The sequence below is a fragment of the Rutilus rutilus genome (assembly GCF_951802725.1).
Source record: "Rutilus rutilus genome assembly, chromosome: 13".
Taxonomy (NCBI): Eukaryota; Metazoa; Chordata; class Actinopteri; order Cypriniformes; family Leuciscidae; genus Rutilus; species Rutilus rutilus.
The window spans coordinates 23,503,292-23,625,445 of NC_140218.1; the positions used below are offsets into that span (position 1 = coordinate 23,503,292).

The 122,154-nt window shown below is 38.5% G+C and overlaps 4 protein-coding genes across 6 annotated transcripts; 3 read left to right on the forward strand and 1 right to left on the reverse strand.

Annotated features, from left to right (window-relative positions):
* Positions 1-3,649: 3,649 nt before the first annotated feature.
* On the forward strand, positions 3,650-41,362 carry arfgef2 (ADP-ribosylation factor guanine nucleotide-exchange factor 2 (brefeldin A-inhibited)). The gene is made up of 39 exons (XM_084429098.1): positions 3,650-4,000; positions 7,988-8,018; positions 8,363-8,486; positions 8,676-8,822; positions 10,804-10,983; positions 11,155-11,470; positions 18,106-18,252; positions 18,333-18,451; positions 20,730-20,863; positions 21,173-21,407; positions 21,572-21,671; positions 21,773-21,912; positions 22,515-22,623; positions 22,704-22,893; positions 22,980-23,091; positions 23,182-23,387; positions 23,481-23,565; positions 23,778-23,949; positions 24,055-24,206; positions 24,451-24,579; positions 24,682-24,840; positions 25,913-26,060; positions 26,202-26,298; positions 26,393-26,433; positions 28,013-28,182; positions 28,583-28,734; positions 29,624-29,796; positions 29,895-30,055; positions 30,138-30,268; positions 30,670-30,799; positions 32,602-32,737; positions 32,969-33,107; positions 34,139-34,196; positions 34,422-34,536; positions 35,684-35,823; positions 36,091-36,262; positions 36,365-36,503; positions 36,844-36,961; positions 39,781-41,362. The coding sequence occupies exons 1-39, from the start codon at positions 3,835-3,837 to the stop codon at positions 39,943-39,945; spliced, it is 5,538 nt and encodes a 1,845-aa protein (XP_084285224.1). The 5' UTR covers positions 3,650-3,834; the 3' UTR covers positions 39,946-41,362.
* Positions 41,363-41,571: 209 nt separating this feature from the next.
* Positions 41,572-75,205, forward strand: bcl2l1 (BCL2 like 1). 2 transcript variants are annotated; one of them, XM_084429099.1, is made up of 3 exons: positions 41,572-42,128; positions 44,481-45,161; positions 71,944-75,205. In XM_084429099.1, exons 2-3 carry the CDS (start codon positions 44,610-44,612, stop codon positions 72,085-72,087), a joined length of 696 nt encoding a protein of 231 aa, XP_084285225.1. In that variant the 5' UTR covers positions 41,572-42,128; positions 44,481-44,609; the 3' UTR covers positions 72,088-75,205. The 2 variants fall into 2 exon arrangements, with proteins under 2 accessions (XP_084285225.1, XP_084285226.1); XM_084429100.1 differs by lacking the exon at positions 41,572-42,128 and adding an exon at positions 42,712-43,025.
* cox4i2 (cytochrome c oxidase subunit 4I2) lies at positions 75,095-79,155 on the reverse strand. The gene is made up of 5 exons (XM_084429101.1): positions 78,953-79,155; positions 76,562-76,680; positions 76,173-76,340; positions 75,719-75,850; positions 75,095-75,611 (listed from the first exon to the last, which is right to left on the reverse strand). The coding sequence occupies exons 2-5, from the start codon at positions 76,659-76,661 to the stop codon at positions 75,478-75,480; spliced, it is 534 nt and encodes a 177-aa protein (XP_084285227.1). The 5' UTR covers positions 76,662-76,680; positions 78,953-79,155; the 3' UTR covers positions 75,095-75,477.
* A 20,415-nt stretch (positions 79,156-99,570) lies between these two features.
* Positions 99,571-121,415, forward strand: LOC311302305 (protein FAM110A). 2 transcript variants are annotated; one of them, XM_084428085.1, is made up of 2 exons: positions 99,571-99,704; positions 117,967-121,415. In XM_084428085.1, the coding sequence occupies exon 2, from the start codon at positions 118,474-118,476 to the stop codon at positions 119,818-119,820; it is 1,347 nt and encodes a 448-aa protein (XP_084284211.1). In that variant the 5' UTR covers positions 99,571-99,704; positions 117,967-118,473; the 3' UTR covers positions 119,821-121,415. The 2 variants fall into 2 exon arrangements, with proteins under 2 accessions (XP_084284211.1, XP_084284210.1); XM_084428084.1 differs by lacking the exon at positions 99,571-99,704 and adding an exon at positions 106,077-106,196.
* The last annotated feature ends 739 nt before the right edge of the window (positions 121,416-122,154 follow it).

Consider the following 122,154-nt stretch of genomic DNA (forward strand, 5'->3'; position numbering starts at 1 on the left):
AGTCCTGGCAAAAATGCACAATATCATCATATTGTCATCTCCAAAATAGTGAGTGGGGCCTTCCTACTTAAGTGATAATTCTAATTACTAAAAAATTACCTCTTTTATGAATGACTGGACAAATGAACAAATATTAAGCTCTTACTTTCAAAATCAAATCGTTCATTTAAGTTCATATGACTGTTGGTACATGTCTCCCCTTCTTGTCCTTGTGCATACATATCATAATGATATGCATGATGTCACAGCTGTAAGCTTCAATACGAACTTTAAAGATCTCAGAGTTTGTGTCAGCAGATGCACTGGAAGAGACTGACAAGAGACGGATGTGCCTATTCTCTTACAGTACGACCTGCTGATGGAGATTTTGCCAAAGTAGCCTTTCGTTATCTCCCCTTTCTCTCTTTATAATTGCTGATGAGAATCCTAAACGCTGGGCATCCGTGAGCAAAGCACACGTCTTGCTCGGTTCCTCTACCCATCATCACACAGAGCTTTTCATGGCACTTACATTACCAAAACCTGCTTGGAGTAGCACACGCACTGTAGCTGTGATCATACACGCTTCATCCAGATCGTTCATATACAAACGACATATTGAATGGAGTCTTTAGCTGTGGTAATTAATTTCACATTAACCACTACATACGATTTGGGATTGTAACCACAGAAGTTGTATTTATTTTAAAATAGACTCTATGTATTTTTTTACTTGCTTTTGTTTTAGCTGACATAAAAACCTCATGATTTTCATTTTTATTTTATTTTAGATCATCTCTACAAAAATGGTGTTTTAATTTTTCTCCTTGTATCTTTGGTGGAACTTAATGCTCAGACCTTTAGGGGAAATATAAATATGAAGAATAACTTGCTATTTTCCAAACTGTGAATATCTTTGCATTTCTAAAGGAGATCATAATTATGTCTATGAGCACATGCTTTGAGAGACCTAGAGATAGGCTTTTAAGCATTATCATTCATTTGTCAATTCCTCTTTTTGATAATGAGCTTGTCAGATAAATCTTAAGGTATAGATTTGTACTGAAATTATCAGTATTTTCTTATTAGTACTACTTGATGTAAATTTGTTTCACATAATGAAACTTTTTAAAGGATAAATACTATATTACGACATAGCTGCACATGTATTATAGTCAAATCTTGGATGAAATAAACTAATATGAAGAAAACTACAGATGCTGTTCCTTTCTTAATAGTTTGGTGTACCGGTCACGACGAAAATTGTGACATTTTGAAAGGTATACTGGAGGACCAGCATTAACATAAGTGACGTTTATTTATATAGCGCTTTTTACAATGCATATTTTTTTCAAAGCAGCTTTACAGAAATGTATTTTCTCAATGTTTCAATGTATTTGTCCAGTAAATGCTTTAACATAACAATGTTATGAGGAATGAAGGAGCCAATAAATAATAAAAAAACAATAAATTGTTAAATTATTGGATGACTTGGCCATAGACTGTTAAAACAAAATAATTGTTTTTCCAGTATTTCATGAAATCCTTTTAACTATTTAGCTTCATGTTAAAACGTGATTATTGCAGCCAGTGATTGTTCTATAATACATAACTTGACATAAAAGCCGGGTTAGTGCTGCTTTACAAAATTCAAACTACTTTTTTCAACTTTTACAAGTTACTTTTCTGCTACACCATAGTGCTGAGAGAGCAAACTCAACCTCTGAACGCTGCTGTCAGGAGGACACCCTGTGGTTGAAGCATGTAACTGCATCCAGACTTCTTCAAAAGTGTAGCTTTAAATCACTTTAGAAGGGATTCATTTTCTGAAATTCTGAAAATATATTTTTTTTGTAATAAGTGCAATACATGTCAGTATAATTCCCTCATAACATCTTGTTTAAATGCAGTTCTTTGACAAGTGGTAAAATGTCTACAACATCTGAATTCAGTTGAATAAAATTATATTCCTCTCTGGTCACCGTGATTTTGCCAAGTAAGACACGTTCCTGGAACAACATTCCCGTCTGAAAATTGAGTCCTAGCCTTATCCCTACCCCTAAACCTAACCTTACCCATAACTTCTCCCTAAAATCAGAGGGAAATGATGGTGAATAACACTGATGTAGAAGCACTTAACCCTTTGTAAGCCTGAACCTGACATAAACTGTAAACTTGTCCCTCAAATCTGATTGGTTGATTGGAATGTTGCTGTACTTCACCATTCTTCTATAAACAATTATTTTGAGGTTATTATTTATTGTGATTTGTCTGACATGGCAAGTGTCTATATAAAGCTGGTTAAAGATTATTAAAATTGTTTTGCACTGGAATTGGCAAGCTAGTCAAATGACAATGAAAATTGGCCAATTGGGGGAAAATGGGCCAAGCCAAAAATAGCTAAATGTTTATTGGTCTTTTAATGGTCTTAACCCTTTCAATCACAAATCCCTGGACATGAAGTTAGCAAAAACTGCACAAATACTGTAGATAAAGTAACCGCACAGAATAGCTTTCCCCGACTTGCAGACAGTTTTTTTTACCCAGTCCGTTTGAGTTTAATGTGAGACCAAATATTCACTATAGGGTTCAGATCTGGACTCTGACCAGGCCAAACATGAGCCTGATGGACTTGTTCTCAAGCCACTACTTGTCTTTGCAACTTGGGCAGGAGTATTGTCTTGTTGAAAAATAACACCTGATCATTCCTCTAACAACTTTTCATTTGTGGGAAGCAAGCCATTCTGCAATATTCTCCTGTACTTCAAAGCATTAAATGACTTTTCCCAGTGAAGTAGTTCACCAATACAGCAGCTAAAAAGACTCCTCACACAATAACACAGTCTCTTCCTCCATGCGTCACTGTGGTAGAGATGTATTTATTATTATATTTCTCAGCAGATTGTCAAAGACACCGAACATTATCATGCAACTCGTGTTTCATTGTGGTGATTCATCACTCCACACACAACTTCCCATATTCTGAAAAAACTGAAAAAAAGACACCAATGGCTTTTTAAGTAATGTTTTTGATTACATTTTGATAATTTCCTGACCAATAATTACGTATGTACACATAATAACACAGAGGGTACAAGGAAGGCCATATGATGACAAAGTTATTCCAAATGATTCTGTCCAGCATTAATGGTCATATACAACTTGAGTGTGTGTGTTTAGTTCATGCTTACATAATTTTGTTCTGTAAATGTAAGGTAATTCATACTTTTTAAATATTTTTTTACTGTTATATCATTGTATAAATGTATAGGCTACTATATTAGCAATCATTTGATATGTATATGATTCCAAATTACAAACTATTTATAGACACCTACAACTTTGAACAAAGCTAATTTCACTTTTTTTTTAAAAATAATAATAAATTACTGAAATTAATACGTATTATGAAAAAAAATATTTATTGGCATTTCATCTGAAAGACTATTTAAGGGATTACTTCAATAAATTATTGGTAATCACACTGTGAAACACTAAAGTCCTAAAATGTCCACTGCATGGCTGCATTTTTTTTGAGGACCCCCCCCCCCCCCCCATACTAACTACCTGAAACCAAACTGCCGACCAAACACATGCTCCATTCATTTCCACCTCAGCCGGTTCGTGTTTGTGCTCTGAATGTACACATCAGTGTAAGCGCCTGCGGGTCACGTGACGTGACGTGCAGCCAACATGGCGACGCAGTGCTGAGATAGTAGCAGCAGCGTCCAACTGGCCCCGACTGAACCAGCGACAACATCGGCCCACTCCCGGCACCCTCACGCCCCTGCCAAACCGCAGGGAACGGGCCAGCGATGACGGCCTGACGGACTACTTAAACAAGTCGACCGAGAGATGAAAGAACAGGAAGCGCTGGAAACCCATCGACGGCATACGCAGACAGAAACCCTGAGCACCAAGAGCATGTTTCTGTCTCGAGCGCTGGAGAAAATCCTCGCGGATAAGGAGGTGAAGCGGAGCCAGCACAACCAGCTGCGCAAGGCTTGTCAAGTGGCATTAGGTGAGCTACTCTTTATGTATCTCCTCTCAGGCCTCAAACATATCTTTGAGATCCTCCACTGCCCCCTGATATCCTAAATTAACCTTAAAGTCTGCTTAGCGAGCTAACGTCATCTCAGCACGAGTCAGTGTCAGGAATCTGTGGTTTCATTTTTCCTCAGGCTCACACTGTCATCCGTCCCATAGGCTATATAATGTTACATTATGATGAATGAGATTTTGGCGACAGAGTAAATGACATGTCTTGGTGTTCAGCACCTCTTGCTTTGTTTATCCGGAGCTGTTAGCATGTGTTAGCTGGAATCGTTGCTGTATTGTTGCTCAGCTGTTATGGCGAATTGACAGGTTGGCGATTTACTGCTCTCTTATTTATTAAAGATCATTCATTGATTTACCGAATTGACCGAATGCTCTATTGTGAGTGACACTTTAAAGAAACAGTTCACCCTAAAATAAAATAAAAAAAGCTGTCATTTTCTCACCATCAAAGAGTTGTTTTATAGCCTACATGTGTGACTTATCTTTTTTCAGGCACAATTATAAAAAAATTTGCCATACAGTGACATTGAATAGTTACTGAGGCTGTCCCTGGTATTGGGCACATTTTATGTTTCTACTGTTAGTTAATATAGGAATATTTAATCCAAAAATTTAAATTCTGTCATTTACTCACCCCAATTGTTGGTTCTTTTGTGGAACATTAAAGAAGATGTTTTTAAGAATGTTGGTGACCAAACAGTTTTGGTCACCATTGAATGGAGAAAAAGAAAGAAAGAAAATTACCTAAACATTTCTCACAATGTCTTCTTTTATGATTTATGACATGAGGGTAAGTTAATATTAGCAGAATGTAAATTTTTAAGGGAACTGTCTCTTTAATTTGTGGTATAACATTCCCCTTGTTTTCCGGAAAATCCATCCCTTTTTTAATAAGTGAGCTGGATAGGCAGGTTGGACTCATTTGACTCGTCCCGTCTGCGCTGTATTACTTATTTACTAAGTTAATGAGCACATGTTGAGACGGGAGGATCTGGTTTCTTCGTGAGCTTTTCCAAACTCTAACCTTTGGTCTGGAGTGTCAATCTAAAACAGAAGTTGCTTAATTTGCACGCAATCCACATTGTGTTTTATTGTAAACTTGTGGTGTTTCGTCTTTTGGTATATTTGAGGTTTTGATCCAGTAAAGAGCTGTAGTGTTTCAGGCATTTGGCTGTTAATGTAATGCTACTTCACCGTGGGTTTGTTTGAATGCTCTCAGTGGCACTTCATTCAAACAGACACTCCCTCATAACCCTGTCGTGTGAGTGAATGAGGTTGATTACCATACAGACCTATTTACACAGTCCACTGGCCACCCGGATTCACTGCTAGGCTATGGCTTATTTAGACTATGACTATTCAGTTTTTTCGTTGTGATGCCTGAATACACGTGGCACGTTTAAGTACTACAGGTAGCCGGATACAGGTTTTTAAAAACATAGTTCTTAAAATGTGCATCTTATGAAATGTGTTGTTGCTTAAGCTCAGTTTCCTGTGCCTTCTTGTGAGCAGATGGCTGTCTGATAATGAATAATGATCCATGTGTAATAACTTTTTATTTTTTATTTTAAAGGAATAGGCTAGTTCTCCCAGATATGAAAATGGTTATGATTGATTCACCTCCAATGTTTTTGTTCCATATGAATTTTTTTTTAAAGAATTGTTTGTGGGTTTCCAGATCTTCGAAAGTGATACAATAGCTTTGTGTGAGAGACTTAAAGGTTTAGTTCACCCAAAAATGAAAATTCTGTCAGTAATTACTCACCCTCATGTTGTTCCAACCCCGTGAGACTTTCGTTCATCTTCGGAACACAAATTAAGATATTTTTGATGAAATCTGAGAGCTGGATCACTCCTTCATAGGCTGCAAGGTAATTTATATCTGCGAGGCCAGAAAAATTTGTAAAGACATCGTTAAAATAGTCTAAGTGACTACAGTGGCTCAACCTTAAGTTTATCAAGCGACGAGAATCATTTTTGTGTGCAAAAACAAACAAAAATAACGACTTTATTCAACCATCTCTTCTCTTCCATGTCATTCTCCTAAGCTGTTGACGTAGTGTAACAGCGCAGCGCTTCTGGGTTGTACTTCAGAACGTAGGCTCACTATTGGGCGACGCTGGTCATGTGTGTGATGCTGGCCAAAAGTGAGCCTACGTTCTGAAGTACAACCCAGAAGCGCTGCGCTGTTACACTACGTGAACTCACTCAGAAGAAAATGAATAGTTGAATAAAGTCGTTATTTTTGTGTTTTTTGCGCACAAAAATGATTCTCGGCGCTTGATAAACTTAAGGTTGAGCCACTGTAGTCACTTAGACTATTTTAACGATGTCTTTACTTACTTTTCTGGGATGGCAGATATAAATTACCTTGCAGCCTGTGAAGGAGTGAGACAGCTCTCAGATTTCAGCAAAAAATATCTTAATTTGTGTTCCCGGGGTTGGAACAAGTTGGTGAGTAATTACTGACAGAATTTTCATTTTTGGGTGAACTAACCCTATAATTCCTCAACCTCATTTTATTCCAAACCCATTATACTTTAGTTTATCTTAATTTTTGGGTGAACTAACCCTTTAAGATGATTTTCCCCTCCAGTGATCTGTTAACCACTGTGACTGGATCATTGAATCAGTGAGTTGAACTCGAGAACTAGATCTGTCTGATTTGTGACTGAATCATTTAGACCTGTTTTGTGGACCAGATCAAATGATTCATTGAAAAAAGACACAATACAAAGAACCATTTATTCAGAAATTGAAATAGTGATGTGCCGGGATAGTTGACTAGTCATTTGACTAGCCATTTAATATCTAACTAGCTGATTAGTGATGTTGAAAGGTAGTGCATTTCAAGGGATTTTCTAAGAGAGGTTTTGGCTCTTCATTCCATTTAAGCACCGATGCTACATCAGCTACAAATTCAAAACACTCAAGTCAGAGTTAAATATTCCTGCTGTGAACAGATGAGATGGTATGTTTCCATTGTTGTTCACATCCCACGGGTGTATTTGAGCAGTGATTAAAGAATAGTTTTTATCTGGAGTCCTGGGTGTCTGTCAGAAACTCAGAATGGCTTTCACATACACTGGCACACATAAAATATGTCTAATTTTACTTTTATGTGGTAATTCATATGGACATTTTTATGATATTTGTGGTCCTTTTGTGTCCTTTTTGAAGCTTGAAAGTTCCAGTCCCCATTCATTGTTATTGTGTAAAAAAGAGCAACCAGCTCATTTTTCTAAATTTCCACATAAGAGATTTTTTTATATTTTTTTTATACAGGTTTAGATCACATGAGGACGAGGTTGAGTAAATTATAACCAGAGTCGTCCTTAGGGCTAACCCTATCCCTAACCCTAACCGCATCAGAGGCCCTGCTTAATTTCTGGGTGAAATATTGGTTTTATCACCTTTTTTTTTTTTTTTTTTTTTGAGCAACTGATAAAATAGGAAATTTGTCTTTACCTTTTACTGCACCTTAACTGCAAATAGGTTTCTCATCTACCTTCAATGAAAATTATAGATGTTAAGCACAAGACTGTCCTGGTTCTGTATCTTGCTGAGTAGGTGTTAGTGTTTTATATTAGGAATAGCTTGTATATTTTTTTGCCTTGGCAGTATGAGGGCACATATTCCTGCTACTGTGCTGTAGATGTTATTTCTACCCCATCATCCACTTCACTTTGATGTCCTTCTGAATGCATAATCTGAATACCTAAAAAAAAACCTAGGGTCCAGACTGAGTAATACTCATGTAAAAGTAAATATTCTGAATTTTGCCTTCTCTTCTTTTTTAAAGTTTGTTTGCTTTGAAGGAGGAGTCACAAATGGTCTTGAGTTGATGTGTTAAATTCTCTCTCTCTCTCTCTCTCTCTCTCTCTCTCTCTCTCTCTCTCTCTCTCTCTCTCTCTCTCTCTCTCTCTCTCTCTCTTTATTTATTTTTTAGATGAAATTAAACATGAACTGGAAAAGCAGAAGTAAGTTTACATCTCATTTACCTACATGCGCCATCCATCTAAAAGTCTCCTGTCATGTAAATTTTTTGTAACGTTAAGAGTTATTTTGTAAGAACACTTATTGTGTTTTTTCTGAAAAGGCTCTCTGAAGCGTAATGCATCATCTTTATTGTGAACCATCATGGTTATGTAATAATTTTAGATACTGGTCACTCTCAAGAAAAAAAGCCCCCTGTAACGCTAAAGGACTACGGACAGGAAGATGTTCTAAATGTTTGCTGTCGTTTAACTAGTGACTAAAGTGTTTCAGTGCTGCATTGTTATTTCCGTTGACTGATTTGTGCTGTGAATCCTGTATGTTCCAGGGACGGCACTGTTGTTCCTCCAAGAGCCAACTACATTGAGGCTGACAAGTACGTCCTGCCTTTTGAGCTGGCATGTCAGTCCAAGTCTCCACGTATTGTCAGTACGTCTCTCGACTGCCTACAGGTATGCAGAGTTCTCGTACACTTCACTCTACTGCAGTGTTTCATCATACTCAACTCATTAATACATTTAAAAACACATTTTTCAGTTTATAGTTCCATGTGTGACACATCTATTTAAGTATGGTTTTAAACGCACTGTATAAATGGATGTGTATATAATACAGTAATACCTCCATTTCATTCGTCACAGAAACTCATTGCGTATGGGCACATCACGGGAAACGCCCCTGACAGCGGAGCTCCAGGAAAACGGCTGATTGACCGGCTGCTGGAGACCATCTGTAACTGCTTTCAGGGACCCCAGACTGACGAGGGGGTACAACTACAGATCATTAAGGTTAGACATCTCTCCATGTTTTTCCAGACAGGCACTTCTTATTGAAATCCATATTTGATGGCTGATGTGTAGGGCAAACATGCATACACAACGGTTTAGAAGTTATAAATGCTGTTCTTTTGGACTTTCTGTTCATCAAAGAATCCTAAAAAAAGATTACATGAGGATTTCAGCAAAAATAACCATTGATAATAAGAAATATTTCTTGAGCGCCAAATCAGCATTACAATGATTTCTGAAGGATCGTGTGACACTAAAGATTGGAGTACTAAAATTCAGCTTAAAATTCATAATAAATTATGTTTTAAAATGTATTCAAATAGAAAATTCTTTAAATTCTAATAATATTTCACAATATTACTGTTTTTACTGTATTTTTGGTCAAATAATTGCAGCCTTGGTGAGCATAGGAGATCCCAAAACGGTGTATGTATATTACAAAATATTACATATAGGTATTAATTGAATATTTTTTTCAAGAAATTGCATTGTTTTGAACTGTTTTAATCTAATCTATTTTGGAAGAAAAGTTGCAACATTGGTCAGTTTATAGTTTCATCATTCGTAATACATCTCTGTTTGACCTTGCAGTAAGTTCACCTGGTCACTGCAGTGGAGATCATGCCAAAATAAACAAAGCTGCTTCTGTCAAGCCACTCGAATCACACAAGACACTTAGATAACAGGCAGCTAAATGATGATTTACGTTGAGAACATTGTCATTACTTTACTACAGCATTTGCAACATAAGCTGAGCAGTAAAGTACAAAGTCTTTTCTTTTATCCAGGCCTAACTCTTATCATCATAGATAAACATGCTGCGTGACAAATCTACAAGTACAGCATGTTTCAAATAGATGGACTTGATTTGAAATCGCTATATATCAACCGCAAACCGTCCATGAATAAAACTCTCACCACTTGAAAGGGCAGGGTATAGGGTTTCACTGAGCACCACTGGATATCTCTCCCATCGCGCCAACAGCCTCTAGCCTTAATTGTTCGCTAGATGGCGATGAAATTGGGTCCATCTTTTTGAAGCATCCTATATTCTATTCTCTATAAATGTTGAGAAAAGGCAGCGTACAATACATAGAGAGTGATGGTTTGCATAAGGGGGTTGGGCAGCCTCTTAAACAACGTTAGCTTGCAATAAGATTTAGTTTTACCACTGTGATGTGTACATATAATCACATGAGAGGGCCTCCTGTTTAAGATCTCATTTTCATCAGTGTCATTATTTACATGCTTATAAGTGGGGTTCAAAATGTTTTTAATACATTTAGAATTGAATACATTTTTTGTTAACACTTTACTTAAAGCCTTCCATGTATAATGCATTATGAAGCTATTCACAATGTAAATATATAATGCATTATATATTTTTCATAAATAATTGTAACCAAAGTTCAAATTAATTATAATATTTGCAGATTCCTTGTTAGATCTGAAATTGGTTGTTGCCATGTGTTTTAATGCATTATAATTGAGACCATACAAAACAATATAAGGTGCATTGCAGCAAGGCAAAATACTTTTATTATATATATATATATATATATAATATAAAGGCTTATATAAAGTGTTTCCCAATTTTTTATTGCAATTTTGGTTTGAACAACAATTAGAAGCAAAAAGTATAACATGAATTTGAGAATGTATTAGTATTTTGTTTGTTCCTCTTTTGCTTTAATGACAGCAGCCCTTGAGCTGCATGAACTCCACAAGTTTTGAGATACAAATGATGATCCAAAGAGCATCTGACCTTTCTAGACAAAGAATTCACATGATCAGTGTCACAGTGTGCAGAATCTATAATGTATCTTTTATATTTTTCAAAATCTTAAAACTTTCTATTTAGTTATAGCTTTAAATGGATTTTCAATGTCATCTCAGATTTTTGAGCCCCACTGTACATGAAAAAATGGGTTTAATTTCAGATCTGTAATTTCATGATGCAGATCATTGTGTTGCTCTATAGGCTCTGCTGACTGCCGTGACATCACCACACATAGAGATCCATGAGGGAACGATTCTTCTTACTGTGCGCACCTGCTACAACATCTACCTTGCCAGCCGCAACCTAATCAACCAGACTACAGCCAAGGCCACTCTAACACAGATGCTTAATGTCATCTTCACCCGGATGGAGAACCAGGCGGTTAGTATGAAGCATCTCAGGCTGCTGCACTTTGCAGACTCAAAACAACTCTTCTTTTTCAATGTGTGGTATGTTATCACACCCTAGTGGAACGATGGGTGCCATTATGGGTTGGGAAAAATACACTAAATCTAGGAAACTAGTTTTGACTTTCTGATGACTGTCTTGCAGGCTCTGGAAGCTCAGGAAGCAGAGAAGGACAGACAACGTCTGCAGCTGTGCAATCCTTCCCCAGGTTCCAGTAACCCTTCACCTGTGACCCAAAACCCTTCTCCAACTCCTGGACGGGGGTCCGGATCTCCATGGTTCGGACGAACCCGTTTAGAACAGAACGGACCACCATCCCCGTCTCTCAGCCCGTCTGGGATCCCATCCACTCCTTCCACCCCCCAAGACTCATCCTCCATCAATGGCCAGCCAGAGGAGTCAAAGTCAGAGGAGGAGTTTGCCACAAATCAACAGAGCACAAATGAAATTGAACACCCAGGTATGGTGAATCACTGGGGTCAGGATATGAGATATGACTCCAAAAAGGGCTAGGTGGAATGACGGTAGAGATTTTGCTATATCGTTTATATCGTGATTAGTGCTGTCAACGTTAACACGTTAATGCATGCAATTAATTTTTTCCAGTTTAATGGTTTAAAAATATATTTAATGCCATTAAAGCAGCACCTGTTTTTTCTGTTTATATGATCACGCTTTTATTCATGCAAATGCTTTTAAACCATTCAAGCATGACAAGACGAAAGAGAACTAGCTGCCTGTGAATGTCCTGTTTATATGACACACAGAAAGACGCGCGCCAGTATCGTGCACACAGACAGCGTGCCAGAATCGAGTTCTCTTTCGCGCTTGAACGAGCAGTAACACATTTATGGAAAATGTCCATTTTGTCGAGTATCCTCATTAGAGCAGTCTTAAATTAGTTAAATAAAGTCTTAAATGAACGTAAGTGTTTTTAATCGCGATTAATCTGAAAAAATGTGTGATTAATCTAGTTGTAGTTAATATTTTTAATCGATTGACTGCACTAATCTGGATATGTAAATGTATACACATAGCACAGTACTACTTAGTTACTGAAACTTTAGAGTGATAAAAAATAAGAGTGGGTTTTTAAGCTCAATAAGCCATAAAAACATCTGTGTGGCACTCGCATTGAATGACACGCACATGATGCAAACCCGAATTCAGTTCTCTTTCTTGGCTTAATGTGCTTAAAGTCCCCCTGTAGTCAATAATTGTATCCCTTAAAACTCATCTTTGATCACCAAAATTACATATTTAAATGTTTTTCCTGTGAAAATAGCTTAAAATAGCTTGAATGTAACTCTACACCCTTGCTTCATTTAGTATACACGAATCCATGAAAATGCTAATTAGCCCCGCCTCTACTCACTCCAGCCAGCTCAGAGATCCACTCGGTCAGCTTACTGAGGTAAACGCTGCACAATGGAATCGCTCTTTACAATGTCGGACACATAACGGTACTTAGGCAAGGCAAGTTTATTTATATAGCACATTTCATACACAATGGCAATTCAAAGTGCTTTACATAGAAGAAATTGAAATAATAAAAAGAAATAAGAATAATTAAAACAGTTTAGAAAAATAAAATACAGTACAGTACAAACAGTCGGACGAACAGCGGCACAGTGCTCATTCAGTAAATGCATAGCTAAACAGAAGTGTTTTGAGTCTGGATTTGAATGTGACTACTGTAGGAGCACATCTGATCTCCTCTGGAAGCTGGTTCCAGCTGTGGCTGGCATAATAGCTCAAAGCAGATTCGCCATGCTTAGAGTGAACCCTTGGTATTTCTAGCTGATATGATCCTAATGATCTGAGTGATCTGTTGGGTTTATATTCAGTGAGCATATCTGCAATGTATTGAGGTCCTAGGCCATTGAATGATTTATATACCAGTAATAATACTTTAAAATCAATCCTAAATCTAACTGGGAGCCAGTGTAAAGACCTGAGGACTGGTGTGATATGTTCATATTTCCTGGTTCTGCTCAGAATCCTGGCGGCAGCGTTCTGTATGAGCTGCAACTGTCTTATGGTCTTTTTGGGAAGGCCAGTGACAATAATTCATTACAATAATCCACCCTGCTGGTGATGAAAGCATGCACAAGTTTCTCTAAGTCTTGTCTGGAAACAAAGCATCTAATTCTTGCAATATTTTTCAGATGATAGTATGCTGATTTAGTTATTGCTTTGACATGACTACTGAAACTAAGGTCTGACTCTAGTCTAGTGTCACACCAAGATTCCTGACTTGATGTTTAGTTGTTTGACCCCTAGAGTGAAGGTATGCGTTCACCTTGAGAACTTCAAGGGGGGGTGAAACACTCAGTTTCAGTCAATCTCATGTTAATCTTGAGTACCTATAGAGTAGTATTGCATCCTTCATATCTCCAAAAAGTCTTTAGTTTTATTATATTTATAAAAGAAAGATAGGCTGTACCGAGTCTTTCCGGAAAAAAACGAGCGGCTGGAGGCGTGCCGTGTGGGCGGAGCTAAAGCTGTGCTGACGCGCTGATAGCTAACAACACACAGACATTTGAAGCAGTTTTACTCACCGCCTGCGGTTCCAACGCACGACCGTGAACCTTAATCGTTGGGACTGCTCCATCCTTAAGCATTAGACGATCTGCAAATCCGGCCTCAAACTGGGCCTTGTTTATAAAACAATCATCGTCGAAATGCAGGGAACAGGGAACTCCGTTGATGCTCTGGAAAAACAAACTCCATCCACTGGTCCCTTAACGCTGGGTTCTTTGGGAATCTGTGCAGGGTTGTCTTGCCCTGGCAACCAAAAACACACTTCTTTCTTTGACATTGTGCTAAAGCCGAGCACAGCGCTTTGATGGGCGTACTGCTTTCGCTCTCTCGCTCTGGTCTACGGGTGCGCGCGCGCGCGCCCTTCTGGGAGAAGTGCCCTTAGGACCCATATAAGGAAATTCCGCTCCATTTTGAGTCACACATACTCAAAAAAAACTTTCCGAAACTTATTTTTGGCACAGAAATACTCCATCAAACGTACAACTAAATTTTTGAAACTTTGTCCATGTTTAGCATGGGAATCCAACTCTTTAACAGTGTAAAAAACTCAGTATGCATGAAATAGCATTTCACCCCCCCTTTCATCTTTGTTTCCAAACGCAATGACTTCAGTTTTGTCTTTGTTTAACTGAAGAAAGTTTCGGCACATCCAACTGTTGACTTCATCAATGCATTGGCACAGGGAGTCAATGGGGCTGTAGTCGTTAGGCGATAGGGCTAAGTACAGCTGTGTGTCGTCTGCATAGCTGTGGTAAGCAATTTGGTTCTTTCTCATTATTTGGCTCATTGGGAGCATATACAGGTTGAACAGGAGTGGCGCAAGAATTGAGCCTTGAGGGACTCCGCATGTCATGGATGTCCACTCAGACTTATGGTCTCCTATACTCACATAATAACCTCTCCCATCTAAGTATGACCTGAACTAGGGCTGCACGATATTGGGAAAAAAATTACATTGCGATATTTTTTTCCCAACGATATATATCGCGATATTGCGAGCCATCAATCCCGGCTAAAGTCAATAATTACCATTCCATGTTATTAATAATTTCACTAATAAGCAAGCTTCATTACAAGTGACAAAAAGGCCACTTAATATTTTATTCCAGAAACATATTTCTCTCAGAATTCTGTGAACGTTCTACACAGGACCTAACGTTCTTCAGGTTCTAGGACCCGAAAAATTATGTTTTCTGTGCTGATTCAGTGACGCGTTCATGTAAACGGCACCTAGAACCAGCAAAAGTAATGATTAATAGTATGTAAAATATTATAATGAAACATTTTAATTGTTTATTAATAAACAAGTGTTTTCTGTAAAGATGAAGTTGACAATAGCCTACTGACTCGTGATCTTCGCAGCAGTGATCGGGAGAAATGCACTTTTCATACAGATTAATTTTTAATTTTTTTTAATGGTTCTTCTGTAGATAATAGTTATATTTCTATTTTTTTATTATTATTATTGTTATTTTTCGGTATGTGAGGCGAGTAGGCTACCTTTTATGCTGAGTTTCGGTTCATGGATGATAGCTTAATCTCCAGTTCAGGCGCTGGCTGCTATATTTAATTTTTAGGCTATTTATTAAATCCAAGAAAATGGATAATGAAATACTGATTAAAATTAAGATACAATTAATACAAAACGAAATTCGTTTTAAAGAAAGGCTTTGTGCTTTCTGTTTGAGGTCTCTGTGAAAGTTTTAAAGCAGTCTTTTAGTGCCGCTTTCATAACGGTCGCGTGACGAGTCCTCACGTAACATTGTTTTTTTCCCTCATAAATGCGAACACGAAACGACTTTTTTTTTAAAAGACAACCATCCACAACTTTATAACACTCCAGCAAAGTAGCCTACCTCTTTTTGGTCAACAACATCCTCCTTTTTGTAGACGAAATAGGCTAGTCCCAAATAGCTGATTTTTACTTTTTTGCGGCGGATCCTCTTCGTCGCGCATTTTTAGCTATAGGATTGCAAGTGAATGTTGGCTGTGAGCGGTGAGCGCGTTCCTGTCAGATCCTCACTGTGCAGGCACGCGGAACGCGTATGTCACCCCAGCAAAAAGCCATACAACAAACTTGTGTTTACTATGTGCTACCCTGGTGCTACCGTTCTCTTACACTATGGGTGCTACTAACGTAACGTTACCCTTCACATCGCATGTTCCGGCGATGTGACTATCGCTCATTCGCACATCGCGATGTCGATGTTAAAACCGAATATCGTTCAGCCCTAACCTGAACCATTTTAGGACTATCCCAGAAAGCCCCCCTCAGTTTTCCAGCCTGTCAAGAAGTATGTTGTGATCGACAGTGTCAAATGCAGCACTGAGGTCGAGTAGTACCAGCACTGATAATTTGCCTGAATCAGTATTTAAGCGAATATCGTTTATTATCTTTATGCTGTGGTGCGGTCTGAAACCAGATTGAAAATTGTCAAAGTATCCATTCGAGCTTAAGAATTTGTTCAGCTGGTTGAAGACAACTTTTTCAATGATCTTGCCTATGAAAGGAAGATTTGAGATCGGCCTATAGTTGCTTAATATGGTCTTATCCAGGTTGCTCTTTTTCAGGAGGGGCTTGACAACTGCAGTTTTCAGGGAGTTTGGAAAACTCCCAGAGAGAAGTGAGGCATTTACCACTTCTAGAAGATCTGCTTCTAAACTGTTTAACACACTTTTGAAAAAAGATGTGGGAAGTGTGTCAAGAGCGCATGTTGATGTTTTAAGGTGCTGTACGGTTTCTTCCAAAATTTTGCCATCAGTTTCTTTGAAATCAGACAAAGTTACTACTTTCTCAGGTGGTCTGATCTGTCTGACCCCAGCGCAACTCAAGGATGTGCTGATCACCTTTCTGATATTATTGATTTTCTCAGAGAAAAAAGAAGCAAACTCACTGCACTTGTTGTCTGAGAGCATTTCACTGGGAATCTGGCTTGGGGGGGGTTTGTCAGTCTCTCTACAGTAGCAAAAAGACTGTGTGTGTTGTTTAAATTGCAGTTTATAATATTTGAGAAGAAAGTCTGTATAGCTTTGCCTAGTTCCATATTGAAAGCATGAAGGCTGTCTTTGTAGATGTTATAATGGACTACAAGTTTTGTCTTCCGCCACATGCGCTCTGCTTTTCTGCATTGTCTTTTCATATTTTGCACAGCTGTTCAGTTTCTCCAAGGTGCTTTTTGTCTGCCACTCTTCTTCCTGACTTTCACAGGAGCAATATCATCAATTGCACTTTTGACTTTTGAGTTAAAAGAATCAAGGAGAAAATCAACAGAGTCAGCAGATATGCTTGGTGTTAAAGATATAGCCTTCATAAATAGTACACTAGTGTTCTCATTTAAGCATCTCTTCTTGACAGACACAGATCTAGCTTCAATGGCAGGAGAGATCAATATATCAAAGAAAATACAGAAATGACAACTGCAGTTCTAATATGTCTGTCTGTGGTGAGCTCTGTGGGCAGGGCTCAGCTGAGATTGTGTCCGTGAGCAGAGGTTGTTGTGGCTCAGTGGTGTTATCATTGTCCTTGTGTGATATGTCAACATCATGTCCATTTTGCTGCTGAAGTGAAGTCCTGTGGTCATTCATACTGTGTCCAGGTGTGTGTGTGTGTGTGCCGTTCAGATTGAGAGGATTGGCACACGCTGCAGAAGGATGACTGAGGGAGAAGTAGATATTGTCCTTTAGCACTCTTGAGCCACGTTTGTTTGGATGTCGGCCATCCTGATGAAACAGTTGTCCCATATTAATATGACTAGCCTTTTGCTTGACTATGTTATCAAATGTGTTGGTCAATCAACAATCAACATTCTTAGAAACACTTTGAACAACTCAGGACCTCAGTGGAGAAAGGCAGATAGTTCATCATAACATCGTAATATACATCATTTTTCATATCAACAGTAAATATACCAAGATAACCTGGCTTCTCTTGAGACTCGCAGCATAGTAATGATATGCTAAAGCTCGCCAGCATTTTGACGTGATTGGTTACAAGGTAGTTGGTGAAGTAAGGAACACCAGTGATTTCAAACTGCATTTTCAGTGCAGTTTTAAGGAGAAAATACTGAAAAGCAATGGTGTTGACTTAAGAATTTGCACAGGGGTTGTTTTAAAGCATATTAAAAACACCACATAGACATATAAAAAAACATTAAAAATTGATTTTCACCACAGGGGGACTTTAAGTAGTCAAATACACGCCATCTTGTCAAACTGCCCATCATGTGTAGTATTCACATAATCACAGTCAGTTATGTCTTAAATTAACATAAACAGTTGGGTAATAACGGTTGTAACAGTGTCAGTATATTAGATCCGAGCATTCAGTGACAGCAGCCTGATTTCCTGAACCATTAATGACAAATAGAAGAAAAAAAAAATTGCTTATAAAAATCAAACAAAAATATCTATATTGTGATGTATAACGTTAACGTGAAATAAAATCGATCATGTTGTGAAATATGTTTGATCATAGCTAAGTCTAGTCTGTTTTTAATAGTTTTAATGCGTTTCATTTGGGTAGTAGAAACTATTTCATTTGACTTCTTAAAGACAAAGAGATTCAGGAGTCAGACCAAATAACTGCTGATCCATCTGAGGGAGAGGAAGCCCATCCGCAGCCTGGAACAGAAGCAGGCACTGGGGTTCTGGAAGAGACTGAGCCGGACAGTGGATTGGGAGATAGCTCTGTGGAAGGAGGTGCGTCACATTGGAAATAGGTTACTGTACCTTTATGTGGACCTACAACATAGTCACTCCTGCTTCTGTTTCTACTACAGGATTAGATCAACATTCTGACTCTGAGACCAAAGTGCCGCCCCCTGTTGTCCGGTTAGACACGCAGCAGATGAATGGAATGGTGGACGACCGTGGCTCAGAGTCCTCGACAGACATTCTGGTGTGTTTCTTGGATTACTGTTTTTTGATGTTGGACAGGGGTTCCCAATTCCAGCCCTTGCGCCTCCCCACTCTGCACATTTTATATGTCTCTCTAATCTGACACGCTCAGTTGAGGGGTGGGTTGCATTTGACCGTAAGTGCTCTGCAAAGTGGACTTAAAAGGGTATTCCGCCATCTTAAGATTGCAGTTCATAGTTTTATTCAGCAATTAAATTACACATTAAACACATTAAATTGATCAAAAGTGACAGTAAATGCATGACTAATGTCACAACATTTTCATTTAAAAAAAATACTTTGAAATATTAAGCATAACAAATGATAATGTTAACATAATAAATGTTAATAGTATGTTGCTTGAGCAGCAGATCAGCATATTAGAATGATTTCTAAAGGATCGTGTGACACTGAAGACTGCAGTAATGATGAAAATTCAGCTTTGAAATCACAGGAATAAATCACAATTTACAAATATTTTAAAATAGAAACGGTTATTTTAAATTGAAATTATATTTCACAATATTACTGTATTACTAAGTGCAGCCTTGGTGAGAATAAGTGACATTTAAAAACATTTAAAAAAAAATTACGATCCCAAACCTTTAAATAAAAGTGTATAAAGACAATGGGCCTCATTCATGAAACGCATTTCAGTTCAGACATATATCTTTGGATTCATGAAAATGTTCGTATTTTTAAAACGTTGGTTGGTATGAAAGAATTTTACACCTGCTCCCTACCATGTCTAAGTGCTGCGTAAAACATTTAAACGTTCTATGTTCTTTTAGGCAAACTGATGACACTGGATTTTGATGTCCCATAGTAATATTTCACAAGTTTGGCCTGTCTTTTTTTTCTTCTTTTTTTCTTCTTTTTTTTTGCTGAGAGTTGAAAACTGTTCAACTTTGGGTAAAATGCAGCATCCGTCACTGTCACATTACCCAGCCGTCCAATCACAGTGGACAAATACAAATCTGATGTTTAAGAAGCGTTTGTGAATCTGGAGGAGAGTTTTCTGGAAGGACGGTTTTACTCACAAATTACATTTACGAAAGTTTCATGAATGAGGCCCATTATCCACAAAAGACACATAACTGGACTATAGGTTTTTTAACCCATAAACGGGCAACGTGCGCCACAGAATACATACTTTTTAGTCTCTTGTTGGAGGCATGAGAAAGAATTTGTCATCCAAATATGTTATTATCATAGTTAAGTCTGTTTGGATTATGTGGGTCACATGACCTGGTTCAAATTTTCTGTGCTCATTTTGTCAGTTTGACCTAAAGCCAACACGTCCATCCATGGAGCTGGACATTCTGACTTTGTAGAAAGTAGGCATATATTAATCTTACTTTTTTTTTACAAAAAAAATGCAGTACAACTGCTAATATTAATTGTGAAGATTGAGATGTTGAAAAAGAAAATTAAGTCACATGATGTTCATGCTGTAATTTACCACATTTTGAAATGTCTGTATCCCATTAGATACGTTGCCAGATTAGGGTAAGAAAAAAGGTTATGCCACAATATTGACAAAGAGGTATCGCAAGGTAAACTGATTAAAAATAAAACAATTTGAGGGGAGGGGGTCCCCCTCAGTAGATTGCATTCCAGGGCTGGGACCCTTAGGGAAGATCCTTATAGGCCCTCCTGGCCTTTCTCAATCTATGTATTTTGAGGTTTTTTTTTAAATGTGCACGTTCATTTTCACATGTAAAACTGATGTTATTATGTTTAGTTGACTATATCTTTGCAGTTTTAACTAGATATGTTCTTCCTGGAGGGTTACCGTTTAAACACACCTGAAAAATCTAACCAAAGTCTTCGGGATTACTTAGAAAATTATTCTTTTTGTATCATAAACTACATTATTTGATTGATTAGGGATGGAGCTAAACCCTGCAGGACAGTGAAGCTCAAGGGCTAGAGTTTCCCACCCCTGAGGTTGAAGATGAGACACTTCAGCAGTGTAAAAATGCAAGAAATGTATATGCCTCAATTTTAGGACAGTTAGTCCTGCACGTTATACTTGCAGCATATTTTGCATATTACTTTTTTTTTTTGCATCAAATAAATCATAGAAACATTTATGACTTTATACCCTAATAGGGCAACGTATCCTGGAAAATACAACTCATAAAATCCAAAATATATAAAAAATTCCAGATGATAAAAAAAGTGACTTGAAATTATTTTTTGCTTATCATTTTCCACTCTTGCCTGTTTTAGGGTTAATTGTGGTCTGACTGGCCTTTTGTTTCTTGTCTGAGCAGGATGTAGAAAGCATTCAGGGCAGTCAAACAGCTGCCCGCTTCTCGCACATCCTACAGAAAGATGCCTTCCTCGTGTTCCGCTCCCTCTGCAAGCTGTCAATGAAGCCCCTGGCTGATGGACCGCCAGACCCAAAGTAAGAACCTGGAGAGAAAATGAATGTAAGATTAGAAACAGAAGTTAAATCAGTCAAGGAAAGTATTTTTTAGCTTGTAGGCTTTTTCAAGCCAACTTAAAGTTTGTCTACAAACATTTTTTTATCTAGTTAAGCTTGTTATTTTATGTAAAAGACTTGACAAACTGACAATCAAGCCTGTAAATGATGAATATGATGTAGTGTGATGATTTTGAATTCATTCACCTTTATTTTGGAAGGTATTCAGTTTATACAAACAAATCATTAACATTCGGATGACTGCTGTCATTTTTCTATCCTCTCTTTCAGGTCCCATGAGTTGCGCTCTAAGGTGGTTTCCCTGCAGCTGTTGCTTTCAGTGCTGCAGGGTGCTGGACCTTTGTTTCGAACCCATGAGATGTTTGTGAACGCCATCAAACAGTACCTGTGTGTGGCGCTCTCCAAAAACGGGGTCTCCTCTGTGCCTGAAGTATTTGAACTGTCTCTTGCCATCTTCCTTACCCTGCTCTCCCATTTCAAGGTTCACCTAAAGATGCAGATTGAGGTAAAAAATGATCAGATGTTCAGATATGCTTCCAGGCTGTTTGGATACACTTGACTAAAAAAAAAATTCTCATGATATTCAAAAACGTATTAGTTTTGGAGACAAATATACATTTTGCTTATGTGATTAAAAAACAAAACAAATGGAAACCACTTTTTGCTCAGGTGTTCTTCAGGGAAATCTTTCTAACAATCCTGGAGACGTCATCCAGCTCCTTTGAGCACAAGTGGATGGTCATTCAGACTCTTACTCGAATATGTGCAGGTTGGCGCACCTCAGTGTACACTTGCAGACACATACATAGAAGCATCTCTCAGATAATTAGCTCAAATGTCAAACTCAATGGTCTGCTGTTCTTCTCACAGATGCACAATGTGTGGTGGACATTTATGTGAACTATGACTGTGATCTCAACGCTGCCAATATTTTTGAGCGGCTGGTAAATGACCTGTCTAAAATCGCCCAGGGAAGGAGTGGACAGGAGCTCGGCATGACTCCATTACAGGTAGCTATCGTCATGTTCGAACTACAACATTAGTACTTACAAGGCATGCTATTCTTTTTAAATGTACACGATACAGCATGTCATACGATTTAGATTTTGTTAGCAGATGCTTTAGTCTGAAACAACTTAAATGAGGTAAAAATATCAACACAGAAACTATATTACAAACTGAAACCAGAATAATATAAACATCTCTAGTAAAAAAGGGGGCATGCTATTGTATGATTGCAGTATATGTCATACAATTTAAATTTCATTTAGCGGATGCTTTAATTCAAAATGAAACAAAATATATATGAATGATTAATCATATGGAACCAACAATATTAGAAGTGGGGGAACATTTTTTTTTTTTTAAAGAAAACCAGAATAGTGTATATGTTATAAAATTTTGATTTCATTTAACAAACGTATTTAATCTGAAATGACTTGGTAAAATATATATTTATATATTAATCATAAGAAGCTAAGAATATTAGTAGTGCCAGACAACTACATTTCAAATATAATTCCAGAATTTTGCAACCATATCCAGTAAAAACAGGTGCATGATTCACTGTGTGTAATAATTCAGAGTTGATCGGTTAATGATTTATTTGCAGGAGCTGAGTTTGAGAAAGAAAGGGCTGGAGTGTCTGGTGTCCATTTTGAAGTGCATGGTGGAGTGGAGCAGAGACATGTACGTCAACCCCAACCTGCAGGCCAACCTTGGTAAGACAATAATCTGTTTTAATCTGTATTATCTTTTACAACATAATTTTGCATGTCTAATAGACTGTGTTGTGCTGTAGGTCAGGAACGTCCAGCAGAGGGAGACAGTGCTGATGTTAAGCTCCTTGAGCATCTTTCCTCTCGCAGAGATAGTGTGAGCTCTCTGGACTCCACTGTGTCCTCTGGAGTTCAGCAGTCTCAGCCAGATCACCCTGAGCAGTATGAGGTCATCAAGCAGCAGAAAGAGATCATCGAGCATGGCATTGAGCTGTGAGTTGTCTTTTTACCTCTGTCGTCTCCTTTCTTACTTTTTTTTTTTGTTTGTTTTTTTGTGATCATTTCTATGTTTCTTAAAGGTTTAACAAGAAACCAAAAAGGGGATTACAATACCTGCAGGAGCAAGGCATGCTGGGAACCTCACCAGAAGACATCGCACAGTTCCTGCAACAAGAGGAGCGATTGGACACAGTAAGTTCATGCTTGTTTTACATGGTTAAATTAGTAAACCAAGATATTTTGTGATCCAGCTACTTAGGCTCTGATGTGTCATGTGATCAGACTCAGGTTGGTGAGTTCCTGGGAGAGAATGTGAAGTTTAATAAGGAGGTGATGTACTGCTACGTGGACCGGTTGGACTTTTGTGGCAAAGACTTTGTGTCAGCACTCCGTGCCTTCTTGGAAGGCTTCAGGCTTCCGGGTGAAGCCCAGAAAATTGATAGGCTAATGGAGAAGTTTGCCGCCCGCTACCTGGAGTGCAATCAGGGGTGAGTTTTGTAGTCTGAGGAGGAGTTTTATATTTCTGAGGCTTGCTTGGGGTTTTGTGTAGCCTATGTGCTGACCTGTCTGTTGCTCTGTAGGCAGACTCTGTTTGCCAGCGCAGACACCGCTTACGTTCTGGCCTACTCCATCATCATGTTAACCACCGACCTGCACAGTCCACAGGTAAGACTTCTTATTTTTGCTTTGCTTTCTACTTGCTAAGATACCTTGACAACTAACCAGCAACTGCATAGGTGGTTGTAAGGTTGTTGATGTCCAGATGCTAGGGTGTTCTGGATGTTTGCTAGGTGGTTGCAACTGTATACCAACGTGCAAAAAAAATGATTGTTTTATCTCTAGAAAATGTCAAAATCTTTTTTGTTTTCTCTCTTCAGGTAAAGAACAAGATGACGAAGGAGCAGTACATAAAAATGAACCGTGGCATTAATGACAGCAAGGATCTGCCCGAGGAGTATCTCTCCTCCATCTACGATGAAATCGCAGGCAAGAAGATCGCCATGAAGGAGAGCAAAGAATACTCCATCACTCCCAAATCCAGCAAACAGAGTAAGAGCTGTATAGATAATATTGATCTTTAACGTCTAATTCCCTTTATTGGGATTAAATGAAACCATGCTGGATGCTGATGTGAGCTGTTTGTCTTCCTGTTAGATGTAGCCAGTGAGAAGCAGAGAAGGTTGCTGTATAACATGGAGATGGAGCAGATGGCCAAAACGGCTAAAGCTCTGATGGAGGCTGTAAGTCACGCTCAGGCTCCCTTCTTCAGTGCCACTCACCTAGAGCACGTCCGGCCCATGTTCAAGGTAACAACATCCCTCTACAGTTTTTCACTATTGTGTGGTTTTTGCAAAACCACACATCTGAACAGTTTGGTGTCGTTGAGCACTGGATAACAAGAGCATTGATAGGTCAAAAAGATCATGAGCAGGTCATGGAAGAGACATAATCTGATAGTGTTTCAGGAGGTGGTTTCACACATCAGTCTAGAAATGAAAGTATGTTCTGCTTGGGTTCATTTCTCGATACTTGAATGCTTATCTAAAACAGCTGGCCTGGACTCCCCTTCTGGCAGCGTTCAGTGTAGGACTCCAGGATTGTGACGATCAGGATGTGGCTTCTCTTTGTCTGGAGGGAATTCGCTGTGCTATCAGGATCGCGTGCATCTTCAACATGCAGGTTTGTGTTTTTACTGTTTAAATGTGACGCATCTTATTCAAGTCTGCTTTATTTAGTTCCTTCTGCCAAGTCTTATTTTCTTTTGTTTCACTCTCTTTGCAGTTGGAGAGAGACGCCTACATCCAGGCCTTGGCCCGGTTTACGCTGCTCACAGCCAGTTCAAGTATCACAGAGATGAAGCAGAAGAACATTGACACCATTAAGACTCTCATCATGGTCGCCCACACCGATGGAAACTACTTGGGCAACTCTTGGCATGAGGTGGGCATCAGAGCATGCGAGCGTGGAGCCGAGTGTTAGCCATTTTTCTCCTATATATACACAGTCGTGGTCAGAATTATTGACACCCTTGATAGATATCGAAGAAGGCTGTACAAATAAATCTGAAATCTTAATGTGAATGTGGGGCAGAAAATCACATTATGAAATAAATGTTTTTCTCTAATACACGTTGGCCACAATTATTGGTACCCCAAGAAATTTGACTTATGAGTAAAATATCTCTGAAGTATATTTCCCTGACTAGGAACATGAAATTATCTAGCCATGACTTCCTATTTCACAAGAGTATGAATATGAGGTAACTCGAAGGCCAGATTCCCTTAATCATTCATCAGAATAGGTAAAACCAAAGAATATAGTTCTGATGTGCAACAAAAGATTATTGAGCTTCACAAAATAGAAAGTGGCTGTAAGAAAATGTTTGAAAAGCTTTGAAATTCCCCATTTCCACCATCAGGGCAATAATTAAGAAGTTCCTTCTTAAAAAAAAAAATCTAAACTTGTCTGCCTCTGCTTGAAATCTTATAATGGGCATGGACTGTACAGTATATATTATAAAAAAAATATATTTTTTTTTGTTTGTTTATATAACATGCTAATATAATATAAAATATGTATTGCCAACATTTTCAGTGGCCCACAAAAAATCGATTTTTATTTTTAGCAATTAATTTTTATATTTGCATTGATATACAAACAGATGTGTGTATATATACACACATCTGTTTGTATATCAATGCAAATATAAAAATTGAATTTTGCAACAGCAGTGTAGAATACATCACATAAAACCAAACGATTAGGTTTACAAGGTATGAAAAATGGATGTAGAAGATCGATGAATTAAACATTTTCAGTGGTTGCACAACTGGTCTGAAACACTCTCACACTCGCCCCCGGCCAGCAGGTCATCCTTATTGTTGAGCCCTGTAAAGTCATGCAACTCCACTCCACTGGTGGGCATTGACCCCTGCTTTCTTCCAAAACCATTGAATTGATAAAAGTTTCTTTGTAGACTCTATATATCTGCCTGCTCTGTTTCCCGGTGTAGATTCTGCGTTGTATCAGTCAGCTGGAGTTGGCTCAGTTGATTGGAACGGGGGTGAAGACGCGTTATATCTCTGGTGTGGTCCGGGACCAGGGAGGCAGCATAAAGGGCTTCCCAACAGGGGGAGAGGAATTCATGTCCCTCGGTTTAGGTAAGCCATTGTATGACTGCAGTTAATAGCTCATGGATGGGGTCCAAGTGTTCAGTCTGTTTTTTGTTTGTTTATTGATGTGTGTGGATCGTTTGGACAGCGTTGCTTATGGAGCAAAACCATATTATTGGTCTCCTGCAGGTACTTTGGTTGGAGGTCCAGACAAGCGTCAGATGGCTCATATCCAGGAGTCAGTGGGGGAGACCAGCTCTCAGAGTGTTGTGGTGGCTGTGGACAGGTGCATTGAAATCACAGGACAATACAAACACAGTGTTGTTCTTGGTGTTTATAATCCCATGTCTGACCTTCTGTCTCTCTGTTTTGTGTGCCAGAATCTTCACTGGATCCACCAGGCTTGATGGAAATGCAATTGGTAGGGTTTCTTTGTTTTGCTTTTTGTTTTAATGTAACATTTTTGTTTAATTTTTAAGGGGGCAATATAAATATACACATTACTGTTCTAAAATTTGGGGTGGGTAGAAAAAGTCCCCTAATGCTCACCAAGACTGCATTTATTTGATCAAAAATACTGTAAAAACAGTAATATTGTGAAATATTATTATCACTTAAAATAGCTATTTTCTATTTAAATATATTTTAACATTATATAACATTATAACATTAACATTATAACATTAACATATGAAGAGTTCAGATGCAAAAACCTCTAAATGCCATCTGAAATTTTCTTCTAGAATGATCATTTTTATCAAGCTCGTATATTTAAGTTCAATAATTTCACTTAAATGGCAATTAATAGGTAATTTTCATTGCCATTTAAGTGAAATTACTGAACTTAAATATACGAGCTTCATAAAAATGATCATTCTAGGAGGAAATTTCAGATGGCATTTAGAGGTTTTTGCATCTGAACTCTTCATATATAACATTAACATTATTTTAGTTGTAAAACATGGGGGGAAAAGTAGCATGGGTTATCATAGTTAGTATAATTCCTCAGAAATGATTAAGTAGTTTTATAGTAGGGGTTTTGGGTTTATGAGTTAAATAATGTCTGTGGTAAACATGAAAAGACTTTCACGTTTTGTTCTACAACATGATTTACATAGTCAAACCTGCTAAATAAGGACTTACAACAACCATGAGGATTGAAGTTTACATGCTTGGCAAATCAAACAACTTTTGTAATCCTTATACATGCGCAATACAATGGGACATAAACGGTTGTGTCACGCCACTGTTACTCGGAATAAACTAGCTTGCTACTGAAAAAGCAACACTATTTTGAAAACAATTAAGCTACTGTCACGCTACTTGAGGAGTTTAGCTAAGTTATTAGTAGTTTGAGAGCATGTCTGTGTGGGTTGATTATGATGAAACTGATACTGTTAATTCTACCCATGTAAAGTAGAGTCAATGGGTTCTGAGTTTTGTTTTGAAATTACAAAGAAATGAGCTAGAACGACTGCATTCCTTACATGTCTTTATCTCCATGAGCAGTGGAAAGTTGTTTTTTAGTCTAAGTGGGCGTCCATGCTGTGATCCTGTTCGCCATAGCTTGGATTTGTTCTTTGTCTGATATTCATTCATTTGGTCCATTACATCATAAGGAAGTGAACTATAAGGGATTGTGGTTGTTAAAAAGTAAATATAAACTTCCCTCATTCGTGTAATTCATAGAAGCATAGTTTCATGACGGAGGTTATCTTTAATAGAAGACAATAGGCCGTTTAAACTCAGAAATGACATAAGTACAGAATGATGTAAGAAGGTGTATAAATGGATGAAAATGATCTGTTTCAGACTGTTTGGGTGGACACAGTTTTAGTTACTTTTATTATGTAGCCTAACCATTAGGTGACTGCCACACAAGACTGACTCACTCTTCCAACCCACGTTAATGCACACAGACATGAACATGTAGATCATGTATTTGAGGGCAAAATGTCACTTGATATTTTTGTGAATTCTAAACTCTGCTCCATCTCCAGTTGACTTTGTACGTTGGCTATGTGCGGTGTCCATGGACGAGCTGGCCTCTGCGCACCAGCCGCGCATGTTCAGTCTGCAGAAGATAGTGGAGATCTCCTATTACAACATGAACCGCATCCGTTTGCAGTGGTCACGCATTTGGCAGGTCATCGGAGATCACTTCAACAAGGTCTGTGGCCTTTATCTAAAGGTGCGGTCACATTCACTGTTGTCCTGTGAATGTTCGTGGGCAAAATCCAGTCATTTCAATAGGAATCCATGCAATCATGATTTCCATTCCATGTAAAGGTGAACGATTTCCCCTCGCAGATTTCACAACGATTTCAATGTGGTGTCACGGATTCACCACATTGAGCAACAGAAAGCAGCTTGGTTTGAAATTGACTTCTGTATAAGCTGTGCTTCATACATTGCAACATTGTAACACTATAGACAATGTACATTTTTTTGCTAGCAAAATGTTGCCAAAATGTCGCTAATGTGACCGTACCTTAAAGCTGATAGTGAATTTTTTTTCTTGATTTGATAAATCCCTAAGACACTGTAAAACAATATTTCTGGTTTGACAGGTGGGTTGTAACCCTAATGAGGATGTGGCCATCTTTGCTGTGGACTCCCTGAGACAACTTTCAATGAAGTTTTTAGAGAAAGGAGAACTGGCCAATTTCCGCTTCCAAAAGGACTTTTTAAGGCCATTTGAACACATCATGAAGAAGAACAGGTGAGGAGGAGGGAGTTAGAAATGTGAGTGATTGAGGAGATGAAGAAAGAATGAGGAAACACTTGAGGTTAATTGTGTCAGAGTTAAAATACTTCCTGTAATCCCAGCTTATTATGCAGAGGCAACTATAAGTAGGCCATTTGTAGGTTGTTTTCCCCAAAAAGTGTTCAACATTTAGGTGGAAAACGTCACATTTTCTGATAAAAACTTTGATTTGTGATTTCAAATGCAATAATTCCATATTTGCTGTGCTTGTTTGTAACACTGCACAATTTGGCCAAACTTTTGTGTTTATATATAAATATGGCTGTTAAAATAATAATAATTATTACTAAATGAAAATTTAAGTCACTAAACTGAAAATTTGAAATATAAATATTGTAATATTTCACTGTGTAACTAAAAAAACTGAGTATTTATGAAAAATCATCATAATTACAACAAAAAATTACTATACTAATAGTTGTGTTTGTCTTAATTTCTTCATTTTCAAACGTTAAGCCTTCAAACTTGCAGAAAAATGCAGGGAACCCTTACACAGTGTGTATATTTATTTAAATAAATTGCAGTCTTTGCGATTTGACGAGCGCACTAAGCCATATCATGATTTCGGTTTTATTTCGATTAATCATGCAGCCCAAACTCTGGCTGCCATCACATGTGGTTCCATCAAAATTCTGTTTGTTAGAGAGACTCGACCTGTCTGACACAGCAACTTTAGCTCAATTAATGGCATGAGGTCGGGGCAGAACAAACTATTTGTCTGACCATTATAAAGATGGATAAAGTGTTCAGGAAACCTATTTGAAGTCATTATTTTAGTATATTTTTCCATTTTAAACCATGCATTTTGCTTTCTTCTACACTAACTCCCACATCCTTTCTAAAGGTCGCCCACCATCCGGGACATGGTGATACGTTGTGTGGCCCAGATGGTGAACTCCCAGGCTGCTAATATTCGCTCGGGCTGGAAGAACATCTTCTCTGTGTTCCATCAAGCAGCGTCAGATCATGATGAGAACATTGTGGACCTCGCATTTCAGACCACAGGGCACATTGTTAGTAAGTACCGGCAATTGCACATTATTTTAAAACTTGCATCTTGAATATAAAAAATAAAAAAACTCATTCTCATGTCTATCCTTTCTGTTTCCTCACAGTGAACACGTTTCAGCAGCATTTTGCGGCGGCCATTGACTCTTTCCAGGATGCAGTGAAGTGTTTGTCGGAGTTTGTGTGTAATGCTGCATTTCCTGACACCAGTATGGAAGCCATTCGGCTCATCCGCCACTGCGCTAAATACGTGTCTGACAGACCGCAGGTGAGTGCTGTCACCTCAGTCTTTGTTACCCATGACATCTGAGCTTCAAAGATTACATTTTAGTCACTCTTCCCCTTTCTAGGCTCTGAGGGAGTACACTAGTGACGATATGAACGTTGCACCTGGTGACCGCGTTTGGGTGAGAGGCTGGTTCCCCATCCTGTTTGAGCTTTCCTGCATCATCAACCGCTGCAAACTAGACGTCAGGACCAGGTGGGTCCCCATCATCAACCTTGCTACTCTCTTCATATCTTTTAAAGTCCCTGTAAACCAGAAGTTGCAACCGACTTTTCTCCGGTGTAGTGACGTATTTCCAAGTGAAAAGTAATATTGAATAGAGGGCGGGTTTTAGTTTAGTGCACCTCCTCTCCATCCCTCGCTCAAAGGAAACTGACGGTTGGAGGGGAGTGGTTAAGGATATTCGACCCAAGCCTTCAAACTGACGTCATCAGAGAAGGAACTCCATTCCAGAGCGGAAGCAAATGTTTTAACTTGCACAGCTTATTTGTTCCCCACAAGACTAGTAATGTGCAAAATGTGTAAATTTTGATTCCATGACGACTTTAAATAACACATTTAAAGCTTATTCAAGAGGGTGTGTTTTGGTGTTTCAGGGGTCTGACTGTCATGTTTGAGATCATGAAGAGTTACGGACACACATTTGAGAAGCACTGGTGGCATGACCTCTTTAGGATCATCTTTCGAATATTCGACAACATGAAGCTCCCTGAGCAGCAAACTGAAGTGAGTGTCAATCACAACTTTAATACTCCCAACATTACATTTTTGTTCATTATATTTAATCTACTTGAGCTTATCCAATAACAAGCTACTTTTTTCCCCATAGCAGTATAACAGCACAAGATGTTACATCACTGTTTTTGTCACATTATTTTGTGCTTGCAACCGAGCGAGCTGAAGTAATAATCAAACATTCTTCACTAGCAGTAGCATGTCTATTGTCTACTAGAGTACTATCATTGAAAAGTCTGATTCATTTAGTTGGTTCGGTGGGTTCTTTTTAATGAACTGATTAAAAAAATGGTCTCATTTGTGTTCATAGAAGTCCCTGCACTAAAATTTTGCTATTTAGTTATGTACATTTGAAAAAAAATTGCTATTCCCTAGTTGATTTACTGATATTTCTACCTGATTCATAAATCAGATTTTTAACTGATACATGTAATCTAATTTAAAAGATATTTCCCCCTTGTATAGCTTGAATGTAGCTAGCTGATTTGAACTTTTTGTTAGTTGTATCCACCATATTTTTAACATAAGAGCAGACACAGTCGTTTGTAACTTAAATGTTGAGGCTTCTGGTCTCGGTTGCTTCCAGTTATTTTAACGGTACTAAAACATCTTGATGTTGCTATCTGGTATAATATGATAATACATTATTGTAATACACTCACCTAAAGGATTATTAGGAACACCATACTAATACTGTGTTTGACCCCCTTTCGCCTTCAGAACTGCCTTAATTCTATGTGGCATTGATTCAACAAGGTGCTGAAAGCATTCTTTCGAAATGTTGGCCCATATTGATAGGATAGCATCTTGCAGTTGATGGAGATTTGTGGGATGCACATCCAGGGCACGAAGCTCCCGTTCCACCACATCCCAAAGATGCTCTATTGGGTTGAGATCTGGTGACTGTGGGGGCCATTTTAGTACAATGAACTCATTGTCATGTTCAAGAAACCAGTTTGAAATGATTCGAGCTTTGTGACATGGTGCATTATCCTGCTGGAAGTAGCCATCAGAGGATGGGTACATGGTGGTCATAAAGGGATGGACATGGTCAGAAACAAGTGTGTGGTACCCGGTGGGGTCTTCTGCTGTTGTAGCCCATCCGCCTCAAGGTTGTGCGTGTTGTGGCTTCACAAATGCTTTGCTGCATACCTCGGTTGTAACGAGTGGTTATTTCAGTCAAAGTTGCTCTTCTATCAGCTTGAATCAGTCGTCCCATTCTCCTCTGACCTCTAGCATCAACAAGGCATTTTCGCCCACAGGACTGCCGCATACTGGATGTTTTTCCCTTTTCACACCATGCTTTGTAAACCCTAGAAATGGTTGTGCGTGAAAATCCCAGTAACTGAGCAGATTGTGAAATACTCAGACCGGCCCGTCTGGCACCAACAACCATGCCACGCTCAAAATTGCTTAAATCACCTTTCTTTCCCATTCTGACATTCAGTTTGGAGTTCAGGAGATTGTCTTGACCAGGACCACACCCCTAAATGCATTGAAGCAACTGCCATGTGATTGGTTGATTAGATAATTGCATTAATGAGAAATTGAACAGGTGTTCCTAATAATCCTTTAGGTGAGTGTATATTATCGTAATCATACTGGTTTGTTGCGCAAATAGTTTTGCTGCACTTTGTTAGTTTTCTAGTTGTAGTGGCTAATGAATTCACAAGAAAAACACATTCACAAGAAAATAGCTTACTTCCGCATTGAAAAATAAGGTGGATACATTGCAGCCAATCAATGATGATAGTTTTTTTTTAATAATAATTTTATTTATTTTTCTTTCATAGAAAACGGAGTGGATGACGACAACATGTAACCACGCCCTCTACGCTATCTGTGATGTTTTCACACAATTTTACGAGCCTCTCAGCGAGGTGCTGCTGGCAGATATTTTTGCACAGCTGCAGTGGTGTGTGAAACAAGGTGGGGATTTTGCTAATCTGTTGCGCTAATCATGAGGAGGGAGAGTTTGTAAATTTTAAAACCTGTCCTGCTACTTGCTGTACTTTATTCCAGATGGACAATTCAAATGTGACGCCTACACATGTCACATTTGGGGAAACATATTGACCCAGTGGGTGGTAGTGTTTTAAATCATCAGGGTGTGGTGACACAGGGAAAGTGTTACACTTAAAACTTCGCCTCTGTTTTTAGATAATGAGCAGCTGGCGCGGTCAGGCACAAACTGTCTGGAGAACCTGGTGATCCTGAACGGGGAGAAGTTCAGTCCGGAGGTGTGGGACGTCACCTGCGCTTGCATGCTGGATATCTTCCAGACCACCAGCCCTCATGCGTATGACACTCTTGCACACCACCATCTGTTTCAGTGACACTTAATGGCCTTCCATCTGGATGCGTTTTCATTAGAGTTGTCAATCGATAAAAAAAATCGAATTATCAAATAAATTATAAGGTATGCTAATTAATACCATGTCTAAATAAACATTTTTTAGCATAATTTAAAAGGTTGTTTTTTCCCACGTTTTTTTGGTCTGTAAGACGTGCCAACATGTATCAAATTCTTGACAGGTGTTGATATGACCACTGATAGGGGTGGGCAATATGATCAAAATCTTATGATTACGAGATGAGTAATTTTATTTCACGATATAGACGATACAATAATATAGTTATTTTTGCTTTAAATAAGCTTTTTTATGATATCATTTTTTTTTAAACCACTGACATTTCATAATTAGCCTAAGTAAAAACTCTCAAGCTTACTGGAGACAAGTAAACAGTCAGTGATGTAATTATATGTACAAAAACACTGCATAGTCTTCACTGTATACATTAGATACAAAATGTATTCTTATTAAAGTTACGAAAGTGATTTAGCAGGAACAGTGAGTGATTTTTCTCTTGTCTTTTGTTGTTTGATTAACATTAGACAGCAGGAATATTAGGCTGCTGTAACTTTAAGACAGAATGCACAGATCCAATATATGGATACACATGCACTTTCTTTCTCAACTGTTTACAGACTCTTAAAACATGAATGACTATGCGCGTATACCGAAATTAGTTATCTTTCACTGCTTATTGCGCTTCAATGGTTCAAAATCACTTGTTTTTAAACAGCAATGCTTAAAAACGCATGCAGATGATAAGCTTTCGTGACTGCGCAGCACAGTGACTTTATGTGAGCGTAACCACAATAGAGACGATAGTCTAAAATCTCTACCGGTTGACAAATTTCTACCGGTATATCGCCCACTCCTAACCACTGATACTGAAATCGGAGCTCGTTTAAACAGACTCAAGCTCCAGTAGTTCTGCTTATGAAATGCTCTCTCAGTTTGGTTTTGACTTTGCTCTTAACAGCTTGCTGACATGGCGACCAGCTGGACAGGAGGAGGAGGTGGGAGAGGGGAAACACATGGTGAGATCACAAACACATAAATAAATAAATATTGCGAATATACACACACAAATAAACCATAATCAAGCACTGCTAAGCCCTTATTCTGTTATACATCATTGTGTCCTACCCTTCTGTTAACATTGACACACCCATCAGACTTTGCTTGCTATTTATACTAGACGTTTGCATATTAGGCTCTGGTTTTCATATGCGTCTGTGTGTGTTTGTCTCTGTGTTTTTTAGGATGTTGAGGTAGATTCTCAGTCGCAGAGCAGCTTTGAGAGGACTCTATCAGAGAGAGGCCATAGTCAGATGTCCACCGCCAGTGATGAAACCTGGAAAGGAAGGTCCCACACCAGTATGTACAGCTGCAATGCCTCTCTCTGACTTTTATGGTGATTCTCATGAAAATGTTTGAGTCACTCATTACCATTATTTTCATTCAGCAAGGATGCATTAAATGTGACAGAAAATACAAAAGATTTCTATTTCAAATAAATGCTGTTCTTTTGAACTTTCTATTCATCAAATAATCCTGTAAAAAAAAAAAAATCAGTTTCCAAAAAAGTTAAGCAGCACAACGGTTTTCAACATTGATGATGATAAGAAATGTTTCTTGAGCCCCAAATCATCATATTAGAATGATTTCTGAATGATCATGTGTCACTGAAGACTGTCAGAAAAAAAACCCAATTATTTAAAACTGTAATAATATTTGACAACATTACTATTTCTACTGTATTTCTGATCAAATAATTGCAGTCTTGGTGAGCATAAGAGACTTCTTTCAAAAACATTAAAAAACCTACCGACCCAAAACTTTTGAACTCAAAAATCAAAAGGTATATTTAAAAATGATATTTGCCTAAAGAAAATGAAGCCTTAATTTTCCCATTGGCGTAATGCAAAAAATTCGAATTAATTTTAACCTTTTTCTTTTTAAGCAATTTGTTTTTTTGTCTTAAAACAGAAAACCCCTTTGGAGTTTTCATGAGATTCGCCCTTGTACTGAGAAACCACCATATGACTACATCGGTTTTTCTTAGTTTTCCGCAGAACATCGTAACATGACCTCATGCCACGCAGCTTGCTTACTTTGTCTGAAGTAGAAAGACGTCTGATAAGCTGCCCACGCAACCTAATCGTCTAGGGTTTCCACCTGCAGCCACATTCTCTTTGAACTATATGACCTCTTCCTCTTTTAAAGTCATCATGAAACTGAAGTCACAACTTTTGTCCCCTATTGTGGCATTTATCTAAGTAAAACTATCCAAAAAGTTTAAATTTAGTCCCAGTATACAATTTTTTTCTATCAAGATTTGATTGGAACACTTAGTTGCAAACTAAATGAAGGCATATCTGAATGTGGATTAAAACTCAATGGAGTTTTATGGGACGACCTTGTTGCCCAGCTCTTGAGGCATTTTACACTTCACCTTTCTGTCCAGAGTTCTCTGTCCTTCTGTGACTTATAACATGTTACTCTCTTACATGTTCTGTCCTAGGGGTCTCGGACCACAAGCTGTTTGCAGGACTGCTAATAAAATGCGTCGTACAGCTGGAGTTGATTCAGACCATAGATAATATTGTATTCTACCCGGCTACCAGCAAGAGGGAGGATGCTGAGAACATGGCTGCTGCTCAGGTTTGTTCACTTAACCCAAGTACGTTCAAATATCTGCTTTATAAAGTTTAACTGATAATTGACATGATTACATTGAAATATAACCTATAAACGGCACAGACAAATTTGAGCAATGTGGCCTGTGTGAACAGTTCCTTATGGTGTTGACAAAACACACCGCGGTATTGAAACAGATATACAGTGATTTGGAGAAATCAGCCAAGGAACGGCTTTGTAGCGCGCTAACTTTAAGTGTCATTTGTTCCGTCTCTTTGTGTTTCCTAATAGCGAGATGCACTTGAGCAAGCAGAGGAGGGAGAGACGGAGCCCGATCAGGGTATGTACAGACACCTGTCGTCACAGCACCTCTTCAAACTGCTTGACTGCCTCCTTGAGTCTCACAGGTTTGCCAAGGACTTCAACTCCAACAATGAGCAGAGGACTGCGCTCTGGAGAGCAGGTCTGGGCTCTTTTATTTCATCGTCTGGGTTGTGGTAATGCTGTCGTTTATAGGAGACAGTCTTTTTTTATTATGCATTTCTTTTATTAATCTTGTGTGTAGGCTTTAAGGGGAAGTCAAAACCGAATCTTCTAAAGCAGGAGACCAGCAGTCTGGCCTGCAGTCTGAGAATCCTCTTTCGCATGTACTCCGACACGCAGCTGCAAGACTCCTGGCTAGATATCCAGACACGCCTTTTGCTGTGAGTGCAGCCGTCTGCCTGGTTCTATACAGTGCATTTGTGCTATGTGTTCAGATGCACCTATTATTTGAAGAAATTGCACTTGAGTTGATGGATTATTATTCTGTGATTATTTAAATTACACTAACATTATTAACAATTAGAAAGCATTAAATATAGATGCTACACTCATCACTATAATGCATACAAAATAGATGTATGACTCTTAAAGAAAAGTGGTAGGAACTGTTTTATGTAAAACACTGAGGGATGAGTCACATAATCAAGTTTTACATCATAGATTTACATGTGCTGTACCGTTTTTGGACAGTAATGATGTGCATGTGTGTGTTTTATTTAGAGTTTGTAGTGAAGCGCTGGCTTACTTCATCAGTCTTACCTCAGAGAGCCACCGGGAAGCCTGGACAAGTCTCCTTCTGCTGCTCCTCACCCGGACACTCAGACTGCCTGATGACAAAGTAATAACATGCATAAACAAACACACCCTCTCACTGAACCAGAACATTAGACACAGGGATCAAAATGAACTTTTTGTCTCACGTGCCAACAAATGCTTTTTACCAGCAACGAAATGGTTTTCCCCTATTTTTATTAAAATAATAATATTTAAAATATAGTTTTATTTAAATAAATGGTTCTGCTATTTTTCATTGAAAATTTGTGACAAACACAAGAATACGGAAGCATTACACGTCTTCATCTAAACTTGTTTCCGTGAATGTTCTGTAAAAAGCAATCCAAACACTATTATCACCGTGTATTCTTGCCCATCATCCACCATGTTTGTTTACTCTAAAGCAGGGGTCTCCAACTTTGGCTGAGTATCGTTAAAATATTTTCAATACCTATGCCTTGACTTCGACACCTGTTCCTGAACGATACTTTTTTCGATACCAATTTGATGAAATCCGTTTGAACAAGATTACATTACATATTACCTAAAAAAAAACTTTGGTTTGTTGACTTTTTACAGACTCAATGACTATATGCCTCACGCTTAATACACATAAAGCTTGCCGAAAACTGGCAAAAGTAATGATTATGAATGTGTCTGGGAAAAATAGCATTTTAATCGTTTATTACTAAACTAGTGTTTTCTGAGTCAGTGTTGGCTACAAAGATGTTGACGTTGCTGACTCGTCATCTCCGCAGTATAGGGAACGTGCCTATAGAAAGAAATGCACCTTTCATTTGGATTACATAATCAGAGTATTTGTTTTTTTTTATTCAAAGTGGTTCATTTAAAAGTAGACACTTCAAGCTTTCTATGTGCCTAGGCAAGTAGCCTATTCGCTAAATTTCGGTTCAGTTGTGACGCGCTCCAGTTCTTCTTGCAGTCGAAGACGGAGCAACTTTCTGGTCTTAAGCTTATTCTGTGCACTGTCAAGTGCTTCATCAGATTTGTTGTGTTGCTGGTCTTGGCAATTATCTTGTCTCAAATATTGCATTGCGCACTGTTGGCATTGAGCCTGGTAAAATGTAGCCACACTTTTCTTTTCCACATCTTTTCCATCTATTGGGTTGGGATGCTTACACATTACAGCCATGTCTCTGGGCGTAACCAGTGTAAACTAGTGTTTTTCCTTGATGCCTCGCCACAGCCAGTCATGCCGGATGCTTATTGGCTCACTGACGTTGACGAGATTAACCCCTTAGGTATCGAAATTTGGTACCGAACAACAAGACATTTTTTGATACTCGATGGAATCGAGGCAATTCGGTCGGTGCCTAAAAAGTATCGGACTTGATACCCAGCCCTGCTCCTGGAGAGCTACTGTCCTGCAGATTTCAGCTCCAACCGCAATCAAACACACCTAAACCAGCTAAACAAGGTGTTTAGGGTAACTTGATAATTACAGGCAGGTGTGTTGGAGCAGGGATGGAATTGAAGGGTTTGAGATCACTGCTCTAAAGTTATGTTTGACCGCAATAGATCAACCTAAGCAAACAATTTTGTGAATATTTAGAAAAAACTAAGTGGATCGGACTGATCTACGGAGCACCAAAACAGTCTTGTAGCCAATCAGCAAGCGGGACTGTAGAAAGAGAGAAAGCTGAGGTATTACCAAAGAGGAAAAGGTCAGAGGTAGGGCTGGGCGATTAAAACGATAATGATAATGATAATATAATTTTCCTCGATAAAATATCAAAATGTCGATATAATGTTTATGCACCAAAAGCAGAACGTAACTGCGCTACATATCCGCTCGGCTCAAATGGCAGCGCAGCGCGAGTTTACTAGAGCAGATGCATTTACTCGCTGATTGGTCTTGATCACGCGACCACTAAACAGTGCAGTGAGATCCAGTGGGATGCGCTTGAATTCAGCCTTATGCATTGTTTTTCATACAAATACCATAGGAAATGTAATGTTATAATAATAAGATCGCAACCTTCACTGCTAACTGTGCTGAAGATACGTGCCATAAAAATCAGGCAACACAAACCTGTTTCATGATTTGAAACAATATCATCCATTAGAACATGCAGAAACTGAGAAATTCATTTGTCTATTAAGATATTTATTTTTATTTTAAGGCAAATGTTTGAATGTTCTACCTCAGATTGGTAAAATGTTCACCTGTTGGGCAAGTGTTTGTCATGTTCTGACAGTAAAGAGTTCCAACATGAGGGTGAGTAAATGACCATTTTTATTTTTAGGTGAACTATCCCTTTAAATCTCTTATCTTAGTTCAACTCGTGGTCCCTAATTAGAAGGTTAAAAATAGTACACTTTTTATCTTTCATGTTCAGAAGACATCCGGTTGGGTTCGGCCTTGATCTTGATCTTGGTTTTATAATGTTAAATATTGACATGTCCTAATTAAGAATGAGAAGAAACAGACTGTAAAAATAGTGCCCTTATTAACCATACAGGTGGGCTGATAATTAACCCAATAGGTGTTATTTCCTGTAGGAAAAGACAATGTGATGGATATTTCTCTTATCCTTCAGGGGTCTGAGTTAAGGCTTTTATTACAGGAAGCACCCTGCTGAAATGTCAGCTTGTCAGTGTGATAACCTTTACATGTAAAAGAGACCTGTGCCATTACGCGGTCAGACCACTGGCAGCCCTGGGGATCTTCCCTGTTCATAACTAAAATATACTTTTCCATTCATCACTGTTGATAACATCAGGCATTCCCAGCGATGTTCCACTCCATACTGACACTCCAAAAAGGTCTTTAGGGAAACCTCTAAACAAAAATTACATTTTAATATAAAATGGCTCAAAGCATCTTTCCATGAACGTCTAACACTGTCATTTCTCCCTCAGTTCAAGCCTCATGCCTCCTGCTACTACCACCATCTGTGCGAGATGATGCAGTTCGACCTCATTCCGGAGCTCCGTGCTGCTTTGCGGCGGTTTTTCCTCCGCATCGGTTCCGTCTTCCACATCGCCGCTCCTGAATTGGGCCGAGCGCAGCCTTCGTCGTCATAAAGTAGATCAGAACTGGGAACACAGCTCTGAGATGAACTGGGGGGAAAGCGGGGCTGTAGAGTGAATGTATGGTCAGAGCGTATAAGGCTCTCCTGTGATTTGAAGGACTGTACAGGAACACAGAACTGACTGTCCAATACTTTCCTCTACCAGTCCTGACTCATCAGCCGTCGGTCGCTCCCCTATGAGTGAACAGCAGGGTGCCGCTTCTGCTGTGTCATCCGTCTGTGTTAGTGTCATGAGTCATATTTGTTTATTTTTATTTTGACTTTTTTTTCTGGATGGCTGCGACAATAATTTATTACCAGTACTGCTGTATATCTGGTTTCTGATCGTCTGTTGACTTCATTTTGTTGGCTTTTGTCCTATCTGTTAAATTTTAGTCTTTTAAAGGCTGAACAAATCTAGACATCTCAAAAACATAAAAAACTGAGATCTACCCCTGTTATTAAGAGCTTGTAAGTGACAAGTGTGCAATGGGCTTGTGCCAGTAAGCAGTGATATATTTGTTTACCGATGGGTCCAAAAATGGCCATTGTCGTTGTCCTTTATTGATTCATCATACAATTAAACAATAATTTCTGAATCAAATTCATTCAAGCAACCCCACAGAGGTTTTTGCATTTAAAATGCTTTTAGTTTGGGGTAAAAGACTTGAATTTTCCCAAATTCAAAAAGAACCCAAATTGTCCTAAGAATGTAATGGCTGCTTTCAAAGCATTTGGTGTTTATTTCACATGTGTCGGTACTTACGCTTGTTAATCCAGACCAGGCAGACACTACCATTCCTTACATGCCATACAGCTCGTTTAGTTTCCAGTTTATTTTTTGAGAGGTTTATTTTTTTTTTCATATTTATCATTTAAATCTTAAGACATCTAAAGAATATTATTTTAGTGCACTAAAGTTGATCAATTGATCTTTTTTTTTTTTTTAATCTTGAATTTTTGTGAGTGCTGTTCGCTCTTGATTCGGAGTCAGACTGAATCGGCAAGTTTACGCGATGGACGGCAGTCACTGATGATGTCATTATCAAAAAATGAGTGAAGTGGGAGAAATACAGGAATACAAGTGTACTGTATAATCCAGGTATATCTTCATTGAACCCAAGCAGCATATGGCTTAGTAGTGTATTGCCAGTGTAGATTCGAATCCCAATTCATTTTCATTAAGGATGTATTTCATTCTTGAAGTGCATTTAAATATTTTCTGAAAAGCATTCCTTCCCTTGCAACTATGGATGTCTACTTCGCCTCCCTTGAGACTGGGAAATATAAATACATAGTATATGAATAAATACAGTGTAAAGTTTTCATGTAAAATATACAGAATAATGTTCAACTCTATACATATTGTGATGTAATCTTTAAAGCATTTGGTGAAGTAATCAATAAAGTTTGAATTCTGAACCATTAAATATTCTATATTTTGATTCTTCTATATTAAGGTTTTCACTGAGGGGTCTGTGAAGATTTAAAACAGATTTTTTTTAACATTTATATCTTTACAGCTTTATATCTCGACAAAAAACAACATTTCCAATAAAGGAAGGATAAGTGTGATCTTAGTAAAGAGATTATTTGTACTCATTTGAATACGCCACATGATGTCGCTGTAACAGTTAGAGGCATAACGAGCGTTTTGGGGTAACAAAGGTTACCATAGTAATTCTGCCACTCTTTGTTTAGTGAGCGCGAGCCTTATAACATTTACATTCACAACGCAGTTAAGTATGTATATCAAAATACCTGTACTTAGATGAAGAAAATTATTAGGGTGGACTTTATATCAGTAATTTATGTGTAAAAGTTCGTTAAGATTTAGTCTTCAGTATTTAGTAGCAGTTACGCTGAATGGCGCGTCTCAACAATTTGAAACATGTCGAAAATAGTGTTGCTTTTTGAATGATTTTAAGCTTTAATTAACGGACTTTAGAGCGAGTGAGTAAAACAGTTAGTCCATAAACTAAGTCCACACCACATCAGATGTAACGTTAACTTAGCTGCTGTAAAAAAAAAATGAATAGGCCCTTGGTTTAAAGAGCAGAGCCGTGAAGGGGCGGAACTGAACTGAGCGCTGCTGCTGACAGCGGCTCTCTCTACACCGACTGCACTCTGATCGAGCAGAAACACGCCGACATCGATCATGCGGGAAATCACGAATTTGCCTTTCCAAATATCCGAGTAAGTACCAAAGGTCTGTGATGCGTTTTGAAATTTGAGCTTTATCTTTATAGCAGCTTCCCAAATGATTCCGTGTTTCCCTGTACAGCCTGTCCATGTTCCATGACGCTAGCTACACGGCTAACTAGCCGAAGGGAGGAAAGATTGACGTAGTTGGCTTTTATTTTACAGGAAATGCATTCTTGGCTAGAAAGAAACCTACATCAAATAGGGCTTGATATTAATTTGCTCTCTTGCTAGTGTTTTGTGATTTTAATGCGTGCAGAAATGCAGTAACATGTATTGCATTCATTCGTAAATAAAACATGAAGGGGTGTTTAATTTTATTTACATGCGTAAAGTCATTTATGCAAATTGTATGACCGATAAAATGTAGAAATTATTAAATAATCTACATCCAGCGTTTCCCCTCAGCAATAGACAGTGCGAGGTTTAGAAAGCTCTCGCGCTCTGCCTTTGATTGGCGGCAATGTTTGGCTAATCGTTCTGGATTTTGTCCTTTTTATGTGCGTGTTCTCGTGCGGGAGTGATTCTGTGCGATCACTTCTCTGAAACTGATACGTGTTGCGGTTGCTTGCCCAACAGAACTGACTGGTTGTTTCCGATCGGCCTATGTAATGGGCCCTAGTAGAATGGTTTATTATTACGTAATGGCTGGTAGGCTGCGCTAGCGTCATGAATAGGTGATCATGTCCTATCACAGAAAGGGGAGGTCTGTATTTAAAGAGAAATATCCAGCACTTGCTCATTTTTTCCTCACATACAGTATTACTTTTGATCTACCGCCGTTTGATATTGTCGCTTAATCCATATAGCTAACATTAACACAGACTCTCAAGAGTTGTTTGCTTGGTTGGCTTAATCTACGAGAACAGTAAGCAGATTGTGTTATGGATGGTAAGCTGAATGCTCTTTTACTCTGTGTTGTCACTATCGTAAACATTGTCAATAAGCACGATAACGTAAGATAAAGTAGAAAATGCTAACGTTAGACTTTGTTTCTGTTAATTTCTAACTAGTTGGTCGATACAAACTTTGGTTCAGAAAATGCAGATCTGTACTATATTGTCCACTACTGCATTAGACTATTCTGTTTTTTTAAGTGTTGTGTCTCGAGGTTACTCACATAAAACACTGAATAGCTTTGTGTTCGTCAAGGAGATATTCATACACGCTTGCTGTTGCGGGTACGTTAGGTGCTGTATGTAGGAATGTGTTTTTGACATTGTGTTTGTAAACACTGCGTGTAGCCTTATTAATAGAAATATAATCTTAATGAATTCACTTCTGGAAGTGTGCGCTGATCAGTCCAGAGACAATATGTGCTACAACATCACTGAATATACATAATATTACACATACATGTAATATAAACGTGAAACAAAGGTTGTGGTTCTTAAATAATGACAGTGTGCGTCACATTCGGACTGAGAATGAGTAATTTCTTGTTAAGTACCAAAATAGGCGAATTAATATAATGTGTGTGTGTGTGTGTATATATATATATATACATATATATCATCATTATTATTATTAGTCATTTTCCCGCGACAGACATAGCTTTTGAAACGGCCATGTGTTGTACTCGGAACCTCGTTGTTGTCAGCACGTGTTTGGCTGATCCAGTGTTTCCTGATAACTCTCGCGCTCTTCCCAACCAGGGATCAGATAATGCAGCGCGTGAACACCCCGCGCTCGTGATGTAGTCAAAAATATGAAATCAGCAGAAATTAGTCACTTAATCTGTTTTTTTTAATAATACAGTTAAAAAAAAAAAAAAAAAACTCTTTGATCAGAAATTATAATTGTAAAAGATTGCTGTATAGATTTGATCTATAATAATACATCTATGAGTATATTCTATCAAATACATAGGTTAGACATGAGTTGTCAAAACATTTTAAAAGGAGTTCCTAATGAAAAATGCCATGAATCACTTGGGTATCTTTTGTCTGTGACTCCTGGCTGGTTCTTCTAGCACCACAATTACGATCCATTATAGATTTGTTCAAATGAGGGAATCATAATTCTAGCCACGCTGGCTGTTCGTGCCCCCTGCTGTTTAAAATTCACTCATGTCAAGGTCAGTGTACATTTAGCCTTGTCTTGGACAAGGAGAGAGGGGAAATTGTCCATGTTTTTCATAGGAGGCAGGTGATGAGGCGCTACCATCTGTTTCTTTGATCAAGCTTCTCCATTTAGTAAGAGGGTTTTAGAGGGCGAAAAAAAGCTGTTTATCTTCAATGCCCCTTAACCTCTTCCAAAGTTTCACCCTTACCCCCCTCCTCTTGCTGTTTGTGAAAATGATTGCGTATTTACGGATCAATTCATTGCACTGTTGTCTTACAACAGGGTATGAGCCATTGCACCATCCCTGAGCGTCGGCAGAAGCCTGAGAAGGACGCAAGGGTGTGCACTTTGTTCTAAGAACAAGCAAGTGGATATCCAGACATCGGAGAGCGACAAGCAACGACGTGAATTATGTCTTACTATAACCGAGAACTGGTGGTATTTTTTATTAAATATAAACTCTCACAGAGGAACTACCCCTGCAATCACATTGGACTTACGGAAGACACAAATCGGACTGATGGGGCCGAAGAGAATGGTGAGGGGGCGGCAGGAACGACGACCCTTGTTAACGGCTCCATGAACAGAACCCCACCTCGTTCCCCCGCTTCATCCCCACAGCATCAGACAAACGGGACTGGGGGTCTGGACGCGGTGAAGGAGGCGCTCCGTGATTCTGCCAACGAGTTTGAGCTGCGTTACTCCCGAGCGTTCAACGACCTCTCCTCACAGCTCCACATCACACCCGCCACAGCATACCAGAGCTTCGAGAGCGTGATGGATGAGGTGTTCCGCGACGGCGTCAACTGGGGCCGCATCGTGGGACTGTTTGCCTTCGGAGGGGCTCTGTGCGTCGAGTGTGTGGAGAAGGAGATGAGCCCATTAGTGGGACGCATTGCAGAATGGATGACCGTCTACCTGGACAACCACATTCAGCCCTGGATCCAGAGCCAAGGAGGATGGGTGAGTGGAAAATGACTTTCATTTCTTGTTAGCTTTCTTCAGTTTAATCACAAACAGTCTTTGTTAACCTGTTTAGGTTTATGATTGGTCTCAAATGATTTATGCCTCAACTTATCCTGTTTGATCAGAAGATAGCCTATCTGTTAATTGGATTTAAACCTCCCTTAGCCAACCTTGATGTAAAAAAAAAAAAGTCTCTTTAACGGACTCAACTTTACACCCAAAAATGAAGATTCTGTCCAAACGCAAGACTTTGGGTAATCTTCGCAGGTCAAAGTCCAGGTAACTAAAACTTAGAAGCTCTTAGAAGGTCATAAATGCATCATAAAATGAATTTATATGAATAAAGCAGCATAAATAAAGTCTTGCGAAGAGATATGATTAATATTTGGGTATCACTTCAAGACTTCTGTAGCCATTTGTGATTCAAATACTTTGTGAAGCTTTTAAAAGACTGTTATAGTCCAGGAAATGTGGATGTTATTGATGAGTGCGTTTTGCATTGCTAAATCAGCTGCTTCCCTTGGGTCCAGACGGGGGCTGTTTTTAGCGCCTGCCTTCTCTTGGGCCTGGGTGGGGATGCTCTAACTCTGCGGAGGGGAAAGGAATGGGAGATAAGATAGCAGAGCCACCTCAACCACTGGTCAGCTGATTATTGATCTCCGTAGTCTTATTTCCCAAAATAAGAGTCAAGAGCGTGTGGGAGATGAGACATATGGTTGAGAATGGAGGGGGATGCTCTGATAGGTCATTGTTTTTGTTTTGTTTTCCTTTCATATTTTTTGTCTTTTTATTGTTTTCACTTTTTCTCTCTATGTTTTTTCCCCGTCGGTCAGCTGTCCAGTAGATGAAAGGCAGGAATGAGTAAAGTCATGTGAAAACCCTTTGTGCTGGTTCTCTTCTTTATTTATGCTGGATGAGTGGCAGGTAATGGAGAGGTCCTGGCCAAGTCAGCCTTTTCTCTTTGTGATCAGGGCTGTGATGTGATTGGCTGGTTGGGGGGTGAGATGTGGAAGTGGATTGTAAAGGTCATTTTTTAACACGGCTGGTTTATTGGATGGTGCAGAGAACAGACTCTCTGATTGGCAGGTTGGTTTTGTCAGTGTTGTTTATTCTACTTTAGACGCTTATTTTCATTTGCCAATGTGTCATTTTACAAAATCTTGTTTTGTCTGAGACGTGCATTATTTCTTTTCTTACCTTGACATTCATCTTTGCTATCTTGTGATGTCTTGATTGCACACAAAAATCTGGAACTGTGTAGAAAGCATAAGTCAACACGTCATTATCTAAATTTGGATCTTGAATCTCTCATCATGTGATCACAGGAATGAGAACATTATGAAACACAACAAACAGTCCTTAAAGATTGAGCAATTAAAAAGAGTTTTAAACATGTTTTCTGAGCTCTGCCATTGCATAAACGGTCTTCAGTCCATTTGATCTTTTTTATTGGTACGTTTTTTTAACTTCTAAAGTAACTTTGACAACTTCTGACGAATAAAATTCTGTTCATATTTCATTCAATTTTATGGACTAACAGGTCATCTAATTTTTGTCTACAAAAATAACATTTTAGTTGCCAGTGCATATATAAACCAAATATTCAGACATTTTATTTATTAATCTAAAAATTTTACAACAACATTTGAAAACTTTGTTGTTGTTAACCTAGATTTTTCTTCTTTAAAAACATGAATGCATTGTTACTATCTTGCATATTTTTGTCAGCACTCAGCAGTATTAATTAAAATAGTTCAATTATTGTCATGATGCACATTTTTGTTTTACCTGCGTTCTCAAAATAAATGACTTTTTTTTTGGTTATGTTACTGAGATTAATACTGCCCGGCTAGAAACTTTATTTTCTCCCATCTAGCGGTGAAATTGTTTATGACTACCAACTGAATATTACTTTCTAGCCCCTCCCATTCCGAGGTCTTTTTAACTCCTACGGTGGCCGTATTATTTCAAATCTGCCGGCAGTCGCGAGTAATCTCCCCCTCGCATTCGTCACGGCGCCACCGAGTGTCAAACCGCGAAAGGCGAAGCTTGAATTTCCAGGTATGTCCCTCTTTGGCTAATGTATTTTCAAGATGGAGGCGCAACATGGCTGCCGCCATTCGAGCGACTCGCTCGTATGTATTCTAAATGTCAGATTCTACGCTTGCGAGAATACTTGATTAGTTGGTAGAAGTAATCACACATTAATGAGCACATATCATTTTGAAAGAACAAAGTGTTTTTTGCTAAGAATCAACTTAAAAAATTACGCAGTGTAGCTTTAAGAAGATCTTTGCATCTATGCCATTTTAGACGCCACCCTGTGGACTGTTTAGGACGAGTGTCGGGCGATTTATTATGCTGAGTTCGAGAGTTGATTTTGAATGGCACTACAGTGGGCTAATGAATGAAGTTTTGAGGTTTCACATCCTGAGGTTTTGCACCCAGCTGCAGTTTTGGTTCATCTTGAGCAGAAATTTTAAAAGCGTTCTCTTTATGTCACTTCCTCAATGGAGAAGGAAAATGAGGTCTGCGTGTCATACAAAAGGCAGACGTGCACGTGTTACATGAATGTAGGCCGCCTTTCTGCAGACTCCCACTCAACCCTCTTCATCTCGGTTGCATTCGGCATCAATTTGAGTTCGGTCTCAGTCTCAATCAGGCCAGTGTAGTTCATCTGTATGCTGTGGCGGTGGGGGGCACGCATAAGCACACATACACGCTCGATTTCACGGTCGAACAGAATAGTCTCTCTCTCTAGTGAGCATTTACCACACATCGAAGCGTTGCGGTGGGCTCTCATGCTATTTATTCATCTCAGTTTCTGCTTTGTAGTGAGATTTAAAAGCAGCTCTCACGAAACCCAAAGGGTACCATCGGTGCCGTCCTATACGGTAGGACATCCCCTCGATGCGGGAAGAAGCTGGGAATGCCCATTTCAAGTTTAGTTCTCACTCAAACATTTCTCGCATATTCAAGATTTTTTTTGTGCGTGTGTTTCTCCCCTCCCACATGCAGGCACATTTTCAACCACCTTTTGATCTCATTCTCTGTGCCTACGCAGAGTTTCGCAGTGTCTGGCAGCTGTATGATGCAGGTGTATGGCAGTAACTACACGTCAGGCTGTGTTATTACTGGGTCTCTCTCCTGCTTTGGGGAGATCTGCTCTTATACTGTAATAACGCCCAGAGGTGTGGCCGCACCAGGTCTATTTCCTTCTGTATGTTCGCCATGATGGTTTGGTGAGTGGTGGTAAAGATGGTTGGACAGAAAATTGTGATTGGGAATAAACTGAGTAAAGTTGACATATACAGAAAGGACATGGAGGCATATAGATGAGAATTCTAAAGAGTTCAGTTACTATTCCAGTTCCTTATACTACTAACCAAAAACAAAATGTGTATCTAAATACATGTTGTGTATAACCAGTTGGTAACTACACTGAAGTCTCACAGTTAGTTAAAAGCCATATGTGTTTAATTTACTAAAAAGAACAGACTCGGAGCAGTAGTGTTATTAACTAAAACAATAAAAAAAATCCTTTTCATTAATTGAAATGAAAAAACTATTAAATGGAAAAACTTAGACTTAAATTAAATAAATAAAAAAATCACAAATGTTGCCTTGGCAACTGACTGACATTAAATAAGTTGAAGATCTAAAATTACTAAAACTGAAGTAAAAATGAATTAAATAAAAACAAAGTAATAAATGACAAAAGCACAAACAAAATAATTAAAAACTTAAACAAATTTTTTTTTATTAAAACTAAAATAAAAGCGAATTAAAAATATTTAATAAAACACTGCATTAGAGTCAACTCCATAAATCAAGGAATTGGTCATTTGTTCTGTAATCGCTCTAAATTTGTCACACTGTCTGTTTCGTGTCATACATTCAGAAGCGTTGTTGTGGTACCTCTGAGTAAATAGTGTAGGAAGAGTATTTTAGTACAGAGGTCTGTCTGCATCTGGAGAAGAATGCATTGGCAAGTCATTTGGTTCTGATATAAATAAAAAAAGTCCTATTCTACAGAGGGACGTGGAAAGAGGATTGACTGACGTAAATGAGTCTAGTCTAGTTGCCACTAGTGGAGTCCTGTGCCTGAGGGGGTGGGGATATTACCAATTAGGCTTGAATTATATGTGAATGTGCTCAGGGTAACTGCCTTTGTTCAGATAGGCTAGCTTAGTACAGGATAAATTATTTGTAGTCGATGAGAGTTGAGGGCAAAATTACGATACAGCGGGGGAGGGGGAGGGGGGTCCATACCTTTTCAATCTTATTACACCTGCTTTGTTCATTATTGCTGTTTTAGTGTGTGTGTGTGTGTGTTGCAGTAGTCCCTCAGAAACCCTCATTAGCGTCCAGCAAAGGTTCCTTCACTATCAATCTGCACCTAACTATAACAGTGACTTCCAAACACAACGAATCATTAATCACAAACTTCACACGCACACATACACACTTAGCAGTAAAGCACTCATCCATGTTGATAAACAATGGCCCGCCTTTATCACGTTTTAATCACTGTCCGCACAACAGAAGTCTTTGTGTGACGTAGGGCTATTACCGGGGGTTTCATCAAACGTATACGCGTGCAAATACAAACATGCTCACACCGTACACACACACCCTCGTCCCATTGTCTATCATGTTTGCACAAGGAACACCCACGGGACCACCCCTTACTCCCCATCCTCCATCACTTTTACTTTTTCTCCCGCCTCCAGCTCGTGTCCTTCCTTTCTTTCGATTCTCTGTTTCTTTCTTTCTTTCTTTCGGTCGCTCTCCCCCGCCTTTCCCTCGGTCTCACGTGGTCGGACGTGTTGCAGATCAGACATGCAACAACATGCCAGCGTCACCGCCGATAGTGTCCCCGTTCACCCCTTTATTCGGTCTCGTTCGTTATACGTCCATACGTCCATCCATCCATCCATCATCCCTCCACCTTACTGGTCATCTCTATTGATTTGGCAGGCGCAAAGACCATGCGTGTTTGTGGCACGCCTCCCGCAATCATTCGTCAAGCTTCGATACATCAGCACCACCCACTCTGCGCCTGTGTCTGTCGCATGACAGACTATACATCTGCTTTTGTGCTCCCTGGTCAATTGTGTCTGAGTTTGTGATCAAACACATCACATTTAAAATGCAATATGTGCATTATTATTCCATTTCATGCATGTTTACACGCATGTGCCTCTCATTTGTGCAATTATTTGAAGGTATAGCACACGCTGAGCATGTGATTACCTTAAACAATGGAGCTGCGGGTGAACACACACACACACACACATGCACGCCTGCAGAGGCCAGGTGAGGAGCTTGGCTGTAAACACACAGTGATAACAGCAGTGGAGACTGTGATCCAGATTTGATGTTGTCCTCTATAGACACTAAGAGACATCATTTATACCCTAGGCAGTTAGTGCTTTAAGATCATGTTTGTGGTATTTGCTGCTTTTGTCAGTGGCGCCTCATGTTGCTATCTTCAAGGTTGTAGTTCACCCCTGACCTTTTGGTTCAGATTTATGCATCACCAGCATGTTTTCTTTTTATATTTCACAGGGCAATTCCATTTTTGCAGTACATGCACATGTCTTTATGTGTGTGCTTGGTTTATGTGTGGCTGACTGAGTGAAAATGGCAGTAAACAGATGGTGGGATTCAGTCTGTTCCAGCAGCCTTGTCACCAGCAAAAGAGAAAAAGAGGGAGGAGAGATAATGAGAAAAGGACTTATGCTATGGTAGTGCACTCCTCTTATGTCACAGGCAAGGGGGAGAGGGGAGAGGGGAGGGGAGAGGAGAGGGAGGGGAGAGGAGAGGGGGGGGGTCTGGCCTCACCTTCAAGGAAGGTTGGGCTGTTCCATTCTGCCAGGGTCACGGGGGGAGATGGAGCATCCCATACGGAATGTTTGGAGAGGGAGAGGGAAGGATTGTTTTGGTCCATGTAGCTAATAGTAGTCAAAATTATGTAGAATTTTTAGAGATTTTAAAGAAGTTGTTCACCCAAAAGTGAAAATTCTGTGAATTAATTGTTTCCAAACATTTGACTTCTGTGAAACATAAAAGGAGATGTATGACAGTATGAACTCCAATCGTTTGTATGGAAAAAAGCAGCAGCAACATTTTTCAAAAATGTTCTTCTTTTGCTCCATGGAGTAAAGAAAGATAGTTTGAAACAATAAGAGAGTGAGTAAATGACAGGATTTAAGTTTTTTGGTGAACTGTCTGTTTAAATGCATGAAAAGTGCACGTGCACAACTAAAGCACATTTGAGTCAATTATTGGTCTTGTCACTAGTTTTTAAGTGTTTGTGAATACTAGTGTATTTTTAGCAAAGTTTCCCCCACATTCTTGTTCTTTTATGTTTTTGTGACGCTGCCAGTGTTCGTTTACATGTGTGATGTTCAATTCCAGTGGAATTAGCTTCTTAACTGCAGCTCCTCTTAGCTAATTAAAAATCTTAACAACACACACACTTCTCGGTGTGTTGGTCAATCGCGTGGAAGAGCGACCTGCACCTTTTAAGCCCGGTTCTCCTAATGCACTTTAGCCAAGATTAGCCAGCATCATCGAACCGCACTGCAATTAGCCTCTAATAACACAAATAACGGCCAACCTTCTAGTGGCTCTGTCGCCATTCCACTGAGCAGTGGACCACATTAGGCTCCTTGTTCATCTGACAGAATTATGACTTTTAAAAAGCAACTGTGTTTTATGTTTTTGTAATGGGTCGACTCGTCTGCCCCTCCACTTTAGCTCATAATGTACTGCTCTGAACAGCCTCTAGCAAGACAGAGCGTGTGAATCATATAGTAGACTATTTAAGGAGGAAGAGGACGACAACTCAGAAATATGGATGGAAGAAATTTAAATTTGTTATTAAAGTCATATGCTTACATAAAATATTTATTCATTCATTCAGCATGCCATATTTGAAAATGATGTCTTTAGTGTAAATCACGCAAAATAATAGGTCTGGTTATTGACAGATTTCACAAATCAGTTCAATCTCAATTCACAAGCTCTTGATTTGATTTCAATTCATTTAGATATGTCAGGTACAGAACATACATTTTTTTCAATCTCAATCTTTGATCTCTCAATGCTGTAAACTATACAGGGAACCCTGTCAGTTGATACATATAATATTAAAGGTTAAAATTAACAATAGAGTCTGAATTGAGCACTAGATTTCAGTACTAGATATAATAAATATATATGTATAAATTCAAATCGCACTCTGTGCTGCTGCTTGAGCTGTGGTGGCTACAGCGATCTGTCACGTCGCATTTAAAGAGCGGTAAAACGACATTAATTGTTTGAATTTTGTGATAAAATTGACAGAATTTGAAAGCTAAGACCTATGTTTAAGTGATGTTTTGCTCATGCGTCAACTGAAAACGGCAAAGATTGATCTTGAGATTTAAAAATCGATATTAAAACAAATTGAATATTGATTAAAATCAATTAACCGACATCAGTCAGTATAGTATGATTGCACCTGAGTTTGTTTAAGCATGTCTGTAGTTTTGAGATGAAGTCATGAAGAGATGGAGTCATTTGAGTCATGAGATCACCACAGTGCTTCAGAGATGTCTCAGGTAGGACTGAAAGAGAACTCAGAATGAAAGCTCAGTCTGAGTGTGTGACGCCAGGCTGATAGCAGATTAGGAGCTGGGGGAGCTAGAGCTCAGATCATCTTCTCGCCTGTGCCGCTCTGGACATAGCATGACTGTTGCTCTGCTCTGACTGAACTGGCTTATGCTGGAAAATCAGGTCATGAGCAATCTCCTCTCTCCCCCCCCCCCCCCCCCCCCCCCTCTCTCACGCTCTCACTTTCTCGCTCTCTCTCTCTCTCTCTCTCATTTATTTATCCTCTGTTTTATATTCTGTCCATCTCTTTCTCTCTGTCTTCAGTAAAGCCTCTCTCTTTCTATTCAGCTTTCTCTCATTCTTGTATAGCTTCTAGTTGAGATCAGATTATCATCATCACTAGGATTAGGCACAGTTGTGAATAAAGGCCATGACGATGGAGTCACAGGGATTCAAAGTTACTGATAAAGTGTGTTGATATCATCTCTGATTGCCATCAGTCATGTTGTTGTTTTCTAGGTTCCACCTTGTTCACCACCTAAGATTTTGCAGAAATGTATCTATTCTGCTCCATTAACATCACCAAATGGAACTGCAAAAATAATGACAATTTTTAACAGGACAATTTTAACGAACTCTCCTTTCGTCTGCCAGTCTCAAGACCAAATAATTTTCGTCCAATCATTGAATTCAGTCCGAATGCAATGATACAATGTTCTACCTGTGCAGACTCTGCTGTGTGCGTTCATAAGTTTCGAAGGAGGCGTGGCTTTGCCTACCCTACCTTTAAAGCAACAGCAAAAAATACTTGTATTGTCACACAAAGGTTACATAATCAACTGCAATTATTCAACCACAATCTCAAACAATAGTCAAGATCCATGTTTGGATTTATTACAGTTCATCATTGAGAAGGTTGGATCGCAAGCGGCTCGTGACAGAACACAGAATGACACTTTCATTTAAGCAAAATATCTCAATGGAGATTGTTAAACTCCAGCTTATTTGTTTTTGTCTGTTTTCTGATCATCTGATCATCACTTCCGCAGTGTAGAGAGAGCAAATGCCCATGGTTGCCAGAATCCAAATATGAAGTAAAACAGAAAAGTTCTGATTTGGGGATTTAAAATCTTGACATCTGGTAACCGCAAGCATGAAAGTAATGAAAGATAACTACATGAAAGATGAAAGCATGAAATATAACAACATTTCAGTCTCGTCTTTTTTCGTCAACGATCTTGCATGTTGATATACTCAAATGATATAGTCAAAATTCAATGACATTGGTGTCATCTCGTTATCGTCTCATCTTAGTCATGGGGAAAAAAGGTCATTAACGATGATTTTTTTTGTTAACGAAATTAACACTACCACAGTGTTTACTTTTTAGGGAAATCATCCTACAAATGGAACTGACCAAGATGGTGCAGCGTTTGTGATTTGAAAATCATGACTATATCTTGGCACCACACCATTCATGTACTTGCATGCTCTGTTTCAGGCTGGTGCGCCATCCAATATGCATAAGTCTTACAGTCTGTTTCCTGACAAATATCCCCAGAGGCCGTGTCTGCCTGTAAGCGCCGGTTTAGGTCAGAGACTGGTAAATCTGGCTGTACGTGTGTCCAAGAACGTGCATGAATGCTTTGGTCTGTATGTATGTGGACGTATGTGGTCTGTGTGTGTCCCAGCTCACTGGGATTTGCTTGACAGAATGGGAGCTGATGTCTCCCCGATGAGATACGGAACAGATTGGAGTCTGAGCCCCACTCTCCTGACTCATTAATCTTCTCTTTAATTCATTTACGGTACGCACAAACATGGCCACATTGCCAGGCGGGTACAAAGGACACCTGCCACAGACAGATCCTCCAGATATATGACCTAAAATAAAACGGGGAGGTGTATTGCTCAAATTACTTTACATGCTGTGATCTGATTGGATGTTCTGTGATCTAAATTTAATTTGGGCTGAGGGTTTAGTGGAGTCTGTTTTGTTGCTCTAATTGTCAGCAAAATTTCAGGCGCAGGGTTTTAAACCAGTTTAATGTATCAGGTGTCCTCACACTAAATTATTACATAATGAAACGCTAATGTTTCTGGACAAAGACTGATGCAATTAGGAAAATTGGTGTAGGAGAATAGATAATAAAGTCTGTAGGCTACATGCTGAGAACAGTTAGTACGGTTAATGTGAATGAAGCAATAGAGTTGCATGAAACATCATCTGTCCAGGCCAGTGTTGCTGTGGTTTTAAGTTTGACTGTACTTTCTGTGCTTGGGAAACTGATGTTTGGTTTTCATCAAGGGTGCTGGTTCCTGTATTTTGATTAATTAACAAATGGTGAACAGTTAGAGAACCTTTCCATTGATTTCCTTCTGTTTTGCCAGACTATAAGTGTTCAGAACTGGTTGATATTTGTATCTATTTATTTGTTTATTGGTCAATATTGGATATTTCATTTGGCTTGCTTATTTTTGCTGTTTTTACATTAAGTAATCTTACTTTTACTGTCTTTCATCTAAAATCACCAATTTACTAATTACATTTACTGTCATCTAAGACCACTGTTAAATGTAATCGTTAGGAACTGAATAACCATTTTTCATACTGTACATTTATAATATGATGCCTAAATTCACTTGTAGCATTTAAAGCAATTGATTTTTGTCTATAATAAAAAATATATATATTCTGATAAAATAGTATAGAATTTTTATATTAGCCATAACATGAAAATAATTATTTATATTTGTATTATAATATTTGTGGGGTTTGAACTTAAAAATGAATTAAAGCTGCAAGCAGCGATGAAAGGGCCCTCGCACCCGTGCCATCAACACTCGGTGGTTTTAGGAAGACAGAACATGGTTGGGAAATGTACATTTAAGGAGGTATATATAGTAAGAGTATGTCAAAGTCAGTTACAAAATGTTTTGTATAATGGTGATAATAGCATGCTTCATGACTCAGCTAAGTGTTGCTAGCATGTTTAGTCTGTTTCTAGCATGCTCAGTACACAATAATTATGTGGTTAGTACTGCATTACTGTGTTAACCATGTCAGTTTCTGTTGCCAGTAGGTGGCGTTATGACTATAACTGAATATGAGCATGGATGTGTGTTCAGGACAGAACTCTTATCAAACGTGTGAAGTTTGGTGCAAATTGGACATTGCCTTCTTGAGTAACAACAAAGTCATGTTTCATTGAATTAGCATTCTTTAGCACTTAGCTAAGCATTGTTAGCATGTTTTAACATGTTTCTAGCATGTTTAGAACTCAATGGCATTTTTAACATGTTGCTAGAACGGCATCAACGTGTTAAACATGTCACTTCCTGTTGCCAGTAGGTGGCGCTATTACTAGAACTGAACATTCTCATGCAGATGTGTTCAGGCCATGACTCTTATCAAAAGTGTGAAGTTTGGGGCAGATTGGACATTCCATGCCTGAGTTACAGCAAATTCCTATTTAATTGCAATAATAGCATGCTTTAGCACTTAGCTAAGAGTTTGCTAGCATGTTTTAGCATGTTTCTAGTATGTTGTTAGCATGTTTAACACTTGCTGGCACTTTTTTATATGTTATTAGGAGTCCATAACAGTGTTAACATGTCACTTCCTGTTGCCAGCAGGTGGCGCTATGACTGTAACTGAATATAAGCATGGTCATGTGTTCAGGACAGAACGCTTATCAAAAGAGTGAAGTTTGACGCAGATTGGACATTCCATGCCTGAGTTACAGCAAATTCATATTTAATTGCAGTAATATCATTCTTTAGCACTTAGCTAAGTGTTTGCTAGTATGTTTTAACATGTCTCTAGTATGTTGGTAGGATGTTTAGCACCTACTGGCATTTTTTTATATGTTATTAGGAGTCAAGAACAGTGTTAAACGTCACTTCCTGTTGCCAGCAGGTGGCGCTATGACTATAACTAAATATGAGCATGGACATGTGTTCAAGAGATAACTCTTATCAAACGTGTGAAGTTTGGGGTAGATTGTACATTGCCTTCTTGAGTAACAACAAAGTCCTGTTTCATTGAATTAGCATGCTTTAACACTTAGCTAAGTATTGCTAGCATGTTTTAATATGTTTCTAGCATGTTTAGAACTCAATGGCATTTTTAACATGTTGCTAGAACGGCATCAACGTGTTAAACATGTCACTTCCTGTTGCCAGTAGGTGGCGCTATTACTATAACTGAATTTGAGCATAGACGTGTGTTCAGGCCATGATTCTTATCAAACGTGTGAAGTTTGGGGCAGATTGGACATTCCATGCCTGAGTTACAGCAAATTCATATTTAATTGCAGTAATAGCATGCTTTAGCACTTAGCTGAGTGTTTGCTAGCATGTTTCTAGTATGTTGCTAACCTGTTTAGCACTTGCTGGCTCTTTTTTATATGTTATTAGGAGACCACAACAGTGTTAAACATGTCACTTCCTGTTGACAGCAGGTGGCGCTATTACTATAACTGAATATTCTCATGTAGATGTGTTCAGGCCATGACTCTTATCAAACGTGTGAAGTTTGGGGCAGATTGGACATTCCATGCCTGTGTTACAGCAAATTCCTATTTAATTGCAGCAATAGCATGCTTTAGCACTTAGCTAAGTGTTTGCTAGCATGTTTTAGCATGGTTCTAGTATGTTGTTAGCATGTTTAACACTTGATGGCACTTTTTTTATATGTTTTTATATGTCCACAACAGTGTTTAACATGTCACTTCCTGTTGCCAACAGGTGGCACTATGACTGTAACTGAATATGAGCATGGTCATGTGTTCAGGACAGAACGTTTATTAAAAGTGTGAAGTTTGGTGCAGAATGGACATTGCCTTCTTGCGTAACAACAACATCCTGTTTCATTGAATTAGCATGCTTTAGCACTTAGCTAAGTATTGCTAGCATGTTTTAACATGTTTCTAGCATGTTTAGAAGTCAATGGCATTTTTAACATGTTGCTAGAATGGCATCAACGTGTTAAACATGACACTTCCTGTTACCAGTAGGTGGCGCTATTTCTATAACTGAATATTCTCATGTAGATGTGTTCAGGACAGAACGCTTATCAAAAGTGTGAAGTTTGGGGCAGATTGGACATTCCATGCCTGAGTTACAGCAAATTCCTATTTAATTGCAATAATAGCATGCTTTAGCACTTAGCTAAGAGTTTGCTAGCATGTTTTAGCATGCTTCTAGTATGTTGTTAGCATGTTTAGCACTTGCTGGCACTTTTTTATATGTTATTAGGAGTCCATAACAGTGTTAAACATGTCACTTCCTGTTGCCAGCAGGTGGCGCTATGACTATAACTGAATATGAGCATGGTCATGTGTTCAGGACAGAACTCTTATCAAACGTGTGAAGTTTGGGGCAGATTGGACATTCCATGCCTGAGTTACAGCAACTTCCTGTTTCATGGCGAAACATCGAAATTTGTCAGGCCGCCGAGGACCCGCCCTTCGACGAAAACTCAAGATCTTCGCAATTTAACGTCGCAAAGGCCTTAAGATTACACTCACCAAATTTGAAGATGATCAGATTAAAACTGTAGGAGGAGTTCGTTAAAGTACGAGGCCTGAAAATGGCAAAAACTGCACAAAAATCTGAGAGGAAGTTCAAAATGGCTGACTTCCTGTTGTGTTTAGGGCTATGCTCCAAGAGACTTTTTTGTAGGTATTAGGTCATTACATGTATGTACCGAATTTCGTGCACGTACGTGGAACGTTGCGGGAGGCGCACTCCGTTGAACTTTTATAGGTGGCGCTATCGAGCCATTTTGCCCCGTCCAATTCTGAAACCTATATCAGATGTAAATTTTCGCCAGTTCTGACGCGTGTGCAAAGTTTTGTGAGTTTTCGAGCATGTTTAGGCCCTCAAAAATGCAATTAAATGCGGAGAAGAATAATAATAATAATAATAAATATAGCTGCGAGCAGCGATTACGGGCCCAAGCCGGTGGCACCGCAACCCCGGTGCCTTTAGTTACCTAAAGGCACCGGGGTGGCGGTACCGCCGGCTTTGGCCCTCCATCGCTGCTCGCAGCTATATTTATATATATATATATATATATATTAGGGGTGGCACGGTACATGAAAAAACATCCGAACCGTTCGGTTCGCTTGTCTCGGTTCGGTGCGCGTGTGCGTCGCGCGGTTTGCACGGTTCGACGCATGCGCAATGTAGCCTCGTGCCCGTGCTAATACAATGCTAAATCATAAATCAGACATATGTAGAATTACATTACAATGTCCAGCAATCGATTTATATAGTACACTGAGTTTACCTAGACATTTAATGAGATCTACTCCACTATATGTTGTTTTTTTCATGTGAATAAATAGGCTACATAGATCGACTGTTCCACGTAGCCTAATGGTCCAGTGGCAGAACTTGCCAAGCGTATCAAAGGTTCTGAGTTCTAATCTGCGCTCGTATATATTTTTTTCTTTATCAAAACCGATTATGTTTATCAGCGGTTGTATATCAAGCAGGGACCGATTTGTATGAATTTTGTTTTATTATTTAATCGGAACGAGTAGCCTTGAGTCTCCTCAATGGATTGAAGCGCGCGTCCGAGTGATGAATGTGCGGCCGCTGCGGTGTGTGCGCGAGCCACGAGAACACTGTATCAGCACCACTGATCGCAACTGCAACGAGCACTTTGATCACTTGATTAAAAAAACACATTTCAGCGCTAAATTGCTTCTTATTTAACAAACGAATGAAACAAATACTTTGCTAGTTAACTGGAAATGTTTTATTTATTTGTATTGGTACACCCGTGCTGCAAGATAATATCAACCCTGGCAAAAAATGGTGGGGACATGTCCCGCCTATGATGACGAGACACGAGGATAAATTGACAAATAACGGTCCAACACAGCCCACGTAGCTCTACAGATGATGGACCTCCAGGGCCACTGAAAGTTTCCTCAGGGTGACTGCTCACTCATATTACTTCAGAATGGGAAATGAGAAGCTGCGTTTTGCAAACACACCCCATTTATGAAATAAATAAATAAATAATTAGATAATTCAGCTATATATCATATGCTGAAGTAAATTTTTGGAGTGTTAAAGATTAAAAGAAAAAACAACAACATGAACCGTACAGAACCGAAAACCGTGACCCTAAAACCGTGATACGAACCGAACCGTGGGTTTTGTGAACCGTGCCACCCCTAATATATATATATATATATATATATACACACCGTTCAAAAGTTTGGGGTCAGGAAGATTTTTTATGTTTTTAGGAGAAGTCTCTTCTGCTCACTAAGGCTGCATTTATTTGATTAAAAATACAAACAAAAACAGTAATATTGTGAAATATTATTCCCATTTAAAACAGCTGTTTTCCATTTTAAAATATTTTACACTGTAATTAATTTATGTGATCAAAGCTGAGTTTTCAGCATCATTACTCCTGTCTTCAGTGTCACATGATCCTTCAGAAATCATTCTAATATGATGATTGATGGTCAATAAATATTAATTATTATTTTCAATGTTGAAAACAGTTGTGTACAGATTTTTTTTCAAAATGCGTTGATGAATGTAAAGTTCAAAAGAACAGCATTTATTTCAAATACAAATTTTTTTTAACATTATAAATGTCTGTACTGTAACTTTTGATCAGTTTAACTCATTCTCGATGAATAAAAGTATTGATTTATTTTATTTCTTTCCCCCAAAATTTAAATTTAAATTATTACTGACCCCAAACTTCTGAACGGTAGTGTTTAATGTTACAAAAGCTTTAGATTTCAGATAAATGCTGTTCTTTTGAACTTTCTATTCATCAAAGACTGTACACAACTGTTTTCGACATTTAAAATAATAATGAATGTTTCTTGAGCATCAATCATCATATTAGAATAATTTCTGAAGGATCATGTGACAGTGACGACTGGAGTAATGATGCTGAAAACTCAGCTTTGATCACAGGAATAAATAACAGTTTAAAATATATTAAAATAGAAAGCAGCTGTTTTAAATTGGAATACTATTTTACAATATTACTGTTTTTGTTTGTATTTTTAATCAAATAAATGCAGCCTTGGTGAGCAGAAGAAACTTCTCTGTTATGTGCGCGCCACAGACTGCACGCACGTCCGCTTAGAGTTCCGCCTTTTGCATTCCGTCAATATTACGTTATTAGAAAAATATTTTTTTAGAGAATCGATTTTTTGACATTTGTGAATCGATTCAGAATCGTCCACGTCCGCATCGCGATGCATCTAAGAATCAATTTTTTCTCCCACCCCTAGATTTCATACAACAGGTTAATAAACAGTTACAATTAAGTCACTTACATTTTAGATGCAATGTTGACTGTTTTTGTTCTGTTTCAGCAGCGAAAATAGTTAAACAAAGATCACGGCAGAACCATCACGCATCACGTGTTTTCTCATAACTGAACGATTCAGCATTTTTAACGAATCGGTTGACTCAAAGATTGAATGATCAATCCATAAACATCTGTCTTAATCATGATCGACTCATTCGAACGAATCGTTTGAACGAATGAATCAATGACTCGCTTATTAAGATGGATGCCTGGCGACACCTAATGGCGGTTTAGTGTTGTTTAAAAGCATCATTCTTTCCCACATGTGTGTGATTTGTGTGTGCAACATTATCATTATTTTTCTTTCACTATTATATTAGCGATTTAAAAGCACCCACTCGTGTCACACATCGATTAACCGGTGGGAAAATATCCTCAGACACATACCTAATAAATGTATATTTAAATACAATATTGGCCTACCTGGTAAAAAGTTTTATATACTATTTTGATGTCCTTTTGGACACAAGAGGGCAGTATAGCCCTATGTTTGCTTTTTTGTTGAACCAAATAGCACTAAATAGCCTGTTTTTAACTTTTTCATTCTTCTTGAATTGCAAAAACAGAATAAAATGGGTTTAGTTGTGATATTTGTATACTTTTATATAGAAATAAATGGTATATAATTACATTTTTAGAAGATTTTTACTTTAATCCCTCGCCATAGCAAAACCGTTTGAGATATTTATTATCCATTCACAATTTAGCATATTTAATGTAGTTTCATCATGTTGAAAAAGTTTGGTACGAATAAAATAAATAGTTTAAGAGGAGTGGCTAAAAATTCAGAGGCTGATTTTGCAAAAAAATTCACATTCAGACCAAAATATCTGACTTCCTGATGGCCAGAGCTATTGAATGTAAATTAAAAAGTTGTCCGGCTTGATGAGAACAATATACAAACTATTTTTTCTTTACTGTAGTTAAAAGTAACCCCCCCACTTTTGTCAAAAGCATGTTGAAAGTGACACACTTCCTGCTGCCAGTTGGTGGCGCTATAACTTTGACTCACAATAGCTACATCCATCTGATCGGCCTCTTACCACGAACACACTGCTGAAGTTTCATCAAGATCAGTTAATGTATGCAGAAGTTATTCCACTTCCGTGTTTCTCTTTTCTCGCCATAAATTCGATTCCTCGCCACAGCCAAACCGTTCGAGATATCAAAAATCCGTCCGCAATTTAGCATCCTCAAAGTCTTGACTACATGCACACCGAGTTTGAAGGGGACACGGTGAATTTTCTAGGAGGAGTATTTCACATTCCACAGCAAGCGTTTTCCAAACAACCCATAATAGCCGACTTCCTGTTGGGCTGGCGTAAAACTTGACCGGGGTAAAGTTGTTCGGCCCGATGAGATCTATATGTGTACCGAGTTTCATATTAATTCATGCGAGCGTGTTTGATATATGGATCAAGTTTTAGAACCCCGTTCAAGGGGGCGCTGTTGAGCCCCCCAGCCACGCCCGGGTACCAGCTTCAGCCCGGCCCTGATGGCCGTGGGTTCTGACCTGTGTGCAAAGTTTCAAGAGTTTTTGAGCATGTTAAGGACCCCAAAAGCCCCTGAAACCTTGATTAACAATATAAAAGCAATAGTCAAATCCCCCCCCTCCCCTCACACACACACAGACACAGAGAGAGGGAGAGAAAATTCTTCAGAAAATCCACATTCAAACCAAAATATCTCTCTTCCTGTTGGTCGGAGATGGTTAATGTCAATTAGAAAGTTGTCCGTCTTGATGAGAACAATACACATACCAAGTTTTGTTGCTGTTGATAAAACTAACCGCCCCATTTATGACTAAAGGTGGCGCTACTGAGCCCCTCACCACGCCCGTTTCTGAAACTTTGCACATGTCTACGGGCTAATAAATGTGATGTGTCTGTCGAGTTTCATCCAATTTCAAGCATCTTAAGAGTCTCAAAAGCATCCAAAAAGAAAATTAAAGTTTGATGCGTTGCCACGGCAACAGTATCTAAGATATCAATAATCCTTTCACAGGTCTACATCTGCCGTGTGTTTACATTATACAGATAAAGTTTGAAGCAAATCGGGTAAAAATAAGAGGGTGATTTCAAAGCATTTTGAAAGTGACACACTTCTTGCTGCCAGTAGGTGGCGCTATAATTTTGACTCACAATAGTCACATCAATGTGATCAGCCTCTGACCACGAACACACTGCTGAAGTTTTATCAAGATCCGTCAATGTATGCAGAAGTTATAATACACTTCCTGTGTCCCATTATTCGCCATAAATTTGTTTCCTCGCCACAGCCAAACCGTTCGAGATATCAAAAATCCCCTGGCAATTTTTCATCCTCAATGTCTTGACTTCATGCACACAGAGTTTGGTGCTGACCGGGTGAATTCCCTAAGAGAAGTGTTTCAAATTCCTAAGCATGCATTTCCAAACACCCCTAAATAGTCGACTTCCTGTTGGGCTGGCGTAAAACTTAGAGCATGAAAGTTGTGCGGCCCGATGAGATCTATATGTGTACCGAGTTTCATATTATTACATGCAAGCGTGTTTGATTTATGGACCAAGTTTTCGGACCCTGTTCCAGGGGGCGCTGTCGAGCCCCCCTGCCACGCCCGGGTACCAGCTTCAGCCCGGCCCTGATGGCCACGGGTTCTGACTCGTGTGCAAAGTTTCAAGAGTTTTTGAGCATGTTAAGGGCCCCAAAAATGCCTAAATAGTCGTAAGAAAAATAATAATAATAATCCTACCGAAAACAATAGGGCCTTCGCCCTTTCAGGGCTTGGGCCCTAATAATAATAATAATAATAATAAACAGAGCAATTCCAAGAGGGTCCTCACACCATCGGTGCTCGGGCCCTAATGAGGCTGAGGCAGTTCATATTTGGTTGTCTGTCAGTAAACAACTCAACATTTAGCATTGCATTCCTTGTTTCACATTATACATTAGGCAACACAATTCAGGATAATTCAGATAATTCAAAATTCAACGGGTTAAAAGCAGTGCTAACATCCTTTCAAAATTATTAAAAGTATCTTAACCCAGGATACGAGGCCTGAGTGGCCAGAAGTGGCCTGAACCAGGTTGACTGTCTATCAATCATTTTATTGAGATTTAAGGGACCATTAAGGAGAGGATGCAGAATGTGCTACTCTAACTGTGAACCACTAAAACCACATCTCATAAACCAGTGAGAGACAGACAGCTCTCTATAAAAAGTGAGAGACTCTCTATAATAAATGTTTGCCTGGCCTGTAGGTGTGAGGCTGATGTCATTGACATTTAAATGGTAAATACCAGGCTGACATCAGAAATCCCATTTGCTGTGAAGCATCTGCCTCCCTCTTAGAGTAAGTGAGATCACATTGTCGTCATGAACCAAACAGATGATGACCATCAATTTGATCAGACTCAGATAAAGTAACTGTGGCAAATACAGTCTTTGACCCTCTTGTTGTTTCTTTTTACACTGAAAAATGTTGCAACGTGATTTCACCTTCCAAAAACATTGACATCCTGTTTGTTTTGCAACATTTGTGTAATTTTCAAATTCACTGTGACTGTTACGTGCCTTGTGATGGTTTAACTGCGTTTGTCTTGCTTCTGTCCATTTTTTTTGTTTTTGTTTACCTCTTTTCTTTTTTCTTTCTTTCTCACTCTCTCCACCATCCCTTTAATCAAGGACTGGAAATTTCTGGTTTCAGCTTGAAGTCTGAATGACTCAGCAGAGATTGAGTGAGAAACAGCAAGGCCAGTTCTTGACGCCACACAGTTGGAATTCCTTCCCCCCCCTAAAGCATGTTTCAAATCAGCTGATTTCCACACAGGAATGAAGGCTGTCCAGCATTCCTCAGCGATTTCTGAGGAAATCCTGCCCTTCCGGTCTGTCTGTAATTGTTCTGCACTGTGGTGGTGTTTCTTTCTGCCCTAAGTAAGCTTTCTGGCTTCCAGTATGAATGAAACCGACATTACATTTGTTTATAGTGCTCAATGCTCACACCACCCTATTTTGGGTAAAAATATGAAAAATAATACTTCTCTCTAAAGAAATTTGAAGTAAACATGATAATCCATATGTTATTCTCTAGTGTAGTGTACTGAAGCCTTTCTAATGATTTTTAGATATAGTTATAGCCTGCCTGCATGTTAACGGCAACCTGCAGTTTTCCCGTAAAATAACGTTTTATTTATTTATTTATTGTAAAATAAAATTATTTGAATTCTGAATCAAAACTCTGAATCAGCATGCACCAATGCTACATTTTTCTGAATGTCATAATCATTTGTTAACAAACAAGTAATCATTACTTTAATGAGCTCATTGTTTTTGCCTTTATTAAATTGTTTAAATTAATACATTTTTAGCTAACTGTAATTTTGTATGTAGATTTCTGAAATACATAACTTAGACAGTTACCTCTGATAACAGATCACTCTAAATTGTAAAGTGGACTCATGCATTTTCTTTAAAGCTGCTTTGAAATGATTAATGATTAATTTATTCTTAAATATTATTTTTAATAATGAAATTGTGTTATTACAATATTAGTAATTTAGTAATAATCATATTTAGTAATAATCATTATTATTATTTTTAGTCATATATTTCCCCCAAATCATGTAGCCCTAGATGGGAATCTTTTCTAGGAACCAGAATATCATTGAGGTTTGGGTTTAAAATCCTTTAATCCCAAATCTTTTAAATTTACTGGTAGGCCTATTCAGAACAGAGAAAAAATGAAAAAATATATATGTATAAAAATAAAAATAAATTATAGTTCCATTGTTACGCAGGTCGTAACAGCCATTCATTACAAACATCATTTATTTTAAATGCCAAGCTGTAATTTGAAACTGAAACTGCTCGCGTACCTCTCATTCGGCATGAATCGTTTCCATGAATGAATAGTCGCAGTCTCCCAATATCCACTCAAAATAGCTTCCTTCAAATACACACAAAAAAAATATTTGTTTGGAAAAACACCACAGCATGCTCCCGCTGACCGACACATCCTACATACTGTACAACAGACAAATTAAATAGAGTAACCGAATAACTTGTCTGTTGTCTCCTAAGAGGCTGCGATGTCATGTTAAGTTAGCGATGTGAGGAGAACTGATATGTAGGGTGTGCGCATGAGGCGCCAGCGCGATCGCTTGGATTATATCAGTGCAAACATCTTAAAATACTCCGTCAGATAAGAGTAAGGCATCATTCAAAATGGTAAAGAGTGTATTTTTATTTGTGCACCTTCAAAATAACAGCAAAACGTTGTACTTTTGTAAAATAAAGAAAACCAACAAAATGCGCTTGCCGTCTTGGTCTCTGTGAACTTCTTTCTGAAGCACATAACAAATGTACCAAAACTCAGCAGAGATTACTGCCTACTTGTCACACAGACAAGAAAAAATATATCTATAGAAACCTTGAAGTGCCTACTTTTAAGTGTCTACGGTTTGCTTATTTGACGTTAAATGCATTATATAAGTCACTTTGGAATATAAATCGTATTTCGCAGACCTCCTGGCAACAGGACCCTCAGAGGTCCGCAGACCCCGCTTTGAAAACCACTGCTCTTTATAACGGCTAAGTCACACCTTTCAGTTTAAAGTCAATGGTGTTTTGGATTTGGAGTTTATTTACTTGTTCATTCATATTAAAGCTGCATTCAGTAGCTTCGGGATTTCTTCGCTGTATTCTCGCTTTTTGCTCGCAGGTTTCTCTCTAGAGCTCCCCCCACAGCTTCGGAATAGATATTTGACAACACTGTTGTAAAAACTCGTTGGCTATTCTCAGACACCAGAGGCTAGTAGATCAACGACATCAAAGCAGATGGGACATTCTTTAAAACGTCTTCTTCATTCGGGTTCGAACAGCGTGAGGGAGCGCAATAATGACAGCATTTTAGCAGATTTCTTTTGGCCGTAAAGCAATTGTTTACATCGCGAGACCTGATATCACGCGAGACTTCCTGACGCGGCGGCCGGCGGCCCGCCGGCACAAAGTTGCAAGTGCGCATTTTCCGCTCAGGGGCACCAGGGGGGTGCGAAACGACCACCATTCAACCCGAAATAAGTAATATAACCATTCCAATGACTCCGAAGCTGTTCAGTTAAGGTAAAAAAAGTTACTTAGTTCACCTTTAACTGGACTAGCCTGCAAAATAGTTTTTTAGTGTGACTTAAAAGATGCATTTATGATACCATTGTTGTCAGATTTGACACATTTTAAAAGTAGCTTTGACATTTTTGGAGATTTCGGTAATTCACTGAAATAGGTCATTGGTCAAACAAGTGAGAAAAAGCTAAAACAGAAGTATTGATAAGAAACTAGCTCCTGTACACACCATGCTGTGTTTTGCACACCGTGCTGTGTGTATCATCAATCATCTGGCTAAAAACCAGACAAGCTATTCTGGAAAGCAAGTCACTGGTTTCACAAACGCCATGGTGAGGGTTAAGGGGTCAGGATGGTGTAACAGTGGAGAAACCCGGTGCTCTGACTCAACCGAACCAAACTGAACTCTCTGTACGATCCTCTCATAACTTCCCAAACACGCACACTACTCTCTCTCACACTACAAATTGCTCATCTTCAACAGGATGAGGTTGAATGTAATACACTGATGTCAACAGAGTAGCTCAGTAGTCTGCATTATAACTGTAGTAACAGTGGTAAGGATGAATTTGTGTTTCCGTGGTCCGCCTCTGTTCGTCTGTGCCAGACCCACCGTGCTCCTTTTAAGATCAGAATCAGCCCCTTTCTTGGCCTCTATTTGGATATTAGCCTATGCTAACTAACAAACGTAGGCACCTTGCACCTGGTTTCACTCTGTCCTGTAGGGCCAGGTTTGTATGTGCTCTTTGTTTAGATAGGGTTGTGGAAAACGCTTGGCAGTCCCCGCTGCCTAGCAGCCGGTGTCTCATGGGAGCATTCGCACAACCTCAGCACTGTTTGGAGCCAGTAAAAGTCAGGTTTTCTTGACAGATTGTGTTTGTGTACAAATGCTTTTCACTCAGTCACACCTATAGTGAATCAGTGTGAGTTTTGGAGTGGATATTTTAAGGTGTAGTTGCAAGATATACAAAGAGTCACATTAGTTAATGAACTAAAACTGAGTCATAAATGCTGTCATGATGGTCAGGCATATTACAGTGTTGTTAGAGACATGTTAGGGCATGTGCTGTACCTGGTGTGGTGGGGATGGGATTAATAAGCCCCTACATTATTCACCCAAAAATGAAAATTCAGTTAGTCATTCCCATAAGATTTTCATCCATTTTTGAGAAACTAAGATATTTTTAATGAAACCTGAGAGATTTCTGTTCCTTCATTGGAAGCCCATGCAACCAAAACTTAAATAAATCCATATGAATCTAATCCAAATGATTTGCAGATTAAGCCATGTATGTCATGTAAGTCATAGTGTCTTTTCAAAATGGATTAAAATGGATTAAACGGCTTGGTATGATCTATTTTATTAACTTTTTGATGTGTCAAAGTTTTGGGTGAATGGATTTTCAATTAAGGGACAGAAATCTCTCTGGTTTCATTAACAATATATTCATTTGTGTTTCAAAACTGAAAAAGTCTTACGTGTTTGGAAAGACATGAGGGTAAGAAACTGATGACATAATTAAAATTTTGGCCGAACAATCCTTTTAATATAATAATGTTAAACATTGGGAAGATCTGAACACGCAGACAACATTCACTTTTGATGGAAGCATCAGAAATAACCTGGTGGAATAGAAACTAAGAAACTGACAAATTGTTGTTGCCTGTTGTTCAGCGATTAGGACAATACAAAGATGATTATGGAATTAGTTTGAACATGAAAGATACTTTTAATTGCTTAATGCTTACTCATGCAATATCTAATTGTAATAGTAGTTTACTAAAGCAAGCATCACTATTGCTTATTCTTGGATATTTAAACAAAGCCCTGTGCTGTTTCATCTGATGATTAGTTAATTAAAGCTTATTATGCATGACAGATATTTTGCTTACTCACTCCAGCATGAAAGATGTCTGCTCAAAAGGTTAAGACACACCTCCATATGTGCCCCTCCTGGATTCACCCATCACGTATAGCCTGTGCTTGTACATGACTGCACATAGCCTACAGTGTTTTAGCCTAGGCTATGCGTTGCACTATAATCTTACTGCCAACAAGCATGCCTTAACGTGTCTTAGATTTATGATTTGGACCGTAATCAAAGAGCCACATTCTTGTCATACCAGTGTACATTGTTCCTACCTTGTTCTCACAGTTTCTCACACTGATACTCTCTAACATGTGTGCATTAGGCTTGGCTCTGCTGCCAAGTCATACTGTTAGCATTCCTGCAGGGGTTACTCATGTACCTGTTAAAGCATGATGCAAATTCCTCTTCCGTCTGATTGTATTGACTGTAGCACGCCTTCTCTGTTCATCATTCATGATCAGGTCGGCATGGGTCTTGTTTAAACTACCCAAGGTTGACAAAGGTGTGCCTGAGGAAGTGCATGATAGAAATTATATTTACTCAAGTCACTGTGCGGTGAAACGGTAGTTTGCTTGGTTAATTGTTCTAGTAGGATATTGAACTCTGTAGGATGTACAGTATTGTGTTGGATTGTGTGTGTGTGTGTGTGTGTGTGTTTTTTATGTGGTGTTTGCTCAATTCACGCATCACTATCCTATTTTTGCTACTGATAGGAATCATACATCCAATTGTGTGATTTGTTGAGAAGTGTTACTTTTCTAAGCACTCGGGCCATGAGTAGTTGTTAGCTATATTAATAATAATAATCAAATATTATTATTATTTTTGTTGTTGTATGGTGGTTTTGGGGTGGTTTTTAGGTATCTGTTAACCGTAAGTGAAAGTGAGTTACAGTCTTGACTTGTGATGTCATGTGCTGCGTCACTGGTTGTGATAACCCCTCTGCTCTGGAACTGCATGTCTGTTATCAGCTTCTGCCACTCCCATCACCCCTCCCTCACACTTACGATATCATTTCCTATGAAATTGATCTTGTTCCTATGCACACTATGTGACTGACATCACTTTGACTACAATGTCACACATTTCATATCCAAAAACAAGCCTATTTGACTCTGTCTATTACTTCCTTCTTATTAATCTCCCTTTCATCCTCTTTGTCAGTTAAAACAATGTACCTGTCAATAAATGACAACTCCTCCCCAGATTATTGAGGCTCTGTGGAATGCAGTCATTTACCATAGGTCATTTGCATTTTTGTTGTGCATTGTCCTTCTGACAGACACCCATTTGACCTCTCCTAGCTGCTCCTTTTTTATATTTGTAATGTTTCAGCTTTAGCAATCCTTCTTAATTCATATGAAACATGACAGATTGCTTTAGTAGCTAGCTAGCACGGATGAGTGTTAATATGCAGAAAAATGGTCACAAAGTATTGGAGCTGTGGCCTAGTGGTAAACATGTTCTCAACACAACTAAACTGCTGTGCAACACATATGGGTATTTTTTATTTTATAATTCTGTTAGCCTGTAAATATATAAATATAAATATATATGTATATGTATGTGTGTGTGTGTGTGTGTGTGTGTGTGTGTGTGTGTGTGTGTGTGTGTGTGTGTGTGTGTGTGTGTGTGTGTGTGTGTGTGTGTGTGTGTGTGTGTGTGTGTGTGTGTGTATATATTTATATCCAGTTTTGTTTCACTGTAAAGAGAAACCCAGTTCTGTTGTGACTGATAAATGTTGCCACAGTGCACGTGTTAAGTGTCGGATGGTTTTACCCAGTCTTCCACATTCTTCTTCCCATATTTTCAAGCTTGTGTAGATAACTAGGGCAAAGGGAAAGACTGGAGGATGACATCAGTCTTCTTGAGTGGAAAACAGGGGTGGGCGTCTGAGGGGTGTGTGTATATGTGTGTGTGTGTGTGTGTGTGTGTGTGTGTGTGTGTGTGTGTGTGTGTGTGTGTGTGTGTGTGTGTGTGTGTGTGTGTGTGTGTGTGTGTGTGTGTGTGTGTGTGTGTGTGTTTGTTTTGTAATCGACTGCATGCACTGAATTATTTTGGCTTGATCACTGCATTGCTGTAATACCGCCGACAAAAATGTCAGTGAAACAAATCGTATTGACCCTGAATCTACACTGAAGATCCAATTGAAAAACTGCAGAGACGAAAAAAACATTTCTGTCCTCAGAAATTGTCGGGGTGGTATGAACTCATGCATGTTTATGAGTCATATTTGCTTTTTACTGCAGTGCTCCGGTTGAGTTATTTCAGCCTCCATGTGCAGTTGGTGAGCGCTACTTTTGTGTGTGTTCCCTGAGGAAACGGGTTATGTTATAAAGCCTGAAATCCCCTCTCAGCTTTTCAAATAAAATTGGGGTTGCTACAGAATCCTGCTGAGAAATGAGGTTAGTGAAGTCTTTGAAACAGGCATGGTAAATCTCGCCCCCTGGTGGTCATTGCATGAACACATTATTGCACAAACAAACTTGTCACAGGAAGGGTGGGATTAATGAAAGGCTTGATGGGAAGGGACACTTGAAGGAGTTCAGTGGTTGGCTGGAATGAGCTTGTCAGTTAGTATCAGAAGTGTAATTATTGGGTGGTTGATCATGGTAATATTTTCCTCTGTTTTGTGAATATCTAGTGACAATTGACCTTTTTCACATTTCCGGATTTCTCAGAAGCGGAAGTTGTCATAACCTGTCAATTAGATTTGACCCCAAAATCAAAATTTTCTGCCAATTTCGGTCATTAATAACATGATATAGTACATGTGTGGATATTTTCATAGATTCGCTGTTGTAGAAATAAAATCTGATTATATTCTCTGTGTGTTTTGTGCAGGAGCGATTCGCGGAGATCTTTGGAAAAGATGCAGCAGCAGAGAGCAGAAAGTCACAAGAAAGCTTCAAGAAGTGGTTGCTGGCGGGAATGACCTTGCTCACAGGTGTCGTGGTCGGGTCACTCATTGCACAGAAACGCCTGTGAGGATCAGAATTACTGAAGATCCAAATACACCTACTGCTTCATTTAGACCTCCAGCTGAAATGAAGGAACTTCAAAAATACTTGTTTTGGATTTATTTGTTTCCCTTTTATTGCCAAGAAATGTCATGTTTACATCCCCCGTCCCACCGTGTACTGTTGACTGAGTGGAGTGCATCTGTGATGTCACATCACATGACCCAGACTGCATGGTTTTAGCTGACTCTGAAAAGGCAAAGCCACGTATCCTTACACCATGTTCAACGAAATGAGAAAAATGACTAAAACAGTCAAGAGAAAAAAGTTTCAAATCTTGCTTCTTTGTCTGTAATTATAATTTTTTTTCATCTCCTATCATTAATCTTTTAAGTATCCTTATTATTCTCTCATTTTCAAAGAGACTTGCAAAACTGACAAGGATACCAAATTTTTATCTTTAAATCTAATTTAAGCTCATTTGTAATTCTTGAGTTAACCGAATGATAAAGAAGTTGAATCTGAACTGAATTTGAAGTATTCAGTCGGTAAATCAGCACTGACATTTCTGAGGAGCGTTATTCCTGTCTGGAGTGCCAGATATTAGCTCGAGAGCAGAGGCATCTCACTACACTTGAGCGCCTGCTTCCTCTGCTATCTCTCTACCATTATAGAAAAATGTGGTAACAGATAAAAATATGTCTGTGAGTGTTTTTATGTTGTTGTTGTTTTCCCATTATTGTTCTGTTTCTTTTCACTTGCGAATTTGATGAGCGTTAACTGTGTGACTACCTGCATTGGGCAGATTTGAAATCCTCTAAAGCATCTAAATTGTCTGAGGGACCAACAGTTATGAGACGGCCAACAGTTTGAGAGAAAGTTCTGTATGTTTGGTGCCGTTTGATTTATTAAACCTTATTAAACCTAAGTTTCAGCTTCAGATGTGGTATCACGTATAACTCTTTATACCTTTGAGATTGTTGTAACTAGAGCTAGAAGAGACACGGATACACAAGGAGTGAGTAGATCACTCCTGTTGTATCTGTGACTACACTTAACTGTGTTTTATACACAGAAAATGTAATACTTTAAGCTGAAAGTAATTAGATTAAACCATATTGCCACAAGAGTGCTTGGTGTCTTGTATGGTCTTTGGAATGAGGATGCAACCAGTTCTGGGAATACTGGCCTAGCATTTGTAACAAGCTAATAGTCATTGAGTTTTTGTTTTATTTGGAATCTGAGGTATGAAATGATATATGCAGTGGTTTTTTTTCAGTAAGCAAAAGTTAGTTTGACACTTGCAGCACATTTAAATGTACAGAGCCAAGCTAAAATGCTAATCTCAATTCTGGTCTTTTAGCATTCACATCTCCAAGTGTAAATGTTATTTCCACAGATATTAGAGCATTCATAAGATTTGTTGAGTTGGGTCTTACTGTGTAATGGTCCACAATGTTTTGAACCCTGGCTGACAGGCATATATTGGGTCAGATAACATCATGGTGCTGCCGTGGAAAAACAAACAAAAAATATAGTATTTGACTAAACTCATTGTTTTAAACTGTTAAAGAGTACATTTTATGCTTCATCGTTTATTTTTATTTTTTAATGTAATTCATGTTTTCAAAAGCAAACCTTAGAAATAGTTGGGATAAATCTCTCTAGTCTTCTCACAGCTCCTGATTCCTGTCGAATCTCATCTTAAACGCTTTCCTGTCAGAGACGTTAAGCGCGAGTGTCACTCCGCGCGCGCACCTGCTGCTTTACACTCGGCTCGTGTCACACTCGTTTAAGCTCTCGGAGATGTGGAGAAATGATCTTTAGGTTTCAAACCATTAGTTATTCAAACAGGACGTCGACTTGAATATTCATCGCCTTTTTTCGACGAGTAAATGATTGACGAGCGGGGTAATTCAAACAGAAGGGATGAAAGCAGTGGTGGTACAGGTGTGTTCCCAGCCTTCAACCCCGCTTTGAGATCACGTGGGAAAGCCGAGATCGTTTGATACGTCAATCAAAAGATACCAATCCTAAACGTCACGTCTTCTGAGAGCTAACCTAGAAAAGAGATGTCTGCCGTAGGGCTCCGCGGGAAGTTAACATTAAGCAGGTATGAGAAAATATTTATTCTTCCCGGTTTAACTCCCAGAGGAACTAAATGAAATTTCCCTCAGCTCGAGGGATTTGTTTTAAAATCAACATCAACTATTTTTTATTTATTTTTTGTCAACGATTAATCAGTTCTCATTAATCCAAAGAGGGAATAATGGTCATTTGCTAATTATTCAATCCTTCTATTTAAATAAATACAGCTTTTCTGAAATGGCCAATTGATTTATTGTTTACAACAACTCAATGACGATAATGTACAATAACATACAATAGACTAAGGCTGCATTTGAAAATTGTTACAATCTGAATTTGCTATTATGTTGACTTAAAAGTAAATAAAGTTAGAAATGTAAAGGTTGTATATGGCAACATTAGATCCGGTAAGCCACCTTTAAACTCCAAAGTTGCGAGTGAACTGTTTAAATAACGATGTAAACATTTATAGTTGGCGAGTCTTAGCAGATTGAAATTGCCGAGATTTACACCTTTTGCTGCTCTATAGACACTGATTTCACAGAATACATTCCGTGTTATGAAATTTGCTGCTTGCATGCTTAGTCTATGTTTGTCTGTCATGTTTGTTTGTGTGTGTGTGTGTGTGTGTGTGTGTGCGCGCGCGCGCGCTGTGTGTTGGTTACGGAGTTTGAGTATGCTTAAGAGTGAAATGTACCAGCATTGGCACGACACTATGTAAACTAGTTAACTTAAATAACAATTAGACTAGCTCATCATAGATTAGTAAAAAATATTTAAGGCGTTTGTTGATTTGAAATTATTTATGATATTTCGTGTAAACGCATATTGTTCCTTCCTATGGCCTTAAACTCCATTTCTTTTGAAGTGTATTTGTTGCTCATTGTGTTTGTATTTAGCCAACTTAACCTTCAACATAAGGGGACAAAAATGAAAACTATTTTTTTAAGGTTTTGGGTTTATTTAAACAGCTTCACCCCTGAATTGTTTTATGTCTTAGACTTTTTTAATGTCTGATATCATTTAAATTAAATAAAGACCCATTTGAATTCACAAGACCTCTCTTGTGGTTATTATGTGTGTTTATCTTGTTGCATGAATACAAAGACACAATACGTTATTCTTTCAGGTTTTATTTCTGTTTAGTCAAGAATTAACACTTGTGACTCACTCAGTGTTATGGACGGTCTCACTGATACATATTTTACATTGATGCCCATTGGATAATATTCATATGTTGTGCATAAAGGATGGCATGAAGACTGCCAGAGACAAATGGCAGATAATTGGCAAGGGGTTGACGTGACGCTCACAGCTGCATTCCCTACACTTATTTCCACTGGCCCTTCTCATAGTCCCATTTGGCTGAGAAGCCCTCCACGGGGTTCACCCGCATGTCCAGCATCCGCTGCACCTGCTTGGCCTGCCATTCGTCATCAAGGGTACGAGGATGAGGAGGATACACTGAGAAAGCAAAAAAATGTTGAACCTAAACAGACCCATCACTTATTTTAATCCTAATATTAAAATTAAACAATCATTGAATAAAAAAAATAAAGATGATCCCTTACCATAGAACCTTTGCCACAGAACAACCAGGCCAGTGATACCAATGAAGAAAAAGATGCCACCCACCACAGTCTTCCACTCACCCGTTGGCTTCTTCATCTCAGCGAATGACTCTTTAAACATCATCCTGTACACTGCCATTGTGGATCACAATAGATAAATAAAAATACAACAATTTAATTGTTCTCCATGAAAATTTCCCTTAATAACCCAATAAAATGGCTTGCTTTTGTGATTTGTAGCCAATAGCCTTGGGTTTACATCACATACCACGAACCAGGGTGTGTCACGTATCAGGATTTGATCCATCAACTACAAGAATTTAGATGGATTCACAAAACTATAGATGGAAAGTCATATAAAATTTGTTCTCTATATGTTCGTTTACCTTCGAATACAAATATAAAAGACACAGGACCAGAAGGAGAATGGACAATAAGGAAGAAGTATACCAACAGGCAAGTTTCTCCTCTTTGGAGAGGTTATTCCAGGGGCCTTTCTCCTTCTGCTTCAGGCTCTTGTCTGCATCACTGAGGATGTCTTGGTATGGTTTGTCTGGAAGAGGAGTGTCCAGACGGTCCCAGTACATGGGCACAGACATGTCCGCCTGTTCTGTCACATCACCTGAGAGAACAGAAAGAAATAATCAATTGACTTTTGAGAGAAAAATGCAGGCATTTCAGACGTGAAGTAGAAATCTCTTGAAGAAAGTGGCATTTGATGCAGTGGCCACTCATTGATTACTCAAGTTGACATAGTCAAAAGTTGTTAATCATAATCATATTTTTATTTTTATTTCCAAATTTGCATGATATTTTTGGCTTTAAAAGGACATTTGACATTACCATGCCCGTGGCTGGCCATCTTGACACTGCTGGCGCTGAATGCAGCCACTCCCCGTCTGGACAAAAGCCCCCCTACACGTCCCGCTGTCAAGTGCAGCATCTCCAAAAGACCACAGCACCTGGCAGATTGAGGTTAAATATAATGTAAATGGACTGATCTATACATTATTAGCTGGAGCCTGCATCTTCTTAAAACCACGTTGAATGTCATCCTCTTAACTATCTCCATATGCTTGTGTATTACATTCAATTCTTGTCACGTTTTACCTTTGTTTCACTTTCTTGTTCTTCATGGACGTTTAGTTTGCTTGTCTTTGTTCTTATATATTCCCACCATCATTAGTTGTCATGGCTACTAAGTATGTTGCTAATTAGAGCACACCTGTTTTGCACCTATAGTTCATTAGCCTGTGGATTTAAGCCCTTCGGTTCTTTCTGTTCATTGTCTGGTGTTGTTTAGACACATAGGGGCGGTTTCCCGGACAGGGTTTAAATTAAGACCGGAGTAGGCCTTAATCTAGAATAGTTAATCGTGTCTAAAAAAATGGCTTTCTGTAACACAGATTAAGTACGGATTAGTTCCACCTGGACTATGGAGTCCTGAACTAAAATAAACCAGATTAATTTAAAACCAACTGTGCTAATCTGAATTAGCATGATAGAGGTTGCCTATAAAACATGCAAAGAACCAAGAAAAGCTTAAAATTGCATGGAACTGAGAAGCAAATCCAAAGAAAACAATGGAATCAGAAAAAGACTGCAATCAAAAAAAAATTACTAAACAAAAGCAAATTATTTTTTAAGCAAGCTAAATAAACTGCACACACCAGCTATGGAATAAACGAAAAGAAATGCTGGAAGTCTGTTTGTAATATATATTGAGTGTGTGTGTGTCCATCCAAGTAATACACATGTCCACTTTGAAACACAATGTTAATCTGAAGTTAAACCTGCCTCCTGGTAGGTTTAATTTAAGCCTCGAATTAGTCCTGGAGTAACTCTAGTCTTCCTCCAGGAAATCATCTTATTAAACTCTGGACTAAACTAAATCTAGGACTATTTAAAGCCTTGGCCGAGAAAGCAGATTTCTGTTAATCTGGTTTAAAGGGCAATTTTAGTCTAGGTTTAGGCTTAATCTCTGTTTGGGAAACCACCCCATAATGTTATGTTGATCCTGCTGTTATTTTATTAAAGTTGCTTGACTATTTGATGTATGACTACTCTCATCTTTGTGGACTAACTTGTGATAGTGTTTTCAGTAGCTTTAGTACTGTCAAAGCCCTAAGTAAAGGGGAAAGTCTTGAGTTTAGGATCTTTTGCTATTTAATTCTGCATATACTGTCGATAACGGTATTTAAACTCCATGATGCTTTATTTCTTCCTGCTCTGGATCAAATCCAAATATCAGCTTGTACAGTCTGGTCACATAATCATCTTTTGCTGTTAGTTACAGTAAGTCTCCAGCATCCACACGTTCATACACAGTCTTGCTACGCAGTTGGGTGGAAAGTCTGGAGCTTGGTTGAACAGAGCCACATTAAAATCTTTATAATAATTATTGGTAACATTTTACAATAAGGTTCTGTTAGTTAATTACAAAAGTTGACAAGAGATAACAAATATGTTAATATTATTTAATGTATCTGAGCTAATATGAACTAACAATGAATTACCAAAGATTAATCAATAACAATGTTACAGTAAAATGAATGTTAATGTTAGTCAATAGGACCTTATTGTAAGGTGTTACCATATGTTTTATTGAATTTTTTTTCCTATTTTATTTAAAATGCTATAATACAACACTCTTTATTCATCTGTGCAAAGATGAAACTTTTTTTTTAATGCTTTATTATCAAAGCTGAAACTTTCTGCACCCTCCATGTGCAGCGGGAGAGACACAAATATGCTGTCATTAAAATGGCTGAAACTGGCAAAAGCTCAAGCCAAGAGTTCACTATGACCCCTCTGAACTCTCACACAAATTAACAAGTGATTTATAAAGACATGTATCTGCAGTTTTGCTCTAAAATATATTTTCATATGTCTTAATTTTTTGAATGTACTTTATTTTACAATGAGTTTCTATTGTAAAAAATACAGACACTATGACCATGTACAGCAGTGAGTAAAAGCAAATAAGTCGTTATGTAAATGCATTCAACTCATCTGTTTGCATATCTATTGAAAGCTGGCCTATTCATACATTTTTATCAAAGCATAAAGAGTCTTACTGCAGCATTTTTAAACATTGCATCATTGGAAAAGTATTTTTCACAGTTAAATGTAGTTTTTAAGTGCACAGATGCATTTCCCCCCCCCTGTTTTTCAGTCCACGGTTTCTACCCTTCTCCCCCTGCTGCTTCTAGAAAGTTCCCTCATCGTACTCACAGTTTTCCTGAGAGACTAGACGATGACAAAAATCACAAAAATGTGCAAAAGAGAAACCGTGCACACTTCGTTTTATGCTTTTTCCCACTGTGTGGTTTGCTTCAAGACTGACCATGAAAACAGGGTGGGTGGAGAAAGAAAGGAGAGAGAGAGAGAGAGAGAGCTGGTGGGAGGTATTGAGTTTAGTAGGGATTTTAAACTGTGAGAGACTGTGCAAGTAAACAATCTGAGACAAGCATGTGACTTTGCTGTTCACTGGGACGTCAGTGCTGAAGTTTAACTCTTAGTATATCCAAAACTCTGTGTCTTTTGATTGTTGTTGTTTATTTTGACTTTTTTGGCAGTTTTTAGTTTTCATCCCCAAAAGACTTGTTTTGAATCCATAGGCAATTTCATTTATGATTACAGTTCTCTGAATCAAACTTTCAGAGAACAGGAAATGGAAGCGACCCTGAAGATAACATGAGGGGGAGAGAGAGGCGGGAGTTCATCTGGCTCGTGTCCAGTCCTGATCTGGGTTTAGCCCAATGCAACCTGAACTAAAGTCTGCCTCAGAAGTCTGGCAGTGAGCTTGCGAATGGGAATATACTTCAACGCTCAACTAGCTGTGAAAGATGGAGAAAGATATCCGAATTTTTTTGAGGAATACTCCATGTTAAAGGTCAAATAAGGACAACCTTGCTGTGAAATATCCATCTGCTCCAGCACATGCCTTCAACCCCTCAGCACAAATAAAGATATAGAGAAAGATGTTATTAATCAAATATGGTCAAATTGTGTCCTTAATTGTCCTTTCTTCAAATTTCCTATTATCAGTAAAAAAAAAAATCCTTTGCATTACTGTAGTTTATAAGTGTTTTAGAAAAGTGACAATTTGTTAGCAATAACTGCAGGTGTCATGCTCTTTTGCAACATTTTTGTTGTGACACATTTTAATAAGCTCAATGCCTTGTTAAATACAACTGAATCTCTATCAACATCATCTGCCCTCTTCGGACGGGATTCACTTTACAAGGGTAGATGGAGTAATGTAATTTTACCACAGGACGTCACTCGCCAATGGCCAATTCGCACGGGATAAGATATCTCAGTAAAACTAGCAGAAGTGGGAGAGTAACTCGATACGCATCGCCGTCAACCTCCTGTCGTCAAAGCCTCTAAGTGCCATCTGAAATTTCCTTCTAGAATGATCATTTTTATCAAGCTTGTATGTTTATGTTCAGTTATTTCACTTTAATGGCAATGGAAATTACCTATTAATTGTCATCAAAGTTAAATGACTGAACTTAAATATGCGAGCTTGATAAAAATAGGCCTACTCATTTTAGAAGAAAATTTCAGATTGCACTGAGGCTTTTTATAGTCTTCATATAAAACAGTTATGTCCGGTCGAACAATGAATTAATTAATTTCAGATTGGATTGTGTTGGTAGCCTAATAGGCACTTACCTAACGCTAAAAGATGTTTCGTGCCTCTAAGTGCTTTCGATCTTCTTTCTGATCTGAATGGTAGGCCTGATGTGGAAAACACTTGAGTTTTGCCACTGACTTGTCCCAGCATCTAGAACGCAACTGAATGCTTTTTCAAGCGTCTCCATACTTGAAAAACCGTGGAAAACTACTTTTAAACACGAAATGACGAAATATTTACGTACATATTTACAGCAGGTCTATTCGCACGCACAGGATTAGCATTAGGCTTCCTGAGGTAATTTTTCCCGACCTTTTTACTGACGGTAAAAGTCGCCGTGATCTTTACTGACATTGTCCGTGATGATTACTGAGATGGCACATTTGGACGGGATTAAAATCACCGAGAAGCTCTGGTAATTATTACTTTACCCCACCTCTCCATGTTAAACTATAGTCCCGTCCGAATAGGGCTTTGGGCTTTACATACACACACACACGCACACACACACACAGGCATCCATTTATTTGTAAAAAGAGAAAAATAAATCAATGTAAGTCTTTGGGTTAAGGCAATGATACACACATGAATACCAAAAAAAAAATTTGTAACTATTTTCAATGTGCAATCATAAATATATTGATTTTAAATGAATAAACCATTTCTATAAGAACTGTGATTCCATGTGATGCTGTATTTTTATATTACAAATATTATAAATAAAGTATTAGAAAGTAATTACCAGTCTTAGAAAATCCATAGGCCTATAAAATATTTCTTTAAAAAAAAAAAAAAGTAGGCTATGATGTTGACAATTGAAATTTTAAACTAAGTTAGAAAACGGCAAAAAGTTGAGCTAAAATATATGTAAACTACTTTTTACAAAAAAATAAATAATAATTAAGTCATTAACCATAACCTCATAACCAGGAGAGCAGCATCCTTTTTTTTTTAAATGTTTCACCTTGTCATACTCCACCCATCACAAGTTCCCAACGACAAGAATATCCCAACGTGAACGTAGTATCAGCAGAATGTCACCGATGATATTGATAGAGCATAAGTTAGTTTTAAACTAGCATATTCATGTAACAGTGCTTGGTTTATAGACATACTAATCTACTCTTTATAAGTGTTAATTAAAAAACAAACTGAAGCATGCGCAGATATTTATGCTTGAACTCTGATTAACCTGAAATTACCTGCTCAGTGCTTATCTTTTCCCATAAGCTAGCATTTGTGTGTAGCCTACAACTGAATTTTATCTGTTTTCATCAGCCATTCAAGCCAGCATGCTGAAACAGAGCTACTGTGTGTTGATGACAGCAACTTGAATATGGGCTGTCACTGTCACTTTTAGCTCAAACCAACGACAAAAAAATGCAGGACAAGTTGGGACAGTTTTCTTTGGATGCAACTCAAACTAAAGCTGTCACACCAGTTGCAGACTGTCAACAAGACAGTGATTCAATTAAAGCGAACAGGGCATTAAAGGGATAGTTCACTTTGAAATAAAATTTTGGTATGTTTTAGCTTACCTCAAGGGCATCCAAGATGTAGGTGCCTTTGTTTCCGCAGTAGTTTCAATTTTGATATTTTTAGGTCAAACCGTTCTTGTCTGTCAGTCATATAATGCAGGTCTATGGTCACCACCTCAAAGAGCATGCACAGAGAAGTCCAAATTAAACAATTCCCCATCGTAAGTACACATTGATGGCCTAAGACACGAAACGAGCGGTTTGTGTGAGAAAACGAACAGTATTTATATCGTTTTTACCTCTTGTAGCCTACACCACACAACCACGTCCAAGTGTTGGACTTAGTCTGCGCAAGCGCCGGAAGTGATCTCTCGTGCGTGTACGTCACTCATTGTTTACACAGAACAGAGATTGTAGGTAAGACGGCTAATAGAAATGGTACTAATTTGCGCTTATCCGGGATGTTTAAACCGACGTTAAAGAAAACAATTACGTATGCACTAAGCCAAAACGCGCGCACACGTCACACACCAGGAAGCGCGCGCGCCCTCCGATCACTTGGACGTGGTTGTGTACAAGAGGTAAAAACGATATAAATACTGTTCGTTTTCTCACACAAACCGCTCGTTTCGTGTCTTAGGCCATCAATGTGTATTTGCGGTGGGGAATTGTTTAATTTGGACTTCTCTGTGCATGCTCTTTGAGGTGGTGACCATAGACCTGCATTATATGACTGACAGACAAGAACAGTTTGACCTAAATATATCAAAATTGAAACTACTGCGGAAACAAAGACACCTACATCTTGGATGCCCTTGAGGTAAGCTAAAACATACCAAAATTTAATTTCAAAGTGAACTATCCCTTTAAGGTCTTTTTGACAGAAATAGTAAGAGCTCGGCTCATTTGTGTGATTGTGAAAAGCTTCAGAAGCCTCTAGATGGCAGCAGTAAGCCTCACATGCTGAACATGTCTTCAAATGTGACGAACAAATAAGGAGCTGCATTGTTATGGTTAAGATGGGCTTAAAGGCTTGTTTGCTTTGAACACAGACAGGAAAAAAGGACATCAGACTTTCACATTTAGATCTACAACATAAATTACACACAGTCCAATCTCAAATGTGAAATTTGAAACTGTTAGGTGTTGAGTTGCTATAAAGGACTACACTGATTGTCTGATTTGTCAAGCACATAAACTCACATTCTTGTGGTAGTTATTTACTTACCAACTTACATTTTTAACAATCGCAAAATTAAAGCTTGAGGTAGCCTAACTGTCTAATTTATGTTATAGAAAAACCTTAAAGTCTTCAAGTAGGCTAATGTTAACCACAGATCTTATTTCACTCGTAAATCAAAACTGCTGCTCAAAAACCCATAGGAAATTCCTGAGGGATTCCATGGCTGGAAAATGAAAACAGTCTTCACGATTTTATGACTGCAAACTTTAAATGATACCTCCATTTAATGCTCTTTCCATTTAACAACGATTATAAAACACTGTCAAGCATTCGACAACTTCTAAAGTTTAAAGTTATACCAAACAGCATGCAAACCTATAAGCCTACAGTAAATGCCTCGTTTAGGTTATTATTTAGCTTCTTTTCGTTGTCATTGCACTGAAATCTCTGTTTAAATGCTGGAAAGAGCGGAGGGAACATAGGTCTTTTCTTTCACAACTATGTGCAAAAGTACATATTTTCTTGTGATTCTTAAATGTATAATATAAATGTATGATCACGCTAGATAAATAATCATTAATCACTGCTGCACTATGGATCTTTGGCCTCACTATCGCCATCTGTGGTTGAAACATAAAATTGCAAGTTACATGCAGAGCAGTTTTTTGAACACTCAGTAATGTAATTTTATAATTATTTTTGCCCTAAAAATCTCCTGTAGAGCACTTTTAATAAAACATTTATGTTTGATCATTTTTTTCAATTGGAAGCCTCACTATTTCAGGATTAATCAACCCCTCCCTAGCAGAGATCTGTGTGTTAATGAGTATTAAGGTGGTGACTGTCCCTTTGTGGGTCTATTGATTCTCGGGTGTTGACCGTGACACCAACAGCTGGCAGAACAAAGCAAAGGGCCGGATCGGGCACCACTGGCTGTGCTCCCTCAATTCCACCCGGTCCCCTCCTACCAAGAGTGGCACGTGTCCCTGCGCACCCCCAACTAAACACAGCTTAAAACGAGAGGACACATCCCCCCTGCTATTGTCGTTACACCATTGTTATCTCCTAGACCCCTTCCTCCAGCTCAGTCCTATTATATGCTCAAATTTTGCATTTTTTGCTCTCTAGAGAAAACTCATATGCCATTTGTCTTTGCCCTTCCCATTCTATGCTTCTGGCATTGTCTTGTCCCTTAACAACAAAAAGCCAAAGATGAAGATTGACGGAGAAATTACCCTATTGACCGTTAGCTTGAATCATTCCGCTCCCCATGTCCACATCCAAACAGATGAAACTCGCTAACAGTTTATCTGCAAAAAAAAGCATATGAGTTATTTACTAAAGCAAGAAACTAACACACATACACCGTCTGGTATGTTTTTTAATTGTGACCGTGCTTAATCAGTTTAAAATCAGTTTATAACTTGTTTGTTTTAGAACAAAATGTTTACTTTTTGTACATTTGTAAATGAAAATGCATAATGGGGAGCAATTTGGGGAAGGGGGTGGGTATAAAAATCATTTTGAACAAGTAAATGAGATAAAAAGCATGTAGAAAATGTAAACTGAGGTTTATACAGCACTTAGTAATTTATGTTCATGTTTACGGATACATTTTATATAATTTAATACATATTAAAACTTTATTCAAATTTGTAGCAGATACATTTGGTGAAATTATATAATGTAACACACACACACACACACGTATGTATGTGTATGTTATAAACACTGAGTTATTAAAGCTATATTTTAACTGCAAAATGACCACAGACTTCACCATGCTGAGAAATGGACCTAGCAATGAGATATTTTTTTGTCAAATTTAAAGAGATGCTTCATTACTTTCTGTGTGTGTGGTTCATTCAACCTTGTAGGGAAATGCCTTCTCATGCCAAAATCTGCAAGAGCACTACTTTAGTGATAATATATCATTCCCTCTCTTTACGCCAACGCCTGGGAGGCCATAAATATGAGGGTGAACCTAACAAGCTCTGCCCTCAAAATATGGCCAAGGGCGGATGCCATACATACAGTGCCAGCTTTGACCTAGACCTTCTTCTGCCAGTGTCCTGGTTTACTGAGACACCTCTCTCCCTGTTCCTTTCCTTCTTCCATTCACATCCAACCTACTTTGCATACTGGCACCATAAGACAGTCTTTTCCTTTCAGCCCTCCAGGACATGCTGGGTAAATGGGTCATTCTCCCACCGCCTTTCGTCAGAAGTGTGGCTGCTCTTTTTACCGCTCATGTCATGTGTGGTTACAGCTTTGTGTTTGATCTGCACCCTCTCCTCCTCTGCTGGCTCTTGTTCAATGATGTTATGCTTCTGAACAGTGCACATGATGTCAGATGATGCACTCCATGATGGCCCTGATGGATGATGGGACAATGACCTGCATTACACACCAATTAGAGCCTCTCACTGTTTGTTTTCTCGATTCAAACTGGCACCGCCAAAAGTTTGGCGACAATAGTGGCCTTCAGTTATAGTATCGTGACAGGATTATCAGGCTGAGCTACCTTGCTTAGAGTTTTCCATATTATCTGTTGGCAGGAGATGTAATGAGGCAAATGAGGTTAAGCATTTGGCTTCAGGGTGTAACATTAGCGCCCTTCCCCCTAAAGAACCACTGTGAACATAAGCAACAAGTTCAACATCACACCAAAGAGATTTCTTTCATGCATATGCAAATCATTTCTACATAATCATAAAAAATCCTTACATCTAAGTGTACGTGTCGTGTACTGGTGACAGTGGATGCATCCCACTGACTTCCATAGTCATTTTCTTTTTTCTGAAATGGAAGTCAATGGGGTACATTTACTGTTTAGTTACCGACATTCTTCAAAATATCTTCCTTTGTGTTCAGCAGAACACAGAAATCCATACAGTTTTAAAACAACTTAAGGGTGAGTAAATAATGACAGAATTTAAATTTTAAGTGAATTATTCCTTTAAAGGCAAGATGAGATATCTTTCTTGAAATCTTTTAGGCATTAAAATGCAGCATTTGCTGGTCTAACAAGTTTTCTCTGACAAACAGAACAAATAAACGTTACATTCCGAAACATGTCTGATGTTTTTCTCTACATTTAAGAAAAAAAATCCTGTCCTTTTTTTTTTGAGCTGGAGAAATCAAAATCCGCTTATTATCCCAGGTGAAAAACACGTAGTATTAAATGTATTAAAAATATACTTGAAATTCAAGTAGTATGTTTATAATACATTTGTATTCCCAACATGCTTATTTGAAGTGCATTAAAAATACATTGAATTGCATTTTAATATATTTAAAAAATATATATACTAGAAGTACATTGGTAATAAATATACGCTTAGTTACACTTTTAAGAAATATGCTAAACACAAGCATACTTTTAGTGAAGTTTTAGTGTATTTAAAGAAAACATACTTATGTTGCTCTTACTTAAATTACATTTTATGTGTACTTTGTTTAAGAACTAAAATATGTACTTTATAAACACTTAGGCCTACAGCAATATATTTTAAATATTTATGTATTTATCATTTTAATGTTTTGAAAAACATTTTTTCATTTACAATGTACCAACTTATAATGTATTATAAACATTTGCCAACTATTATTAAGCATTGCAATATGCATACTTAAAATTAATGTTGTTCACTTTTTACTTGTTTGTAGGCTACTTGTAAAAGGCTACTTAAAAGCCTGTTGTCTTTTATAAGTACAAAGTTTGAAAAAAACGTGTTATGAACATAAAGTTACTTTGTCTTGAGCTGACCAGCCAATTCTAGTGTTTATTGATTGGTTTTTATATTTGTTCAAGCTTGACAACCCTATTCCCTTTTTGATTACTTTCTAATATATATTTCTTATTACAAATAAGTACAAAGATTAAATTGTTAAAAGGGATGTATACGAGCATACATTTGAAACTGCTGAGTCTGTGAAGGGTTCTCTTTTTTTAATATTAATATCTCTTTTCTTTATATTAATATTTGTTGTTTTTCAGACCAGCTGCTCTAGAAGAAAAACTGAAATCTGAGTGCAGAGACAAGCTCTGTTATAGAGAATTTTGAATCAGGCCTATTGAAAGGTGATTCAGTCAGTCTTGGTAGGAATATGTTAGCAACGTGTCCATTTCAGGTGTCTAATTTGTGCTTCCTTTGAGTCATTCATGTAAAAATCTGTTTATTTAATTGTTTTTATGGTAAAGCTGCAAGTCACTTGTCCTAGTTGTCCCGGCATACAATATTTTTCACAACTTCCAATTTCCTTAAATCTTTTTAACAGAGGTGAAGAGAGTGCATGACCACAATAGACACGTTAATGGGAAATACCCTATATAAACCAGTTATCAATATACAACATACCCTCTAATACTCACATTGCTTTATTGCTGCAAATAACTATATCAGTGACTTTTTGATTGAACTCTGCTGACTGTAAGTTGTGTGGGTTTCTTCTAATCTCATGTTCAATGTAACTCATCGAGTGCTGTATAGTGACGACAAACAAGAGGATAAAAGTGGACACTCATGTCTAGCTTGATGAGGAAATAGTCAAGCTTTCAAAGGTAACCTGAGAAGTCAACGGAATTCTAATGCATTTCTATGCAAATTATTATACATTTATTCAAACATGAATACAAAAATGTTAATCATTGGTCTTAATGAAAGACCGTTAATCATCTTCTTCCTTTTCACAGATCCTGTGATAAAGCAGTCTTCAAATACTACAGTGTCTGAACCACAAGCCCTCAGTTGCAATGTACAAAGAAGTGACCATCTACTTGAAGATGAAGATGTGACATTCAAACTCTTCTGTGTCTTTGGTTCGGCCATTTGTAGGCCTAAGTTTGTAAATAATGCATTATTCACTTCTGCACATTGTTTTTCCGTAACTTTTATTTTCATTTTTTCAGAAAATTGCATTGTGATGCTTATTTATTTAGTGATGTAATATTAGTGTACTTTTCAGTAATACAGGTATAACTGAAATGTTCTACAAAAAATGTATAAATATAGCTCTGCCATAGCATTTCAATGATCTTTGTTATAATGTATTTTGTTCAAGAGATTATATATGCTGCTGTACTTTTTTAATGTACTCTTATGTATTTATTTTGCAATGTACACAACAACATAGTATATTAAAGTTTTCTTGATTTCAAAGTCTGTGTATGTCTTAACATTTATATTTAATTATTTTTGCACTTTTAATAGCCTATACCATTTTGAATACTGAATACAACAGCTTTACAATAAACTATTAGTGTAATGCTAATACATTTTAATGCGCTGAAATGCTATTTAAATGTTCTTGAAGTACGTTAAAATGAAGCTTCAAATATATTATAACTGTAGTTTCAGAAATATGAAAGTATATTTTAAATGAACTGTAAATAAATACACCTAAATGCACTAAATGTACTCGAAGTGGTTCCATTTCAGCACAATTTAATATAATAAAATATACTGCAAATAGCTTAAAATTAGGGTTGGGTACCGAAACCGGGCACCGATATGGAACCGGTAGTAACCGGTATGTAGGCCTAACCGGACTGAATCAAAATGCAGATTTCGGTGCCTCATTTCGGTGCCAAATGCCTCAGCTGTCGGTTGAAATATCTCCCCTCTGGTTCTCCGATACGGACGTAAGAAGCATCATCACCGCATGTGATCGCTAGTTAACCCTTTGACGCGTACCATCGTTCACACCGCTGTGATTAGAACGTTCAGATCGCGTGATCATCAACTTCTAAATTCAAATATGCGTTCCCGCGTTGGCTGGCGCTAAGCCAGAGACAGACGCTCTCAGCGCTTTGTTTATCACAACTATTCAGTGTTTTCAACCACATAAGGTCTACTTTAGGTTTTAGACATTTAAATACACATAAGTACTAGCAAAACAACATTCATAGTTAGTAAAATACACACTGATGTCTATGGAAAAGGCAATAACAATCCTTTCAATTATAAATTGATGACGTGTTTAGATACACATTGTGTTGGTAACTATAAAATTGACTCTATTCTTCTCACACTTCACCAGCCTTGAACACGTCAATTCATCCACTTCTCCCGAAATACATTAAAGTAAATGTATTTTGGGAGAAGTGGATGAATTGACGTGTTGACAGATACAATTCTCTGAACTGTGGTGCGTTGGCTACTAACATGGCGCCCATTGTTCATTATAGATCTGCTAACATGAATCATGATCATTATAAAGGTTTCCTAAATGACAAAACACATTCACTTACATGTACAGTATTTAAGAATAAAAATATCCAACCCTCTCTATTCTCTTTATTTACCCAACTCTACTTAAAATTGATCTTAAGCATATCTTGAAATACACTTAATATAATTGAAGTTGTTTCAAAATAATACATTAATACACACTTAGTATAGTACAATTTAATTATATTAAGTATATCCAAAAAAGCACAATTTAAATATATTTCCTTTTCACCTGGGTAGCTATGTCCGATTTGTGAGGGATTCAATTATTTGAGTCGATTCTTTTCGATAAACCAGTTGAACCGGTTCACAGTTCGCACTGATTCGTTTTGGCGAATTAGTGGCTAACTCGTATGAATTTGTACAATCTCATTCGTACGTTTTCGTATCTGCTTATATGTGACGCTTATGTTTAGGTGTGGACATTCAAAAGCGTTTTTCCCTAAAAATTATGTTTTCATACGATTCACTTTCATTTCATACAAAATCACCACCTTGTAAAATAGTTACGTTTTTGATCTGTGAATTCAACTGATCCAATCTGGTTGCAGCAGTTAAAGGTAGGGAAGGCAATTTCGCAGCAGCTAGCAATAGCAAGTTAGCTTTGAAAGCATGAGATCCCACCCTCCCTTCAGAACGCTCTCCAAAGCCACGCCTCCTTCAAGACAGATGAACGCACACAGCAGAGTCTGCAAAGCATCACGAGACACAGTGTTAAATTACCTCATGTCTCAAAGCATACAACATTACAATAATAATGAACATAAACAACTTACAGAGCTCTATTTGTACCACCTGACTGCTGCAGTTTAATTTCGGCATTGATAGTGTTGACTAGAAACACTTAAATCGGAGTCTGAGGACGTGAACAGCTCCGGGTAGAACGTCACTGGTTGCCATCTTGTAATTGTGGTTACGACATGGTGTAAACACAGCATAAGCTTGTTATTTTGGTTCAGGAGGAACTGTAAAAGGCAGCTGCTGTTTCTTTGTGACTGTCTGCAACTCTGCATTGCCTTATGTAACCACCCTGAGCGGGATTCTAACCGTGGTCTCCGGCGTGGAAGGCGGGTGCTCTAAGGTCAGTCACTAGCCTCTACTGCCCTATGATAGTTACACTTACTTGCAATGATTGGACAGATATTTGATGTTCTTCCACAGAAGATATACTGTATGTACATGCTTTTATATTCACACCTCTTCTATTATTGATTGCTATTAGCTGTTCACGATCAGTGAAGAGAGTTTCAACCAGTATAATAAAAAGTATTTAGAAAAAAAATTGCCTATACCCTATCTTTAACAACTGATTCATGATCCGGTCGTAGCGAGTCTCAAGTAAACAAATCACTGAATCGTCCAAGAACCATATGTAATAGGATCCTCAGAGGTCAAGTGCGCTAGCTAGCTCATAATTCATAATAATGTCAGACTGAGCAATAACCTAAGTCCATATTCATTAGCAATTTGACTTTAGATGCTTAAATACATTCAAAAGTAAGTACTTTTGTACTTTTACTCAAGAAGAAATTAAAAAAGATTGGGCCTATATACTTTTACTGGAGTAAAATTTCATCCGGGTATCTATGGCACTTTACCACAACTTACTTCGTCCTGTGCTTATGTTTGTTTTTAGTGCATGTATAAATCAAAGGATGATCAGACAGTCAACCCATGACTAAATACTCACTAAAAGTGGTTATTTCCAGATTTCTCAATGTGTGATATAGCCTAAACCACCAGGCAACATGAATCATGGTCCAACATACTCTAGATCACATCATTACACCATTTCATTTCTGTCCTTTGTTAATGTACATTTACGAATTTGGCTGAAGCTTTTTTAAATTATTTCAAATAATCAAATACTATGATTTTGTTGTTGCTAGCTACCTTGTGCTACCATTTGAGCTATACAGGAAATAAGATAAATGCTAAGATAAAATGTGTTATGTGAACATTGAATTAAATGTCATTCTCTGAGTTCTAGGGAAGAAACAGACGTTGGTTCTCTTGAGTCAGCATTTCATATAGTTTTATGAGCTTCAGTGGAATGGATATCCTGGAAAGTATTGCTCAGTGCGTAAATGTTTTCTTGCTGTTATTTCTGGGTGGAGAAGGAAATAACTGTCCTTTTCATCAGAAGTGTATGTACACGTATAGCTCTACACAAGAAGGAAAACAGTAAGGGAATCTAACAGGATGTAATAAAAAACACTAAATAAAAAACAGGGTGAATCCCTTTAAGGATTTGTAAACATGATCTCATGATTATTCTTATGTATTCAATGAAATTTTAACATTTACTTACAATTTGCATTGACAATTAAAACGTACATTAACAGCATCTAAAATGTAAATTATTTACGTATGAACATTTATAGAACACGTTTACAAATCCTTTTAATGAATACAAAATTCTTGGAATTAATCAGTTGATATATTGTACTTATTGAGATTATGTTCATTCATATGCATTTGTTTAACACAGTTGGCTAATATACTTAATTGAGATTCATTTGGATTGTATTGGAACTGTAAAGCATTTTATGTTCATCATTTATGGTCTATTTTATAGTCATTTTTGAGTCACAGTAAATTGAGAAAACTTACTTTGTGAATAAATAAATATTACATGTACAGAAATGTTATTCATTTTAAGGTTTTAAAGTGTAGTCCTGTTTAACAGTAATGCTTTGGAACAAGTTTGCACCAGAAGTCACCCAGAACAGAATGAAATGTTATCATTTTAAATTGAGCTACGCATGCAGGTGTTTAAGTGTGAATAGAAGTATTGATACTTCCGATACTGACGATATGATATACATATGATGATCAATCTTCACACAAAAATACTAATACAAAATATTTAATTATTATTAATACTATTAACTATTCATTTTATTACTTATTTAGCATGGAAATTAAATGTGTAAAATAATCTTTGAACAGACATCTGTAATTCAAGCTGATAGAGCGATGAGACAATATTTGGAGTTATTTCTCAAAAAGGCAAACCAAATTTTGTTGAATGCTATTAGTCACTTTAATTCTCAAAATGTATTACTTTTGGCAATACTACACTTGGCAAACAAATGGCATAAAATGTAAAAAAAAAGAAAAGAAAGTTGATTCTATCTCAAATAAACATAGGCCTATGTGTAAATGTATTTCTAATCACAAAAACATTTGCGATGACACATAATTAGTTAAAATTTCTAATCGATTCACCTAAACGGTCCTAATTAGAAAGTGAATAAAACAGAGAGCTGCATTACCGCTGCAAATGATCGAAAATGATCATAAAGAAACAAGCCAGCCTTTACAAACCAGTGTAGAATCAAAACCCTTGTCCTACATCTGCAAGTCTCATCCCTTTTTGCACAGCTTCAGGACAAAAAACATTATCCTGCATTCCTTATTCATTATGATATTCATATTCATAATTCAGCTGAGTGCCTCTGTGCACAGGGTATCTGAGCACGAACATGTGCCTCGTGTCATTTTGCTGCTTAATAGCTGAAGGATCAGTGGAGTTTGGAAGGATGGAAAGAGTGAGAAGGGAGTTAGGGAAGGAAGTGATCTGATGGAAGGGATGACACCTCCTCCTCAGAGTCTCATGGCTTTGGTGATGAGGTCGCTCCCCTGGGCTTTGATCTCTGACACAGCAACGAGCGAGTAATGAGCGCGTGTGTGGGTGTGTGTTTTAGGGAAAGAAAAAGCTGATGTGGATTCTGTGTCCTCATTGTGTAGTGCTACTGCGTAATATGAACAATTGTGTGTCTGAAGGTTTTATGGCTGATTTCACAGTCAATTTGCCTTAACATAAGAAAGCAGTGAATCTTATCTTTATGGCGTTCTAGCTTCATATGGAAACGCATCAACAAAAATCAAGTCATTTTAATTCATTCATTTATTTTTATTTTGTCACAAGGATGTCTTGTTTGGCTTCTCTCCACCCAATTGTTGTTATTGTTACCTAAAACCAAAACTATTAAAATTTAGTTTTTGTTAATTGAAATGGAGCTATAATAAAATCTAATCTAAATATAAGATTATAAACTTAAAACACTTAGTAATATTGCCCTGGCAAGTGGCAACTAACTGAAATAAAAGTTGAAGGACAGAATTACTAAAAATAAAAATGAAATAAAAATAAATTTAAGCTAAATGAAGGAAAAAAAATACAAAAGCACATGAAATTACAAAAACATAAACTAAAATTCAAATAAAAACCTGAAACAATGAAAGTTTTAAAATATTAATACCAAAATAATTCTGTTCCACCCCTGTGTTTCCAAATTTGCTTGCTTTATTAATGATTTTTAAATTAAAAATATATGTAAATATAGGCTTTATTCCCTCTTTATTATTTTAAAATAATGAACTATTTAAAACTATGATAAAAAAGATTATATTATATGTGTATTAAATAAATATTATAATTACATAATGCTTTCAAGCAATGGAGTAAGTCTCTTTGTCTCATGTTTTTTGTCTTTCTGAAGGCATAAATAAATCCCAACATTATAATTTAATCATTTAGCTTGAGATAAAACAATGCAATAACAGTTAAACTCATTACTCGTCTGAATTTGTTTGAATATGATGATCAAGCTAAAAAAGGATGGAATGATCTTTTTTATAAAGATGTTTTGGTGCACTGTGTATGTGTATATATGATTAGTAGGTGCGTGCACTCGCCTAACTGATGTGCCATATAGAAATCTGGCACATGCAGTCTTGACCTTTGACCTGTAGCGTCTAGTCACACTCATCCTCTTCTCTCCTGGGGCTCTCCATTCAGAGCGAGAAGGACAGCAGCTGCTTGTCTAGATGAAGAAAAGGAAAGAGGATTTGGATTTGGGTATTTGGGAACAGATGAAAGGAAGGAATAAAGTAAAATAGTTACTGTATCTTGTTACACAGTCCTCCTGTCGACTAACTATTTGTCTTAACATGGATTTATGTTCTTTAAGGTTTGTTTTTTGTTTGTGAAGGCCTATTGTTGTCATCATTATCATGGTTTTCTCCATCATCATCATTTTTTCACCTCACTTTTGCTTACTCACGCTCACAGTGTTTATCCTGTGGACAGATGTTACATATTTGACCCTCCAAGTAACACCATCAAAACATGAACTTTTAACATGCCACTCTTCCTCTTTCTACTTCCACATGCACTTATCGTGATTAGTTAACATGAACAATTCTGACAAGAGGCAGTGGAGTCAAGTAGCCACATTCTGAGACACATTCAAATATGCCTTAACTTCCTAAACAACAATACGTCGGGCACAATAGTGGTTTGAATTTGTATACACATGTGCAAGCTAGTGTATAAATAGAAGCACACCCAGTTGTAATGAGCATGAAGCAGCCTTGACTTTGAAAGAACTATTGTTTACATTGTCTCTATTTCCTGATAAAGGCTGACAGAGAGTAGATGGTGCATGTGTGTGAAAGTGAATATTTTTGTGCATGTTAGGGGGTGGGGTGGCCAAACCTGTTTAATTAAGTTTGAGTCTCTGCTGCCTGGCATCTGCTGATCCCTCTGAGTGAGTCCACCCACCAGGACCATGACACACACACACACACACACACACACACACACACACACACACACACACACACACACACACACACACACACACACACTCACTCACTCACTCACTCACTCACTCACTCACTCACTCACTCACTCACACACACACACACACACACACACACACACACACACACACACACACACACACACACACACACTCACTCACTCACAAACTAACTCACTCACACACACACACACACACACACACACACACACACACACACACACACACACACACACATACACTCGCACACTCACTCACAAACTCACTCACACACACACACACACACACACACACACACACACACACTCACACGCTCACTCACTCACTCACTCACTCACACACACACACACACACACACACACACACACACACACACACTCACTCACTCACTCACTCACTCACTCACTCACTCACACACACACACACACACACACACACACACACACACACACACACTCGCACACTCACTCACAAACTCACTCACTCACACACACACACACACACACACACACACACACACACACACACACACACATACACTCGCACACTCACTCACAAACTCACTCACACACACACACACACGCTCACTCACTCACTCACACACACTCACTCACTCACTCACTCACTCACTCACACACACACACACACACACACACACACACACACACACACACACACATACACTCGCACACTCACTCACAAACTCACTCACACACACACACACACGCTCACTCACTCACTCACACACACTCACTCACTCACTCACTCACTCACTCACACACACACACACACACACACACACACACACACACACACACACACACACACACACTCACTCACTCACTCACTCACTCACTCACTCACTCACTCACACACACACACACACACACACACACACACACACACACACACACACTCGCACACTCACTCACAAACTCACTCACTCACACACACACACACACACACACACACACACACACACACACACATACACTCGCACACTCACTCACAAACTCACTCACACACACACACACACGCTCACTCACTCACTCACACACACTCACTCACTCACTCACTCACTCACTCACACACACACACACTCACACACACACACACACACACACACATACACTCGCACACTCACTCACAAACTCACTCACACACACACACACTCACACGCTCACTCACTCACTCACTCACTCAAAAACTCACTCACACACACACACACACACACACACACACACACACACACACACACACACACACACACACACACACACACACTCATTCACTCACACACGCACTCACTCACTTACTCTCAGACTCACACATAGCTGCAAGTTGTTTTTTACTGTAAATTTAACAGGATATTTTAAATTGCATGGTCAACATTCACTTTCATAAAAGAACATTCTGTTCATCATCTCCTTTTGTATTCCATGGCAAGAAAAGAGTCAAGAGTTTTGAAAGACATGAGTGTGAGTAAATAATGACAGCAGGTTCATTTTGTGAACTATTGCTTCAAATATAGTGATAGTGAATGTGTTTGTGGACTGATAAGACAATGCACTGCTCTTTCTCTTGTAAGCTTTATGGAAAGTCACTAGACTGTGACCTTATGCTTAGTCAAAACATTTTTATCAAATGTCTCTTGTACCACATAAGCACTTTTCATTCTTTTAAAATCTCTTAAACTATAACACATGTGGTTGTGGTCCAGTATACGGCACGTTTTATCATCTATGAAACATCTCACACATCGATCGCTGCTGTCATCTGGTGCTTTCTCATTATTAGTCTCTCCAGTGGTTTTCTGTTATCCAAAGCTGATGGCCTTATCTTTCCTGTTTCATCTTGCCAGTCTCTCTCTGTTTTAACCAGATGGATAATGAAAGGTAAGAGATAAGTGAACCTTTCCCATGGCCGACAGCATGGGCCCTTTCCCATGGGTCCATCATCCAATGGGAGTGAGTCATGGTGCTATAAATAGCTGACAGACAGGGAAAGGGAAAAATAGTATTTGTTTATTAGAATGAAAACGTGTGTATGTGTGTGTGTGTGTGTGAGAGAGAGACTGTCATTGGTGATTGAATAGCAGCATCCTGGACTGGCTTTCTGCCCGTCTCTGCCTCAGTGCAAGGAAAAAGATGCAGTTTTTAGATGTGGTTTGGGAATATGATAGAAGACATTTAAAAGTATGTGCAATCATATTTCATTATACAATTCAGAACAACCATGCCATTTTCTGTATATCTTTATGTGATTAAAGGGTTGATAAGATGCTCATGTATTACTATAGGGATAGTTCGTAAAAAAAAAAATTGAATCATTTACTCACCCTCATGTCATTCCAAACCTGTATGATTTTCTTTCTTCTGTGAAACATAAAAGACAATATTTTGAGAAATGTGTTTTTTTTTTTTTTTTATATCAATGGGCATCAGAATCTGACTAAATAAAAACAACAAAAGAAGCTTCGAGAGTGTGTCAAGGTGTGCTTTTCCTCTCCTTTAATTATGGCCAATTTTGGACCTTGATTAAGCAGAAGTCCTGCCTCATACTGGAAGTCATTGAAAACAGACAATAACTCGTCTCTCCACAAGATCATTATAGTATTTAACTATAATGACAGGTTTTCTCAGAAGCTTCTCAGGAACATTAACTCGGAAAGCCGACTACATCTGACTGTGACATAAATGTCATTGTTTCACATCAAGTGGTATTTCAGAAGCATATTTCAGAGTAAAGAGAAATCAAAATGGAAGTAAAGGAGATAAACAGAGGGTAATATTTAGGCTACTCTTTTCTGTAGAATTTAAATCAGACAGGGTTTTTTTTTAGGGAGGAAAGCTTTTACTTCTCAGTCTTACATGATAAGGTAAAGCAATAAGCTTATACATGACATGGTGGTTCTATTCTTTAGGTCTGTTTGCTCTTTTGTTTTTACATGTTTAAAACATGCTTCTGTTGCAATTGATTACAGCGGGTATGGAAGTGGAACTGATATACTTCCCTATTTCAAGTGTTTATTTTCAGTAGAGAGCAGTAGCCTGGCATTTAATGAGACATGATGTTTGTAATGGGAGAGGATTGACGGTTGAGGTTCATGGCCCAGGGGACTGTGTCTTTGTGTCTCAGCGTTCTCTGTTTTCCTCTGTCATGGCTAACAGTTAAACCGAGCATTGAACAATGGATGCATACGGCATTTGGCCTCTCAGAGCCCCGAGTGGGAGTGAGTAATGGGGGTTTAAAGATCAGGCTTCTGCTTTTTTACAAAACAGCTTTCTTATCCTCTGCGTCTCTTCGTTAATTAGGTCTCGACTCATCTAGTCTGCACAGACCTAATCTTCAATGAGCAGCAGTGTAATATTTTCTTTTGGTGCCTGTATATCTTCGTTAATAATAAAATAATTATTTGTCAAATAATAATAATAATTATTATTATTATTATATATATATATAGTAGTCAACATCAAAGTTATACATGAATTTGAACATGAACTTTTTTGATCCACTTCAAATGTTGACTACTGTATATAGCTATGCATAAATCATCAAATAAATCATTAAAAATATTAACTTAAATTACAATTAAATTACAATTACAGTCAGGAGATTAAATTTAATTAAGCTATTGCATTTGTCTTCACAATTGCATCTCAATAGCACTAAAAGATGACAAAAAGTGAAAGGCTACTTTGTAAGTTAATTAAATCACTTTGAATTCACCTTCTGCTACTTTGGTTTATCAGTCGCTTCATTGTATACGCAGACGAGAACAAACACAGTACTATAGTGAATCTGTGCCAGTTAATGAATTAACACCATCCCCCCATAACAGCCCTGTCTGGGCCCATAGACTGTAAAAACATGGCTGGGTCTCAACCATTTTTTTACAGTCTCACCACATGATGTAGTCTAACACAAGTGCTTTATTTAGATAAAATGACAAATGAAGGTTCCTCTGCTAATTAATAACTATTTCTGTAGTTGTAAACCATCCATCATACTGTATACGTTTGCTCTTGCCTTACTGAGCAGCAAAAAAAATAAAAAAGTCTAGGCCAGAATTTAAATAAACACTTTTAGATTTATGAGGTCAGACTTTATGTATTTAGCTTGTAAAGCCTCCTCTCCTTACAATAAAGTGTTTATTAGCATTGCTGACATACAACATCACCCATTAATCACTTTGGAAAAAGGTTACATTTATAAGTTACCTGATTCAGGCCTCGACAGAATTTAAGTATTAATGTGAGCAAAGTTATTCGAGGTATGTAATATTGGTTTTTACCCTGATTTATTATCAGTTACTGTGAGTTTTGAATCGAGGCCAACAATTACGTAATAAGTAACACATTCATTGAGGGGCGGTTACCTTGGAAACTATCCTGCGTTTTCCAAACTGGGAAGCGACCAATGGCGGGATTTGGCTCATACTATTATTTGCAGGATTGGGGGTGTTCACACTGTGTGCAGACATCCTGACCCGCTTTCTTGTCCTGCTTTTTTTAAATGTATTTTATATTGTAAGAACATGTTTAGTTAAAATAAACATATATTTGTGTTGTAAATTAAAGCACATGTTACCGCTGACGTTCTATTTTTCAACCACAATGACATTGCACCCTCATATTTTATGGTTTGATAATGGTATATTCCCCGCAGAAATTCAATTCGCTATCAGTGTTCACTATTCATGAAAATGTGGGTACTCTCACTTTTGGTCTCAAAGACATTTCAGCTATTAACTAACTAAATTCATACGCTACAATCCAGTTTGCATTTCACCTGTTTGATGTCTACTTTGGAAACGCTGCAGTGTCGCTTCTGAGGTGAGTGATAAATAAATAAATGTATGAATTATACACAAGAAGACTGTCAATTTATGCTGGTCAAATGATCATTGCGTATGGAATATTCGAAGTAAAAAATGAAGCAAACTAATGCTGCAAAGTTCTAACTGTTTAATCTTTAGGTTTAGTGGATTTTTCACATAATGCTGGCAAAGTATTAAACTCAGTTTGATGTTTAAAATTATTATTGAGCATATTCAGTTCAAGCAAACGTTATTACTAATTCTTATATCAGTGAATGGTATCAGGATATTTGTTCGTTTGAATCGGTTCACAAATGGTCTGATGATTCGTTCAATGATTCGTGCAAAGTCGTTTTCAGCGAAATGATTTAATTCATTTTAATATTGTTTAATGTAAAGGCAGATGATATTAGTACAAATATTAGTACAATTTATGTGAACGTTATGCCACTCCGTGATCCCAGGGACCGCGTGATGACGTAAATAAAAGAATCCCTGAATCTTTTGCTTTAAAATGAACTGTTCGAAGGAACCGATTCGCGGCCCTTTATTGCAGGATGTCAGTGTTGCAGCCGAACTAGGCTTTGAAAATGAATGTGTAGTCTTGTTAAAAGTGGAGCCCAAGGGCGAGTCCTGAGGTGAAGGTTTACCACACACATTCTCCGATAGTGATTTAACCTTGGCTGTAGCACTGCTCATTGAAGAAACAAAATAGCTGCACAGAAGTAGAAGTGACAGGTGCTTCCTATCTGTTTCACGTTAGTGTTTCTTTTGCACTATTTTTGTATTTAAATGACGGCTGTTGGTGGATAGAGCATAGTTTGTTAATAAGGAAGCTTGACTACTAGATTGTGATAGGCCTTGTTTGGATAAATGTGCTTGTTTTAGTCACCAAGCCAAGTGAAACAGATCATATAAGTTCATTTAAGAAGACAGATTGCCATTGTTTTGTTTTAATGTACACATACTTTTTATAATGTTCTGACCTGATTCCACTGCAAAGGAAATTGAAAGGGGATTAGTTTAGGCTTAGAGTATGTTTTTGTTATTCCCTGTTAGTTGATAGCCTGGGCGTTATCATTTCGTGTCTGTCTAAATGCTGAACAATCATGTTGACCTTTTTGTACACGATAAGTCTTAAAAAACGTGACCAGCTATTAATGTCTGTGTATTATTGCACTAGTGCCCCTTTTTGCCCCTCTTTGTGGTATTATTACTAAATTGTTAAATTTAGATGTTTTTCTACATTAGAAAGACGTCATTTCTGTCATCAGCACAGTCCGCAATGTTTTGTTTGTGCATAGTTAATGTGCAAGTGATTTGAGTGCTCACTAGGCAGTGAGCATGCAGTGAATGCATACATTTTTGAAGGGCATGTGCGCTAGAAGCAGCGGAATGCGGAAGTAAATCCAGGCCTAAGAAGTATTTGGATGGAGAAAAGACCCTCAGCACCCCATATGTGGCAAAAGATTGTCCGCTCTTCAGTTGAGTTTTAGTGCTGGTGTGATGTCAGTTCGGAAATCATCCTCCATAGTGTTGGGAAATATGTGATCTGTCTGGATGTCATAACGCAGTCTGGATGACTTCATGGTCTTCTCTATCTCTTGTGGTTGTGCTTTGTGAATTTCCAGGATGACTGCTGCTCCGTGCCGCAAGTCAAATTCCAATTTAGGAATTTAGTCAGCGGTGAGTGGAGGTCTATCAGCAGAGATAAAGAGGAGGCAGTTACTGTTACTGTTAAGTAAAGGTTAGTATGCATGTAGTCTGTGTATTCTCTGTCTCATCCGGAGCAAAGTCTGTTTTTCTCAAACCACACACACACACACAACCCTCAACCACAGACTAGCCACTAGGTCCTACGCTAGTTAGTTTGCAAACCATGTGAAGAACCACCGTCTCTCTCGCAGTGATTGTTGACAGTCTGACTGCCTCAAGGCTCCAGTGAATATAAAATGATCATATGCTCAGCAGAGTTCAGAGGATTAGAGAGAGTATTTGAGACATTTTGGGTCCTCAGAGTGATCTCATAAAATTTCCTAAAACCATAAAATGTTTCTGATAGTTTGAAAGAAGCGTAAAGCGTAGCGTCAGTTCTGGCAGGTCACGTTAGTCAAGCTCGCATCAGCTGACTCTCAGCTGATCCACGTCTACCTATAGGAATACGACGCCTATCACTGTATACATATGAGCTCCTTCAGTGCTCTCTGGAGCTCATTACCCTCCTCCATCCCCAGCTCCTCCTCTCGCCCAGTCAGGATTTGGCAAATACGTCAATCGTATTTGACGATAGTGGTCTTGACAGAATTGAATCTTGGTGATTTCTTTTGGAAAAGTGTTTAAATTAGCGAATATGTTGAATAGATGTCACTCAGTTTCTTAATAGTTGATGTTTTGTTAACATCATAAACACACAATAGCCACAGCAGAATATGATGCTGACTGTGACGCTCTTCCTTTTGAACCACATAATGTTTTATTTGAAAGGCTAGAATTTTTTTGGCGTTCACAATTACACAATTTTTGTATAATACTGCCAAATATAAAGTTGAAATGACCATTTTAATTCTTAACTCATTTTATGGGCTTTCCATAGAATATAGACATCTTGAACCAATATCCCTATTTGTTTCCCTCTCCAATAAGCAAAAAAATGCTTTTTGAAATTTATAGTCTGACTGACTAGGTTTAAAACTTATTGTCTGGCCATAAGAAGCTGATGCTTTTCTCTCAGAATCTTTTTGACCACAACCCCTATAAGTTTATTATGGACTTCAGAAATGGTTGCTAATCAACAAATATTTGTAGCCTATATTTTATATAAACCTAAATAGTGTCTATTGTTGACTTTTATAATTAAGTGCTTCAAACTGCAAATCAGTTTTGATAAAGAGCATCTGCTAAATTAATAAATGTAAATATTTTATTTTATTCAGAGAAAAACATCCTGACAGACACACAGTATGAGCATTGAAATTACAGAAATATACAATTCTGGCATGCTCCACAAATATGATCAACCATGCCAACAGTTAACAAAAAGTCTGTTATTTTTATCTCTGGATGATGTTTGTGACCCATAAGAAGTTGCCACATCAACCGCCCACATGCATTTACTAAATACAGCTTCCTCAAGTTTGGACTTCAGAACGTGACCAAGCTTTTCCCTTTTCTTCACACACTCTTCTAAATCTCCAGTTTTTTTTTTTCTCTGAGGAATGCGAGTTGGCTCTTTCCAGCCTCTCCCTAGAAAACTGCCCTCCCAAGATAAACAGCGCTATAGTCCAGCCAGCCCTCCGCCCTTTCCAGAGGACTGTGTTTTCCCTCCAGCACGTGAGAGAGTGGATCTCCTCCTCTGTGTGGCACTGTGACTGAAAGTTCACTAACCCTATGGTAAATCTATGGTATTGACTTGGTTGGCGTCTGCAACAAACAGTTTAACCTTTTTTCAGTGAGCAAAGCAGGTGCTATTTCAGACAATCCTTTCAATGCCGCCCACTTATAACCAGGCCTACACAGAATTCAGCAGAAAGCTCTCCATATTTCTGCATAATTGGGAATTCTATAGTTTCCATTCTGCAGGATTTCATGCAAAAAATGGCTCAGATTCCGTCAGGACCTGCTTTTAATGCCGCTTTTGAGTTCAGAGGGAATTGGACTGGTATCTGTCTCTATTCTAGCCTTTGATAAAGAATGTAACCTACATGCAAATTTGAACCGCTTATTCAAATGCAGCTAAGTATGTAAACAGTTTGTTATGGTAGGTGATCTCACCTCACTTTGGTTTTTTATTGAGTAATTTTCATCACTGTTTGATTAATCAGTTGATCAGGCATGTTTATGTGCACATGTGCGTGTTCACAGAGGGGTGTGTGTGTGTGTTTGTGACGATTTAGTGGTGTGAAAGCTCGTTTGGACATGTCTGTGTGCAATATGAGTTGTAAAAGGAGATGTTCGTATTTGACCCTTTGAGTGTGTGTGTGTGTGTGTGTGTGTCGCTCCGAGCCTACAGCGTGGTCTGTTATCTTCAGAATGAGAGATGGGCAGGAGTAGTAATCCTGCACTGCCTCATAATCCTCTCTTTCAAAGACACTGGCATTCTTCAGCAGCTCAGACGAGCACCCAAACAGATCAGTGCTGACAGCCAATGTGGCACACAGGGCAGCCAGGCTCTTAAACATTAGCGTTGATCCTGCAGCATAAGCAGCATTAATGTAAACACTTCAGGAACTTGGGCAGGGGATGAAGTTACGACGTCGTAAAGGTCAAAGATCATAGGTCTTCATATCTGCATGGAGTTTGAATATATATATATATATATATATATATATATAAGTAGAAAAAGAAATCTGATGGCAGACATAAGAAGAACTCAATGGTCATTTACTTGATGAAAGTGCTGCATTCAAACAATAATTGCATAACATGATTAACTAGTGTAGCCTATGTCAACAATTCAGTAATGTAATGAAAATATTTTATATATATATATATATATATATATATATATATATATATATATATAAAATATTTTCATTACATTAGCCGTCTGGAATGAAGAAAGTGGAGAAAATGCTAAGCAAACGCTCGCACTGTTTTGTTTACAGTTTGTATATCTGATTCTGCAGTCCTAGTTATCATCAATGTCTCTGTTATAATCAATGCAAAATACATAAAACTAGACTAAATTAAAATAAATAGATTAAAAAACCCAAATGCACTAAAACACAGCGGACTGTGTTTTAATTAACACTCCAATTCGATTTCTTAGTCAAATGTATTTATTATGTAATTTAAACATGGTATTCAGAGTCCTCCATATTAACATGAATTAAAACACCTCTAATCTGAACTACTATATATATATATAGTATTGTATATATATATATATATATATATATATATATATATATATATATATATATATATATGTATATGTATATGTAGTAATGGCAGGGCAAGTGTTGTAACAAAAATCCTTGTTGCTTATCATCGTCTTTATCGCACTATCACTGTTTTCAGTGAATGTAATCATTGTTTATAGACAGTAAAATGTTGCAACACCTTGAGTTTAGCCTGCTTTATTTTCACAAGCCGGGGTGCACATCGGTGTCGCAAATGTGACATGCAACTCAATGTGCAGATACGCTTCAGGTACCTGTATAGACGGTGTTTTCACACATCGTCGGATTTTATCTGTTAAATTATGCACAAACAGCTAATCGTCATTCTGTCATTAACACCCCTATATTTCAGACTTTTGGTAGCGTCTGCTCGATTCACTTCCCTCAAAACAGACGGAGCGCCAGCCATTCCCATAGAGATCTGTTACCATAGCCACAGGCACACATTCTGTGGGTATTGTGTTTACGGTGGGACTCAGGTATGCCCCCATGGCATGAGAGTGTTGGTTTCAAAGGCAGCCAAATGGTGAGGATTGGGGTAAGAATCCACACCTGGACTTGACTGAATGAATAGACCCAGAGAGGAGGAGCTATTATGGTCAGACTTGTTTATTTGTTGTGCATCTGGATGGCAGATGTTATCTGTTTTGAGGAGAACTTTCACCTTCCCACAATGGTGGTCTGCCAAACCAAACTTCATTCAACCACTCCTTAAATAATCCGGTTAATCATACTTAAAAAATGGAGAGGTGGAGTCTCCAAAGTGAGTTTGAGGTGTCTGACTCTGGCGTGTAAGTGAAAATGAAGTGTTGCTTCACAACTTTCATTCTTTTCTGTCCTTCTGAGTTGGATACAGTCCACTCCCTGCTCTTACGGGATTTTGCGGGATGAACTTGTTTTTTTGAGGGCGATGCTCAACCCAGACTCATATTCTGAGATCCGAGAAACCACAATTTATTCTTAGCCGTTTGCTTCCAAGAACAGAAACAGACATACCAGATGATTCTTCTCTCCAGTCTTTCTCAGGTAATTCCTTTGAGATCTTCCTGAAATTGTCCAACCGAATGATGGGATATCCTTATGGCCACCACTGCTTGTCTTTCTTTTTCCTGGAGCACTTTGTTTACTTTGATGAAGCCGACAAGGCACTCTTATATCATTTCCTCTCGTAGTCTAGGTGGAACGCTGGAAAAGATTATTAAGAAGTGTTTTGGGAAATGACTGCCACAAATATCCTGGAGGTGAACTCCAGTGGGAAACCACTCGAGTTGAGACCAAGAATAGGCTAAAAATTTGTGGTGGAAATATGGTGGAAGCATGTACTGAGGTGTGTGAATGAATGAATTTGGTCATGTGTCCGTAGGGAAGTGTCGTGCTTCCTGCTTGTATTTCTCCAGCCCTGCTCTGTCTGAAAGAGTTGGCTGGGAGGAGCTATCTAGGAAAGAGGGGAGGAGGAGAAGTATTTGAGTTGCCATCTCAGTCGCGCTCACACACACAGACTCACACACGCATTCACTGGAGCGCTGCTCACTCTCTGCTGAGCTCCGTTCTTCAAAAGGGTCTACAGCTTGAGAGCTTCGTCCTGCTCTCGGGAAACACTTGTCCTGGTAAGTTAAGCAACCCGTAACAGAGATGGTACAGTAATCTATGTACTAGTGGACTTGTCAAATTCTTTCTGAAGTTAGTTTGTGTTGACTGTGAGATATCTGTTGAACTCTGGCTTTGTATTCGTTATTTTTTTTATATCTTTGTCTTCTTAAGATTGTATTATCATCAATTGTATTGGCAATAACAGTGAAACTCGTGTATAAGACTTGTCCTCTCATTTCATCATTATTTATGAAGGATGTGAGTCTCTAATGAGTCTTATTTGAGCGTGCTGGGACTGGACTGATTACCTAGTACGTAATGGTTGTTTATATGGGATCTGTAAGAATCGTGTGAGAGTATGGGTGAGTTCAGGTTTTAGGCAAATAAAATACAGATAAACTCCAGGTATTTTCCCATCTCATTAGGGCTTTTATTAAAACCGTGAATGATTGTCGCTGTGAGCTCAGTTGTTAGGGTTAGGGTTAGAGTTGAGTGTTTGTGGGTGCTAAATGTTGTTTTGTGACATTGTTAGGAATAAACCAAAATTAAAATTCTGGTGAATATATATTTATTTATTTATAAAGCTGATAATTATTTTCATGTCATGGCTGTTTAATATATTGGATGCTATTAAAAATATATAAATAAAAAAAATTAAATGCATTTTAAATAATGCAAGTGAATGTAGGAATCATGTATAAAATGTTTTAACATTATTATCAATAAAAATATTTTCATGTTATGGCCAATATCCATTAAATGGCAGATAAGTCTAAACTACTTTGTTAAAATAAAAATAAAAACACTAAAAATGATTTGTTTTAAATGCTGCAAGTGAATTTAGGCATCACAGCATTTTTATGTACAGTATAAAAAATGGACATTCGTTTTGAGATTTGCTAAAGATTACATTTAACAATGTTATTAAATTATAAGTGATTTTAAAGATTCACTTTATGTGAGCTTTAGATGACAGCAAAAGCTGTCTAAATGTAAAAATAGAGGAAAGGAGCGTGCTAAATAAAAAATTCAACATTGAACAAAAACGTGATCTGATATATTGTGCATCCCTAAGATGGATGGTGTCAAAACAACAAGAGTGTGTGTAACAACAACTTTGAGCTATGTCTATGTCATATTGTCAGCATATTCATGGAGGAAAAGATCTCTATCTATCTATCTCCCTCTCTGAGATCCATTAACATTCCTGGCTTGGTTATTGGTCAAACTGGGTTAATAGGTGACCTCTGCTTATGTATGTATGTGTTTGTGTTGTGAGCTAGTTTTTGTAAACGTAGTTACTAGTTGTTTGTTGTTCTTTTGTTTTGGTGTGTGTGTGTGTGTGTGTGTGTGTGTGTGTGTGTGTGTGTGTGTGTGTGTGTGTGTGTGTGTGTGTGTGTGTGTGTGTGTGTGTGTGTGTGTGTGTGTGTGTGTGTGTGTGTGTGTGTGTGTGTGTGTGTGTGTGTGTGTGTGTGTGTGTGTGTGTGTGTGTGTGTGTGACTGTGGGAAAGCGGAATTGGTAGCTGCGGTGGAAGAAGGTAAAAACAACACTCTGGGCTGAGGCTTAAACCATCTCATCTTTGTGATTACACACTGTGTCCACACGTATATGCTTTTGTGTGTCTGTTTCTCTGTTAGCAGACACCTAGGCTGTAATTCTGTGCAGATGTGAGTGTGTATGTTTAGTGAGTGGCATATCTCTGCATTACTTTGGCAGGCCTGAGGCAGGCCACAGGGTCAGGGTCCATTTAAAGGACCTGGGGGTCATGGATTCCTGAGATGAATCTGACATGGACAAGGTTGCCATGGTTGTAATTAGGCGATGATCAGGCCATTTTGCTTGACCGGGATGACAGCAAGTTGCATCTCTCTTTTCACCCCTGACAGTGCTGTGAGGATGTTGCCAAGGCAATTGAACAGTACTGGAATAAGAGTTTAAAGTGTCCTCTGATGCCACAGTGTCCTTCCTTAAATGTGCAGCTGGTACTGCAGAGCTTCATCCGGGGGAAACGGTAAATCACTAATAATCGTGTAAGTGACAGATCACCCAGGCCTCTGGGGTCAGATACATCTGTGCTGCCTGCGTTTAACCCTGATCTGAAAACTCCAGGGATCTGATTTGATCTAATCTGGTTTTCTTTGATTTGAAGTTTTAAAGTGATGGACGAAGGGAAATGTGGAGAATTTATGGTAACAGTGAGGCTGGCCCATGACGGACAGATGGACTTTTTGCTCTCATCTGATTATCTTATTATAGTCAACATGAGAGATGAAGGAATAGTTTTCACATTTTCTGCTTGTTTCCTTTCTAACACGCCTCTGTGACACATAACCATTATTATGTTATCCTACTTTTGTACGTTTTTCTACTAATGATAAATTGGTATTTGGGGCAAGCCAATTAAATAATTTTAACTTAAAGGGATAGTTCTCCCAAAAATGAACATTTTGTTGTCATTTACTCAAGTTGTTTCAAACCTGTATGAGTTTCTTTCTTCTGTTGAACACAAAAGAAGATATTTTAAAGAATGTTGGTAATGAAACAGTTGACGGTAGCCATTGACTTCCATAGTAGGAAAGAAAATACAATGGAAGTCAATGGGGGACCGTCAACTGTCTGGTTACTTACATTCTTTAAAATATATATATTTTTTTTTGTTCAACAGAAACTCAAGTTAGGTTTGGAACAACATGAGGGTGAGCAAATGATGATTTTTATCCCTTTACTAACCTTATGTTCGTCCGTTTTAAGATTATCCAGACTGGATTTCAGGATTTGTCTGTCCAATTTTTCTTTTTTCTTTTTGTATTATTTATACCCTTTTTGGCCTAAAATCTACATCCCCAAAATGATATAAATATTATAGAAAAGATATACAAGATATATAAAGATATATAAGATAAATCAAATATTTAATTAATAAATACTATTATTCATCATCATAAATAAAATCATTCATAAATGAAATATTATTAGGGCTGCAACAGTTAACTGTTAATAAAATAATGTGTTTGTTTTTCTTTTATTATAACTTTTAAAACGGTGATTTTTAAACTGCTTTTTTGCTTCAGATTTGCTGACAAACTGTTGTTGTTTTTAAATAATGTAAGGCTTTAAAAAAAAAAATTCACATAATGTATAACTAGGGTTGGGTACCGAAACCGGGCACCGATATGGAATCGGTACCTATGTAACCGGACAGAATCAAAACGCAGATTTCGGTGCCTCATTTCGGTGCCACTTAAATGCCTCAGCTGTCGGTTGAAATATCTGCCCTCTGGTTCTCCGAAACGGACGTAAGAAGCATCATCACCGCATGTGATCGCTAGTTAACCCTTTGACGCGTACCATCGTTCACACCGCTGTGATTAGAACGTTCAGATCGCGTGATCAACTTTTAAATTCAAATCTTTGTTTGAGTTTACAACATTCATAGTTAGTAAAATACACACTGATGTCTATGGAAACGGTAAAACAATCCTTTCAATTATAAATTGATGACGTGTTTAGATACACATTGTGTTGGTAACTATAAAATTGACTCTATTCTTCTCACACTTCACCAGCCTTGAACACGTCAATTCATCCACTTCTCCCGAAATACATTAAAGTAAATGTATTTTGGGAGAAGTGGATGAATTGACGTGTTGACAGAGACAATTCTCTGAACTGTGGTGCGTAACATGGCGCCCATTGTTCGTTATAGATCAGCTAACATGAATCATGATCATTATAAAGGTTTCTTAAATGACAAAACACATTCACTTACATGTACAGTATTTAAGATTAAAAATATCAGCCAAGGACTGACTGACATAACGCAACCAATCACAGTTCGTTATTTGTTTAGTGTGAAAATGTCGATGTCCATACAATAACAGACCGGCGTACATCTAATAAATTATTCATTTGAGAACGTTGTGCAAGTTTACTGCAACAATAGAGCCGCGAACCTCACGTACTTTTGAAAATCCGGCCTTCAGTTGATCCTGATGAGCGCTCATTGTCAGTTGTAAACATGATGGTGTTCTTCTTCCACGAGGGGGTTCGCGTCACTGCATTCCGTAACTTTTTTGGTTAAAAATTGTCCTATACATTTTTGAGCAAGTACATAACCAGCCAGTGTTCAAAACTATCTGCTTGCCTTAGCTCAATTCAAAACGGTAAGCTTGTAATAATGTTTTTAATTCCAGTGGCACTGGTGGATTTCCGCGGGAAATTCGAGCATGTCTTTGCGTCATTACGTCACATCTGTACACATAAAGAAGGAGTCTCGGCTAGTAGGCTATATTGCGTGTGAGGATGTTGGTGGTGGAGATTTATAGCCTTTTCTCACAGCACTTGATATAATTAAACTTATCAATTTGATGGCGGATCCAGAAAGGTTCAAACGACAATCACCTGTGACAACTGGAGATTCACCCGCAAAAAAAAAATTTGAGAACCAAGTATAATTTGCACGGTTTGACGTGATAAGTGAATGTTAGATTTAATCAGCGTGATTTGCAATGCTTTTTTCCCTTAGTTGGTCAGATCAAAAGTGGATGTTACTTACTTGTTCAGATTACATTTTCTGGTAAAAATACTTCCAAAAAGTAGAATCTGTGATTCAGAATGCTAGGATCCACACCGGCGCGGAGACTGACAGCCGCACATTCTCCTCAAAACATTGGATTCATCCGCCCTGTGCCGTGCCGAGGCACAATCCACGTAAAGTTGATAATTCCGCGAATAACTGCAATTGCAGATTTCGAACAGAGATGGCGACAAAGAGGAAAAACTACAGACCGCAGCTTTAAGGTGATGCGTTCTAAAATAAAGCTCACCTTGTGCAGGACATGCAATAAGTCAGGAGAGGTGTCGTATCTGGCCAGAGAAGTCAAAAAACGTGAAAAGAATTGCTGAAATTTAAAGCTGGTTTGTAGCATACCAAGAATACAGACTACTTTGCTGTTATTAGTAGGCTACTCTAGTGTTAAATTATTGTATTTGGGTTAGGTGGCTTAGTTTTTAATGTGAACTTATGTAAATTTGTTGTTTTGTATTTAGACTACTTATATTTATATATTTACTCTAAAAATTTTATATATTCAATTTTGAGAATTCATGTTATTTTTTTCAATAATAAACCGGTCTTTAATGTCATTCACCATCATATTGAGGCTCTTTTTTTTTTTTTTTTTTTTTTTTTTTTTTAATCGGTTCAGGTACGGTTCAGGCACCGTTTAGGCACTGGTACCGTTTTAAAAGTACAGATTTGGCACCGGTATCAAAAAATAAAAAAAAACAGACGATACCCAACCCAATGTATAACAGCCTACATGGATACTTTCACTATATTTGTTGTCAACTTTCAATTTGCGGAATTGTTGGACACTGGAATAGCATGTTTTTGTAAATGTCATTTTTATCTGATTAACCAAAGAAATACTTGACAGGTTAATTGATTACCAAAATAATTGTTAGGTACAGCCCTATATATTATTTACATTTGTATATTTATTATAAATATGCTATAATCATTATTTTAAAACAACAGAAGTCTGTTATGCCCCCATTTAGTTGGGTAAACTGTGAGTGTAAGGAATGGCACTAAGGGCAACTGTATTTACATCTCTTAAGGGATCCACATGTTTGCTGTAATAATGGGAGATGAATGATGATATTATCCTGAGGGCTCATTCAGACATTCAATGTTAGTTGTATCCTGGTCTAGCTGTGGGACGTTTAGTACAATACCAGGCTCTGTCTAATGATGTTGTGTTGAGAGGTCATCCTGGCCTGCTGTGGACGGAGGGGAAACAGCTGTGCTGTGCTTTGCCACACATTGAGAAGAGAAGGCTGTTTAAAACTCTTTATAACCGGCTGTTCCCTCGCCGATAGAGCTTTGTGGTGGTTATGGATGGAGGCAGTGTGAAAGGTTATCAGGCTAAAGGCTTGAATCCTCTGGGGCGTCTTTATCGCGGTCGCTGAGGTGAGTTGAGTGAGAGGTGTGACTCTCAGTGCAGTAAAAGCCGTCTGGGAAAACCCTTGGGAATGATGCTAGTTAGCTTGTACTTACACCTAACACCTACAGTGTAGTGCAAGAGGTCAAATCTTTAAGTGAACGGTCCCACAAATGAGGTTCATCTGTCGGCCACATCCAAACAAAGCTGTTACTGCTGAAACAAGCCGTTATCAATAAATCAATTCCCCTCAAGTCAGCAGGATGGCTCATGTTGACAGTTTGGAGGGATTCCTGAATTCCGTCATTACTCATAGTGACGTCAGATCTTCTGCGCCCAATCCTTGCTCAATATCTGAGAAGATTCTCAGGAACTTCCTGGAATATTGACACGTTAAATCAATGATGAAAAGCATGTAGTGTCAGCCTGTGAGGAACAGGAACGTAACTGTAACATTGCACAGGTGACTCAGCCTCAGAGTGAATCCCTTCGGGCTGCTAGGAGCAGGAAATGTTGGTTTTGATCTGTTTAGAGCTGTCAGCAAGCATCACCATTTCTATTCTTCCCTTCCATAGCAAAGCACAGTAACTATACGTTTAGTTTTGGTTATGACTGAAATTCGGTCACCATGATCTACCAAGTGACAAAAGTGTGAGAATTGATCATTAATTAATCAGAATTCAATACAAAGCAATATATTTTGTGTCCTTCATTAAAAACAGATGGAAAAAATATGATTTCATCTTGTTTTTAAAGCATATTTGGCTTTTAAAAGGCCCTTAAACCCAAGTAAAATTTTTGCACATAACACATGCTATGAACATGATGCCTCAAATTGTGCAGTTTGTTGAGGAAAAAATGTGACGTCATGTATCTAGCTGAAAATTTTCTACCTGGAAGATAAAACGTGAATCATAAAAAAAATTTGCTTTTTGATTTGAGTCAGTAAGCCAACCCCCCAGAACACCCTAGCATCCCCATAGCAATGGACTGAAGAAATCTTTGAACGCCATAGCAACACCTTGACATTGTGATGATGAGATATTCTTTGGCAGGCACCACTCAACTTATCTTTAGAAAACTAAATTTCTTTGGTCTTACATTTACATTGTCATTTAGCAGACGCCTTTGTCCAAAGCAACTTACAAACGAGGACTACATTAAGCGTGTCATCGGGAAGAGGCAAAAACAATGCAAGAAGTGCTCAAAATACAAAGTTCTGGCATTGCTCATAGCATAAGCCAGACAAGGGAGGATTAAAGGAAAAGGAAAGAATATATTATTATTATTCTTTTTTAATGAGGTTAAGTGCTCATGGAAGAGATGAGTTTTCAGTTGTCTTTTGAATGTTGTCAGGGATTCTGCATTCCGGATGAGGGTGGGGAGATCATTCCACCAGCATGGAACCGGGAATGAGAATGTTCTCTGGCTCTCCCCACGTCCTCAGCGCTCCGGGTCCAGTTGGCACAGCGCTGAAATGCTTCTGTTATCTCAATCAGGTCACACCACGCTTGTGCCCAAAGCTGTGGGCTGTTCGTCTTTTTGTATTACATGTATTACTTCTCCTTTAGAATATAACAATGACTATTTATCAACTGTCTCACTCTTTATCTGTTTTTCAGATATCTATCCTGACCCACATCTCTATCTCTCTCTCCCTCACTTTCTCTCTTTCATCTTCTATTCCTTGTTCTTTTTATTTTCCCCTCTCACGTGTATCTTTCATGTTGGGCCTGTTGTCGCAGCAGTAATTGATAGATATCCTTAAAGTAGCAGATCCCTTTCAGTCACGCAGAATTCCCCTCTAATTACGTTGCGGAGTTCCTTTCAGCCAAAATTAGTAAGGTCATTTTGTACTTTGTCCCTACAGCTGTAGACCGCCGCTCCAATGGTTTTTAGGAATAGCTTATTTGCATCACATTTTCCTCCATGTAGTGTACTGTCATTAAATCATTAAACACTAATAAAACGAACATTGGAAATTATACATCCATTTGAGTTTAAAAACACCCACAAAAAGAACCGTGCTTAAACCGTTAGCAAACATTTTCCATTCACGTTTTTGCAGCCCAACCAACAGTCCAGTACACCACTAAACACTGTGGGGAACATTACATCAGCTCTCAGAAATCAAGACCAAGATCTTTATTTTGTGCCCAGAAAGGTTTGCTTTGGAGATGCCTGTGCGTTTCTGTGGTTGTGGCAGTCTGCCGTGGGTGTGTGTGGCTCTAAGTGTGTGTATTCCTGGCTCTCCCCACGTCCTCAGTGTTCCGGGTCCAGTTGGCTCAGCGCTGAAATGCTTCTGTTATCTCAATCAGTTCACACCACGCTTGTGCCCAAAGCTGTGGGCTGTTCGTGCCACCCTCGCTGCTGTGGCCCTCACATTCCACTGCGTGTCTGCTTCTGTTTGGGGATATTATTTTACAGGAGAAGTAAACACTTTAATGGTTTTTTGGGGATCACTGTGTGCTGTAAGATGAAAGTGATTTCCACTCCTGTTGGACAAGAGTATATCATTGCTGTAAACGGTGGTTCTCAGCTGTCGGGTTGCAACCCAAAATTGGGAAACAAGTTCTGCTTATTACAGTCTGCACCGGAGAACTGTATTTTTTTACTCATTCAAAGATCAGGTTAAGTCATTATGTACAATACCCATATTATCGGCCCAAAACTCTTGATTTAATAACACTGCTGAATATAATCTTTAGCAAATCTCAAAATAAATATAACTTTTTCATAAAAGTTCATATAATATGATGCCTGAATTCATTTAAATAGACTTTTAGTGTATTTGTTTGAACAAAATAGTATAGACTTTTAATATCGCCGAATTAAATGTTATCAGACAGCAATACAATGAAAATACTGGTATCTGATGACTTAACAAGCCTAGAATTTCTGCTAGCTCTTATTGTTTATCCATATTTGTCCCTGTAAGCCCTCATGCTTGTGGCCTAGGGATGCACCGAAATTCTGGGCCGAAACCAACAATTCTAGATGCTCTTGCCCAAAAACCAAAATTATAAAAAAAGAAAAGTATATTATTATATTATTTTAAATTAGAAATTTCATGTCGGCACATTATTTGAGCGGACTTTGCTTTTCCGATGAGCATGAGCGGTACATGGGCCGTGCGCAACTGAGTGGAAGAGTGAAATATTGAGCAGAGCGTTACACTGCGCAGTGATGACGGCTAGAGTGAGAGGGAAGCTTTCTGGCCGTAAAACGCAAATGCCATTTTCGGTGGGTGAAATTTCCATGCATCCCTAGTGGTCTATGGTCCCTGTCTGTGGAAGAGCTTTCCTCTATGTTGGTGTCTGGTAAAGGCCAGTGTAGCACTGGTGAATGAAAAGATGTGGAGGGGAAGGAATGATGATCCATTTTGGCTTTTGGACACTAGAGCTGCCTCACCCCTAGCAGCATAGCAGGATCCTGAGCAACTGTGCTTTCTATTAAAAGCTTGGCCATTGAGAGACAGCTGTGTGTGTGTGTGTGTGTGTGTGTGTGTGTGTGTGTGTGTGTGTGTGTGTGTGTGTGTGTGTGTGTGCGTGCGTGCGTGCGTGCGTGCGTGCGTGCGTGCGTGCGTGCGTGCGTGCGTGCGTGCGTGCGTGCGTGCGTGCGTGCGTGCGTGCGTGCGTGCGTGCGTGCGTGCGTGCGTGCGTGCGTGTGTGTGTGTAGATCATCATCTAAATGCACCACAGAATTTGACCTGGATAAGCATTTATTCCATTACTCTGTCCATAAGCCTCTTATAAGACACAATAACAGATAGATAGAAGCATGCCAAGCATGTTTAAATGGTTCTGTTTCCATAGTAATGGAAACACCACAACACTAGACATTTCTCCATGCCACTGCTAACCCACTTTTAACTTACCTGTCACTCTGCTGTTTCAGTCTCGTAGCCACGTATGAGATGGGGTCACGGATCTGAATGATTCAAAAACCAGAATGGAATCATTAGTAGGAACAATTAAAGTGTTTAATCTTGTATCCAAAGCAAATCACCCTGCAGGGTCATTTCGACGGGGACCCCTTCACAAAATTTAGTTCAGGGCCCCCAGAAGTGTAGGACCAGGACTGTTATTCTTCTTGTTTTTTACCTATAGCCAAAGTGCAGTAAACGGTCAAACTACTTATGCTACAAACCTGTGTGTTTATAATTAGAACCGATTTTGGTTCATCAAAATGAGAATTTGAGGGGAAAAATCAAATTCGAGTAATCAATATTTTATTTTTAACCCAGCCCTAATAATTATCATAACATTAAAGTTAAATGAATCACCACTTGAAACCTGTTTTACTTGCGTGATGTGTGAAAAACAGGATATTTAAAGAGAAAAAAAATCTCGAGCATGAGAGAATTTAAAACAAAAGCTATATGTGATTATCCATTAGCCTGTGTAGCCTAAGTGACGGCAGCAGAAAAGGAAAGTCCTTTCCAAAGAAGAGCAAGCTGGCAAGCTACTACATTTTGACAATTTACAAAGCCACACAATTTTACTATGTGGAAGAACATGCACTGATAAAATGTTCACAATAATACCAGGAACATACATTAAAAAAGGAAATGGGGTCAACTTTTATTTCATGTTGGAAATAATTGCAGTGTAAGCCAATGAGCTCATTTAAGCAATTGAGGCTATTTATTGTTCAGTCTTTTGGGGCGAATGTCAGTAAGGTTATTAACAGTTTTCTCTAAAGGCGTTTCACACTGTTCTGTAATTAGAGTTTAAGACTATATTTAGGTTTTAAAAGTGAACTGTTGCTTGGTAAGAAGAGAATATGTCTATCTTTCTATTGTACTGAGTCTTTTCTATCTTATTAGTGGAAGAAAGGGAGGGGGAGCGTAACGAGGATGAGGGCCCAGACACAAAGTCATGCTATAAAAAGATTAATTAAAAATGTGTATTTGACTATAATGATGATGATGATGGCGAGAAATGGCAAGGAACAAGCCTCTCAGCGCTCTTGATGATGTAATCCAAACCTTTAATGCAGTAACAAAAAGAAGAATGTGGAAGGGAAAAATTGCCTTCACTCCCCTGACACTGAGGATCAAGAGAATATGAAAGCATTATAAGTTGTGAAGACATAGAGAGAGTGAGAGAAGCGTCTAAATTTGAGCCAGAGCCGATTTGAGAGCAACTCTCTTGTCTGTGTATAGTCTGACAGTAAGAGGGTTTTACTGTATTATATAGCTTGTCTGAGTCAAGCTGTATGGATGCTCATGAGTGTTTCAGACAGATTTAAATAAGTCTTGGCTCAGATCTAGTCTGAGACCAGAATATAAAACATGATAATCTGCCTATAATGTACTCTATAGACACTACACAAAGTGCCTTTGTGTGCTTATGAACACTGAACAAGTGGAAAGCAGGACATTTAAATATTTTCATAAAACGCTACTGTTTGATGTAATTGAATGTAAAAGATTGCAGCTGTTCTTTTGCTCTGCTCTTTCTTTTTTGTTTCTTTTCAAAGAATCACATTTGAATGAAAATTCAGTAGGAGTGTTTGTTGTGAGTGGGGGGAAGGGTGCAATTGGTCAGAGTTCCAACCCTCAGCCAATCGGAGATCATCTGCTGGCTTACTCCTTTCTCCTCCTCTTGTGCTTGCAACACTTTTCTCTTTCCTGATTGGCTGCTCACACATGCAGCATCTGGAGGCTTTAAGAGTGTAGTGGGAGGGGCCAGACAGTGCATTAAAACCAAACGTCTGCCCCCATTCGCTTTAGAGTACTCCAGTATCTGTTATGTGTGGAGCAGAGGGAGTGAAAGGAGGTCCTCTCTTTGCCTACCCATGTCTGACAGCATCTCTTTCTCTCTCTCCTTCCTCCAGGAAAACAGTGCAGGATTACAAGAAAAAGAGTTTCAAGTTTTCAAGGAGTGTTTTACAAGTCTGAAACATCTGGAGATTGAAAGGAAAGGACTGAGCCACCGTGCTTCACCAGAACTATTCTGCTAACCTTTCAGCTGCGAAGAGCTCACTTCAGGATCTGCCCGTCCTGGTGGGTCACTCAGCCGGACTGATGTGGAATGCGACCCTTTATGACCCCATCCCATCGGCCTCTATTCAATGAGCCGGACTCGGGAGAGAGCAGATAATAGACGCAAGAGGCCGGCACACAAAAAGAGTGAAGTAACAGCAGCAGGAGTGTTCAGACTGGTAAGAAAGTTAAAGGGGTCATTGAAGGTGGGAAAAAAGAGCTTAAAATACAAAGAAGAAGGAATAAAGAGACCAGTGACTACAAAAGTCTTTCTTGGGACTGCAAGACATTTTTGATCGCAAAGAAAACTTTGACCCTTAATCATTTCACCTCTTAAATTAATCCCACTGCTACCCATCATGCCAGTGGAGACCCTCCGTCCTACAGATGGCCGTCTTACTGGGGGTCCCTTCACTTCTGCCATGCCTTTCCGTATCCTCAATAAAGGCCCCGACTACTTCCGCAGAGCGCCCGAGACAGGAACACGGAAGCTGAGTGCGGTTGAGCGCCTGGAAGCGGACAAGGCCAAGTACGTAAAGAGTCAGCAAGTAGCACTCACTAGACAAGAACCTGTAAAACCCCCAATCATCCGCAAACCACTGTTATCACCAAGCATGATGATGCAATGCAGAATAAACACTCCTCCAGCGAGGAAGATTACCCGGCGCCTACTTGAGGCAGAGAACGGACCGGACCATGGCATGAGCAGAGGACCACAACTCAACCTGGAAGTACTGAATAATCTAATCAATGTCTGCGATGGGCCGCTTGCATCCTCCCCTACCCCTTCCTCTCCTTCTCCATCAGGCTCCTCTCCCTCTTCTGGGGGTCACAGTGTTGGTAGTGGACAATCTGCAGAACCTCAACACTATACCAACTTCAAAGCACACCTTGCCTCAACGCCCAACTCCTCTCGCACCTCCTCTCCTCTTAACAATCAATCCTCACCTGCAGAACCCAGCCGAAGGCCGCCTCCGGTCCCAGCCAGAGCTCCCAGATTGGTACCACAAGGTAGTTACGGACCGCCCAACTCTGTAACTGTGCGGCGGGTGGATGTGCGGCCGCAGGCTGAGTGCAGAAAACCTAAAAGATTGCCTCTACAACCCAAACCTAGACAAACCCAAGTAACTCAACCACAGATAGCCCAGCCACAGGCACCTCCCACACCTCTTGCTCAGCTACAACCTTCGGCAGCACACCCTCCATCCCCCTTCATACCCACCAGCCCGCTGTTTCTGCGACCTGGCATTCTACCCCCGGCTTCTCCCGCTTTCACCCGCCTGTCTTCAGCCAGCTCTCGAGGGTCACGTCCAGGTTCAAGTCGGAAGCACCCCTCCCTCCATCGGTCCAAGTCAGACTTGAGCGACCGCTACTCACGGGCCACAGCTGACCTGGAGCGTTTCTTCAACTACTGTGGGCTGGACCCAGGTGAGGTGGAAGGAATGGGTGGCGTGGAGCGTTTCGCCCGGGCCAATTCGGACATTGTTTCAGTCTCCAAGCTCCGCAGTGTCAGTACATCTAGCTCAGAGTGCAGGGATGGTGGGGATGGACGGCAAGGGGAAGAGGAAGATGACGATGGGCCCATCAAGCCCAGTGAGCGGGTTCCTTACGGCATCTCAGTCATCGAGAGGAATGCACGCGTCATTAAGTGGCTCTATGGTATCCGACAAGCACGGGATGCCTCACAAAACATCTCCAATGTCTAGAAGCTTCTCTCTGGCTGTCTACCAACCCAGGAGTACCAGACATAGACAATATAAATGGAACAGAGACTTGTTATAGCATCCAGTTGATGTCTATCACACACACCTAATATTTATTATGTTCTTGTTTGAAGGCTGTTTGTATTTGCCTTACTAAAAGGATAATGTTCATGATGTTTGTTACATAGAATTTACATGGACATCCTGTTGTTTTTCGAGCGTCTGATGTTCTGCAAGAATGACGTACCTCCAAATGTGGAATACTACAGACTCTCAGCACTGTGACTTTGATACATTTTGATTTAAGCAATAAGACTAATGCTAAAGGCACTAACAGTGATTGAATGGATGATGATTTTGATTTAAGAAGGTAGCAGTCGATCTGCTGTGCTGGTGCTGTTCAGGTACAAAGTCTTTATTAAACAGCAGTACTGTGGGACCCGTGGCCTAAGCTAATTCCTCTAGGAACCATTGTGTTTATAGTACTGGAAATTAAGCAGGTACTTTCTAGTTTTAGAAATCTTTGTATTGGGTGAAGAATTGAAGAATGATTGAAGCTATTTAGGATGCTTGTTTATGAGGTCATCATTTGGTGTCGATTGTAGTAAGACCTCAGGGATATGTTTAATAAGCCACACCTAGAACAGACACTGCAAAGTCCTACCAGTACACGCATATAGAAACTGAGATGCACACAAACCCCTGCTCGCTGTTCACACTCTTTTGCTCCATAGGTGTCAAATTCACAAGTGCGTCAGATGTTTGGTGTAGATGTTTTTGAAGGCAAGACTACGATACTGTGAAGAATTCAGAGCTTCCACAGAGGCACTGCTCCTCTGCAAACATGGCTGATAGACTGTTATTGTTGAATATAAGTTTAGACATTCAAAATATAAGCATGTGAGAGCCTCTTGTCAGCATGCACATGTGGATGTACAGCTTTATTATATGGCAAAGCACAGTTGCACGATGTGCACTCAAACATGCATTCCAAAACATGGACATACATTCCATTCAGCTTAATGTTTATGTATGATTTGTGTGGGTTTTGTTTGATTGTGACTGTTCCTTCTGCCTGTTTCTTTGTTTTGGAGAGGTTATGTTGTGTAAGACAGGTAAAGTGTGAGAGCTGACAGAACTGAGAGAGAGTGTTTGGCTCAATACTTTCAGGGGAATCAAAGCTGTTAACTCTGTTAACAAAAAAGAAAAGCCTTACAAATTATTTTGATAGAATTTGATTGTCATGAGGCCACACAGATGTTTACTTTTGGTTGACCGTTTTTAAGAGAAAGTTTTGCTTTATTAAAAGCATAATAATCAAGATTTTTTTTTTTCATTGAATTGTGCAATCTAAATATAGCCATAAATGCATTAAAAAGGTAACGCAAAGCATTTGAATATTAAATACATTGCTCTGCAGCACATTCAGAAATAATACACACAAAGGTACAAACCCTCAAACAGTTCAGCACAGTAGTTATTAAAGTTGGAGGGTAACATGGTGGATCTGCTCGCTCTCTGAAGTTTACAGTTGACCCGGAAAGAGTCGAATGCAAAACCGGTCTTTTGAAGATGTCAATAAAGAGATGATGTTTTTGAAAACAAGCTGTGATTTCCTTATTTTCTTTGATTCATTTGAGTAGTTTAAACCTTAATCTAGATCTTCTACTGGAAAAGACATTTTAATACAGGGTGCAGCACTTTTAAAAGCCACTTTACATGAAGAACCAGTTGAAGACGTCATTCTGAGAATGTTTACTCTGTCCCTTTAGACAAAGTGTTGAATGTAAAGATGGCATATACAGTCCAAAACAACACTGGATCCCATTGTATGGACAAATAAAAAAACTTCTTTTGTGTTCCACAGAAGAAAGAGGCAACATGGAACGGCATGAGGGTGATCTCTTCAAGGCTGATGTCTCTGCTTTCAAATGTATTATATAATGTCAAATATTGTGCCCTGAGGTCGAGTCTGAGGCTGTGTCACAGGAGCAGCCTGTTGCCCCAGTCACCTGTGAATTATGTCTAACCTTGAGCAGACATGCAAAGAATTACGGCCAGGGAGAGAGGGGGATGTGACCATGTAAGAAGATGAAGAGGGCAGAGGTGTGATTAACAGCATCTTCTGCAGGCCAATTAGTTTTTATTGAAGGACCTCCCATTTTAATCCAGGAAAATGAAACTGGTGGAAGAACGAATAAGATTTATGGTAATGCTGTTCCCTAGTGAGGTGGTTTGAGGTGAGGTGTATTTATCTCTGTGCAGTAAACTCATGTAGACAGATGAGAGTGCGAGTGAACTAGAGACGCTAAGGGAGGAGTACACTCATACAGTATT

Coding starts and splice junctions, on each gene's coding strand:
- arfgef2 (XM_084429098.1), top strand. CDS start 3,835: ATGAAAGAACAGGAAGCGCTGGAAACCCATCGACGGCATACGCAGACA. Junction 20,864..21,172: donor GATGGACCGCCAGACCCAAA/GTAAGAACCTGG, acceptor CCTCTCTTTCAG/GTCCCATGAGTTGCGCTCTA. Junction 24,580..24,681: donor CGTGCATCTTCAACATGCAG/GTTTGTGTTTTT, acceptor CTCTCTTTGCAG/TTGGAGAGAGACGCCTACAT.
- bcl2l1 (XM_084429099.1), top strand. CDS start 44,610: ATGTCTTACTATAACCGAGAACTGGTGGTATTTTTTATTAAATATAAA. Junction 45,162..71,943: donor TCCAGAGCCAAGGAGGATGG/GTGAGTGGAAAA, acceptor TGTTTTGTGCAG/GAGCGATTCGCGGAGATCTT.
- cox4i2 (XM_084429101.1), bottom strand. CDS start 76,661: ATGCTGCACTTGACAGCGGGACGTGTAGGGGGGCTTTTGTCCAGACGG. Junction 75,851..76,172: donor CAAAGAGGAGAAACTTGCCT/GTTGGTATACTT, acceptor CCACAATGGCAG/TGTACAGGATGATGTTTAAA. Junction 75,612..75,718: donor TCTGTGGCAAAGGTTCTATG/GTAAGGGATCAT, acceptor TTGCTTTCTCAG/TGTATCCTCCTCATCCTCGT.
- LOC311302305 (XM_084428085.1), top strand. CDS start 118,474: ATGCCAGTGGAGACCCTCCGTCCTACAGATGGCCGTCTTACTGGGGGT.